The sequence below is a fragment of the Brassica napus genome, chromosome C3, assembly GCF_020379485.1.
Source record: "Brassica napus cultivar Da-Ae chromosome C3, Da-Ae, whole genome shotgun sequence".
Taxonomy (NCBI): Eukaryota; Viridiplantae; Streptophyta; class Magnoliopsida; order Brassicales; family Brassicaceae; genus Brassica; species Brassica napus.
Window position 1 is genome coordinate 39,439,546 of NC_063446.1, and position 133,880 is coordinate 39,573,425.

Sequence of the window (133,880 nt, forward strand, 5' to 3'; positions counted from 1 at the left end):
ACCATTGTGAACAAAGAATCAGCTAGACGCAACAAAAAAGCTCGATCCTTCTTTCTTCTTTTCGGTTGGTCTCTCTCTCTCTCTCTCTCTCTGCAATTCAATCAAGGTTTTCCTCAAAGTTATGGTGTGTCAGTCCCCTGGTAAGACAAGATTTCGAGCATTGAAATACGAGACAGGAGACGCTAACAGACCAGCTATTGTAGTGAGAGTTATTGCATGCTTCCAACCCATGGATAATTGCCAGGTCTAATGCTCTCTCTCTCATTCATCACACTTTTAAAGCTATAATTGTTTTTTACTCTTACTAACAATTATGATTGTTGTGGTTCTTTCAGGCTGAATACTTCAGACTTCTACTCAAACCAGTCACGTAGTTGGTTTTGTCATTTTCCGCTGTGTTGTTTTTCGTTCGTTTTGCCTCTTCTTTCTTTCTTTCTTTCTTTCCCTCACTACTTATTCAAAAGGGTAACCAGAAGTATTGCATTCACCTGATTGAGCTACTTAACAATCGGTATGTCAACTAAACTTTTTTTCTCATTAGTGCTCTTATGTAATTGTTCAGTTTATCTTTCTTGAACTGATTGTTGCCTTTGTCTTCGGTCCTGCAGTGTTTGTACTCTTTAAAGTTACCTAACTGCAGCAAGAGCATGCCTCTTGATACCAGGCAACGTGATTTGCCTCCTCAACCTTGCTTTGAGGATATAGCTGCTCCGTCTCTCCCTGAGCTTGGGAAACTATATGCAGCTGAGCTTCGTGCTCCCTATTTGCAGCCGCCGCCGCCACTCCAGTCTCTTCTGTGGAGTCATGATAAACGGTTCTCTCTGTCTGACATGAGGTCTTGGTGTGCTGCTGCTGCTGCTACTACTCCACATGGAGCATTAGAGTCTTCTCAGAAAGGACTTATGATATTCGATCAGTCAGGAAACCAGACTCGTCTACTACGATGTTCATTTCCCCTACGGTTTCCATCTCTTGCGGCTGCAGAGCCAGTGAAACTCAATCTCTCTGAGTTACAGCACGGTCTGGAGAAAGGTTTCAGGGAAGATCATGTTACTTTGAAGGAGTTTGACGAGAAGAACTGTGTAAATGGAAAAGAGTCGGAGATGCATGAAGACACTGAGGAGATCAATGCATTGCTCTATTCAGATGATGATTATAACGATGATTGCGAGAGTGATGATGATGATGAAGTAATGAGCACTGGTCACTCTCCTTATCAAGTTTGCAACAAAAGGGCATTGGAAGATATAGATAGTCCTTGTAAAAGGCAGAAACTACTGGATAAGGTAGAAAACATCAGTGTCTCATCATCATCATCACTTGTGGGCAGTAAAAGCTCAACAAAGCTCCCTGAATCAAACATCTCGACCAAAGAAGACACTGGTTCTGGTCTGAGCAACGAGCAGTCGAGAAAAGACGAGATCCGCACAGCTCTGAAAATACTCGAGAGCATAGTTCCTGGTGCAAAAGGAAACGAAGCTCTCTTACTTCTAGACGAAGCTATTGATTACCTAAAGCTGCTGAAACGTGACTTAATCTCCACAGAGATTAAGAACCATTGCTAGACCCTAAAACCTCTCCACCACTCACCACATTTTTATCTGTAAAAAAAGAAGACAAGATGGGGAACAAGAAATCTACAGACAAATCAGGCTTGAAGATTCTCACGTGTGGAGTGGGTTTAGGGTACGTATCCTCTGCACCAGCTTTTTCAGCTGTATCTAGTGGACTACTTTAGGTTATATATATGCTTCTGCAATTTTCAAAAAAGTTGAAAGAAGAAAAAGAAGGGCCAAAGTCATCATGGACACTGATCGACAATGATTATCTTTTGTGGCTTAGTGTGGATGGTGAAATCAAAAGTTGCAATATTCAAAGTCTCATCTCAAACTCGCGTGGTCTATAAATCTCCCGGTAATAATGATAAAAAGATCTCTGACCCACACTCTCTTTTGTCTATGTGATGACTTAAAGTGGGTCCATTGGTTTTGTTGAATTGATCTCATGTTCATGTAATAAATTTTAGTGTCTGTAATAATTCAAACCCTTCCTTTGTCTTTTTGCTTCTCCACTTGCTACTCGGTTTTGTCTTTGAGTCTCTGTTCATTGTTCATGTTCTCTCAGTGTCTATGTATTGTATCAAAGATGATTGTATTTTGTCGTTTCGGTTTTGTAATATACCCATGATATAAAACTTGGTCTTTTGTTTGAGTAAACATAAGGGACATAAATATGCCTGGGAATTTGAACCGAACCCCTAAACTACGATTTCAGTTAGAAGTACTGTTCAATTTGGTAGATTTTCTTAAAAAAATTGGTTTTCTATTTGGTTGGGGCAATTGGTCACTTTGGTTTTCTTCTTTAAAAAAATTGTACCAAAATCATACCAAAACATGAATCGAACTAATTGGACTAACCAAATTTTGAACTAAAATAATTATACACCTATGCAAGTGTACTACTAAAGAAGAAGCAGGGCAAGAGAGTGTTGGAAGCTGAAGAAGTGTCACGTCAAGGAGATGAAGCGGGAACTTCTAACGAATGAGTCGATAAGAAAGAAGAGAAAGACTCTGGAGCTATTAGAGTCTTTGGCAGTTACACGAGAGAAGCTTTTATATGTAATTGTTGTATGATTCTTTCATTCTTTATCATTTGTATTGAGATCAAACTTAGCATTGGAGACTGAGGTCTTGAAGCGATTCTCGTGAGAGGATTCGTATGAGAAGTAATCGATATCGTGTTGATATCGATTGTTCTTGAGTGTTATAGTGAGATTGTAATCTAGTGAATGTATTGAATCCAAGTTGAGATTTACAGAGAGTATTACTACTTGAATCTTAACAACTGGTGCGCTTGTGATCGGATCGTACATCGCGATGGCTCTAACGTCGGAATCGGAGATGAAGATCGGCGAGATGGAGCAATCAATTGAAGAAATCCACAAAGAGCTCAAGGTTTTCAGCGATGGCTGTAAACTGTTGGTGTCGTCGGGAAACGAGATGGAGAAGAAGATCGACGAGTCGTTTCAACGAATGGAGATGTGGGAGAAGAGATTCGATCTAATGGAGAAGCATATGTTCAAACTTTCCGAAGCGGTGGAGAGGATCGAATCGAATCAAAACAAGGAGAAGCCTAACGGCAAATCGATCGCCTCCTCTTCGAATGTTGATCCAGAAGCTCAGGTACAACATCCAAACCCTACGGTACAACCGAAGAACAATCTGCTAGGTTATCGGGGACTTGGAGTAGTTCTAGAGAATCGAGAAAACTTGTTGCGAAAAATAGAACTGCCTGTGTTTGATGGATCGAGGCCATATGGCTGGATATTACGAGTGGAACGATATTTTCGTGTAGGGCAGTACACGGAAGAACAGAAGCTCGAGTTGGTTTCACTTAGTCTCGAAGGGAAAGTCCTGAATTGGTTTGAAGGAGAGTTCACAGAGCAGTGGTTCATAGACTGGTCTGACTTCAAGGAGCGGATGTTAGCCAGATTTGCAGTTTCTGTTGACGATGAACTAGGGAAGCGACTCTGTAGCATCACTCAAACGGGATCAGTTCAATATTACATCAGTGAATTTGAAGAGCTGAGAGCTCAGGTGACGGGTATTGATGAGAAGAATTTGGTCAACATCTTTTACAAAGGCCTCAAGAAGGAAATGAAGGAGATAATTAAATTGAAGGAACCAAAGGGGTTGAGAGCGCATAAAGCTGCAGTGGTCAAGATGGAAGACAGCCTACTGTGTCAAGCTTTAAGTGCTGTGAAGACGGGAACTAACAACCAGAAAAGGTCGTATACGTATACACCTTTTAAAGCAGCCACGTTGCCGCAGAAGCAGCTACCTGATACGAAGGATCAACAGGGGCCTCGACAACAGTTCAGACCTCGTTTACACTTATCATAGGAAGAGCTGAAGTACCGCAAGGATAATCACTTGTGTTACCAGTGCGCCGGGAAATTTTCGAGAACTCATGTCTGCCCAAACAAAGAACTTTAAGTGATCACAGTTATCGGCGGTGTAGAGATGGAGGTTTTGGAGGAGTTTGCCGCGGAGACAGAAGTAGAAGAGGAGCATCAAGGGGTACAACTGATGGCTTTATCTTTTAACGCTTTTATGGGCATGGAATCACTAACTACAACAAAAATACGGGGAGTGATAGGGAAGTTTGAAGTGATAGTGTTACTGGATAGCGGCGCTACCCACAATTTTATATCACCTGCTCTCGTGGAAAAGGCACAACTTCAACTGCATCACGACAACAGTTTGAACGTCTTACTTGGGACATGGATACAAGTGAGTGGATTGGGAATTTGTGAAGCAGTATCAATTCAGATGCAAGGAATACAGTTCACTTCAGACTTTGTAGCTCTAGAATTGGGAGGAGTAGATGTGGTTCTGGGTATTCAATGGCTGAGGACACTAGGGAAGTGTGAAGTAGATTGGGAGAAGCTTGAGATGCGTTTTCAACACGAAGGTCAATTGGTTACTTTGGTTGGTGACGTAGGGGTTTACAAAACTCGTGTATCCCTGAAGTCTTTAATATCCACAACTCCAGCAGGGAAGAAGGGAGTTGAGCTTTGGTTTGGTAATCACCAGGTGCAGCAACAAGTAGTAACACCAATTCCTGTGCGGATAATCACGGTTTTGGATCAGTTTATGAAAGTTTTTACACCACCAGTGGGATTACCACCTCTGCGTGGAAGAGAGCATCCGATTACACTGAAAACAGGAACTGAGGCAATCAGTGTAAGGCCTTATCGCTATCCTCAAGCGCATAAGGCAGCCATGACTTCTATGGTTAAAGAGATGCTCGAGTCGGGTATTATACGTCCAAGTACTAGTCCATTTTCTAGTCCGGTTCTACTGGTTAAGAAAAAGGACGGTTCATGGTGCTTCTGTATTGATTATAGAGCATTGAATCGGGCAACAGTGCCTAATAAGTACCCGATTTCCATGATAGATCAGTTACTTGATGAGCTACATGGCGCGACCATCTTTTCGAAGTTGGATCTTCGTGCGGGGTATCATCAAATACGAATGGTGGAAGAAGACATTGCGAAGACGGCTTTTCGAACTCAAGACGGTCACTATGAATTTCTGGTCATGCCTTTTGGCCTGACGAATGCACCAGCAACCTTTCAGGCACTGATGAATGATCTGTTCAGGCCATACTTGGGAGTATTCGTTCTGGTGTTTTTTGATGTTATATTGGTATACAGTAGAAGCACTGATGACCACGCTCACCATCTACAGATAGTGATGGAGATATTGGAGAAAAACAACATGTTTGTTCATCAGAAGAAATGTCTTTTTGGTGAATCACATGTTGATTATCTCGGGCATATCATCACTGCAGAAGGAGTGTCTACTGATCCATCAAAGACAGCTGCTATGAAGCTATGGCCAACACCGACAAGTATTAAACATCTGAGAGGCTTTCTCGGGCTCACTGGTTACTATAGAAAGTTTGTCCGAAGCTATGGAGTGTTAGCTAAACCGTTAACGGAACTACTGCGTAAAGATAAGTATCATTGGTCACAAGAGGCGCAGCTGGCATTTGACAAGCTGAAGGAGGCTATGATATCGACTCCGGTATTAACTCTGCCGTAGTTTGATAAGCTATTTGTGGTTGAGACAGACGCATCAAGGTTCGGGCTGGGAGCAGTACTGATGCATGATCATAAACCGATTGCTTTTTTCAGTCATGGTCTGACATCTAGAGAACAGCAGAAACCCGTTTATGAACGTGAACTCATGGCAGTGGTGATGTCAGTGAATAAATGGAAACACTATTTGCAAGGGCGCAAGTTTGTTGTCCACACGGATCAGAAGAGTTTGAAGTTCTTACTAGAACAAAAAGAGGTGAATATGGAATATCAAAAATGGTTAACGAAGTTGTTGGGTTTCGATTTCGACATCATTTACAAACCAGGAATCGAAAATAAGGCAGCAAACGCATTGAGTCGAATGTCTTTACCCATAGAGAGGTCGAGTACGTTGTTAGCCATAATGGTTCCTGATGTAATCTCATTCCAATAATAAGGAAATGATTTTTCTTTCATTTTATGAGTTTATTCTCTCTGTTCTTCGTTGAACATTTCTTAGTTTCTTGGTGAGGTTATCTCCAAGTTTCGATCCTTCTTTTGTTGGACCGGTGCGTCACATCCGGCAACGATCGAAGTCTGGTAGTATCAAGAGGTCTTTCCGCAGCCTTTTGTGTCACCATTCATCCCATCCAGTTCTCCTTTGGAGTTCATATCCTTTCCTTATCAATCCGGTCGAGTGTTCGTTCCTTAGGGTTCTTCAGTTCCTTCAGTGATTCAACTACAAGATCTGTATCAGGAGATTGACAAGGATCAGGCTGTACATGCAATACTTGCTCAGGTGAAAGCAAGTTCTTTTGGGAATACTAGTTATACTCTGGTAGATGGGCGTTTATGGTATAAGAAGCGGCTAGTAATACCACGCAACTCTCAGTTTATATCAGTGATACTACATGAGAATCATGATGGTCTAAGTGGAGGCCACTCAGGGGTACTGAAGACTGTCAAGCGCATTCAGCGGATGTTTCATTGGGAAGGGTTGTATAAGGATGTTCAACGTTATGTGGCCGAGTGTCAGATATGTCAAACTCACAAGATATCAACGTTATCTCCAGCGGGACTCTTACAACCGCTACCAATTCCATCAGTGGTTTGGGAAGATATCTCCATGGACTTTGTCGAGGGGCTTCCGACGTCTCATGGCGTCAATGTGATATTTGTAGTGGTGGACCGTCTCTCGAAGAGTGCTCAATTTTTGGGTCTTAGCCATCCTTTTACGGCGGTTGATGTAGCTAAGAAGTTCGTGGCTGAGATCGTGTGTTTGTATGGATTTCCTCGTTCTATTGTCTCAGATAGAGACATGGTGTTTCTGAGTACATTTTGGAAGGAAATGTTTCGTCTCGCAGGCACTAAGCTCCGTTACAGCACTGCTTTCCATCCTCAAACTGATGGACAGACATAAGTGGTTAATCGAACCTTGAAATCGTACATGCGTTGCTTCACGTCTAGTCACCCGAAGAGATGGCTTAAGTTTTTGAGTTGGGCCGAGCTATGGTATAATACGTCTCATCATTCCTCGCTTCATACATCTCCTTACTGGGTGTTATATGGTCGAGACCCTCCGGTGATATTGAGGTATGAAGAAGGATCAACTGATAATTTTGATTTGGAGGAAATGCTCAAGACTCGTGACGCGATACTAGCAGATGCTAAGGAACATTTGGTCAAAGCTCAACAGTTGATGAAGAATAACGCAGACAAGCATCGCCGTGATGTTGAGTACGACGTGGGAGCGTCGGTGTTTCTTAAACTCAGGCCGTATAGGCAACAGTCAGTCGCACGAAGAGTGTGTCAGAAGCTGTATGCGAAGTATTTTGGCCCTTATGAGATATTGGAGCGTATTGGGAAAGCGGCGTACCATTTACGTCTACCTGTGGAGTCCAAGATTCATCCAGCGTTTCATGTATCTCAGTTAAAGTGGGTATTGGGTTGGCATCATCAAGTGTCGGTCCTGCCTCCAGTGTGTGATGATTTACAGGAAGTGATTGTGCAGCCGAAATCTGTTTTAGCTACTCGTTACAATGAGACAGGGGCATTGGAATTGTTGGTGAAGTGGAGTGGTTTGCAGTCTCATGATGATTCGTGTTTTGGCTAAGGAGTTCAAGAAGGAGTTTCCATCCTTTAAGCTTGAGGAAAAGCTTAGTGTTGCAGGGGGGGGGGGAGGTATTGAAACACCTATGCAAGTGTACTACTCAAAGAAGAAACAGGGCAAGAGAGTGTTGGAAGCTGAAGAAGTGCCACGTCAAGGAGATGAGGCGGAAACTTCTAACGGATGAGTCAATAAGAAAGAAGGGAAAGACTCTGGAGCTATTAGAGTCTTTGGCAGTTACACGAAAGTAGCCTTTATATGTAATTGTTGTTTGATTCTTTCATTCTTTATCATTTGTATTGTGATCAAACTTAGCATTGGAGACTAAGGTCTTGAAGCGATTCTCGTGAGAGGATTCGTATGAGAAGTAATCGATATCGTGTTGATATCGATTGTTCTTGAGTATTATAGTGGGATTGTAATCTGGTGAATGTATTGAATCCAAGTTGAGATTTACAGAGAGTATTACTACTTGAATCTTAACAAATAACCAATTTTGAACTGAAGTAACCAAATTTTACTGAAATGAATTACAGTTGTACAAAATTTTACCAAAATTAAACCAAAAACTAATCGAAATTAAAAACTTCGATAGGCTTTTCAAAAACCAAACTAATCGAATATTGAACCAAATCGAACTTATCTGTGTTGGATTGAACTAACCTAAAAGGGATAACCCATACTAACCGAACCGAATCCGCATGCCTAGACATAAACATCAAATCTTTATGTCACTTATTCCATATAGAAAAATCCCAAAATCAATAGCATTACAAACTAGGATCAAAGAATCAAATCAAGAACACACAAAGTTGCTCACTTATGTTTAAGAACTTTCTCAAGAAATTGAGTTCCTCCATCGTCTCGGTTTCCTCGTGGGTTGATGATCAACACCGGCTTGTTCACCTCCGACCATATCTTGAGTCTCATGTCCACTCATCTTAGTCAACTTACTTAGCTTCTTCCAACCACTGGTCCAAGCGGAAGACGAAATGTTCTTGACTTTCCCTGTTTTCTCAAACTGTCTTTGCATCACTTCCATCTCATTCTGAAGCTCAACATACTTTGTCTTCACCGTCTCTAACTCGAACTTCAACGTGTTAATATCCTTCTTAGCCGCAGCCCAACCTTCCTGTTTATTTTTCAAAATGACAAAACTTTCATAACCAAATAGTTTGTGTATAAACTTCAGTGAGTCTTTCTCTTACTTGCCTGGAAAGATTGTGGTGTAGCTTCGATCAATGTCTTACGGTTTGGGATCATTGGTTGATAAGTAGTACCCATGGCTTCTCCTAACGTAGTTGACTCCTTGAGTGATGTGTTGGCTAAGGCGTTACTGATCTTTACTTGCTCTGAGAAGAGGACTTGAACCACCACTCGCAATGGTAACCTCTCGTTCTGAGCCGCGTGCATGCATGCGTCCATTGATAGCTTTTGACAGTCCATCACTCTGCATAGCCGCTTCCTCTCGTGTTCCGACAGTGTCGGATGCGCCTGTCGTTCAAACCAAACATGTTCAAACAAAACAAGATTTGTATTCAACCATAAGACCCTTCATTTCTACCTTAAGTAATGTTTTTAAAGCCAAAACTGAACCGAATAATTATTTAGATCATGGTTCAATATCGTTTGACTGGATTAAACTTGATTCAAATTTGTTATCTTTGTTAATTTTTAATATATAAATTAAATCATTGTAGTAAATATGATACATAATTAAAATATATATAAATATTAAATATAGTCACTAGAAATATTAACTACTTTTTTGTAGATACATTGCTTTTTTTTCAACCGGTTCAGTTTTAATGGTTTTTATTCGGTTCAATATCAATAATTTTAAAACTTAACTGACTAGGTAAGTGATTTATGGTCGAACTTGATCCAACTATATCGGATCAGTCCTGTTTTAAAAACACTGACCTTAAGATATGAATCAATTGCTCTGTATAGCCCATCGTCACAACTCCTAGCAGATTCAGGCAAAGCCTCAGCCAAAACCTGAAACTTCGTCAACGGCAAGTTCCTGTCTCTAGCAACTTCAGTAAGATAACTATCCACAAGCCTCGCGACTCTCATCTTCGCGTTCTGATTACTGCTACCGTTACCACCACCACCACCACTGATGCTATTCGCTCTCGGGATTCCGGCGTCGGCGTACGGCGACATTCTACTCGGGCTCGACCCTTCAGTCTGCTCCTGAACGAGAAAATGCTCCAACAGCCTCTGAACAAGATCAACGTCGTACATCGTCTCTCCTTTGTTGCTGTAACTCGGAATCAGGAGATCCTGAAGAGTCGCTTGCTCGAACTGCATTCCGACGCGTTTCTCCAGCTCGGTGATCAGCGCGGGGGCTACTTTGAGCATGTTGGCTGCTCTGAGGAGGCGGAGGAGGAAGGTGCAGGTGACGGAGTCTTTCTGTGGAGGGATGATGCTGATTAGGGACTCGACGATCATGCGTTGGTCTTTGGGGCTGATTCCGTGTCCGGCGAGGTAAGGGGCTGAGTCTTGTTGATGTTGTCCGTTTGGTTTCCCGGAGAGGACCATGTGGAGACCGCCTCTCCAGTCGGGGCCGGAGCTTCCTCCGCTGCTGTTGCTTCCGTGGCTCACACTCATTTCGTCTGGAGATCCTTCTTTGATAAGACCCGGAAGCCATTTTCCGGCGTAATGCGTTATTGATGCTCCTAGAAGTTCAAATCTCATTCCTTTCACCTGTTTCATGCGTTATGATTAGTCCTCGGCATATTATCCCAAACCCGAAAATGGTTGAAAGAGAAGTATACTATGTACCTTGATCGCAGTGATGACACGAACGAAGTGATCGATTCTCAAGATGGATACATCTTCGAACCACCAATCTGGAGGAACAGGCTGGTTGTTGCTATTATTGTTCCTACTCGGGCTAGAATAGAAACCTGAGTCCTTTGGTTCTTTCCATTTAGGACTAGAACTCGCCAAGTTATTAGCAGTTGATGGAGATGGTGACTTCCCTGTGTAAGCCCATTTAATCCCTTTTGGATTACTACAAGCCTTCCAAGCGATAGATTCACTACATCTCCTCACAATCTGAAGATTCTCAGCCCAAGGTGAGAGCTTCTCACAGCTCTTTAGCACCAAGATCGAGTCTCTCCATGAAGACAGAACCACGTAGCTAAGAAAGGCTTCTGTCTTGAAGATTAGGTTCCCTTCCTCAAGATCCTCTGTCATCTCGAGATACTCAGCTGCGCAACGCAGACCTGATATGTTAGTTGCCGTGAGATCCACGGGAACTCCGTAGCAGAACTTGGATGCGAGCTCAAACGCTTCTGGTCCTCCAGGTAGATCATCAAGAAGAAGTATGGTCGGGTCAGGGTCTCGTGACTCGTAGATCAATCTGTTCATCTTCCCGCTGCGTGACAGCAACGGATACTAAAGCAAAGAAACAGATACATATTAAAACCATAAAGCTTAAAAAAAAAAAAAAAACAAATCTGAAACTCCAGCGTTAATGATATTGACTCGGGAGCTTTTTTTTACCTTGTGTAAGTGAAAGTTCATGTCGCCTATTTTAACCAGAAGATCACTGGGGATGTCCGTAGCAACAAACCTAATCAAACCAAAGGTTTTATAACTTCCTTAACAAGGAAAGATGTTGTTAATTAGTTGTTTTGAAGTTTTGAGGACATTACCAAGATTGGCCTCTAAGCTCAAAGCCATCAGTCTTGACGCCGGCATGTTTGTTAGAACTCAAAACTCCATTACCATACTCTCTTCCTCCTCCTCCTACAACCCCGGAGTCGCTCTCAGATTCCCACATCTTTCACAAACTCTTTGTGATAGAAGCAAGAGAAGATACTAGAGAGAGAGGAGAAGATTGGAAGTGGAAAGAGTGTGAAATAAACAGTTCCAATAAAGGAGAGACTGATTAGTTTTTGATTATAAAGATGAAAGAGAAAGAAAAGCTTATCCCCACATGGGATGCTATAAGATTTGGAGCTTTCTCTGAATTGTCTATTTTCTCAGAGAGAATTTAAAACTAAGTCTCTGATATTTGTATCTACAGGCTGTGAAGTAATGGGCTTGCAGCACTTTGCTTCTCTATTATCAAATATAATCAACACTCTGCCCACTCTTATCTTATAAAACTAGAGTGTATATGTCTTTTTTAGATTTTACAAAGAATAATTGAGTTACTGACAGTTGTTACATGATTTTCAGTGAAGAGATCAGAGGTGAAAACAAAATATATGATTCAGTTTTTTTTTTTTAAACTATAAATATAGGGACAAGTTGGAGAGTGAGTGTCATTAAACTATTGATATGACAAGCCTAGTTCCTTCTTCTTTGCCTACCTGTTTTTGATGTTGTTGAATCATCTCTATGTACAATGGCATTTTAACTTTTTATTTGTTTCTTTGCTCATTTTTCTTATTTGGAGTTTTCATACAAGTCCATGCATTTCCCTATTGTTCTCTTCTCATTTTCTGCATATATCTCCTCTTACTTTCCTTCAAATTATTCCTCCTTCATTCCCTAATCTAAATGTTTCCAGCAATACTTTGAATTTATAGTTTGAAAGTGATAAGTTCTACCAGTTAGAAAAAGTGTTGTATCATTGTTGCTGAATCCATATGTAAATATATTGTTACATATAAATGAAAGTTGTGTTACATAAAGACTGAATCCGGATTTAGACATATAAAGTTTGTTAAAAATAATAATATTTGCCACTGCAACTCCTTCAGAGCTTGCTACTTTGTATATTATTGAAGTGGTAGTTGGTTAATGAAAAATAAAATGGAAGAAAAAGTTGGAAGCATTAAAAACAAAGGTTGTTCATTCTTACATAAATGGAGACAGAGAAAGAAGAAATGGTCCATAAGAATATTATATATGTCAACATTCATACACACTGGTGGTTATTGATCAGTTCCAATCTTCACTTAATATACATATATCGATGAGTTTCAATCAAATTGTTTTGGTCGAAGGCTCGAGACTATGTTTTTAATACTTATAGATTAGATTGATTAAAACTCGTTTGTTATACAACTAATTTCGTTAATTATATTTTGGTTTTAAAGTGTATCAATCACATTGTAGTACTAATGAAACAGGTCGTTTTCAAGAACCAATCTTATAACTCTTACCTCCACGTATGGAGTGGCCATAAATATATAATAGCCACATATTTGATTGGATTGTAACGAGGGTTTGTAACATATGGGTCAATATGTTTCTTTTCTATGACTAATATCTTATATACACAACCGTAATAATTTGATCTTATTAGGCACAAATCAATATATCATTATCAACCACATACACATAATATTGGCTTACATATAAAAAATCGCATTATTGATGGTGGTGGTGGTGATAGGTGCCACATCGCCTTCGTATGTTAAAAGCCTCGTGTAAAATTGTCGGGACGGGATCTACTCATCTGACGGCTCTCTTTTCGCAAAAGGGAAGACAGTATCTAACAGTCAGGATCTACCTCAAGTCACTTCCCTTTCAGTTTTGTTTGGGCTCAGAAAGTCAGTAAGAACTTTCTCAATTTGACATGCCCCAACAAGAGGTCTAAAGCAGATGAAAGATGTATGCTCTAAACCTCTTAGTGATTCAGAAGGTTATATTGGGCTACTATTAAGGCCTTGAGGGTTCATTCATTACAATTATAACATCCACTGTGCTACTAGCCTACTATGAAGGCCTTAAGGCTCATGTTATGATGGATATATTGCAATCACATTGTTGTTACTCTCTCTCTAGTCTCAATCTTCTCTTTTGGGCTTATTTGCTTACCAGTAAGATACCTATATTTTTTCATTGGGCTAATTTGTTAATATACGCAAAATCATTATTACAATCAATTAAGGCATGTTACCATAATAATCTTGAATTACACTTCACATTTTGATCGTATGATATTGTCGTTTTGCAGCTCATGATTTTGTATCTTTTTTGCATTATATTGTTGTTAACATTTTAGAAATTATTAGACCAAAACTGTAAATAAATTTGGCAATAATAATATCTGGTAAACTCATATATTAATATGTATGGGACTCATGAGATCAACAAAAATGAGAAACAAATAGTAATCCGAAATAATAAAAAGGAAAAATAAATAATCATCACTCTCTGCAAATATTTTAAATAAATAAATACCTAGTTATTCTAAAAAAATCCATGCAAAGAACCTACATAGCCAAAACGGCAGCGGTTAACATAACAGCGACGGATCCAAAGACCGCGTAGCTGTTAGAAACGGCGCCGCTTACGGGAGCGGGAGCTTGAGCAGGCGAGTTGGAGATAGAGGAGGGAGAAACAGCCGGCAAATCTGAAGGAGAATCTGCTGATGGTGGCGATGGAGGAGAGGCGGAGGATTCTGGAGTCAACGCGGTTTGAGGAGTAGGAGAAACAGCTGGTGCAGGAGACATCGCATTCTTAGGTGAATGCGCCGGAGAGATCCGCCTTCCTCCGTTAGATGGAGCTGGTGCCGGAGATTGAGCCACCGTGAACGAAACGAAAAAAGCGGCGAGGAGAATGAACCCTAGAGATTTTGAGAGAGCCATTATAAGAGAGAGAGAGAGAGGTTCGAACTTTGCTCTTTTCGTATGTTTTTCTTTTTTTACGAGTGTTTGCTTAATTGCTTTTGATGTCTACGAAGTTAGGAGAAGAGTCTTTATATAGAGACGAAGTGGGATCCACTGTTTTGAGTTAAATGGTGAATCTGCACCGTTGATACGTACGTTTAAGACCGACTTTAATCTAACGGCTTACATTTCATTCAACAGCATAAAAGTAAAACAGGTGGGGACAAGCCTAATGGGAAAGAAAAAAAAAAAAAAAAACGCGTATGGCTTCATCCCCCTCGACTACGGCGCTAACGGCTCTATGACAGATGTGATTATTGAATCACGAGCGTACATGTGTTGGCCTTATTAACGCGTGATGGAAAAGGAAAACATGACCGTTGTTATAATTTTCTTCCATAATTAAAACGTCTATGACATTGTTTCTTTCCCTTTTCTTCTGGTCCTTCTTAAATATATTATGTCATAGTTTGATATGTGTAAGATTTACAATAAATTTTGGATGTTAATCTAATTCTATATTTTGGTTGTATCTATTGATGAATAATTTATTTTGATTTTTCTTGGGGCTGTGCATTATATTAAGAGTTATTTTTGGGCTCACCCCATAGGTTCACCGGCCAATAGGATTTCATTATTTCAAATTCGATATCTTTTAAAAAAGAAAACAAAATATTATCAAGTTATATTATGTTTTTAAAATAAAAAAGTAAAAAAAAAATAGCAGTTACAGAAAAAAGAATTAAAAAAAACCTTTTTAACGTCGTCAGCAAAACACTAAATCCTAAATCTCAATCCTTAAACCCTAAATCCTTGAATAAACTTAAACCATTGGGTAAACTCTAAACCTTGGGGTAAACCCTAAACCCTTGGATAAATCATAAACTCTAAATAAAAACACTAAACCCTAAATTTTAAACCCTAAACCCTTGAATGTTTTAGTGTTTCGTGATTTTGATTTAAAGTTTAAGATTTATCCTAAAGTTTAAGATTTATCCTAGAGTTTAGGGTTTACCAAGGGTTTAGGGTTTAGGGTTTAGAGATTAGGATTTAGGGTTTAATGTTTTGCCGACGATGTTAAAAATATATTTTTTTTGTAATTACTACTATTTTTTATTTATTTATTTTTACCTTTTAATTTTAAAAAGATAATATAATTTGATAATATTTTGTTTCTTTTTTTAAAAGATATCGAATATGAAATAACACAATCCTATTGGTCGGTAAACCTCTAGGTTCAGGCGCTGAGGTATCCCAGGAATAAGTCATATTAAAACTAAAAATTTGCAAGAATTTGTCTTCGTTATACAAATATTCATGTAACTGCAAACCCAGTAATATAAGCCCAGCGAAAAATATCTATGAAGGAACCCAATGATAGAGGCGCAGTTGAAAAATATTGAAAGGCTATGGTCGAGGCCTGGTCGACCGAAATTGAAGGCTATGGTCGGATCCTTGAGGGCCAGTTTTAGTGATTTCCAGAGATTTGGAGTGAAATTGTAAAGGATATACAAGCTTTCCAAATTTGAATGCAACTCTTTTGCACGAAAGGGTAACTGAGTCGGATTTTAAAATTTTAACAAATTTCACAAAAAAAGTTTCTATGTGACAATTAGATGTTCAATTTGTTTCGTTTGTACAAAAAAAAAAATATCTCTTTTATCGATGATCATCATACTTATATTATTATGGTTTAGGAGATTGTAAGAGCAAAATGATGTTATTAGGAATAAATTGTACACTACAAAGCTTCCTCGTTTCACAGTTTAACAAATCAAATGCAACTACTCAACTCGAAAGTAAACAATGTTGAAAATATCGTAACACAAGAATTGTTGAAAATAACATAAAAGATTAGACTAGAAGAACATAAATCAAATCCAATCGAAAGTATTTTCTTGGCTTGCTCTTTTGTGTCAAATTTCTTTCCTGTTTTTTTTTTCAAAAGTATTATCTTATATGTCTTCCCGGTTTGATTCGGTTCATCCTGGTTCTCGAAAAACTTTAGGACTCAAGACTCCGTGGTTTCAGTCTTCTCCACAACATCACCATTGAACTTCAAGCCATACATGTGACCCATCTTAGTTCTCTTCGTCTCCAAATATCTCTTATTTTCCTTTGTAATAAGACTCAAGAGAGGAACTCTTCCCACAATGGCTAATCCATATCCCTTCAGACCAACGTACTTTGCCGGATTATTCGTCATCAGCTTCATCGTCCTCACTCCCAAGTCCCTTAGCATCTACACAATGAAAACGAATTAGTGAGAATCCAAAGGCAAAAAAAGTATTGATCTTTGATGATATATACCTGTGCACCAATTCCATACTCTCTAGAATCAACAGGAAGTCCCAACTCCTCATTAGCTTCAACAGTGTCACGACCAGCATCTTGCAGATTGTAAGCTTGGAGCTTATGTCCTAAACCAATCCCTCTTCCTTCATGTCCACGCAAGTAAACCAACACACCACGACCAGCAGACTCGATCTGCTGCATCGAAAGTGATAGCTGGTTCCCGCAATCACACCTTGCTGATCCAAATATGTCTCCCGTGAGACATTCTGAATGGACCCTCACTAGAATGTCTTGACCATCACCTATCTCTCCCTGCCACAATTTTCACACAAACGCGTTTTAGAAGTCAAAATCAAAGAGAGAGATGTTTTTAAAAAGCATTGCTCTAACCTTAACCATTGCAATGTGCTCTATCCCGTCTAATATAGACCTGTAGCAATAAGCTGTGAAAGGTCCCCACATTGTTGGGATCCGAGCTGCAGAAGAACGTTCCACTAGCTTATCTCTCTTCCTTCGATATCTATCTCACCAGAACAAAAGGTTTTTGTTCAAAGCTTTTTAGTTTCAAGAGGAAGTATATACTCCCTCCTTTTTTAAATATAAGTGTTTTAGGTAAAGCACACTTAATAAGTAATTAACTTTTTTATCTAAAAATATGAATTAAACTATAAATTTAAAACTATTCAAAAATAGATCATAAAATATAGTAATTGATTAAACAGTTTTTTTATGAAGTTAAAATCATTTTAAAATATGAAAATATTCTACATATTGGTACATCAAAAATCTTTATAAAATATATGAAGAGGGGCACAGAGGCCTAACCTGATCAAATCAGCAATGGAGACAATCTTCAGGCAATTCTCGGCTGCAAACTGACGGAGCTTTGGTAATCTAGCCATGGAGCCATCATCATCAACGATCTCACACAGTACTCCAACAGGATCAAGTCCAGCTAAAACAGTGAGATCAACAGATGCTTCAGTGTGTCCAGCTCTTTTCAAAACCCCGCCTTCTCGGTACTTGAGCGGAAAGATATGCCCTGGGCGGTTGAAATCTTCAGGCTTTGAGTCTCTTGAAGCAAGGGAGAGTATCGTTGTCGCCCTGTCACGTGCTGATACTCCTGTCGTTGTACCATGCTTTGCATCCTACAAATAAAAAGCAAAGAAAATGCTTCAAAATCAAGAACCAAGATCAAAGAGAGAGAAGAAAGACACATACGACAGTGACTGTGAATGCGGTGCAGAGCTTCTCTTCGTTCTCCTTGTGATTCACCATAAGAGGAAGGTTCAACCTCTCGAGATCATCTTCCTTCATACTCACACAGACAATCCCAGTTCCATGTTTGACGATAAAAGCCATAGCTTCAGGTGTAGCTAGCTGAGCAGCCATGACTAAATCGCCTTCGTTTTCTCTATCTTCATCATCCACAACCACCACAAGCTAACACAACATAACCGCCACATCAAATCAAGGAACAGGAAACAAAAGTGAAAAAAGAAACGAACCTTTCCTTGGCGAATGTCTTGAATGGCCTCAGGGATGGAAGAGAAGCCAGGCGTAGGCAAATCCAGCTCGTAGTCGTCGTCATCAGCGACGAAGCCATTGGGTGGTGCGTTAGATGAATCTGAAGGAGCAAGTGTTCCGAGGGAAACTGAATCCGCCTGTGACGGATCTTGGATGGGAGCGTTTCCGTTGGTGTAAGAGAGGAGATCGTCTTCTCTGGAGATCACTGAAGCTTTGACTTTGACTTTTCCAGTGGTTTTAATTGACAACGATGGTTGATGGTTACACGGCAAAGCAACACAGTGGATCGGTGTAGTACAAGTTTGGCTCAATCTGCACATAATCAAACAAATTGTTTCTATCATGATTCATTAGCTGATCCGCAACAGAGCTAGATTGGGGGAGAAAAAGCTCACCTGGAGCGGGAAAGAGAGATGGTGGAAGGAGACGAGGACGATAGATTGATGGAAGAAGACATGTCTCTCTGAAGATAACCCTTATCGCAAAATCTAGACTTTGTGTTGATTTTTTTTAGTCACGATCTTCGAAAAAACTCACGAGGCTTTATGAAGAAGAAGAAGAAGAAGATGCGGAGAAAAGAGGGTTCGTTGCGGGATGATGACGATAGCGATGAGCGACGCTTATTCTAGTGGCGGCCCAAATTGAGAGGTGGAAGAAAATTATGGATCGATTTTTCTCTCTGTCTCTTTGGGTGCGTGCGTGCGAGGATATGATTCGGCGAGAGAGATAAGACCAGACCACACTTGCTTGGCTCTCTTTTGTCTTCTCAACGCCTTCTTTTATAGACTTTTCTTTCCTTTTCTGTTTTTCATCTCTTTTTGTTACAATCACAAGAAATTTCTGGTCTCCCTTTTCTACTCGATTTGCCTCGTTTAAGTAATGTTTTTACAGGATTAGACATTTTATCTCTCTTTTAGTTAGGATCCAAAATATACGTCAAAACAAAAAAAACAATTAGAATACCATTAATGGGGGTGTTTAAAGGATATGCCTGTATATATTATTGATTTGAAACACTTGCAACATTATTTAAAATTACTTATAACCTAGTTTATGGAGTTTACTTGATTTCCAACTGATTTATCGTTTGTTCAGAATCTACGAAAAATATAACTATGTAATAGTTTTATGGGCATATCTAGGTTTTCTTATAGCTTACTTCTGTTCTTACTCTACTAAATGTGTTTCTTCTAGGTTATGAGATTTGACTTCTGGGTGTTTACTATGGCTAGTATACAAGTATGATTCCCATGTAGGTGAACGTCACAAACGTAAAATAAAAGGGATAGGAAGGTCATCAAAGATTCCAAGATAGCTTTCGGTGTATAGGTGATAATTGTAATATTATAATTATTTGAGTGGCAGCCCATTCCTATGACACATGAACCGCACATTTCTGTATGCTTATTATCATCCTCGCTTCTTTCTTAGTCGGATGACCCATGCAACATAATGCTTCTCCGTATTCAAGAAACACAAAAACAACAGGAGTATAATATTACAAAGACTTATACTCTAGTTAAATCACATGGATTATGTCTACATGTTGTGGGTGTTTCTAACGCTAATATGATGTTGAAGTCTAGCGGTTGTATGTACTATCTATACGATTTTGCTCTCGTGGAGTTAAGAGGTTGAAACCCTGAACCAATCGTTTCATCTTCTTTATTTGAGATCTCTAATATTCTCTATTCAAACTTAATTTAATATAGTGCAGATCCATACAGAAGTGTTTATCATATGTATAGTTAACAGTTTTATCATCTCCTCCGCATCTTGGACAAAACCAACCAAATTTGCACGATGCTAAGAAATCTCTAGTTAAGTGCAATGACCTTGGCATTAGCTCTTGCATGCTCAATCTTTGTTGACGTCTTTATCTTCCTAGTTTGGTTTTTGCATGTTCGATTAGTAGTATTTAGAGATGGCAATCATGGATCTGGACCGCGGGTCTGGTCCGTAAAGGACTGTCGCGGGATGGTATTGGGACATAGTTTTCTAAGTCCGTAAATTTGCGGGCCTCGCAGGACGGATCTTTGCGGGACTGGGCCTTTTACGGAATGGGCCGAAACGGGTCTTGCAGGATTACATGGATCCACATTTTTTTCTTCATTCCTTATTTTACCTGAAAAAACGAGAAAGAAAGTGAGAAGAAAGTGATTCTTGTGACTTTTCCCCCATAAAACATAAGGAGTTCCGGCGATCGATGATTTGAGCTCCGCTGATAACGACTCCAGCTCCGGTGATGACGATTCGAGCTCTGGTGGTGTTTTGATTTGGTTTTCTCTTTTTATTTCACACAACTATGAATTGCGTTATTACAATGTGATATTTCTTGTTTGAGTTGATTGGTTTTGTTTTCAAAACTGTGAAGTTGTTTTTTCTTAAATTAAATCTGGTTACAATGGTGTTGTTTAGGAGAAAAGTTAGTTGTATATCACGTCAATCGTATAATTTGGGAAAGTGATTCACAAATTTTTTTGCAATCCAAATAATTAAAAAAAAGAGATGGTTTGATGAAGACATACAACACTTGAGCCAAATTATTACAAAGACAACAACTCAATCAAATTTAAACTCAACAAAAACTTATGCTGATAACAAAAGAATGTTTTTAATTAAGAACGCAAGTACAAACGGGAGTTTTGTGTCATTGATTTTGATAAGGAATTAATACCATTACTATTGCTGCAATAATGCACAGACATGGAAATGGAAATGAATCAGAGTGAAATAGGCATTAATACCATTACAGTTCTTAATCTGATAAATCATTGAAAACCGAACCAAATTAAAATGCGGTTCAAGAAAATTAACAATGGTTCCGGTTTGTCTGTTTCGGTTAAAAAGAAGGAACAAAAGACATTTTAGGTTCAGTTTTAATTTAACTGTCTTCTTCACATCCACTCATCATCATTGCTCACTCCGGCAAGAGAAGAAGCGACTGACATAAACTAAAACACTTTCGCACGTCTCTGTCTCTCTAATCGCCGGCGATGGAGAGCTTCGCACTCCACTCCCTCTCCACCACCGCCACTTCCGCTTCATTCTCCCACCATCCCTCACGCCAATCTCTCCTCCGCCGTATCTCATCGAGATCTCCGCCTTCATCAATCTCCCTCCGATCTCACTCCGTCAAACCTCTCGCCCTCCCTCTCCTCAAACCAATCCACCGCTTCTGCACACGCATCGCCGCCGCGCCACGCGACGACTCTCCTCCCCCTCCTCCTACTCCTTCTTCCGAATCTCCGTCTCCTCAACCGCCGCAAGGAGCGAAGCTAGTTCCTCTAATCCTCTCCCTCTCCGTAGGTCTAATCCTCCGATTCGCCGTCTCTGTGCCGGAAGGAGTCACCCCGCAAGGCTGGCAACTCCTCTCGATCTTCCTGTCCACAATCGCTGGCCTCGTCCTCAGCCCTCTCCCCGTCGGAGCTTGGGCCTTCATCGGCCTAACGGCTTCGATCGTCACCAGAACGCTTTCCTTCTCCGCAGCTTTCTCGGCCTTCACGAGCGAGGTTATCTGGCTGATCGTCATCTCCTTCTTCTTCGCTCGTGGATTCGTCAAGACGGGTCTCGGCGATAGAATCGCTACTTACTTCGTGAAGTGGCTTGGGAAGAGCACTTTAGGGCTTTCTTATGGGCTTACGCTTAGTGAGGCCTTGATTGCTCCTGCTATGCCTAGTACGACGGCTAGAGCCGGTGGCATTTTCTTGCCGATCATCAAGTCGTTGTCGCTCTCTGCTGGAAGTAAGCCTGGAGATCCTTCTTCGAGGAAACTAGGGTCGTATCTGATCCAGTCCCAGTTCCAGGTTTATGCCCTTTGGTTGATGTGTTGACTTATCACTTCCTCTCTCTGGAACGGAACATTGTGCTTGGTTATTAGTGTTTGTGAAACATAACCTTTGATGCCCTTGAGGCTGCTTTCTAGTTTCGTTGAGCTTGACATGTATTAAAGTATGTTTCTTGCAATGTTCAAGAAATCATTAAGGTGTAGTTAGGCCCCTGATAGAAAACAGTTTAGGCGCCTTATAAAAAACTATAGAAAATTATTGGTTAGGCGCTTTATATAAAGGATTATTCTTTAGGCCCGATATTTTTTAAAATCGTTTTGGGAAAATTGTTTCGTTTATATCCGATTTGCCGTCTAAACCAATTTTTAGATCAATTCTTCGTGTTAGTAGTTGACACGAGAGAAGGTGCCTGTTCTTGAGCATTTGAATTTGCAGCAATCCTCAAACCGAACAAGTCTTCCTTAGTTGATATTTGCTCATCTCTATGTCTGTTTTGTGATCTTTGACAGTGTGCTGGAAACTCTAGTGCTCTTTTCTTAACTGCCGCAGCTCAAAATTTGCTGTGTCTCAAGTTAGCGGAGGAGCTTGGAGTAGTGATTGCAAACCCGTGGGTTTCTTGGTTTAAGGCCGCGAGTCTACCTGCAATCATATCACTTCTTTGTACTCCACTTATCCTTTATAAGCTTTATCCTCCAGAGACCAAGGACACACCGGATGCTCCTGGTATTGCTGCATTGAAACTCAAGCAGATGGGTCCTGTTACTAAAAACGAATGGATCATGGTCGGTACAATGCTTCTTGCTGTCACTCTTTGGATCTGCGGGTTAGTGTTAGATATGTATCCTAAGTATCGGTTAATTATACATACTCATGGTTGATAATGTTATATATGCAGAGAGACTCTGGGAATACCAAGTGTTGTAGCTGCAATGATCGGTCTCTCCATACTTCTTCTGCTTGGTGTCCTCAACTGGGACGATTGCCTTAGCGAAAAATCAGCATGGGACACATTAGCTTGGTTTGCTGTCTTGGTGGGCATGGCAGGACAGCTCACGAACCTCGGTGTTGTGTCATGGATGTCTGATTGTGTAGCCAAAGCTCTCCAATCTCTTTCCTTGAGCTGGCCTGCTGCGTTTTGTCTTCTCCAAGCAGCTTACTTCTTCATCCACTACCTTTTCGCGAGCCAGACAGGTCATGTTGGAGCTCTCTTCTCGGCTTTCTTAGCTATGAATATAGCAGCAGGTGTTCCAGGCATATTAGCTGCACTTGCTTTAGCGTACAACACCAATCTTTTTGGTGCTTTGACTCATTACAGTAGCGGTCAAGCCGCTGTCTACTATGGAGGTAATATCTTATGAACAAGACGCTCTCTTTCTCTTTAAATTAAAATCTTTTAACTTTTGTACAATTTATCATTTTTGCAGCGGGTTATGTTGATCTACCTGATGTATTCAAGATTGGATTCGTGATGGCAGCCATTAATGCGATCATCTGGGGAGTAGTTGGAACTTTCTGGTGGAAGTTTTTGGGTCTCTATTGATAACAATTATTGAAATCAGCAAGAAGCTGCTTGTAACGACGGTACAAACTCTTTGTTCATCATTTGGTTTTGAGGGTAATTTTTCCTCATGAAAAACACGTTAACCCTCCAATTAACTCTTTATCACTTTCATTTTGTTAGTACCGTAACAAACAAGAAACTACTAAAATAATGCTACAACCAACACACAAAATAATTGCTTCTTCAACAAGAAAATTTGGACAAATAATAGGGAACCATCGAAGCTGCAACGTTATTGCCTGCATTACAACGAAATGAATTTAAAAGTCAATAAAGGGATTTGCAACAAAGCCTATTGACTACTAAAAAAAAAAATAAGGAGACTTGAGGTGTAAGGAGAACGTCTTATCTTTTCCTTCAGAGGGACATAGTTAACTCGGGTCGGCTATAAATATTGGTCTGCTCATTCTCAAAGACCGGGTAAGAAGCAACAAGCGTGTCCTGAGCACCAATGTAAAGCGAATTGTATATCTTCCAGTACACTTCACGGACTTTGCGAGCCGGGTGAAACAAACCCTGCAGACAATAGTTCAGTATAACTGCTCCACCTAACGCAACCCTCATTCCTTCAATGGCTTCCATCACAGCGTTGATGACGTGAGGAGATGTCTCGAAAATGTTGGGCCAGATCAAGTTAAGCAAGTGAACCAAAGCGTCTTCACAACCCAACCCAGCTACACCTAGAGCCATGTGTTTAACAGCTGAAGCCGCGGTTTGTCTGTGAACCAAATCTCTGTCCATGAGCGCGTCTTCGAGCAACGGCGTGACTGCGTATATGTAATCCTTCCCCATTTCTCCAATGTACTCGAAGAGGAAAGAGAGGGATTTCAGGACACCGTTTTGGACGTTGAGCTCTGGGACTCGGTACTCGTTCACCAAAGCGGGTAAGACGGTAAACGGAGAGCATGTTTCAGCGACTATGGCGATTGCGACTGTGGTGCAAACACGGTTCTGGCGTTCTTGGACTCTGAGATTGTTCAGTAACGTGGCTAGCACGTCTTGTGGTCCAATGGCTTTGGCGATGTACCCGAAAGTGTTGACAGTTGCACGGCGAATACCTTTCTTATGAGCTTTGAGCATTTCAAGAAGCTCGAAACAGATTCTCATCCATTCTCTTGCTGGAACAAACTCAGCACCACGATCAGCAATCCTACCAACAAGATCGATACAATTCTCTTGCACTTTCTCGTGTCGGTTCTTCAAAATCGGAGTCAGTCTTGGAAGCAGATCCTTAATGGGAGGCGTCATCTTTGTCATACCAATCACGTTGACGATAGCTTTTGAAGCTCCAAGAACTGATCCCAAGACTTCAGGGTACTCTTCTCCAAGATACTCGTACAGGACAACACTGAGATGTCCCATCAACTGTTCCTCTCCGCACTGCTTCATAACAACAGCGATTCTAGAGATGAGATCAGCGGCTTGCTGTCTTACGTTTGCACTCTTGTAGGTTAACCTCCACTTGATGGTGCCACAGATCTGAGGAAGGTAAGGCTTTACTCGCTGACCAAGTCCATTCACTACAGCACCGAACCCATTAAGCATCACATTAGCATCGTCGTTTGTCTGTTCTTGGAAAGCATAAAGAATGCCATCTATGAGCAGCTCCTCCGATCTCGCAACAATATCCGATGCTCCCAAGTTTGTGACAACCTTGTCAATGGCTTCCATAACCATACGCCGGTACAATTCACTCTCATCTTTAAGTCCGTTAACCAATCTTTCCACGATATCCGCAACACCAACCTTGTTCGCAATCTCAACAGTAGTTTCAACAAGCGACTTATAGTTTCTTTTATCCAGAGCCATTCTCTTAACCCACAAATGTTTGAAAAACTCAGGCAGAACATCGCTGCGGATGTAATCCGCTTCAACACCTTCGGTACTTGCACACTGTTTCACCACCTTGAGTACAATATTCCTCATCTCTTCATCAGGCGACTGGAACTCCCTAATCAAGATCACCATCACTTCTTTTGTAAAGTATCTCGCATACCCAGCATCCATCAAAGGGATGATAAAACCAATCGCCTTCAAGAACGCAGCCAAGACTTTGCCACGGTGAGACCTAATACCTTTCCACAGAGGTATAAGAACAGAGTCGAAGCTCTCAATACCATAAGGAGCAGAAGCCTCGGCGAGAGCAGCCAGTGACAAGGACGTAATAGTCCTAACCTTCAGGTTTTCATCACTGAGACCGTGTTCGATAAGTTCTACTAGAGAATTCAAGTGAGGCAAAACGGCACAGCCAATTAGTATGGCAATCTGCTGCACAATCTTGATTCCAGTGTGTCGTGCCTGCCATGACTTCTTACTCTGGCAAACAGCTTTCAGGAACGGCAATAGTGCAGGGATTCCAAGCGCCGAAGCGACCACAGCGAAAGCTCTCGCTGTTGTGTTCCTCACGTATTCATCAGCGTTATCAATATCCGGACGCATAGCTGCAATCATGGTGGCTAAACCAGCTGCTTTGCTAAGGTTAGAGATAATTTCTCTCCCTTCTGCACGGGCATAATAATCGTCATCGATCAACAAAGGCTCAATAACAACGAGAATCTTGTGGACGTAGGGCCGTACAAGCTCATCAAGTTTGTACAGAATCCTATCAATCACTTTCACCAAAAGATGCCTCTCTTGATCTTCCAAAGTGGGTTGCATGAGCAAGGGCAAGATTTTATTAAACAAAGGACCAGCGCCAAACTCACGGGCCTTATCAGTAAGCTGCCTCAAAGCTGTTTTCCTCTGTGCAGGCGTTCCGTTTTTCACCTTCAGCAACAGTGCCATTATCTTGCGTTCTTTCTGCTCATCAGGAGACAGTTCTTCTTCCTTCTCTTCATTCAAGAGCGCTCCGAAATACTGATAATCCTCTGGTTTCATAAACGGCAGCCCACCGGGAAGTTCCGGGGGAACATCGTACTGCTGCCCGCGGTTTTCCTCGGGAATAATGTAGCCAGGAGTTGTCATGGGTGTCGGGGTTCCTATAACCTTCCTAGCAGGGGATCGAATGGGAACATAAGAAGCAGGCTGGTTCAAAACCTTGTATCCTTTAGGAAACATGGCGTCAAGCTCTTCATCACTCATTGGCTTGTTTCTCTCTTCAATTTCCTTCTCCCACCTCGCCTGATTGTACTGATCCGGTGTCATAGCACCAAGCAGATTAATCTGAAATGGAGTGAAACCAGGGGTGTAAGTAGCACTCCCCATAGTGGCTGGTGTCTCGTCCCACCTAGAACGCTGACGCTTCGGGGTTGGAGTTGCATAACCTTTGGGAGTCGAGTCCCAAGTAACACCTGAAGGAGTTGCATCGGAATCAGTCACACGACCAGGTGTGGGCTCATCCCATCTGTTCCTTCTTCCAACAGAAACTCTCCCTGGAGTTGCATCCCAAACAGAATCTGATGCTTTAGCTTTCTTTGAAGAGGTTTCAGCACCACCGTCTTGCTCCCACCTGTTCCTCTTCTTGGAATGAGCAGAATCTTTCTGTTTCTTGGCAGCTTCTTCCGCAACCTTCTTCTTCTTAGCAATAAGCCTCAAGGTTTCCTCCCTCTCCCTCTGCACAGCCGTCTCCCTCATATGATCATTATAAGTTCTAACACTCGGATCAGGCGTCTTCTCTCCCATAGCAAACGGATCAACTCTATCCGGAGAGAGAACCCGATTAAGTCTCCTGTTCCGGTACTCACCCTCGCGCTCCGCGATAGTCTGTCTCGGCTTGAATCCACCGTCGTCATCATCATCTTCGCTGTGAAGACGAGCCACCTCGTTGAGGATAGACTTGGGAGCGGTGAAGGAGGCGAGACGCTGAGCCACAAGCGACCCGTGGGTGTCGAGATTGGGATCCTCCTCGTCGTTTGGTGCGATGGAAGTCGAGTAGGAATCACGTTCGTTGCCTCCGTAGAGATCACGATCGAGAGTCACAAACGTGAGGGAAACTCCCTCGCGTTCTGCTTCTAACTTCCGTCTCTCTTCTTGAGTTTTGGCGATCTCGGGGTCTATATTCGCCATGATAGAGATATACTCAAACGAAAGCTGCTTCCTCCAAGAACAACTACAAGAGGAGCTTAGAATTGAGAGAATAGTAAACAAAGCGAAACAGAAGATGATCCGATGAAAAAGGCACAAGAAGAACTCACCCGAGTATCGAAAATCGCCTGCGGTTGAATGCGGAGAAAGTTGAGCGCGATAACGCGAAGAGAGAAAGAACTAGGGTTTATAAACATGCAGGAAATTAATGGAAAGTTGGGATTTGAAGTGATTGGAACCGACTTTGCGAGTCGGTTATCAGGTTCGGGTCTAATTTTGACTTGGGCCCATAAACTTTTTTTAGGTTCATTCATAAAAGCCCAAAAGTCTTATTGAAGATCCAACTACGTCTGTTGACCATCATTACGTTCTCCCGTTTCTTACACCTTATCTATTTAACATCACAAGGGCACCTCCTCGTGATGTGCGGAATTCGATATATCGGGTTTTATGAAATATATAATTTTATGTAAATTTTCTTCTATCTTCAGTTGGTTGCAAGTGTGATTATGCTAAAAGAATGAGATTGAATTTTCAATTACCATAATTTTTTTTTATGTCAGAGTATCTAATACTGTGAAAAATAAAATTTTAACTTTAAGGTAATCTTATTCGCTAAAAATATATTTGCAGTTGTTTAGGACAATATCATTGCTACTATTAGTACTTGTTGTTGTTTTTTTATATTTATGTTATACTTGAAGATTTATTTTTGCTTTATATTATGTTAGTAATTTGTTAAAGATAAATTAAAGCAAATGTAAAACACACCAAATAAGCAGAGGAATAGTATGCCTTGATGATTATATATTTATACTTACATAAAATTTTAAATTGGCTATAGAATATTATCCACAAACTAAACTTATATTACCATATATTATTATGTACAAAAATATTATAAATCAACAAAATACATATTAAACTAACTATTATTTTAAAATTATTTTATTACGCTATAGTACATGATTACATTCTCCCGTTTCTTACACCTTATCTATTTAACATCACAAGGGCACCTCCTCGTGATGTGCGGAATTCGATATATCGGGTTTTATGAAATATATAATTTTATGTAAATTTTCTTCTATCTTCAGTTGGTTGCAAGTGTGATTATGCTAAGAGAATGAGACTGAATTTTCAATTACCATAATTTTTTTTTTATGTCAGAGTATCTAATACTGTGAAAAATAAAATTTTAACTTTAAGGTAATCTTATTCGCTAAAAATATATTTGCAGTTGTTTAGGACAATATCATTGCTACTATTAGTACTTGTTGTTGTTTTTTTATATTTATGTTATACTTGAAGATTTATTTTTGCTTTATATTATGTTAGTAATTTGTTAAAGATAAATTAAAGCAAATGTAAAACACACCAAATAAGCAGAGGAATAGTATGCCTTGATGATTATATATTTATACTTACATAAAATTTTAAACTGGCTATAGAATATTATCCACAAACAGAACTTATACGACCATATATTATTATGTACAAAAATATTATAAATCAACAAAATACATATTAAACTAACTATTATTTTAAAATTATTTTATTACGCTATAGTACATGTTAGTTAATAGAATAACTATATATTATTTTTGATATTTGTATTAAATTTTTTTGTAAATTTAAAATATGAATATATTAACATCTCAAATTGATGGTAAAAGAAGACTTTTCTTATAAATTATTTCATCTAATATTTAAATATTAAAATTAAGAATATATTTATAACATAGTGATAATAAAATTTCTGAAGTTCAAAACAAAACTTTTTAAAAATTAAGTAAAATAATTAATGTACACAAATTTAAATTTTTTTATAAAACTAAAATTATCTAGTTTGTGGATATAAATATAATTTCTATCCAATTATTTTTTTGAGGATAATATTGCACTCTAAACTAAACCCGGTTAATATGAATTGCACTCGCATCCAAAATGTGCAATTTTTCTATATATTTATTTTAGTTTCAAAATCATAATAATCTCTCAATAATACACTACATCTATTTATTATTATTATTATTTTTTCCCTCAAACTAAAAACTAAAACATATTATAAGCACATTTTTTCCTTTTTAGTCTAATCCACTATTACAATATGTAACAGAAATCGAGTACTATTTTGTATCTGTAAACATACGTGTTTAATATGTATGCCTAAACATCCTATACAATCAATACTAACAAACATATAATCTCTGAATAAGAATATTTTTCAATGATCCAAAAAAACAATTTTTGGATGTTTTAAAGATACATAAGCAGAACAAACTCGATGTCAAGCGGCGTCGATAATGTTAGATGCGCTCGTGATTGAGCAAGGATGACGACGTCTTATGTTACTCCACTATCTGCCTGTAACTCTAGTCTTTCCCTGTTTTATCTCTAGACCTTAACTAAAAGTTGTTTAAAAAGATTTTAGAGTATTGTTAGGATATGTAGTGGCTGCGATGGATCTCTATATATATATATAAACGCTTATTGATGTGCATTAAAGTGTCAGTTACATACTACTTGTATGTATGGAAATGCGAAGAGATATATTCATTTAACAAAGTGATGTGTTTTGAATGCAGTGACACGTGTCGCGACGACAGCCTTCGACTTTCTGACGTGGCATCCTATGTTGATGGCCTAGGAGTGAAGAAAACTCTTCTTTATATATATATATACTAGCGAGATATACTTTCCTTGTAAACAAGATTATTATTTTTATATGATTTGTGTTTTATGTTTACATTTGCAAGAGATGTATATGAGATATAATAGGTTCCTAATTTAAAATTAACCAAAAAACTAATTTTTACTATTAGCATAATTTTTTTCTCTCTCTCTATTCACGCTACGGGGGTGTTACTAACCAAAAATACATATATATATATATATATATATATCAGTTAAAGAGTATTTCAAAATGTTTAGCTTACTTAAAATTTAAGGTGATATTAACTTTCATTGTGTATGTTTTGTTGTTCTTTTTATAGACCATGATCATCTTAATATTAAAATGTTCATGAATACATAATAGTTTTACATATTTTATTTTTTTATTCTACTATAATTATGATAATTTTGATAATAAGTAAAATATTGTTTAATACAAAAATTTTAGATTATATTTTTTCTTATGAATATTTTAAAATTTATGTCTTTGATATTATATTATTAATTATGTGCTAAAATATTATTTTAGGTTGATTTCAAATGAAACATTATTTTCATATATATATATATTTGAAACTATTGTTTTTCATATCGTATTAGTTTTAGGATGTGCGGTTGGACGAATTTTCTTTCAAATGTGTCAACGTTGTGATTGTTTTTTTATTATGTTAGAAGGTGCCATTTGTCGAGAAGAGAGTATGTATGTTATGGGAAGTTAGTATTTGGAAAAAACTACAACGCTTCAATTTCATGTAAGAACATATTTAGTATTCCACACTCAGCTCATTCGTTCAATGTTCTCATTTTATTGTGATATATGGAGACTCAAACTTAGAAGTATAATAAGAATAATGTATTTTATGTATATATCAAAATTCAGCCAATTTTGGAGACACAGAAGCAGCCAAGTTAAATAGAGTTCACAGTCCAGTAGTCGGTACGGAAAAGATGTAATTGAAATATACTCACAAATCACAATCATGCATACTCACACATGGTATATATCTATAAGTGTATGCACTAACTTTTGTATCCTTGAGATCAGGGCCAACAACTTTTTAGGGAACCACAATAATGAAAAATCAACACTAAAATGTTGTAAATTATTATGAGCTAAAGATAAATAGATTTTTTAAAGAAAATGTTGAATAAAAGAAAAGTCATATCCCCTCTTCTATCGTCTTCCTCTTTTCTCTTATTCTCTCGTTATTCTGTTTTTCATCTCATTTTTTCTGTTTCTTATCACTTTTCTATCACAGTCCGTTAAGTACAACCCTGGGCTTAACACATCTTTTTTATCACCTTTTTGCGTTGTTTATCAAGAGAAATGAACTGATGATTTTGTTGGAAGAAAACCTTCATATTTATAATGGAAGATTAACACAAAGGAATGAATGAGGAGATTCATTGAATGTGAGATCGTGTGAGAAGTAGATAGTAGGTATTAATGTGAAGGGTAATGAAGATGCATGGACCAAGTTAATTTCCATAACGGCGCCAGATTAAAGAAATCTATTCGGCTTCTAACTGACATTGATCGGAATCGTTCGTCATCGGTTGGATTTCTATTGACAGTTGACTGAACGATAATTGTTGCTCGACATCCACTTTTCCTAAGTTTCGTATACAATTTTTTTAGAGAAGATGTATTTGGACCGTAGTAAACACATAAAACCCATTAAACTCAAGAATTAATGAAACATTGACTTTTGATTGACTGTGACAGGTGTCGTCACCACAGACACCGAATTAGTGACATGGAATCTGATGTGGATGGTCTAGGAGTGAAAGAAACCCTTCTTTATTTATATAGATAGATATAATATATTATAGATAGCCTCTTTCATAGCATACAAGACAGTAGAATATCAAAATTCACTACAAAAAAAGTTTACATTGATAGCACATTGTTATAGCACGTTTTACTGAACTGCTATCGTTGATGATTTATAAATTTTCGTATTATATAATAGCGTTAGATAAACGCTATGATAGAGAAAAACCTAAAATATCACTTAATTAATGCTATTTAAAAAATTAAGTGAGCGGGAATATAAAATCACTGATTCCACCAATACTCAGCGGAAGAATGACTTAAGCGCCAACGACATTATTTAAGCGGCTTCAGTAATGCTATCAAAGACGTATAATAGCATTTTTCTAACGCTAAGAAAAGCTATTTGAACCCTAAACCCTAAACATGGTTTTAAACGCTAAATTCTATAGACAACCCTTAAAACTCTAATATTTTCATATTATAACTTCAAAACTTAAAACTATCTCAGAATTTAATATTTTTATCTTAAATTTTAATTTCCTCAACACAAATATTAAATCTTCAATCAAACTCTTTTATATCTAAACACAATTTTTAATTTCCAAAATTCTTTAATTAGTTTATAACTTTAAATTCATTTTAACATTTATAACCTCTAAACTATAAAAAAATAATTTCCAAACCCTATATCTCAACTCCAAACCCTATTCTCCAAACCCCAAATATACTTCAAACCCTATGTACTATACCATATATATATAGTTTCATATCTTAAATTCAAACCTTAAACCAATGTTCTAAAATCGCTAGGTGGTAACTAGGTGCTTTATAGAAGACTAGCGACTAGGCGGATTATTCGGGGCCTAGGCGAGGCCTAGGCGTTAGCAAATTATTGATTTATTTTATATATTTTATACATTTATAGGACATATTTTAGTTTTTAAGTTTAATTATAAAATTATTGTGATGAATTATCAAAATTAGATATACAAAACAGAAGAAAGTAGAAAAATTTGTAGATTTGTAATAATATTATTGCTTAATTTAATATATATATAGACAATTTTAGATCGATTTTAACCAATTTTAACCGATTTAGAACATTTTAATCCAATTTGAGTCATATAAATCGGTATAAATCGGATTTTAAGAAAATCGTTTCGGATAGGACCGAGTTGCCGCCTAGGCGGGGGCCTAGGCGCCGCCTAGACCGATTTTTAGAACCTTGCCTTAAACTATAAATCCAAACCATACCCTAAATCATATACCTTAAATGCATACTAAAATCCTTAAAACTTTAATTTTTAAATACACAAATATTATTGATGTAGTATATGTGAAATTAACATTCAAACTTAATATTTATAATTTTCAAGCCTTATACCCCAAATATAAACCCTAAACCAAATACTTCAAACCTTATATCATAAAGACTAAACTTTATTTCTAAATCTTATATCATAAAATATCTAAATTTATTTTAAATTTCAAATCCCATATTTGTGCTTCTAACCCTTATTATTTTCTAACTCTTACTTACAAAAGTAACAAAATATTAAAAACTAGATAAAAAATAGAAAGCTTGCTTCTGACTGGTCAAGGCACAAAGGGAAGGATTGGCTTTGATTAGCCATCCACCGTTGATATGAAAAATCGTATGGTCACAAAATAATCAAATAATCAATTCTTTTTTTTTTCTTCCTCTTAATTAATCATTTCAATACAAATAATATAATAAAGTGAAATGTTGAGATTGGTTAATATTTGATGACAAAGATAGCTAATTTTAACCATTGATTATTTTGATCCAATGGATCTAATTCACTCTCCTCCTTGTCCTATCATTTTCTTTTGGTCTTCCTCTCACCTCCAGACTCTCACGTTCCTCTCTTCTCATCTCTTCTGATATTTTATTTCATCTTTCTACTCTTCTTCTTTCTTCACCATAGCAATCCTCATTCTACAAACACAAACCATCATCACAGTCACCTCGTCTACCACTACTTATACCTCACCCACCATCACCTCCGCCCGACGCCACCATCACATCCGCCGCCTCCTCCTCCTTGTTCCCCACCTTCGCGGACCACAATCGCATCCTCCTCCTCCTCCTCGTTACTCAACCACAAGCGACCATCTTCTCCACTACCACCACTGCTTCTGCCTCAATCAAAAGCGATTCTTCCTCTACCCCCATTACTCTCTTTTATCTTCTAATCTCAAAGATTTTTGTTACACATTTTTTTTCCAGATCTAGATTCGTGAATGGAGATGTGAGACTGGAGATGACGAACAGAGGTCTCAAACAAACGTAAAGAAGTATTCACAAGATTGAGGAAGGATGAGAAGACAAACGAAGGTTAAGGAAGGCTAATTTGGCAGACAAAGCTTGAGTAAGGTGGAAAGTCAAAAGATGGTTGACGGGAAGTGGGAGGAGGCACGGAAGCTGCAGTGGAGGAGACACTGACGCCGGAAGCAGAGATGACAATGTCTCCGGTCAAGGTTGGAAGAGGCGCAAGGCTCATGAAGGAGGCGGCTCGACTTTTTTTTTAGGTTTAGATTTCTTTTAGATTTGGTTTAGTGTAAACCGAGTAAGGAAAATTGTGTGCTTTGATTTTATTTTTTAATTTCTGGTTTAGTATTGTAAACCGGAATGTATTTGTAAACCAATTTTAATTTATAAATAAAATTTATTTTATTTTAAATTATAAAACAATTTTCATTTAATTTTTATTTATTTTTTTAATTTTAGTTATAATTTTTTATTTATTTATTGTATAATGACCTATCATAGTACGAAAGTAGTGCTATAGTTAATTTAAATAATATCATTCAAACATTGCTATCGTATCTGTACATTTCTTAGCGTTCAAAAAATGCTATCGTAGAGGGCGTACCTACGATGGCTGCCGATGACATAGCATTTATGAATTCGCTATGAAACCCCTACTATAGCATATTTTCCGCGCTAAGAATGTACATATTTCTTGTAGTGATTCAAAACCATACAAATACAAGACAGTAGAATACTGGAGTTGTACAAACATGGCCAAATTTTTCGTAAAATCTTTAGTGATTCCCTCAGTTGATAGTACAAAACTACGAGGACATTCAAATTTAAGCAGCATGCAAGACATATTTACATGAGATACATCCAAAGGACCAAAGGCTTAAGAAAGAACGAAACAAATTTTCCAGCGTACTGGGTTCTGGCACACTCCCGACTCACCTCGTTTCTCGCCAGCAATCTGTAGCATGCTGCAACTAAAACCCATTGTATCAGAACTTATGAGATGTGCTATTGGAGATGGGAAAACAACTAGTTTCTGCTATGATCACTGGACAAATTTGGGTCCATTAATTGGAGTGGCGGGTCAAACTGGTCCTCCCAGTCTAAGAGTCAGGATTGGTGCTTCGGTGTCTGATGCAACGGTTGATGGGACTTGGAGGTTCCCTGCTGCTAGGTCTCACGAAATTCAGAATATCCAGATGGTAATAACCTCAATTGAACCACCTACATCCTTGAATGGACCAGATTGTTACTTATGGCGCAAGTAAGGGGACTCTTTTGGGCCTTCTTTCTCTTCTAAGATCACCTGGGAGCATCTACAGATCCCGGCACCAGTTGTGTTTTGGCATAAAGTCATTTGGTTCAAGGAAAACATTCCTAGAAACACGTTCATGTCCTGGTTGGCTCTCCTTCGACGGCTTCCTACTAAGGACATAATTCGACGATGGGGTCTAAATCTGACTGATCAGTGCGTGCGCTGCAACTCGGCGGTCGAAACGCATCACCACTGTTTCTTCGAATGCAGCTTCTCCTCTGCGCTTTGGCTGAAGTTTGGATCTAATATTCTGCCCAACCCGCCTGAAGACTTACACTCAGCAGCAGCTTGGATTGCATCATCCAGTCGAGTATTCTGCAGCAAGCAAGTGATTCTCCTCGAGTTTTTCTTTCAGTCCATCATCTATATCATCTGGAGAGAAAGGAACTCGCGTATCTTCACCTCGGTGTCCTCCTCGTCGAGTGTTCTTCATCTGGCGCTTGATAGGTTACTTCGTGACCGGCTTCTTTCATCCCCAGCACCCTCTCCAGCCGGTCCTTTGCTCCTTCAGCTTTATTTTGCCTTTTATCGGCCTCCTTAGGTTCCTTTTCGACTTGTGTTGTGTTGTGTTGTGTTGTGTTGTGTTTTGTTGTTCTTGTTTCATTTTGTGTAATAAGTTGATTGCAACATGTGAAAAATTTAAAAATGGTATAATATTAACATTTTATCAGAAAAAAAAAACGAAACATAAGTACGCGAACATATGCTACTAACCCAATAGCTGAAACTAATACCATAAAGTCAAGTCTGTAAATTTCTCGGACTTTCCCATACTTTAATAGAAAGCTTCTTACACCCCCGACGTAAACAAAAGCCTTGATAGTTTTAGCTTGAATTCAATCATTAAATACTAAAATAAAACCTACTTGCATCATTGATGGTTGGGGTTGGGGGACCATTCTCTTAGTCTTATGTAATTAACTAAACAAATATCCCAGTATTATTTCTAAGACGGAACTGTTACACGCCGTGTTTTTAAATTCGGACCGATCCGATGGTTTGACCGGGTTCGACCATGAACCGGTTATATAGCCGGGATGGTCTAGTAGTTGGTTTGACCATGAACAAATTACATAGCCGGATCAGATTTCAAAATTATTAAACCAATAAAAATCAATAAAACTATCAAAAATCTATAAATCATCCATATAAACATGAAACTAATCTATATTTACAATGTTTTATGTTCAAAATTGATTTATATTTTAACTATGTATCATGTTTACTAATATACTTTTATATTTACATACTAAAAAAATATTAAACCAAATTATTGAACCAGGTTTGACCTGGTCGAACCATATTAAACCGTGACCCAAAATATTTCTGGTTCAGTTTTCGGTCCGGTTTTAAAAACACTAGTACTTACAGGTATACGTATTTTAATATATTAGGATACTCGTAAAACGTTAGTTTTTCTTATGACAAATTTTCGGTTTCAATAAAAAGTTTTAAAAATCATATTAACGCAACACCCTTGTGAAAAATTGTATGCTTTCATAAATTTCCACAATACCCTTTGTTAATTAATAAACCGCCAGTGTTGTTTACAAAGCTTTTCATGTGTCGTAAACTCGCAACCCTATAATAAAGCAACTTTTAGATTAACATTATCCTCACTAGCTTGTAGCCGAAAAGTCCGGATCCACTACAGCTTAATCAAGTTTCGTATTACATACTATTGATACATAGGTTACATATAATGGCCGGTCGGTTCAAAAGTGTGCGTATGAGACATTCAAATGCATATCTAATGCAGATAAAAATTTACTGGAATATAACTCGAGAAGCTTGTGTAATACGTAAATGTTTCAACTTTTCTTTTAGCATAAAGAAGGGAAGCAATAGAGAACCTCACCAACTCCACTAACCATATTCAGGAAATAAAAAATAACTAAATTACTAAAACTGAAATTCTTAAAAAATCTTTATATCGGTTACTTTAGACCATCTTTTATCGCTGAAACCGCTAGACTGGTTTCTTAGAAATTTTTTTTTTGTCTGAAAAAAAAATTAAAAAGAGAACCAATCGTAGGTCATCACGTATCAGTGGGGTCCGCGAACACTGCAAGAAATACTTCAAAGTTGATCCTTATTTTATGACTTTTGGAACCAAATTTAGTGGTTTTTGTGGGGACTTCAACATTCTTTTTTTTTTTTTTTTTTAAGAACCTCACTTAAGGTTCGGCGATAATTATGGCCTTAGCTCTCATCTTACTGTATAAGCTTTACTCCCTCGTAACTTACACTTGCTTGTTTACCGTCATAATGTTTTGTATTCGTTCTCAATTAACAATTTATGTAAGATTTGTAAAGCAAGTAATACCTTAATATATAAGCATTATTAGTTTCTAAACTTATAGGAGCATCTCCAATCCACCCATATATTTGCCTCAATATATGCTATAACAGAGGAAAATCTACTCCAACCCACCTCTATTTCTTCCTATATAATAGAGATTGCTATTTTTCCTCTATATTTAGAAGAAAAAATAGCATTCATCTATAATAGAAATGTAATTTTTATATACAAAATAGTCATTTGAACAAAAAAAAAAATATATATACAAAATAGTCATTTAACTTTTGTGATTATAACTAAAATACATGTTTACGAAGAAATACAATTTTACATATAAATGCACAGATTTTTGTCTACATACTAATTTTTAATTTTTATAATTATAAATAAAATAAATAAAAATATATCTAATTATTTTATGCTTACATACTAATTATTTTATTTTAAAACCAGAATTTTTATTTTATGAATGATATCTAAATTTTTATATTGATAATTAAAACTATTAATTAAAATTTAATTATTAAAAGTTTAACATAATTTTACATATTGATAACATATTAAAATTAAACTTAAATATTGATCAATACAACATGTTGAAACAACTTAATACTCCGGTAAATTACTTCCGGATCCACAAAAATTGTTAAAATATTGTCCAAACGATGTGGGTGGAGGAGGAGCTTGCTGATTTTGTTGCTGGTGACTGCGTTTTTGTAAAATATGTGCTTTCTCTACTTGGAAATGTTCACGGACATTTGGATCTTCTATGAAATTTACGTCACAAAATAAAATTTGTTTTTCTCCTTCATCTGTTTTAAAGCAAAATTTTGTCTTTGAATCTCCAACTGATGTTTGTCTTTGTTCTCTAAGAATTGTTTATTTCTTTCTTCTAGTGTATTGGAAGAGAAGCTCCAGCACCAGAAGTCCAAATACCAGATGATGAAGATAATCGGTTCCAAGAGTTTCTAAGTTGATTCAGAAAAATCAAGGATAAGGAAGCTCATTTCTCACTTCGGAATGCATTAATTGACCATTTATGGGAAAAATATAGTAAAGAGATGTTTAGACAATGTCTATTATGTTTTATTATTATTTTCTAATGTCATTTGTAGTAAAATGCTTAATTTAAATAATATTGCAATTTTATGAAAAATAAATAAAAGTTATAATAAATGGGTTAATTTGCAACATTTATAAGTTAAATGTGTTATTTATAAAATAAAAAGGAATATTTTAAGAATATTCTTTTATAGAGGAAGAAATAGAGAAATACATCGGAGAAAAACTCACATTTATTATACAGTTCATCTATTATAGAGGAAAAAATAGAGGAATACATTGGAGATGGTCTAATATTGTATGAAACGAGTATGTACTAAGACCATCTCCAAAGTATTTCTCTATTTTTTTCCTCTAAAATAGAGGAACTCTATAATAGAGATGAATTGTCTCCAATGTATTTTTCTATTTCTTCCTCTAAAAAGGAATATTCTTGATATATTCTTTTCTAATTTTACAAATAGTATCTTTTATTAGTGAAAGTCGAAAACCAACCCAATTTAGTTTAACATTCATAAAATTATGATATTATTTACACTGGATATTTTATAGAAACTATTATGTAAATAAAAAGTATGATTATATGTTTATATAAACAATACATTTTCACAAAAAATATTTTTTTTGGATTATAATTGTTAAAGTAAAAAGTTATTGGATCACTTTGTGAATAAAAAAGTATGCCTCTATTATAGAGGAATGCTATTTCTTCCTTTAAATATAGAGGTGAAAATAGCAATTTCTATTTTAAAGGAAGATATAGAGTAGGGTTGGAATGATTTTACCTCTAAATGCTATTATAGAGACAAAGATAACAATCACATCGGTCTCTTAGAGCAACATTATCGTCGTATGATAGGCCCGTCCCTTAGCATTATTGGGTCGAAAAATAAATGAAAATCCAGTTAAAACATTGCAAACGGGCCTTAACTAAGGGACATCCGGCTTCGTCCTTAAGTCAATGTGGCGGAAGATGATTGGGAGATGATATCGAAGTCGCGAAACTCGTATTGCGGTCGGCTCTGCTCTCTTTCATTTCGTCCAAAACCCTAGCTTGAGACGGCGAGAGGATTCATCCCCTATACGAAATCGAAAGTTCACTCCACATCAAAATCCCCCAAATCGAAACTCACTCCACATCGAAATCGAAAGCCACATCTCCAATTCACCAAACCGAAAGCCAAACCTCACTCCACCTCGAAATCCCATAAATCGAAAGCTCTCGAATTCCCCAAACCGAAAGCCAAAGCTCAGTCCACTTCAAAATCCCGCAAATTGAAAGCTCAGTCCACATCGAAATCGAAAGCCAAAGCCAAATCGCGATTTCCCCAAATCGAAAGCCAAAGGTCATCCCACTTCCGTCGGTACGCTTGAGTTCTGGTCCAATTCGCATGAGTTCCGGCCCGTCGCAGCTTTTCCGGCTATTCCTATCTTAGCAAGGTATGTGCTCCTCCTCCATTTTGAGATCGTATGGTTGTTACTTCCTGATCGTTTTTTTTATAATTGATCGTATGGTTGTTTGGGCTGTCTGAAAATTGTAAATTAGTGTGAAAAATGTGAATTTTTTTTGTTATGGAGTGTAGATTGTATGGTTGTTTAGTCTGTCTCGTTAGTGAAAATTAGTGATTTATGGTTTGTTAAATGTGAACAAAATTTGTTTCGTCTGTGTGAAAATTGATAATTTCTGTGATGCATTGTTATGTTTGGTTAGGTTGTGTAGATTGTATGGTTGTTTCCTCTGTCTCGATTGCTAAATTTGTATAAGTTAGTGTAGATTATTGTGACATTATTAGAGATAATTGTTGACATTGTTTGAGATAACTGTTGAACTTTTTAATCAACTAGAACAACCATTTCCTCCAAAGTACAAAGGATGGTAGTGTTAGCTGTATATTAAAGACATGGTTACTTGCGAGTTCCATTTCACTGATGTGGTTACGGCTTAGTTAGATATGTTTTATGGGAGTGTAGTTAGTTTGAAACGAAAATTCCTTTTAATTTAATGAACTTGTTAGGATAGTTGCTAGCTTTATAGTTGTGTGGTGTGTAATAACTAATGATTAGACCTTTGTAGTTTATGGTTAATCATTATGTGGGTTACTTAATACACTACACTTGCTCCTATTAAACCCCATCCTTCCTTCCTTCTATTATATAATCTACTTCAGCTGCTTTCTCTCTTCTATAATCATTCCGCTTTCTCCTCTTCAATTCTTTCTCTGTTCTTTTTCACATGGATTCAAGGAATCTTCCTACTCAGTCCTCTAGTTATGTAGGACTTCATAACAGTCAACAAGGAAGTGTTCTCCATGAAAACTTTCCTTATGAAAGTTATCATTCTAGTGTTTATTTTCCTCCTTTCAGTTCACAACAATCTGACGCTCCACCTCTACCTGAAGACACACCAGTGGACCGCAAGGAGAGAAGGAAATGGAGCCCAGCTGATGACGAGGTTCTAATCAGTGTGTGGCTAAACACTTCAAAGGATGCTGTTGTTGGGAATGAACAAAAAAAAAGGACCTTCTGGAAGCGAGTTGGAGAATATTATGCAGCAAGTCCTCATGGTAAAGAGGATGGTGAAAAGAGAGAGCATCTTCATTGTAAGCAGAGGTGGCACAAAATCAATGATCTGACTAACAAGTTCTGTGGCGCATTTGCGGCAGCAGAGCGACAAATTAGCAGTGGTCAGAATGACACTAGCGTTCTCAAGATGGCTCATGACATCTTCTACTCTGATCACAACATCAAGTTTAACCTTGAGCATGCGTGGTGTGTGTTGAGGTTTGAACAGAAATGGTTTAGCCTTAACACTCCTAAATCCAGTGGCTGTTCAAAGAGGAAAAATGGTGAGACATGTTCCCAAACTTCAAGCACCAATGTTAGTGATCATGAGATCCGACCTAAAGGTGTGAAGGCTGCTAAATCTAAAAGGAATACTGCTTAAGAGAAGTCTCTTGCTGAGTATACGAGTATCTGAGAAATGAAGAAGGAGGATTTGGCGATGAAGGAGAGACTGTCAATGCTCGCCATACTAGACACTCTCCTAGCCAAGAAAGAACCACTAAGTGAGGCTGAAGAAGTTGTCAAGAATAAGCTCATAGCCCAGTATTTTAGAGAATTATAGTCTAACTATGTATCAGCTTAGTCATTACTATGTTTTTAAATTTCTGTGTTAAGTACTGTTAAGTATTTTTGTTTTTAAATTGCTGTGTGATGATGAATGTAGTTCCTGTTTGCTTAAATGGTTATCTTAAAAAATGAATCACTTTAAATGTTGCTATCTTGTTTATGTGCTTCTCACTGCTATAAGGTTGCTCTATGTCCATTCACAATATCTCACTAATAATTAATTTGTTAATTTTTTGAGGTTAAGTTAAAGATAAGACATGACTATAGCTATAGCCAGCCTTCAGAGTCAGAGGATTATGGTGGGAACTCAGTCGACAGTGGCTACAGCGAAACGGAAGATCTTATTCGCCAGGACCAAGCTGAGATAAGCTACAATGCTCGTGCGCGCGTTCAGTACCCTCCGCTAGGGGTGGGCACTTCGGTTATTTTATCGGTTCAGTTCGAGTTTGGTTTGGTTTGGTTAGTTCGGTTCTAGAATTTTTCCAGCTGAAGTAAACCATAGTTAGTTTTGTTTGGATCGATTTCGGTTCGGTTATGTTCGGTTCGGTTTATATTCAGTTGGTTTGTATTCGATTCGGTTTGTATTTCGGTTCAGTTCGGTTTAATCGAATTTCTCTTAGTTTATTTATTGTACAAGAAATCATGTTTTAATAATGTATGGTTGTCATGAAATAATCGCGTTGGTGATAATAAATATATGTAATACATAAGCTAAAAGAATAGTTTGATGTTTTCACTTTTCAGTTGTATAAATATATTTAACAAATTCTTAGAACTTGATATTAAAAATCTCACCTGAAGTTATTAGAATTGACACCACCAAAAGGAAAAATAGATAGGAAGGAGAGTAGGAGACGCAAAAAGAGACGATGCGGAGAACTTTTGTTTTTAATTAGACTTGGTTTAGGTTTTAATTTTAGGGTTTAAAAGTATACGCTATTGGAAAAAAAATAACATGGAAATTATGTTGGCTTAATGACGAATATTACAAAAGTTAGACGAAGTGTCATGGTAATCAAATTATATTAGGATTTCTTTCGTGCAAAAGGAAATTACGTGGGCTTAATCTTAGGATTTTAATATCTTGATATTACTAATATTTTTAATTTAAATAACTATAAAAATACCTCGGTTTATCGGTTCGGTTCGGTTTAAACCGAACTGAACCGTTCGGGTTGGGAAAATCTTCAACCGAATGATTTGAAATGGACTTTAGTTTGGTTCGAATCGGTTTTGGTTCGGTCGGTTCGGTTCGGTTTTTTTGCCCACCCCTACGGCCTCCGCAACCCGAGGTTGAGTTTGGATTCCCGCAGACATGCTACTGTGGTGCTCAGCCTCTTCTAGCAACATCTAACAGTAGGAATGATCCAGGGAGAAGATACTACACCTGTGCGCATGTTGATGATGGAGAGTAACATGTTTGGAAATGGTGGGATGTGGCCGTTATGGAGGAGATGAGAGCTAGGGATAGACACGTACTTCAACTTGCTGAAAAGGTAGATTCCTTAACCCTTTTGACTGACTATGAGACCGAGCAGAAGATGGTTAGGCTAGAGAAGATAGTTAGGGAGAAATCAAGGTTTAGCAATGGCTTTGAATACTTTGTTGGTGTAATGGTTATCATATTAGTTTTAATAGGTGTGGTGCTCATGTTTAAATGAAGCTTTTGTAGTGTTATGTGTAATGAAGATGCTCTTCTGTTATGTGTAATGGTTTAATGCACTCTTTGTAGCGATGGAGGCTGTTGTAATGTATTGGACTTGTAATGGTTTAATGCACTCTTTGTATTGTCTCTGTTGTGGTATGTGTACTGAACAAAAGTATTTTACGTGTATTGGACTTGTATTGACTTGTATTGTATCGGATCTTGTGTATCAAAAGTATTTTACGTGTACCATTACAACATTTGTGTAGCAAAAGATGAACTTAACGTGTATTTCTATGTGTAATACAACACACATTTCTGCTCGTGATCCAATAAACGCCAGACGAGGCCACTGTGTGCTCGTGATCCAGTTAGAGGCACGCGATGGCAATGTTCATTCACAAGATGTAATCAAAAGTCACATGGTTTTTTTATTTCTTCCCAATAGTCACAATCAGTACTCAAGAGCAACTATAGTATCACGGGAGATTAACAATAGATGCACTTCTTTTACCATATAAGTATGAGACATCTACTCCCATTAAAAATATGCAACTCATCTCCCTTCTCCTCACTTTCAATACATCTTTCCTCTTTTTAAAATTTTTAATGGCATCTTCTTCCCATTATCATTACCACAAAGATGATGATAATTAATTTGATTCAATATTTGATGATTTATTAGAAAACCTTGATTTTATTCCAGAACCAAAAGAGCGAAAAAAATTATTTTTATCGAGAGAAACCGGGAAGAAGGCCACAACAAGCTCTGGAATGATTATTTTAGCGAAACTCCAACATACCCGCACAATTTATTCTGGCGACGGTTTCGAATGAACAAGTCATTGTTCTTGAATATTGTGCATCGTCTCTCTACAGAAGTAGAGTATTTTCAACCAACAGAAGATGCACTCGGACGGTCGAGTCTATCTCCGCTCCAGAAATGTACCGCAACAATTCGTCAATTGGCGTATGGTGGTGGAGCTGATACAGTTGACGAATATGTACGACTTGGTGAAACAACAGCTCGAAAATGTTTGCACCATTTTACCGTCGGAATAATACACTTGCTTGGCGATCAATACCTCAGACGTCCCACACCGGAGGACCTTGAAAGACTATTTCATGTTGGTGAACAACGTGGATTTCCCGGGATGGTTGGAAACATCGACTGTATGCATTGGGAGTGGAAGAATTACCCCACCGCTTGGAAAAGAATGTATTCACGAGGAACCGGAAAACCAACAATTGTGTTGGAGGCGTTGTTTCATATGACCTCTGGATAAGGCACGCATTTTTTGGAGCTTCAGGTACTATGAGCGATCTTAATATTCTTGATCGATCACATGTTTTTGATGACATTATTAACGGGATAGCTCCGCAAGTAAACTTCTATGTCAACGGAAGGGAGTACAATTTAGCTTACTATCTCACAGATGATATTTATCCAAAATGGACGACTTTTATTCAATCTATCCGACTATTACAGGGTGCGAAAAATTCTTTATTTTCTAAAACCCAAAAAGCCGTGAGAAAAGATGTTGAGCGTGTCTTTAGGGTCTTGCAAGCTAGGTTCGCCGTTGTTAGAAATCCATCTAATTTATGGGATAAAAGTAAGATAGCAAATATTATGAGAGCATGTCTCATTCTCCATAATATGATTGTCGAAGATGAACGAGATTCACACACTCAGTATAGCGTTTTAGAATTTCAGCAAGAAGAAGATGAGGATCTTACATTTACCGTTAAAAAAATTACAAAACACGGCAACACAATTGGTCGTCGCAAAGAAGTTCGGGATCTACAAATCCATCAACAATTAAAAGAAGATTTGATTGAAAATATATGGGATAAATTTGGACATATTCCGAATAACATATAATGTTTATGTTTCTATGAATTCAATAAAATGTTTGTTTGCTTTTACTTATGATATTTGTAATTTTTTTTTCTACTTTGTAATTTTCTAATGTTTTCAATTTAAATGTTATAAGTTTTATTTTAAACTTATCTTTTATTTGTCATTAATTATTAAAATAAATAGTTAATTTACTAAAAAACATTAAAAAATCCTACCAATAATCTATATTTTTGGGTTTATCCCTTGCATTTGTCTCTTAACATAAAAATATTAATAAAATAAGCTAAAGACATAAAATTATGTCCTTTCAACTCTTAGGCCTCAACATCACCGAGAGCTACCTACAGTTACTCGGAGTAATTTACTCCTGTCTTCGTCTGTATGGTTATCCACTAAATCATCGGTTAAATATAAATTATTATCTTCCCCACCAGTACAAGAAAGTCAGAATCCTTTTAAATAAGCTAATTAGTAGTACTAAGCCTCTTTAATTATGTTAAATGATTACTAGGAAAGCTGAAGCAAAATGATTTTTTTAATTACTTATATGCATATACATCTTCACATTCCCAAGCACATACTTCACACGTCACAACAAACCAACAAAAGCAAAGAACTCTATCCACAATCCAAACCCGAGAGAGTGTACCACCACGCGCTCGCGCGTGCAACATGTTCTGAATCACAGATGTTATCTAGATCTTCATAATTGCTCTCGGTACTATGCGACGTGCCACATTAACATCACTTGGTTCAGACAAGAGTTTTACACGTTAAAGTCTGTGGATCCCACATCGCCGGCAAGAGATATTTCCTTCCGGCGAGTCCACGAGCATTGTAACTAGACCCGGTTGTTTTGTCGACGAGGACCTGACCCGGGTAACCTGGGTAAGAACCCGACCCGAATATGCCAGTACAAGCAGAGACAGCCTCGAGCGGTGCAGTTGGCGGGCCTTGGTAATAACCGTTATTAAACGGATTCGTGACGGTGTTAGCTAGAAGTGTAGCGAGGTTTATGATCATTCCGTCAACCCCAACGTCACCGTTAGGCGCAACTAACGGCGGTGTTTGCGGTCCGTAAATGGGTTGGTGAAACGGCCACGCGCAGTAACCAGGACACATCGTCTCGGAGTTCCCAACCCAGACGTAAGCGGCGCCGTTAGCGGCGCGACGGGGCTTGGAAACAGAGGTTCCGTGTGACCCGCATCGGTTCATACAGAAACCCTCGACGGTTACGTCTTTCGCTGTTAAGATAACGGTGATAGAACGGAGTCCGCCGTTAAGTTTGGTGGACAAAGAACGGAGGTAAGGGTTCTTGAGGGATTTTCCGAGTGGATAGTTCTCGAGGAGAAGCTGTTTCCCGACGACGAGTGTCGAGGATCCGCCTTTGTATTTCTCAGTCGTCTTCCACCAGGAAGCGACGGAAGGAGAGGCGGAGGATGCGGCGTCTTTGGAGTTGAGCGAGCGGATGAAGTCGACGATCACGGACCGTTGGATGGGTGTGAACTTTCCGTACCAAATGAGATTGACGGTTACGTTTCCTTTCAAGAGAACACCGTTGTGGTATTTTAGAACAAGCGGCTGCTCCTCGACCAACGCGGCGGCGGAAAGGCCAGCGATGGCATAGAGGAAAGTGAGGAAGATGGCAAAACGGTTATTATGAGCCATTGAGAAGGAGGTAATAAGATATCAGCAGCAGAGGATTTGTTTTTGTTTGAGTTTATAGGATGTAATGTGTGATGCAGAGGTATTTATACGAGGGTTTTCTTCTTCTTTGAAATAGGAAACGAGTACGACAGCTGTAGTAGCAAAGGTGTCCATATCACAAAGTGCCACGTGGGTGTATGTGAATGGTAGAGAAGGTGTGTTTGACAGCCTGTTAGGTTCTGTTTTGTGACGTGGTAGTCTCCGTAATGTGTATTAAATAAATTTAAGTGATGCCTAGCCGATAAATTTGTTATTAGTTGTTGATTAAACAAATATAGTTAAGTTAGATCTATTCGTTCAAAAAAAAGAAAGAGTTAATTTAGATCTTATGCCAATATGCCATACTGAGAGACAGACTCTTCATGCACATTTGTATAAATATATCTATGAATCTTGAAGAAATAAAAGCAAAGAAAAATTGGATTGTTTGGATAATTTTTCGTTCATCTCATAGTTTCTTTTAAGTCTATATATCAAGATGTCTTTCATAGCCTCAGAATTACTGGTTGTTATAACTTTTAATGTTTATAAATACAAACCGAGTATAGTTTAAATGCGAAAACCCACACTAATTTTAATGCAAGGACTTCTGTAAGAAATACCGCTCAAGCAGCTAGTATTACAATGTAGTTATTAATTAGTTAAACTTCTCTCTAGACCTTCAAAAGCTGATATCGTTTTCCGGCGGCCGGTAGGCTAATCGCCACCGGTTGCCATACTCTTTTGTGTTTTTTTTTTTTGGTGTTTTATATTATCTTCCGTTAAGCGGATAATGGTTTTTGCTAGGCGACTTGTATTTCGTTTGACGATTTTGTTGTGTCTTTTTAAGCCAATATCGAACTTGTTCTTCATGATTATCTTGTGCTTTCGATTTGGTTTGAATAAATAAGTTTTAGATATGTCCAGAAAATCCTCTTTGCTTGCTTTAATCAAAAATCCCGAAACTATGTTCTTAGTTCTTCTTTTCTCATTTTAGCTTGTTTTACTTCAATGGATTATAAATCTACATGATTTATGGCCACATAAACTGGGCTTTGCATGTAGTATTTCATTATTTGTAAATCAAGAGATTGGGAGTGTCTTGGCGATGGTGAGATCAGATCAAGAAGAGTTGGGGTCTTATGGATGTCCTAACAAATGATCTATATCTCTTCCTCCTTCAACCTCCCCGGAGATACGTGAAGATGGTGACTGAAGAATATGGTCATATGCCTAGGCAGTCTGCAAAGAAGATAATCTCAGAGGATTTCTGAAGTCTGTTGATGGTGGTAAATTGAAGCGGAGAAGACAGCGGTTTAGAGGCGGAGAAGACACCGACTTCGCAGCGGAGGATACACCGGCAATAGGCATGTTCGGAAGTTGGTGGTAGTTGCTAGATCTATCTCCTAAATGATGACACATGGTCCTAATCTCTTTCGGTGGAAGACGCGTAGACCAATTCTCATCTCATCAATATGTTTTCTTACCGATTAAGTTTAATATATTGGACCTTTATGTAGACTTTTAAATCCTCTGTACCTTGTCCATTGGGTTTTATGAAATGAATTATGTTGACAAAAAAAAGTTATTAATTAGTTAAACTAGGTATTTAAAAATATTATTAGTTGATCTGATTTTAATACCAAAGCTTGATTCATTCAACACGTACTTCTAGTCAAAAACCAGTTTCAAGTTTTAACATTACCATATAATTTGTTTTCCTTTAGCAAAAACGATATGCCAACAATTATATATGGCAAAAACAATACGCCAACAACTAGACCTTTTAAAAGTTTTCGATTCCTCTTTTTCCCACTCCTCGCGTTATGGGCCATGCCAAACGATCAATACGCAGATACATTGAACAGTAATTGTTTAGCCGTTCTAGAAGAAGTCATTACGCGTTTCAATATTTGATTCTAAAATGTAGTTCCTCTGTTTCGCAATACATAATAGTTTTAAATCAATGTACGAAGATGAACAAACTTTTTTTTTTTAAGTAGTTTTAAAAATATAATTTAAAAATTATTCAACCAATTATATAAATAATTATAATACTTAATTGGATACATAGTTTTCAATAAAGTTAAAAATAATATTAAAATATCGAAACATCATCTATCATGAAGCAACATAAATCTTTTAAAACATCATATGTCGTGAAATGGAGTACTAGTTTATTTTGTTTTTAATACTGTTAGGAATTAATTTATTTAGGGGAGGTTCCTTTGGACATCAAGGGCGCCATTGAATTCGAGAAAGATACAAAGGACCTGATACCGTGTGATGATCGTTTTACTTGGGAGGAGGTCCCTCTTCGGGTCTACCTTTGGTCACTGAGAGGACCACATAGCCATTACGTATTTAGTTACGCACAGCATAGATATATATTCTATGCAATGCATAGTTCAGGTGTATGTATAGAAATATACGGTGCACTTGAGTAGTAGTCAGTCGTGTATCTAGGGCTAGATACGTCTCTATGATGCGTACGAACCACGCCCTTACAGTCCATTATTGCCTTTTAAATCTGCAGGCCCCATTCTTCCCTTGTTTTTTCTCACCTTTAGCTTTAACTTTATTTTGAAATACTCTCTTTGATTTGTTTAACAAAAAGCTCGAAATCTGGAATATTGTGTGTTGAATTTAAATAGGGAAATTGCACCCTATAGCTCCACAAAAAACCCAAATTAGCTAATTAACCAAAATCCCATTCTTTCTCTTCCATCCTCTTCCTATCTCTCTCAATTTTCATTCTACAAATCTAATTTTAGTTTTTTTTGGCCATTTCACAAATTCTCCCATTTAAATACTTTAATTTGTTGCGAAAAAGTATTCATATATAATTATGCACACCAGAATTTATAGGTTTAATTATAAGATTTTTCCCATAGTGGAGCTCAAAACAGGAGTATCAGATTCAGAGTAATAATGTTTTAAGTTAGGCTCAGACAATCTGCAATGGTTTATTCTATTTTTCACTTTAAAATAGAGTAACTCTATAATAGAGTTTGATTTTGCTCCAATGGTACTCTATTTTAGAGTAGAAAATAGAATGATTAACAAAAAAAAATTACTCTATATTTGGAGTAAACCTATTTTTCACTCATTGGAGATGAAATAGAGTATATCATTTTTACTCAAAACTCTATTTTAGAGTGAAAAATAGAGTGGGAGTTGGAGATGTCCTTAGAGCATCTCCACTGGTACACAATAATTTTTTATATGTTTCACTCAAAAATAGAGTTACTCTATTATAGAGTTGAATTTGTTCAAATGGTTCACTTTATAATAGAGTTAGTCTATAATAAAGTGAAATATAATGTAATGTTGTTTTTCGCTCCAAATATAGCGTTAAAAAGCAACATTACTCTATATTCTGGTTGTTCAAAAAAAAAAAATTCATTATAGAGTGAACCATTGTAGCAAATTCAACTCTATAATAGAGTTACTCTATTTTAAAGTGAAATATAGAGAATATTATTGTGTATCATTGGAGATGGTCTTAGGTCTTTGATCACATATGGTGGTAGCATCAGCTCTAGTCGCTGAAGCTCCGGTGCTACAAGCTGCTTTGGAAAGTGCTGAGACACAAGGTATGTGAGACTTGGTCTGTTTTTCAGACACGAAAAGTCTCATCATTCAGATCACAGTAAACTCTTTTGTAATCGCTTTGAAGGGCATTTTCCATGACATTGGCATGTTTAGGGCTGGGACTTCGGATATTCGGTTCGGGTTCGGATAAGATCCGATCGGGTCCGGGTTTTTCGGATAAATGAATTCTATACCCAATGGGTACTTAGTAAATTTCGGTTCGGGTTTCGGATCGGGTACTACCGGTTTCGGGTCGGTTCCGGGTACCCGTTTCTTATGTGAATTATATAAATATTTACAAAATAAAATAATTATATACCAGTTTTTTATTTATTTATTTTATTTTTTTAAAAAAAGTTAATAGAAATCGTATATATATTAGTAATATGTATTAAATACAACGAAGTTGAACTAGTCTAGTGGTATTGCAGTTGTTGCTTTGCCTATCCAACCCGGGTTCAACCCTCGAAAGATACAAATCTATGTTTTTTAAGCATAGAATTCGGGTTAAACGGGTACCCGTTCGGTTTCGGGTAAAAACCGGAACCGAACCGATACCCATGGATAATTAACACTAATACCCATCGGATAAATTGCCTAGAACTGAAACCGAACCGAACCGGTCCATTTCGGGTCGGTTCCGGTTCGGGTATTCGGTTATGGATAAAAATCCCAGGCCTAGGCATGTTGAGAAGTTCTTTCACCTCTATCTCTTTTAAGTTTGTTCCTCGAGTCTTTAATGTGGCTGCTGATGGGTTAGCTAAAGCAGCTCTGTTTTCTGTTTTAAACTCTTCCATTGAGATTGTAAACTCTGCTCCTATTTAAGTTATTGAAAAAGAAAGGTTTGACAAAAGAAAGGGTATCCTAACATTATTTTTTCTTCTAAAATAGATCAAAAATAATTATAGAATACAAAATATTCTAATTCTATTTCATTTTTTATTCTATAATGAGATTTACTCCATAAGTAGAGTAATCTTTTTTTTGTTTTTGTTTATTGCACTATTATGGAGTGGAAAATAGTGTAGCCTTTGAGCATTTTTATTTTATATTTATTTTTACTTTATTTTAAAAGAAAAAATGAAGTTTTACAGTTGGAAATGCTCATATAAACGAGGATAATCTCACAGCCGTTAGATCTCCGGCTTTAAGTTGGACATGATCTACGATGTAGCTGAATTTTGCGGGTCCCATGTTTTAAGTACTTTTACAGAAAGCTAAAAGAAATAAATAAGATAAAGCTACGTCACGTGTCAGAAGTACTCCAGAGCAATAGGATTCAACGCAATCCACTTAGCTATGCCTTTACGATTTAATTTGCCACGTGAAAATTTTCATCCTCTCCAGTTAAGTGAAAAATCAAACTAATCTGCACACGATACATCGTGCCATATAACTTTCTTACATTTTTTTTTAGTGAAACTTTCTTACATTTTTTGAATAAACTTATTTCTTACATTGAAAACACAATAAGAATTTGTAACCAGCTACGTAAGTGCGTGACAAATGAAACACATGTATGCTCGGTTACATCTGGATATGTTTGAAGGAAATCTACATTAAAATTCAAAGTAACTTCGTATACTAACTCATATCATAGGACTATATATGAGCATTTTAAAGGAGAGATGAGAGGGTGGTTATGTTTCTTATCACCATTAATAAAAAGTTGAGCTGAATAAAACAAATATCCAAAGCTTTTTTGGCCGACGTTCAAAAGTCACAAGAGAACCAGTACATTTCTTGTAGCCGGTGGATTAGGATAAATACATATAACCGGTGTCACGAGTACAAGATATAGTTTTCACAAGGTTACTTAACTTTTAACAATGCTTAACGAGTATTGAATGAAATCGTACTTTTGACAAAACTATAAATAGACACTGAACACAATAAATAAAATATCTAATCAATCAAATCAAAGAAAAAGGGCTCAAATAAGAGAGTTTTTTTCTTTTTAGAAGGCTAAGAAGTTTCACGTGCGAATGAGAACTTGCGGAGTCGGTACAGGAATCGACAAAAACATTGGTGAAAAAGAGAGTGGACACAAGTCACACAACACGATCGTCCTTTCGTATTGTATCGTGCCATGTCATCTCTTTTTAACACGATTTGTGTTGTACGTGTACTATTTTCCGAGATGTTGATGTTGTCCTAATTACGAGACATGTCTCGGTAGGCCTTCTCAAATGATCAAATTCACACATTTATTGCAATTGCTATACATTGTCAAATCTGCAACAACAAAAAACTTCAAATTTCATGAATCTGGAAAATAGTTAGACTGGATTGCATAGTGTGCTTGGTACTTTGATTTGACCCGAAACGTAGCCTACTCGCTATATCGTATACAGTATTAATAATAGTCATACTATAAGATGTGCGTTTGTATATTGCGAAGTATTTATCTTGCTCAATTAAAAAAAAATGCATTTATCTTGCTATATCAATGTCAATATATATGCATGATCATATTCATATACGATATACAACGATGATGATAAAATCCTTAAGGGGGGTCATTGGTAGTTAAATTTTGAAGGAGTTATAAAATTTAGAGATTCTATTGTTATTGGTTTATGTATTCTTACAATCTTGTTAGAATCTTTTGTTATTGGTTTATGGATTTTTAAATTCTACATAAAATTCTTTGTTATTCAAAAAGTTTAGTTTTTATTAATTTTTTAATTCTAGTAAATTCTCTTGTTATTGGGACATAAATTCTCTCTAGTTTACTCATAACACTCAACTTTATAAATATCATCTATACTCATAAGATTCTTAGAATCTATGTAACAAAAAACACAAATATACAAACACAAAAAGTTGTGTATTACATTTTTGTTGTCTTGTGAAAGATAATTGTAAAAAGAAATTTAAAGATAAAAAAATTATTAAAGATAACATAATCAAGAATCATGAAAAAATCATAGGGTGACCTTATAAAACTTTAAACATAAATCAAACAAGACAAATTCAAATATTAAAAAATAAAAAAAAAATATTTTAACATCAAATAACTTTATTTCTTGAAATAAAAAAAATTTAAGTATTTTTATTGAAAGATAAATCTGGAAAGAAAAACATATATGGAAATTCATGCTATTCAATCATAATCAGTGAGAATTTATGCAATACATATGGAAAGAATTCATCAAATCTATTTGATTCTTAAAAATCTTTGAACTTTAAAAATTTTCAGATTCCACACAAATTCTATTTTCAATAGGCCCCCTAAAAGAAGGATATTAATAATTGCCGTATTTATGGGATAGTCAACAAAGTTGGCCGACTCAATAGTATTATTTCGTTTCACAATTCTATAAATATTCACGTATGTTAAAATGAACATTCCCCTCTAGTTCCTAAATTTGACTTTGTGAAAGGGTTTCGGCCTTATGGTGAGATTTTGTAGGCCGACTGACCCAATTTGGATCATCGTTTTTTGTAAATATCTCCATTTTTCGTTTTATGCGATTAGTATTATAACACATCGACACATGTTTAAGATAAGTATTGAAATGATGTTCCACGGAATGAACAATAGCCAAAACTATATAGTTTGAAAATACAACGATGACGACTTTAACATAAACTACCAAACTATAGATTTATGGTTTGTCATCAAAATGAGTTTCTAATTGTTTAGAATAAGCAAGTGAGTTTCTTGGTTTTTGATTTGAAGTGGTGTAGTAATACAGTCATGCAGAGACAGTGTGTGTGATTGGTAAATATAGAGTAATCACTAGTAAAAATCTACCGCATAGTCACGGCAGTGTCACTACAAAACCGTGGCTGTATAAAAAAAGCTACGAACACGCCACGTTACAGCCACGAAAGAAACATAGCCATGGAAAACGCGAAATGATTTTCGTGGCTAGAATAGCCACGGTATAAGCAACGAAATTTCCGTGGCCGAACCATAGCCACGAATTTACCACTGCATTTCTCGTGGCTATGTTTTGTTTTTTTCTGCCGACATCAAAAAGCGAATAAATGTACGAAGCCACGCTTTCATCATGGCTAAACCGTGGCTAGTATTAGCTTTTACAGTTCGAAACAGAGAAAGATTCTTGTGTCAGCGATATTTTTAACTAGCCACGAACATGTGGCTGTAGCGTGGCTATTTTCTAAAATATATACACTTCCCGTGAGACATTAATAACTTTTGTTCTTCAACCAAATTTTCTAAACAAAACTATGTCTTTCTACTTTGATTCAAGGGAATGGTTGGATCAAAGGATTGATCCTGAGAGTAATTCTGTTTCAGAAGTGTTTCTTGGAGGCATTAACGCATTTCTTCAATTTTCGTGTAATCAAGCGGATTACAAAGAGCGGCAAACGTTATTGTGTCCGTGTGCTCGATGCAAAAATGTGAAGCTACGAGAAGCAAAAGTTGTCTCAAGACATCTATTCTTATACGGTTTTAAGGGAAATTACTACGTTTGGACGAGTCATGGAGAGAAATTCTACACCGTTGGTGAGAGTGGTTTATCAAAATCTGTTGATTGTGGAGGGAATGGACATGATAATCCATCCAAGACAGTATCCGGATATGGAGTTACTCACAATTGGGTAAAGAAGAGTATTTCTGGGAGTTACCGTACTGGGAAAATCATCTACTTCGGCATAGCCTTGATTTCATGCATACTGAGAAAAACTTCTTCGATAACCTGACGAACACAGTGCTAAATGCTCCTGGAAAGACGAAAGACAATATCAAAAGCATATTGGATCTTTCAGGACTATGCAAAAGGCGAGATTTAGTGATGAAAGAGGATGGAACGATGCCCATCCCAATATTCAGGCTGCCAAATGCGGGAAAAAGAGCATTCCTTATGTGGTTGAAAAATGACAAAAAACTTCCCGATGGATACTCCTCCAAATTTAGTTGATGTATTGACGAAAGCAATTTAAAGCTACATGGACTGAAAAGTCATGATTGTCATGTCATAATGGAACGACTATATCAATTTGTGTTCGCTGAACTCCTTCCAAAAAATGTTCACACATCGATTAGAGGTATTTATTTGTTTGTAACATTTTATAATTTACTATAATTTACGCTATAATTAATTTTATTTTTTGTTTACAGATATTGCCCTCTTCTTCCGAGATATCTCTTCGAAGATTTTGAAAGAGTCAGATGTTGGCCTTTTAAAGGCAAATATCGGTGTGAAGCTTTGTAACTTGGAAAAGATATTTCGTCCATCATTCTTCGATGTTATGCAACATCTTCTTGTGCACCTTCCAGATGAGGTAGCCTTAGGTGGTCCCGTCCATTTTAGATGGATGTATGTATTTGAAAGATACATTTACCATTTGAAGAAGATGGTCAAAAACAAAGCACACATTGCAGGTTCGATAGTTGCACAATGGATAAACGAGGAGATTTCAAATGCTTCCTCTACTTTTTTTGGACATCCTGAAATCATGAGCATTCCAGAAGGTCCGAGTGATATTCGTTTTTCATACAATTGTCCGGATATACCACCCTTGTTTTATCATGAAGGGCGAATCAATGGTCAATGCTCAACCGGTTGGTTGAATGATGAAGATAACACCGTTCTTTAGACATTTATGATGCTCAACTGTGAAACATTTGCTCCATATGAAAGGTAGTTCATTATTATAAAAAATTAATATAAATACATATTTTTAGTTACATAATTAAGATTTAAATGTGTGCATGATGTTTGAAGAATATATGACTCTAAGTGTTCCTGATATTACTCCGGCTGCAATGCAAAAAGCGAAAGATACCAAATTCTCTGAGTGGTGCAAAGACTATGTGAGTTATTGTTTTGTATTATTAAGTTTCAGAACTTATTTAATTAAATTTGTTATTTATAAGAATGTTATTGTATTGCAGATTAATGATGCGACTCAGTTTTACACATTTCCTATGTGGATGTTAGATTTTGTACAAGGTCCTAGGCGTAGTTATAGGTCTTGGCCAATATACCACACACGTGGATACACTTTCCACACTCATAACCACAGTCAAAATAAGAAAACTCAACATTATGGTGTATGTGTACGTGGAACTAATGAGATATACTACTATGGTCTCATACAAGAGATTATGACGGTGGATAATCATGGTGATGTTGGCTTGAAAGTTATGGTTTTTAAATGTTCGTGGTTTGACGCGACGGAAAATCGCGGTATGAGAATACATCCATTTGGTCTTGTTGATGTCTCACCACGAAGACAATATGCAAAATATGATCCTTTTGTATTGCCAGGTAAGTGAAAAAAATAGGTAAGTGAAAAAAAAAATATATTTTTTTTTTGAGATTTGATTATTGATGAAAAGCCGTGATTGGAAACTATGATATTTTTGTACCACTAACATGTAACTGTGATCAAGCATGCTTTATTCCTTATCCACGGGTACGTCGACAATCAGTCGATGACTGGTGGGCATGCGCCAAAATTTTTCCCCGAGGAATCCGAGAAACGTCCGAAATTGCTTTAACGGCATTGCAAGATGATAGACGTGATTATGTTGCTGAAAGTTCATTGTTACGGGTGGAAACGCATGGTGTTGATGATGTGTCCGATTATGATATTGCTCCGGTAAATCATCCAAACGATGAATATGTATCAGATGGTGATGTAGAAGCAGACCGTGATTCAAACGATGGTTCAGAATAGAAAAAATATATTCTAAGATTGTAAAATATGTTTTAAGGTTGAATGTATTAAAAAAAATAAGTTGCGAGGATGAGAAATAAGTTATAAGGTTGTAAAATATATTGTAAGGATGAAAAATAATTTGTAAGGTTGTAAAATATATTGTAAGGATGAAAAATAATTTGTAAGGTTGTATAATATTTTTGTAAGATTATGGAATACGTATAAAGGTTGAGATATGTTGTTGTTGTAGGAGGAGAGGTTGATGGGTAAGAGTTTAGGGGTTATAGTTTAGGGGTTAGAGGTTTAATGTTTCGCGAAAGTGATTTAAACAATGCCACGCTAACTTTCGTGGCTACACAGTGGCTATGACAAATCCAATCGGTTTGCCTCCAATTTATTTGGTTTTGGCTCCAAAATTGTTTTTCATTTCGCGGTTGATATTAAACCAAAGCCACTGTAACTTCATGGGATTTCAGTGGCTATGACGAAATTTGGCAAAACCATTCGGTTTGGCTCCAATTTATTTGGTTTTGCCTCCAATTGTTTTACAATTCGCGGATATTATTAAAAACGAGCCACGGTTTGCTACGGTTTGATCGTGGCTATGCTGAAAGGGTTTTAATCCTTTCCCCGTTCTTCTCAACACTTAGACAAAAAAAAACTCTCTCCCAAGTCGCCACCGACGAAAGCAATTCTCCTCTTCGATTCGAAGACTCGTCATCTCCGATTCCAAGCCGCGACGTCTCTCTTTCCCTTCTACTCGCAAGGTAACCCTTTAATTCTTTTTTGAGAATCGTCTCGTCTCGATCTAGGGTTTCGATTGCTTTTTTTTTTCCTTAGTGTTCTCGATCTAGGGTTTCGATCACTTCGTTCAGTCTCTGTCACTTGAATGTTCTTGTTGTATGTTTGTTTCTTTTTACTGATTTAGGGTTTCAATTTTTTTCTGTTGTTACTGTCGATTTGTTCCTTAGGGTTTCGATTTCACTCGATTGTCTCTGTCTTAGAGTTGTCTCTGTTTCTTAGGGTTTCAATTTCTTTCGGTTTTGTCTCTGTCTCTCTTATTTTGTTTTTTTTCTCTGCCTTTATTATTTCGATTGTATAAATATTCAAACTAATGGTTCTTCTACATCTCATAGTTGTTCGATTAGGGTTTGTTTCTGTGATAGAGTTGTTCGATTAAGCCAAAGCGATTTAGTTAGCAGTATTGTCTTTGTCTCATAGTTTTGTTGGACACTCTTATGTGTCTTTGTTGTTTCAATTTCTCTTTGTCTCTGTGGGTTTTCGATTAAACTTATACATTCTTTAACTTTTTCTTCTGTTAACTGCATATGGCCTCAAGAAGAGGACAAGGGACATCTCCTCCTATGCTTCCAGGTGGCACAAGAGTGGCTGCAACCGGACAAGCTTCATCCTCCCGTTCAAATAGCTATCCGTAAATGTCTCTCAATGCCATGTTCAATGCTCCTGCTAGGATATCCCAGCCACACCTCCATCCTGGTAAGCTCAATGGAGCTTTATGGTAAGCTTTTTCTCTCAATGTTTAACTGTCATTAGATTGTTTAGGCTTCTCTCTGATATCTCTGATGTTTGTGGTCTTTTTAGGTTCTCTATTGACCCATTAGTGAATGCTTTCATCCGTGCATCATGGCAAGCATACTACATGAGACCTTGGAAGAGTTGGAGGTCTGTCCCTGACAAAAGGAGGGATTCATGGTGGCAGGCGTTTGTGGTAAGTGATTTACCAACTTAAATTTACCTCTAAAATTGTTCTTTGATAACCACTAACTGTATTGTTTTCCTTTTGTTGCAAAATTTCTACTGGGAGCAACAGTTTAATGACTTGGTCTATGCTCTCTGGAAGAGGGAAACATGGACTTCGATTGGTGAAAGGATTAGCACCAAGAAGAGGAAAAACAAGCAGCCAAAGTACATCAATGAGAAGGACTGGACGACCCTTATGGAGTATTGGGCGACAGAACCAGTCAAGAAGAAGAGCAAGAAAGCTGCTAAAAGCCGCAAGTCTGACCCTCTGGGTAAAGGGGTATACAAGCACAATGAAGGACCGGTTGGTTTTGCAAGAATTGAATACAACATGGTAATTTCCCTTGTCTTTATTTCTTACACATTTGCCTAAATAATTTTTTTTTCTTTTTTTTGGCAGACGGTTGAGACTGGTGAACCTCCATCCTACACAGACCTCGTCAGGAGGACACACACGAAAAAGGATGGGACTTTTGGGGACTATCGTGCAGAAGAACTGGTAACTCAAGCTGAGATGGAAGCTACTCGGGTCTCTAACACTAACAGTGATGGATCACCACAAAGTCCATCAGCAACCTCAGCTCCTTCTCGCATCTTGTTAAACCAAGCTTATCTGAAGGTATGTTTTCAAACCCTTGTCATGTGTTTTGTTTCCTCTATAGAATTAGGTTCCAATAAAAATATATCAAGTGTTTGTTGTTGATAGTTTTGTTGTCTTTGGAGTTGCAATTATGATTTTTGCTGTCTGTGGAGTTGGAATTAGGAGTTTTGTTGTCTGTGGAGTTAGAATTATGTGTTGTCTGAGTCTGGTTCCTCTATAGACTCATCTTGTTGTATGTGGAGTTGTTTTTGACTGAATATGCTTTGTGTTTGCTCTCAGAATGCTAAAGGTAAGAGGGGGCATGTCTACGGACTCGGCAGTGCCCAGTATAGGGAAAATTCGCCATCTACAAGAATCCCTGCTTCTCTGGCCCGCAACTTGGAGATGGAGTTGCGTGTGAGTGGACTAGAGACAAGCTTCCAAAGTGTGACTGCTGATGTAAGTGCAGTGAAGGCTGATGTAGGTGTTGTGAAGGAGGATGTGGCAGCAATGAAGGAGGACTTCGCAGCAACAAGGGCTGCAATCACTGAGCTTATCCAATCACTTCGACCCCAAGCTAACCCTCAACAACAACCCCCTTATACTCAGGCTCAAGACCCTTCGACTCAGGCTTAGATGCATGTTTAGCATCTTTCTATCTAATCTTAAAACTCTCTTTTGGCTTTTAGATGCATGTGTAGCATCTTTTGATCTCTTATGTACCATTCTTTTGTTCTTAAGACTCAATGCACTTGTTTAATATCTAATCTTCTTATGTTTAGTTTTTGTAAACCAACTTTCTTATGATAATAATTTTATGTTTAATTTCAATTGTGTTTTAGGGTTAAAAGTAGAAATTGAAATATAAATTGAATTAGAACCAGAATTTAAAAAAACATGGTTAACACTAGCCACGATACTAACAAGAAAAAACAGTGGCTAAGTTTTCCCACAAAAAACGTAGTGGCAATCTTCGTGGCTAAAAATTCCCACGAAAAGATAGTGACAATCTTCGTGGCTAGGCATAGCCACGATCCACACAGGGTAAAACAGTGGTTAAAAAAGCCACGAAAGAATCATGGTGAAACCGTGGCTTAGTGTGCCGTGGCTAATAAGCCACGCTAAGCCACGGTTTTTCGTAGTCACGAAGTTATAGCCACATTAGTTTCTCGACAAAGAATCGTGGCTGGTAATCCGATAGCCACGGTTTTTGACTTATGTACCCACGATTTGTTTGTGGCTTTTTTGTGGCTATGCGGTGTATTTTTACTAGTGAATTAGGAGTAAATTAGAGTGGAAGAATTGAGCGAAAAAATTTGAGAGTAAATAAAAGAAATAAATGTCACATCCAGCGCAACCTTTTTCACTTTAGAAATGTTGAGAAATAAACACACTTGAAGCATAATAACTTCAAATCTGAATTTGGATCTATATGAACATTTTCAAAAGATAAAGCCAATTTCTTTTTTTCTTTTCATATCACTCAACAACCCACCTATTTTTCTCTATTCTGTGCCACTCAATCATTCGCCACATCTTGGTTGAATATATAAAAAAGAACAAACATTGCTTTAGCTTACTATTTTTTTCATCGAATGGTGGCTTCTGGTTACGTAGCTTAAAACCCACGTACGTAACCATGATAAATCTATGTATTTTATTGTGATGTGTTTTTCTCAACAAGTGGCTGATACAAGCTAATATCAGAACTATTGAAACCAAAAGGAAAAAAGGCAAGAATATGTCATTTAGACTATTATATCATAGTAATATGTGCCAGTGTCACAATTGTTGTTATATTTAGGCCTGGAACTTTTATACAGGATCCAGATTCGATCCGAGATCCGATCCGGATCCGACCCGAAAATCCGGATATCCGGAGGGGCCGAATCCAGATCCGGATAGTAAAATGTTGAATCCGTCAAAGCCGGATCTGGATCCGGATATCTTAATTTTTTAGTCCGGATATCCGGATCCGTAAGTTTTATTAATAAATATTTCAAAAATAGTAATATTTATATATATAAATTAATTTTATTTAATATATTTTCATTTTTATAATAGTATTTATAAATTTTATGTAAATTTTGTAATATTATACATAGAAATAATTAAAAACATTATATATATATATTTAAATTATTGTTAATATTTTATATATATATTAATATTATTTTTTATTTATATTAAGGATCCAAATCCGGATCCGGATATCCGCCGGATATTACAATTTTTACAAGGATATCCGACACCCGGATATCCGAGAACCGCGGATCCGGATAAGGATAGTAAAATTAAGGATCTGCCGGATAAGGATCCGGATCCGGATACCTTAAAATGGCTAGGATATCCGATCCGTCCCAGGCCTAATTATATTGTTACTAGAGTTTTTTACACTGCAGGGCAGTTTACAAGTTTCAATTTCACAATGAGGCAGTTATTGCTACTTGGACAGTTTCTGAGTGAAATGTCTTAACTTGTCCCTGAAAAAGGTGTAACTGGTGGGGTAAAATTGGGAAAGGGTTTTTAGTTTTCTGGTTACGTTTTTGAATTTTAAAATGACTGAGTGGACCTAATGAAAGAGACTTTAGGAGTTATTTGACGAAAAATATTGTATTTTAAAATCCTAACTTTTGTTGGAGGAATTTGAATCTTCAGAGAATAGTTTCTTACAATTTTTTTTAGGTTGGAGGATGAAACCACAGAGATATAGGAAGTGAAAGGAGAGCTATCAGAGAAACTAATTTTTATATGTTTTTTTCTTGGTTTTGGATTCTAATCTATTAATCTATATAATATGTGTAAGTTTTAGAGGTAAAACGCAAAAACAATGAAAATTGCATGATAAAAATCAATGGCGGCTGTTAGTTATATTTGTAGAAAACGCAGAAAACCCTAATAGGAAGAAGATAAAGTTATTACAAAATTGCCACTAAGAATAAAAAATTAATTGGATGACCACGTGGATGTGTGCATAATGTTAGTGTACACATGTTCCTGTACAAGGGTACATTGGATGACCACGTAGATGTATACATAATGTTAGTGTACGCATGTACATGTGCACATAATGTTAGTGTACGCATGTACATAATGTTTGTCTTTGTTGATATAAAGACAAGGAAGTTTGGTTTACGTGAATTAAGCAACATGATTATATATGTACATGTGTACATATTTACATGTGTACAAACACAACACGTATATATCTTTTACATATGTACATTGTATATTACTAAGGCAATGTTCATAAAATTGTGTATTCTCACTAAAATCTTAAAATCATGTTTTAATTCTTTAATGCACTGAAAAATAAATTAACTGAATTAAAATCAAAACAAAAAATCATTAGATATGAATAAAACACAAAATCATGTGAAATACTAAGAATCAAAAATTTACATATGAAATTAGTTTTGTGTTATTCAACATACGTTCGAAGACAAGTCCAGGTTTACAAATGCATCAGTGTTGTGTTTAGAAAGCGTACAAATGAACCAAAGTCATGTGGATACCTATAGATGGACACATGGACATTATCAGACAAAATGAACACATGTACATATAATATATATGTACACATAGACATCCTATTAAACATTGGATGGTTAAGAAACCGTTAATTATGGCCGGTAGAAAAATTCATTAATGAGTCTTGTTTAGATGGTTAAGAAAACCGTTAACTATGGCCGGTACGTAGAAGAATTCACTAAGGCTATAATCCATGTGAATGTAACAATTATTTTGAAACGATGCATCTCAAGCTTTGAAATTCCCATGCAATATTATTCTTATTGATAATCATGGTGGACCAGAGTTTTTATCAAACATTTGTGCCTAACATTTAGTTTGCGTTTTTCAATAGTCCTAATGATGTAGTATACGAATATTATCAATTTCGGTGGTGGATCACTTTGGAATGAGCTGGTGATGACGAGGGGTTTCAGACGCTCATGGAAGAAGGAAAGAAGTTTATGAATCACTTGTTTTCTTATCAATTTCTTTCTTATATACATGTACATTGTTTTAATAATAAAGAGTGTACGCCTGTGAAAACGTACATATGCACACATATAATTGTACACATGTAAATTTTGTTTTTTGCTTTAGTAATAAATAGTGTACACATGTGAAGAGTGTACATTGTTTTAATAATACAGAGTGTACACTTGTGAAGATGTACACATGTACACATATAATTGTACACATTTTGCTATTTTTTTTAAATGAGTGGCAATTTTGTAATTAAATCATCTTTTTTTTTATTAGGGTATCATGCGTTTCTGCAACTAAATCTCAGAGCCGTCATTGATTTTCTTCATGCAATCTTTTTTTTTTTTGCGTTTTTACATCTAAAACTTAAAAATATTGTAGTAATTAACCAATTAGATCCAAAACCAAGCAAAAAACAAGTTTTTTTCATAATTTTCGAGTTTGACAAATTATAACCAAAATGCCATAACTCTTATTCGCCAAGCATTAACTTTTCAAGATAATAACAGCTTAATCTCTTGATTCAAGATCTGTGAAAAAACAAAAGTGTGAAAAGTGAGATAAAAATGATGAATACTTGAGCAGATTTGAGTCGTCCATATAAAAGGTACGAAGATCTATGAGATATGAAACATATATAAGTCTTGTCATAAATCTGAGAAATAAATTGAACCGTTGAGATGAGTGTTAGATGAGTGGTGTAGATTGGTTCCCGTTAAAACATTAGTTTTGTTAGTCATAATGTTAGTTGGAAGAGAACTAATTTGTTTAGATTAAAAAGAAGATGTTAGGAAAAACTGCTATAGTATAACAAAGTGATTTATTCGGTTATAAAAAATTCAAAACTGTCTTTTCACTGTATTATTTTCTTGTTACCATTGGCGCCGGGTAAAGAAGAAACAAATAAAAATCAGCGAAGTTGTATTTTATTTTTCTTGATGTCAACATCAACAAAGTTGATATATCAAATTTGAAGTAAGGATTAGTTAGCCTTTATTAATCAATAAAAATGTGACGGGCTTCAAGATTATCGTGCCGTGCATCGACCGAACACTTTTACATGTATCAGTCATATAATACGCCATACTCAATTACCATCATGTCATATTCATCAGTCACCACGTTATCCCTGACACTCAAGAGTCCACTTTCTTGGAATCTTCCCGAATTATTGTGACGAGAAATCTACAAAGTTAGGCAATAATGAATTCAAAATAAATCCATCGTCTACCGTCTAATTTATATCGATAGATGTCGAAATTTGACTATTAAAAACATAAACCAGATTTGTATATCATTCGAATTGATTTTGGTATCGATCCGGTACAGCTAGGTTCTATTTGAGAAACGTAATGGGCCTTTTCGATACAAACCCAAATAATTTAATCAAAAGCCCAGTATGAGTTCCCGCCAGCTATCAGTTGTTCTGGTAAATGTAAAGCACGAGGAAGAAGACGATCACTTGATTTTGAGAGTGATAAACTATCGATGGAGTGATGACAAAAGTCAAAAGCTTCGAAACGTGTTCGTCATCCCTTACGATAAAAACTATTAAAATAATCGAGAGCAAAAGGCAATTTGGATTACGACTCTGTCTTTTCTATATAAAGAGACGAAGATAAAGATCACACAAGCAAGCAGAGGAAGTGAAAAGACTATGGCTCTGAAAGGTATTCTCGGTTTCGAACACGGGATAGTTCAGGCGCCGTTAGGACCTGATATCTCCGGTCCGGAGCTTGTAGCCGCGGTCGCTAACGCCGGGGGGATCGGTCTTCTCCGATGTCCTGATTGGGTAATTAATTGATTAACTTTTATTTCCATGGCTTACTGATTACTATAATGTTTTGTTTTGATTGTGGATTGTAATCAGGAGTGCCCTGATCACGTGAGAGAGATGATAAGGAAGACGAGGACATTGACTGATAAACCATTCGGGATCGGTGTTGTTCTTGCGTTTCCTCATGAGCTCAACGTGAAGACGATCTTGGAAGAGAAGGTTGCTGTGTTGCAGCTTTACTGGGGTGAATGTTCTAAGGAGCTTGTTGATGATGCTCATAGTGCTGGAGTCAAAGTTGTTCCTCAGGTAAAAAAGTGTAGAGATTCATGTAAAGAGTTTTGGTTTCTTGATGTATGTATCAACAAGTCTGATCCTTAATTACATTTTGTTAATTTCTGAAAGTATATTAAATCTCTGTGCACCGGTAAAATACCAACATTTTTGATCAAAGGTCAGCATCTAGGGGGGAGGGAGGGATTGGTACAGTATATACTATTTAAGATTGCAAAATTTATTAATTCACATAATCAATCGATTATTCGCCTTTTTTGCTAATTTATTTATTTATTTTCTTTTTAAGTTAATTCGCGTTTGTTTACTACACAATTTTAAGGTGGGGAGTGTTGAAGAAGCTAGAAAGGCTGTTGATGTAGGAGTAGACGCGATTATTGTTCAAGGGCTTGAAGCAGGAGGGCATGTTAGAGGGAAGGTAAGCCCAGTTCTTTGTAGTGTTGCATAGCTCTTATTTTAAATGTTTGATATTATCATCATTTTTTCTTTTCTTCCAGGATGGTCTCTTTTCATTGTTGCCAAGAGTAGTTGATCTGGTTGGGGAATGCGATATTCCGGTTATCGCTGCTGGAGGGATTGTTGATGCACGTGGTTATGTTGCAGCTTTGTCACTTGGTGCTCAAGGTGTCTGCCTAGGCACAAGGTGTGTGTGTGTTCTTCTTTTTCCACTTGTTTTTTCACAAGTTTGACAAGCTTATATGAGTTGCATGATTTGTTTCAGGTTTGTGGCGACGCATGAGAGCTACGCACACCCAATATACAAAAGGAAGTTGATCGAATATGAGAAAACCGAATACACAGATATCTTCGGACGAGCAAGGTGGCCTGGGGCACCACAACGTGTTCTGGAGACGCCTTTCTTCGATGACTGGAGATCTCTTCCTTCCGATGAGAATGAACTCGACCAACCTATTATTGGACGTTCCACAATTCATGGCGTCGTAAGTTTAATTTTTAATAAGGTTTCCTTTACCTCCCTCTGTGGTCTTTGCACTGATGAAACAAAGGGAATGTCACTACAGGAAAAGGAGATAAGACGATTTGCAGGAACTGTACCCAACATGACAACTACGGGTGACTTAGAGAGCATGGCGATGTATGCAGGCCAAAGCGTAGGCCTCATCAAAGAGATTTTACCGGCTGAAGAGGTAGTGAAAAGTCTTGTGGAAGAAGCTCAGCTTCTGATTCTCAAAAAGTTCAAAAATGCTACCTGATGCAGTTGCAGCATCATATCGTGAGAGAACAAAAACTTTACTGCTTTTGGAATCTTCTTAGTATAATAAGTGGCGGAAGCAAGTGATGAGGAATGGGGTCACATGCCCCCAACTAAATTTTATTTTTCTACAGTAATTACTCTTTTAATTTAAGAAATGCTCCATAATCCTACTACTAGACGTAATGAAATAAAATGGTGTGCCCCCATCTAATAATAACTCAGCATCCGCCCCTTAACCCTTCTGGATATCCTGTGTTGTTTGCTGTCGATAGAAATATAGTGTTCTTGCTGTGTACTTCCTTGTACAACCCATATATAGCTATTACAGTCTTCTTCACACATCTTCATTTCATATTCAGTTTCTATAACTTAATCATGGGAACCTCAATAGTTTCGTAGCTTTATTTATTTAAAAGAAGAGAATTTGTTGAAGCTTTCACAAGTATGCTACAGACATATCATTACATGATTTGATTTATACACATAGATAAAGAAGATGTTTGCGTAGTAGTTATTTGCAGAATAGGTGACAGCCTTCATCAGAGCACAAACTTTGTAGCATATATGTCGAATTCCTCTGATGATGTTAGAAGTGGCTCCTGAAAAGGAAAATGTTCAGTCATTCAGAATAATGCAAAGTTTCTGACACTACAAGTTTTAATTACATACCGCGGTCTCTTCAGGGCTTGTGTAGTTCTCGTCACTGGCGAGGCGAGACTGGGCTTCTCGTATCGCAGAACACATGAGGTTAAGCAGGAGACCGTACGTTGGTGCTGGTCCAGCTGTCTTCACCGCCTTTATGAAGCTATAAGTCATGGCTCCTGCGTTCTTTCCTGTAAAGACCTAGCAACAATGCGATGATACATGTAAACCATACAGAGAGAGAGGTATTGTATCATGTATGGTAATGAGATTATAAAAGTTTCTTTAAATATACAGGAGTGTAACCACTGGCTTCATGATCATCACAAGCACTGAAACATATAGCTGTTCCACCATTTGTTCCTTTGTAAGTTCTCCCTGATGCTTGATGTTCCCATTCATAAAAACCATTCCTGAATTTTCACACACACACACACAAAGGATTGTTCTCGGATTCAGTCGAGTAGAATTGAGCAGAAAGTTGTTTTTTTTTTAGTGTACCTCTCCATCCTGCAAACGGATGGTAAATCAAGGACAGTGCCGCTGTTACATGCGTCAATGACAGCGTGAAGCTTAGCTCCATGGACGAGCGGCCTCACGAGTGTCTTATTAATTTCGTCATCGATGATTTTTCCTTCTGTCTCATGGTCTAAAGGGGCCAAAGCTTCATCTTGACCATCGACTTCATCTCCATTGTAATCTTTCTGCTGAGATCCATGACCAGAGTAATGGAACACAAGTGAGTCCCTTGCTCTGTTCCCTTCAACCAACCATCTCATCGCCTTTCTAATGTTTTTCTTCGTTGGTATTCTCTGCGGACTGGCTTCATCTTCTGCAACAACAACGAACAGTCAGGGCCGGTTCTGGGCACTAGCTAATAAAACATTCGTTTTGGCCTCCGATTTTTTGAAAGTTTTTTACGTAGACATGCTCTTAAATTAAAAAAAATAATAGAATTTTACATAGAAATATTTCAAACCCCTAAAATTTTAGATCTGGCATCATCTGGATAAGAATAAAGAACTTGACTGTAGAGAACTGGAAGAAAGAACTACCTGTGAGCATGAGAATAGAGTCAATAGGGAAACCCATTTGCTTAACCAAGAAAGTTCTCATGGACTTTGCATCACTGATGCAACCTTCCAAGCTATAGCTTTTCCCCTTATAGTCCAGGCCGCATATAACTGCTCTCTTCTTCCCAAATGGGGAAGGAAGAGGCTCGAGCAGCTTCGGTGGTGGTGGTGGTGGTTGAGCCATTACTTGTTGTTGCGGTTGCTGTTTCTGTTGTTTATGCTGTCTCCTCGGTGGTGGTGGTGGTTGAGCAATTATTTGTTGTTGCTGTTGTTTATGCTGTCTCTTCGGTGGTGGTGGTGGTGGTGGTTGAGCCATTATTTGTTGTTGTTGCGGTTGCTGTTGCTGTTGCTGTTGTTTATGCTGTCTACGTAGCTGTTGAAGCCCTTGAAGCACGCGGTTCGCACCACGCGCTATGTCCACGAGGGAGGAGGAGAGCTGCGTGACGGTATGGCAGGTTGTGCATTGGATGGAACTGACCCCAGGTTGAGCCGACATCCATCTACCACAACGGCACCGTACTTCTCTCCGGCTAGCCATGACTGAGGTTTGTTTTGTCTTGTGTTCTACGTCAAATGCATGTGAGTGATGGGTTTCTTATATAGAAAGTTTCAGGTTCTTTGGGTGTATTGGTAGCCATCGATTGAAAAGAGTTGTGGAAGGTAGATATGGCCACGTAGTTATTCTTATGCTTTCATGTTGGTATGTGAATCAATTCGCAAACGAAATATTTCAAATATAATACTAAACCGACCGAATATGATTCTGCTGAAAAAATGTAATCACTTGTGTTGTGTTTTTTCTTCGAAATATTCTAAAGTGTTTAGTGGGCTTTGATTTGACCCATGAGAAAGTTGAAGGATCCATAAGAGGGAGGAGTGGGGTATTGTGGCCCTACTTTGACCATCAAAGCACAACACAACCCAAGTTCGATTGAGACTATTGGAAACATCGATGGTAGGACATGTCACATGTCCCCCATATATTTCATTGCGAAAACGAGTGAATCAAAGTCAAGTCAACAACACACTAGCTGAATCATAAAATCAGATTGGTTGTAATGGTGCAATATTCATTTATTTGGATTTGGTTTGCTTTTGATGTGTTTTCTTTACAAGCCGACAACATGTGATGTTGAAACCCCATATGACGTATAGAAATATAAGCCAGAATCAAACAAGTATTAAAAGGTGAATATCAGCCTCGTATAGCCTGTCCACGTCGCACAAGAAAATCACCCAATCATGTTGCAAGGTTTTGCCACGTAAGCTCTGTGTTGCCTATGTTGGGTTTGGCGTTTATTAAAATCCGTGGTGTTATACGAATGAGCCAGAAAGCCCATAAAAAGTCGAAGCCTCTTACGTGATACTCGCCGACTCGACCTTGACTTCTTCATTTCTCCAAACCCTAATTTCTTTTCCTTATCGTTTCATGTCTCTGTAAATCGACGCTCCGTTTCGAAACCCTAGCAATTCAGAATCTTTACCCCTCTCCTCTTAGGCTTTTTTGTTTTGTTTTGTTTTATTTTTTACGATTCTCCGGTCACTGTGGAGAGATAGATTGTTAGATCATGTATAAGGAGAGGGGAACGCGTGTATCGAAGTCGGAGGTGGTGGATCAGAAATGCATAAACAAGGTTCATGATAATCGAGCGTCGCATTGGTTGTCTCACACCGTCAACGGAAAGGGCAAAGCAGCGTCGAACTCCGTCACGATAGGGAAGCAATTGCATGACCACAACAGCCGTGATTCACGTTCTGCTTCCCTCTCCAAAGTCACCATTTCCGATGGTAAAATCATAATCATTCCTTCTCTAATTGCGGATTGTTCGATTCAATTCAATTCAATTCTGGAAATTTCGCTGGATTGGCATGCATTGTAAGGCATGAAAACTTCAGATTACTCTTAATTTTTTTCAGTTTCTGGGTTTTTATTTCCGCTTCTTTTTTTTTTTGGTTTGGATTCTTCAATCCCCAAATTCATGTCCCACAAGTTTAAATATACCTGTAGCTTCCGAAGTCTCCAACATGTCAAGCGCATTCATCTACTTCCTTGAATAGTAAAACAATGTTTCTGAGACTTGCAATCTTTTTTTGATTCAGGGGACAGGTGAGGAAGCCATTGAAACAGTAAAACTTCTTGCTCTTAAAGAGGGATTCCTGGTACAATTGCTTTATAACCTTCTTTTCTAAGTGTATAAAACTATGAAACATAGGTGTTTGATGTGATCAATGAGATAATTTGGCAGGTGGGAATATCCTCTGGAGCAGCAGCAGCTGCTGCGTTGAAGGTTGCAAAGCGGCCAGAAAATGGAGGCAAACTCGTTGCAGTAAATCTTTTTTTTTTGTCTCTGACTTACCATAAATGTTTGAGTTAGAGTATGAAAAATCAGGGATCAGAATTTTGATTGTTTAGGAATCCTTTACCCTTGGGTTGATCATGAAATTGTTTACTGTTGCTTGATACCAAAATTTTGAAGGTTTTTAACTTCATATGCTTGGGGTTTCCTTTGTTTTATGTTTGTTTATCATCTTTATGGTTTATGGGATATGTAAATAAGCCGTGGACAATTATTTGAAAGAAGTTTCAAGCAGTTATTGTTTTGTAGAATTCGACTCTACAGAGATGTGCAAGTATATAGTTTTTTTTCTCTTTGAAATTTCAAGTTTCTTGAATTTGATGAAGTGCAGAGACACATTTCTTTTTAATTTCAGGGAACTTCTATGGATGAGCATGCTTTCAGGTTGAGATTCTGGACACAAGCGGAGGGACACAGTTGGGAAAGCTTGAGATAATATTCCAACAAAGTGACATGTAAAAGTTGTAGCTGTTGAGGCAACCGAAAAGAGCTAAGACAGCTTTTCAGGACATTGAACAGGTAATAATGCAATTGCTGAAGTTTAGGTCTTATGCGTCGGTTTAATATTATTCTGTTACAAGTCACAACAGCTACAAAGAGACGTGACATGCCATTGGTCTCTGTCGTAATAGAAGTTGTGTTGGATTTACTACCCTCAGAAACATCAAACACAATCCTTCATGTTTCTTTGTTTATGCATAGCTTCCAAAGAGGAATATTGGAAAATACTCAAGTTAAAATTTTGTTGATTTCATGACAAAGGAAGAAACGTCAAACGCAAAAAACAAACATGGTCGAGTACTCATTCCTACGGACGCCATTTGGTAAGACTCTTATGTTGCACTCTGTTCTCTTTCTCTCTCTCTCAGACCTCTTAATTTGGATCCATTGACTCTTTGTTTACCGTCACAGGTGGTCGAGTGGGCCAAAAATGACAGTAGCATGGAAGAGAAGCAGCATCATTCAATTGGTAAGTACCAAGAAATGAGCTTCTAAAGAGGAGAACTGGAGAAGAACAGAAATAACCACACCTTCTCTGTTAAGAATTTGTGTTGACCACTGTGATTGATAATTCTCAATGCTTGAACTTTCGCTCTGTACTGGCTTAATATATTAGACTATTAATTTATGTTTTTATTTTGTGATTAAATGAAAAAGAACGTGGTACTTATACACATAAGATATTTCTAAACATTTTTTTTGTCGCTCGCAACTGCCTGAGATTTATATTTAACGCACAACGTAATGGTTATAAACTTCAAAAGAGTCACTCTTAATAAAAAAATATTGCGTAGACTAATAGAAACACAAAAAAGGTACAAAAAAGTGTCCCAATAGAAAAATCAGTACCCTGCGTTTGCGTAGCAATTGGTCAACCTAAAATGTACAAAAAGAGACAATAGTATTGCTGATTGTTTACACTGTCTGTGTTATGCGTCTAACACAATGTTTTTAACTTGCTGCATCAAAACATGTGCAGAAAGTAAACTTCCGCTGAACTAAACATAGCATGGACATCTACATTGTTTTACTTACAAGCTTATTTGAGCCTCTGTTCGGATTTGAAAAAAATGGGCCGCAAAGATTTGAGCCTCTGTTCGGCTTTGCTTAGATTCTTTCTTGAAACCCTCTTTAATATCTGTAAAATAAGCCAATCTCGAACAGGCACAGCAGAAAACTCTTCCGTGTAAGCTAGACGGCAAGAAGACCAGCAACTATTCATTTACGTTCTCCTAAGAATGGACTTATAGACCCTCAATCATCCCTTTTCCATTTTTAACTACGGCCCATCAAAATACGGAACTAAGAGCACCCGCATTGAGGGTTTATGGAGGGAGTTCACACAGAAATCAAGAAAAAAAAAATAAAATAATTCAAAAACATGAACTCCTCTCTCCTAAAGCTCTCTGGGCTGAACCCCTCTCTCCTAAAGTTCATCACTGTAGCGCGGGCCCCACGTGTCGTGGCGGCCCGCGATTGGTCTAGTTTTTTTTTTTTTTAAATCAAAAAGAAAAAAAAAAAGTTTAATAATAAAAAATTGAAAAGATGAACTCCAAGAGGGGGTTCATTGATGTGGGTGCTCTAAGCGTTCCCAATTAGACAACAATTAACAAGTCCATAAATAAGACAAAGTCTAATAAATATCAAAAACATGTACGATTAACATTACCACAAAAACATACAATTTATTCCTCCGTATAGGTATGCACACGTATCGAAAATATCTCCCACCACAAAGAAGACCAACCATGTTCATAAAGATATACAAATATCGAAACTAAACAACTCAAGATAAAACAACAACAATGTCCATCACCCCGCGCTTGCGCGGAAGGGGGGGGGGCTATGCCCGTCATAAACTAATAAGTACATGCGGGCAAACAACCTATTTTGTGATTCATCTTATGTCTACAATGATTCATCTTATGTCTACATGATTCATCTTGATTAAAAATATGGAAACATTTTTAACTTACAGTCATAATATTTTGGTTATACCAAGGCCACCGAGTTCCTTTCTTACATGGCTTAAACTGTGGTAGAAGAAAGAAAGAGTAATTATACTTAAACACGACGAAGGAAGTCACCTTCCTCATTTTAGCATGAATGAATGCCCACTATAGTAAATATTTAGTGTTATATACATATTTCAGGTAAAGTTTGGATGACCGAGATGTGAGCAGAGGGTTTATGAAAAAACAAAAGACACAAGAGTGACTATAAGCGCTATTATTTAGTACTTAATTAACATTCTTAAGAACATACTTGAGTAAGCATAAAAATAAAACGTATGTTTATGCTTTGCTCTTCTAGGTTGATGACAATAAACATAAAAACAAGAAGCATTTGTAATAGATGGATGATATAATGATCATGCAAGCCTATTTCGTAGATTATTTGAGGAGGAAACTCCAGTTATATATCATGTATTAGCATGTGATATCCAAAGACAACTATATTATAGATTTTTAACCACAATGCAATTTTTTATACTTTTTAATAATTATTTTGATCACCAATCCATTCTGAGAAAATAGCAGTATTATACATATACCAATATGACATTATTCAAACTAATTATATATATATATAATGCAAATACACCAACTTAGATGGAGAAGAACAAACGAAATAAAAAGATAAATGTCCTAATATCCTTAAAAGTTATAAATTTAATGGGTTTCAAGCCAAAAGAAACATTAACAAAATTTTTTTTTTAAAAAAACTGTTAATTTAAAATTTATTTTACGTAAACTTAAATAAGTGTGGTAATAAATATAATCATTCAATCAAAAAGTAAATATATTCAGATTAAACTAATTTTAAATTATTTTAATATGTTTGTTCATCAGGTGATATATAATTTACAATAATAAAATAACAAATTTTGAATAGTAAAAATTTCAAGATAAAGAATATATATATCTTAACTAATAATTTAGTTAACTTTTTATTAATCTTACTAATACCCTATATAAAATTTCAATAAAAACAAAAAATTATTTTAAATAGTTTTAAATTTGCATTTACTTTTATAATTCTATAAACAGTTCCAATATATATCATATTGTTTATTTATAAAATAAATATAAAAATTAAACTAAATTAATATTATAGGAAAAAATCCGGGCGTAGGCTGGAAAACCCCCTAGTTCATTTAAAATGGCATTAGAATGGATCCTTTTTGAGTTGATTCGAATTCTTTCAATACAATCAACATTCTAAACCACCAAACGTTGCTAAACAAGTACGATTCAATTGGACTTTTCTTACCGAAGGGCATAGTTGTAATTAGCCATAAGTTATAGGGCCGAGTATAGCCCCGTCTCTTTTAGGTTTCGTTAATTCACAGGCCACAAGGAACCTAAATCTCACTCCTTCCCTCTCCGCCGGCGGTGAAACCATGTCGCACTTCGGAAGGTCAGGTCCGCCGGACATCAGCGACACCTACTCTCTTCTCGTCCTCAACATCACTTTCCGTAATAATATCTCTCTCTCTCCCTCTATTTGTAACACTGTTCATGGTTATCGTGGTTTCTGAGAGATTTAGGGTTTTTGTTGTGTAGGCACGACTGCAGATGATCTTTATCCTCTATTCGCTAAGTATGGGAAAGTCGTCGATGTCTTCATCCCCAGAGATCGAAGGTCCAATTTCGTTTCTCTCTCTGTTCTAGTGAGAAATTAGGGTTTCGTTCTTGTCTCTATTTAATTTGAATCAGCTCAGTATTGTTATGTGATTCAGGACTGGTGATTCGCGTGGGTTTGCATTTGTTCGATATAAGTATAAAGATGAAGCTCACAAAGCTGTGGAAAGGCTTGATGGTAAACTTATCAATATCTTTTTCCTTTTTGTACTTTGTGAGTGTGTGTAAATGTTCAGTTTCATGAAAGGTTAAGTCTTTCGTTGCAGGACGAGAGGTTGATGGCAGAGAAATCACTGTTCAGTTTGCTAAATACGGCCCTAATGCGGAGAAGATGTAAAGCTTCTTTCTTTTTGTATTTGATTATTAAGAGTTTCTTACGCTTATTGCCATTTGATTTTGGTGTGATTCACCATTCCTTGTTTTTGGACTGTGGAACTCAGTGTTTCATACATGTAGAAGGTTCTTCTTATACTTTATATGTAATTGTTTCTTGATTAGTTTGTAATTATCGTTTTTCAGTTCCAAAGGAAGAGTTGTGGAACCACCTCCAAGGTCACGGAGGTCAAGAAGCCGTAGTCCTCGAAGGAGCCGTAGCCCTTATAGACGCCGCAGTCCCCGCAGGAGGTGAGTTTCTTCTTTACTCTGTTCTCTAGTGACCGTGACGTGGGAGTTTGTAGTTGTATTTTACTATTAATCAGATTAGCTTTTGGTACTTGATTGATCAAATGATTTCATCTTAACCGGACACGCCTGAATAATTCTAATGGAGCTACATAAATTTCAGGTCCCGAGATGATTACAGGGAAAGAGACTACAGGAAGAGGAGCAGAAGTAGAAGCAATGAAAGGGGGCGTGATAGGCATCATGACAAGGATAGAGATTATCGCCGTCGCAGTAGGTCTCGTAGTGCCAGCCCTGATGACAAACGCAGAGTCAGAGGCCGTTATGATGATGAGAGACGCAGTCGCAGTTGCTCCTTGAGGTCCTTTTTTGAGCTTTGTTTTCAATGTTTTTGCTCCACGCAATGTACAAATGATTCTGATCCCGATTTCATGTCATGTAGTGCATCTCCTGCTCGCCGCAGCCCCAGCCCTAGAAGTGCCTCCCCACTAAAAGCCTCTCCTGAACGGCGAAGCAAAGAGAGGTCTCTAACTCCTGCTTCCCGCAGCCGTAGCCCAAGAAGTCCTTCCCTGGAAAAGGCCTCTCCTGAGAGGAAGAGCAATGATAGGTCCCCGTCTCCTCGGGACACAGCTCGTAGTCAGTCTCCTAATGCGGAGGTGGGCTAAAGGCATTCATAGCTTTATATATAGATCACCAATGTAAAGTTGATCTCTGAACTGTGTTTGGTTATATAACTTGCAGGAATGACGGGGTAATTGTGAAGGAGACAGTGTATCAAAACATGTTTTGCTTGTATTGATGATGTTTCATCCTTCAAGCATGGGAACTTCTATCCTCTGTAGTATTGGTTGAATTTCCGTAGGTGCTCTGAACTACTACTGTGTGTTTGTTTCCTGCTATCTTTCGAGTTTAGTATCTTGAGACTTCCTTAGTTGTCTATGTGCAAGGGTTATTCTGTATGAGATTTTAAATCTTTAATTTACTGTGGTCTTCTTTGTTTTTTTTTTGTCAAGTTGCTAATTCCATGGCTTGTCTTGAATTTTTCTAGTCTGGTTCGAGAAAAGAATTGACTTGGGAAGATGGCACAGCCGTGTTGAGATTGTAGCTGTTGCTGCTGTCTATGAAACTGTAGATGATTGATGTCTTGATCGATGTTAGATGTGTCATGCTTGATGATAGATGCCGGTTTCAACACCCTGATGAATCTACCCTACCATATATAGTTAGCATCTTTGTCTCACCCTTGTTGTCAATACTAAGAAGGGTTTGGTTAGTCGATTGCCCTGTGTTTGAATCCAGTTATGAAATTAAGTTAATCATTGTCTTCGGTCGTAAATCCACTTTCATTTGAGCTTCACTAACATCTCTCTTTCATCGAAGGTTTAACAAAAAATTCTTAATTTAATACAAATAAGAGATCACCAAGGCTACGTACAACATCATTGTTGTGGTTACTAGTTAGTCGATGGTGAGGTGAAGAAGCTGCGTAAAGTCCAACCTTCGAGTTTCATGGTAAAAAGTCTTGTACTTATTTGGCCAATAAGTCAACCAAATAGAACCTTTAATCTCCCATTCCATTCTTCTCCCCATTGCTCCTTTACCAATCTTCCACACCACGCTCTCTCCATACTCATCCCCTGCGAATATCACTCCTCCTCTCCTCGTAAATGACCTATACGCCCTCGCGTACCTATCCTTAAACCAAGACCTCGGGCTCATTATCGAAAACCTCGACGGCTTTGTCGTGAAAACCTCTCTTCCTCCAACGCTGCTGTCGTACAAGATCCAGTTTAAATTGGCCGTGTAGCCGAGCACAGACTGCTCGAACTTCCATGGGGTCATTGTCATGGTCGAGGCTTCTCGTCCAGCTACTCTTAGGCCTAAAGAGTTTGGTGGGTCGAACGAGCCTTCTATAGACCTCTCGACCTCGAATTCTCGTCCAGGGTTGTTGGATGATTTGCTGACAGAGACGCTTATGAAGTCGGTTTGGAGAGTGGGAGTTATTTGTAGAGAGATCCTTGATGGGAAGTGCTTCTCGTGTTCTCCTGCTCCTTTTCTCGACATCAGTCTCTCGTTTACAAGCTTTATTACATCATATCTGTACATGCATAAAAGGTTTTGTCACTTAGGAGTTGCGAATGTTTCATTAAAAAAACTTTGGACAAATCTCATAAATAATACATTTTTAGTTCTTTTTTTCCAAATATATCACTCGAACAGAAAAAGTTCTTAAATACTATTATTTATCGATCAACAAAAACATTAAACGCTATATCCAAAATCCAAAATCCTAATCTGATCATCTAAATATTAGACCATAAATTTTAATCACTAAATCCTAAATTTGTATTAATATATTTATATTTATTTTAACCTTTTAATAAATGTTATTTTTATGATATTTTTTTAACAAAAAATTGATGTAATGCTATTTGACCGTATTTCCAAAAACTTTTTAGGCCATATTTTTTAGTGTTGAGACAATAAATTAGTATGTACCTGATGTTGTCTATCTTCACGATCACATCGATCCACTTGTCTCTAACTACAACTTTATGATTGAATTGCATCACACCTTCAAGCTGATTAAACTTGAGAGAGAACAACAATCTCGAATCAGCTGTAGGGTTGCTCGATCTCTCCACTTCCATGGCTTCAATAGGACAATACAATTGCACTTTCCACAGTCCATAAGTCGAAAAAGCGTAAGAGAACAGAGGAGTTGTCGTGGTCTTGTTACTCCGATTATCCTTACGCTCGATGATCCAATTTGTAATTGCTAGATTGACTGATCTCATCCATTGTTCTTCTAAATTAGACCCTAGAAGCTTCATAAGAGATGTGGTCGCTTGCCTTGCATGACAAGTTACCAAATGGTTCCTGAGGGTGATCAGGCAGTTTTCACGGAGATATAAAGGAGCTTCATAGACGCAAACGAGGAACGAGAGAGTGAGGATCACTGTATTGAAGATGTCTTTAAGACCATTGATCATTGAAGGATCAGGCTTAGGGACTTTGATGGTTGAACAATTGGAACTATTAGAGGTATAAGTTAAAATAGATTCAACAAAACTAAAGAGGAGAGAGGTGATTGTTTGTTCATCAAAAGGGTTTGGTGAGTTTGAGTTGATGTTGAGTTCTTGTTTTGAGGTCCAGAGGTACAAAGGAGGATGGTTATTGGATTGGACAATGATGGAGAAAGTGGGGATTTTAGGGTTAGGGTTTCTTTGTGCTATAAGATTTAGGGTTGAATTTGGGAAATCAGAAGCTGAGTGACAAATACAAAAGGAAAGAGAAGTTGTATTCCATTTGGTGATTTGTGGAATGTTTTGTATCCATGTGAATACATCAGGGAACTTCTCGGACATAATTTTGTGGTTGTTCTTGTTGTGGATTAGTTTTGCTTGCATACACACATATATATAGAGATGCATGGGCTTGAACATATTGCTTCATGTGTAGATTTTTGGCAAGAAGCAAAATTGAAGTGATAAGCTTTAAATTTTGCTAAAAGTAGGATAATAAACTTTTGTTGGAATATTTCATCTATGGATGGTTTGGATATACTTGTCATGAATAATTATCAAAACTATCACTTCGAACATTTTATTTTTACGGTCTCACATTCTATTCTTAGGGAGAATATTCTATTCTTAGGGAGAATAGTAATATCTTAGGCTGCAACTGGATTGTAAATATTTGGAATGAATGATGTGGAATGGCCTATTCCATTAATTCCATAAAAAAATTTACCATTTGACATGAATGGAATGGAATACTCATTCTATTAATTCCAAAAATAAATAGAAAAAAATACAAAGAGAATCATTCCATAACAAATTTGATCATGAAAGAATAGAATGAATTTCATTCCATTTTTTGTTGTATTCTATTTCTACCATTCCATTTATTTTAAATTCCACAAATTCCATATATGTTTACCAGTTACACCCTTAGTAGTTTCACCAGATGATGAATGCTAATATCTTTTTTTTTTTGGTTTTGTTAATTCTTTTTTTTTTCTTGTTAATTTCAGTTATTAGTAATGAAGCTTTTGATGTGTTAAAAAAAACTAATGAAGCTTTTAAAAATTATACGGAAACTTAACATTTTTCGATAATCTTTTTCTTTAATTGCAAGATTACGAAAATATTATTTCTATCTCAGGATTTTGATTGAATTTTTCTTTCTGAATGATAGAGATATGGTTGATGTGCCATGCATTATTTGCATGGCAAGAGTTGACTAATAACCAGAAAATGAATTTCAGATTCTTTGTCATAATCTTTTTTTTTTCTTTCAAATCAACAAAGAAAATTTGTAAGAAAATAATTCTTAGCCACACAATATTTCAACCACTTCCGCAGCGTCAAGTAAACAACAATGGATCTTGCGTTAATTTACTTTACGTATTCCTTTGGTTCACCCTCATCCAGTCATCTGCATGGTAATTTTAGTTATAATCCCATTTCCCAACTTTTCCTTACATTACTAAATTTAGCCTTTGAAATATTAAAATACTATCAATATGCTTTTACTGCTACAGTGTATATTTCTCATTTTTGGGAAGTTTTCTATACTATTTGGAGAATACCTTCTCTTTTGATACAGTAACATACGTTACATACCAGGATAAGATCAGAAGTCTAGAAAACTCTGTTTCGTTTGGTATTTTCTTTTTACTAAATTTAGTAAAACCCTTGGAGCTATATGTAATCTATATGGGTTTCTAGAAAATTAGATAATCTAAACACAGGTTTCTACCAAAAATTAGATAATTTAGATAGACATCCACACGCTAAAGCCATCATCCATCATTGCTTATTCTTCCTCTTTTGTTTCTCTTATTCTCCTTTTGGGATATTAGATAAGAAGTTGCGGATCTTCAGCTGTCAAATTAACGCAGTTTCTTGCTCCACACGGCTGGAGATGCTAGTTTATGAATCTGGCATCCTACCATTATCGGCCATACGTGTTTAAATTCAGGCCAGATGAGAATCCAAAGCATCAGGCACATTATAGGCCCATCCCATGTCAAGTTCAGTTCTTGGTTAAATGGGCAATATCCTTTTGTAATATTTTACCTTGGAAGAGGAGTATCGTTGTCATACATAAACTGTCTCACAAACTCAGGGTTACAAAATTTCTACAAGTGATAAACGCATCTCATCCACTCACACCGCTTTTTCCCAATCGCTCTTTTCCGCCAAGCGTTTGGATTATAGATTCCAAGAGCTTAATCTCGTTATCGCGTTTGGATATCTGTTCTTGCATCTCTCGGAGCTCTTCCATATGCAGCTTGAAAACCTCTGAAACAATAGTTACAAACAGTCTTCGTTGAATATCATCGACCCGAGAAGCGCATTGATAATTTTAAAAGTTATACATACTTGTGGTGTTTTCAAGCTCTTTTGTAACCTCTTGCGCACGTGACTCAGCAGCTTTTTGAGAAGCCTCAGCTTGACGTTTCTCTGAGCGAGCATGAGCAGCAGCTGTAATGGCAGCATCTAGTTCTCTTTCTAGTGTTTGTACCCTTTGCTCAAGTACCTAAAACAACACACAGGCAAAAATGATTGCACTTGGATATTTCATGGTGAAGCTTCAAAGGTCGAGCCTTTGATGATTTGGTGATTATTAGCATCATCAGTAGACCACAAAATCAAACTACAGGCTCACTGTTATGGAAAAGAGCCAGAATCATAGAATAACAAGACTTGGTTTAGTGCAATTTGGTGATCAAAGCACAGAGATTCTAACTTTTAACCTCATATGAGTTTCCAGATTCACCATCTTATGCAATTCTAGATCAACACTATCACAATGTTATGAATCAACCTAGCTAACGAATCAACCTAGCTAAGACCAGATCACATGATCAAATCATCAAATCACAGAGGCAAATCATGATCAATCAGATCGAATCATCAAAATCCACGAATCAAGGCTTTAACGGACCTTGATTGCTCGAGCTTGTTCGGAGACTAGAGAAGCTCTAGCGAAAGTGTCTTCTCCAACGAAGACAGCTTTCTTGAGGAGAAGCTTCTGTAGAGAATCGAGATTCGAAGCCATCTCCGTTATGTTCTCTAACGATCCCTTCCATCTATCCTCGCTCCCTCCGATCTGCTCCTCCATCGGAAGAATCAAAGGCTCTCTCTCTCCCTTTCTCCTTCCCGGAGAAATCAAACTTGACTCAGCCCAATCAAAAGATTCTTTGGGCTTTATTTTACTTAAATAACTCCAGCCCATTAAGTACAGTATTAAATTTCAGCCAATAAGCGGAGAGCACGAGTCCAGTTTCGAGAACATACCAATGACGTGTACCAATGGTAACACAGGAACTGATAGGATCTCACGCTTGCGCTCTCGTCCACAAGTTCTGATATTAAACTCAGCCCGTTTAACCTTTTGATTGAGTAGCCACGTGTCGAAATCACGGTCACTTGTCTTTTGATTCTCCCGAAACAAAATCATTATTCTAATTAAAAAATGTGTAAAAAAAAAAAAGAAATTAGGAAGCCTTCATCGTCACTGCTAGAAACTCATCTACACAGTGTCTTTTAGATCTGGAAGTCTATACTATCGCCAGTGATCCAATCTGCCGTTTTCTTCGTTCTGGTTAATTATTTGATCGGTGAAGTTTCGTTGGAGTTGCTAGTGGGAGCATCTGTGTGCAGGTGAGTGTATTTGGTTGATACTCTAGGGTTTTTGATCCTTATTACGTTTCGGTTGAACTTTAATTTGAATTCTGGATAGCAATCGCAGATTTGATTTTTTTGTTGTTGTTGCATTTAGTGACTTAGATTTCATTTAATGCTCTTCAAAACTGATGAAGTGTATAGTAATAGATCATCATTAGCAACCAGCAAAATGGGAGAATCGATCGGTTCATTTCTCAGTTGACAGGCTTGCTATGAGATTTGACTTCTTTTCTATGTGAGTGTTGACTTTTGATAAATGATGAATAATGAATAATGAATAATTGGGAAAGAATGTGTGAATTTTAGGGTTTAGGATTACCTTGAGATTCTGATGGGTTTTGAGGTCTGGATAAGAAAGATTTAAGTCTTTATAATACGAGCTGGGTTTCGATATCTCTATTATTGGAACGTTCTTCAGCTGTTTAATATCTTATGTTTCTTATCCAGAAAGACCAGATCTAGTTGAGGGGGAGTTACATGTTTTTGCTATAGAGGTGATATGTCGGGGTAATGTGCATGGTTTTTAGTGGTGATTTTAAAGAGTTTTCAAGTTGGGAGGAATGTCGGGCTTGTGCTTTGATCAGGTGAGTTGTGTCACTATCGTCTTAAATGCATATTTTTTTCTTCTTCTTCTGGAAATGCATCATATGGTCTTGTGATGTTGGCATATGTCAATATTTATCCGTGTATAGGCTATGAGATGTTGATCATTTGCAATACAAGGCTCTTTGTTTAGAGTAGCGCATTGATATAGCCGAAAAGTTCCGACTGTCATAGCATAGCATATAGTACTATTCTTCATCCCTGTATCGTTTTTCTCTTTCCTTGCTGATTTTTGTTTGTGTATCTTCTGATGTTTAGATTCTTTATTATTATATCACTGAAGAGTTTGCTGCCATGTTGCTACCTTCATTTGAAGTTCTCGATATTAGATTAGTATCTTGCTAGCATTGCTTCATGCATCTCTCTTTTTGATAATACTCTAGCACTGTATTTCATAAAATACTTCTTGTTATCGCTGCCACTTGGATGTGTTCTGTGTTCAGGCTTGGGAATTCTTTGTTATTCCAATCTTTCCCTAGCTTTTTTTGTTCGAGTTGCTGATTGGTAGCTGCGTTCTTTTCCTATCTTTTCAGCTAGACAATAATATATCAGAAGTATTTCATGGTAACGATGATGGTATAGTGCCAAACTCGGCGAATGAGGCCAGTAGCAGGAAGAAACAAAGACATGAAGATAAGGGTAGCGTAAAACCCCACTTAAAGAGTAATACTTTTATCAAGAAGAAGGGCGATATGTTAGGAAGAAACCCTTGGCCTGAGAACAATTGTGCTGTCTCTCCGGTTTCTCTCGACGCGGGATCAGACAAAGATGTTCAGGATATGACACTAGAGGATGCAAAGATCTCAGATCATGGTTACAACGGTGGCCACGCCAACGAGGCTGAGAATTTCTGCTCTGCGGATCCCATGTTGTGTGACGGTTCCACTGCAACACATGATGCCGTGTATAATAATTATTCCGTCGACAACATTCCAGATGCTGAAAATAATCTCAGTTTTTTGAATAGTGGAGATAAAGAAAGCAATGATCTCTTCTATGGCTGGGGTGACATTGGAAATTTTGAAGATGTGGACAATATGCTTAGGTAACTTTTAAAATATTTTCTTTGAGAAAAATTCCTAACACATGGGGGCTCATCCCTTATAGGAAAACGTACTGTACTGAGCTTACACTTGTTCTTTTTGGATGCAACAGGAGCTGTGATTCAACTTTCGGGTTGGAGAGTATTAATAATGAAGATAACCTGTGCTGGTTCTCTTCTGCTCAGCCAAATGAGGATACGCAAATCGCGATGACAGATGATATAAAACCAGACACAATGTTGGGGAACCAAAGAACCCCATTGTTGCAGGTTGAAGACTTTCTGAACAATAGTGAATCCAACCATGGTGTTGAAGATGAATATGGGTATACTGCTGTCGGCGGCTCAGCTCAAGGAAACTCTTCAGAAAATGTATATGATACAAGTATGCAGAAGAAGGATATATTGATGCTGGATGAAGAGGTTAGTCAATTTTTTATTTTATTTTAGATATTTCTTCCTTGTGTGATGACGTTGGCTTCTTACTACATGTTTGGCATACATTGCATGTTCTCAGTTAGTTCTTTAGATATGGCTTTTTGTACGATAAGACTAGTAGGTTTTCTATCAAATAAATATTTTCAGTGCTGAAGTCTTGATACTCTTCCAGAAATTCATATCAATGCACTAATTTTTGTTTTTTTTACAGGCTAATCTTGAAAAGAAGCAGACTGGTCATCTTCATAATCTTGATGGGTACTCGGATAACAGTTTTACTTTACAGCACAGCGGTATTTCCATTGAAAAAATGGACACAGATCAGTATTATCCTCCCTCTGCATTCCAACAACCAGGTGTTCCATACTCGCATTTCAATTTTGAGCAGCCTTCAAATCAAGTATCAGCATGTGAGAGTAATTCTGGTATCAAATCTGAGAACACACCCAATCCTTCCTCTGCTTCAAATGAGTCATACACATCAAATCAGGGACAATCTGTCGAGAGTTTACAAGGTCCAACTGTTGATGATGATCGGTGTAGGAAGGGATTTGAGAAGAGGGTTAGTTTGCAGCCCGGGCAAGATTTGCCTCCTTTTACTGCAAGTACCAGGAAGAGTAGTAAGACAAACCCCATGGTGTTTCCTGATGCTGCTCCTATCCAAAAGATCGGGCTTGAGGATGACCACAGAAAAGCTGCAGCTAAAGTGGAAAGATCAAACAGGCAGGAAAGTCCCTGTGTTAGCTCCGTAGTTGATGACATTTCACTGGAAGCAACAAGTTTTCGCCAGCTTCAACAAGTTATAGAACAGGTACAACTTTGTCAATAGATAATGGATATGAGGTAACGAAAACAATTACCTATTATGAGCTCTGAAGGTGATTGGTAAAATTTGATCTTCCTTTGTAATTGATATAAACTTACGTGTACATTTTGTTTATTTTGTTGATTTGTACTCGCTTGCTTCAGTTGGATGTTAGGACGAAGCTTTGCATAAGGGACAGCTTATACCGATTGGCCAAAAGCGCCGAGCAGAGACATCATTGTATGGATCCAAATGGTGGAAACAGACAGGTGAAAGGTGTTGGCTCGCATCTCGAGACTGGTGAAACAGACAAGTAAGCACCAGTTGCATACTTCTCCAGTATATTCATCCTTTATCTCCTGTTGTGTACTCATCTTGCAGTTCGTGTAGATTCTGTCATTGATATATGTATTTGTTCTTATCCAGGTACGTGGGATTCTTGGATATAGAAACTGACACAAACCCGATAGACCGATCCATAGCTCATTTGCTGTTTCACAGACCCTCAGACTCGTCTCTTTCATCAGATCAAGATGTTCTCTCTTATAAATCCCGTCCAATGGTAACTTAATAAACACTTACTTCTTACGCACAGCCATTCAGACTTGTAAACTCTGTCGCATAGTGCCTCATTTAGTCATCATATTCTCGACAGATTCCTCAGCCCGACAGTAGTCCGAGCCTGAGGATAGAGAAAGAAGAGGAAACTCAAGAACTTAGAATCGAAGCTGTGGCAAGTGACAACAAGTAGTGATGTCAACTGAAAACTGGCTCTTTCACTGCTGAATCAATCCAGTTATGGTTGTTCCAGTTAGTTACAAAAGTCCCGACTGTTTCTTCCATTAGAATCATGGATTTTGTAACGCGGTTGGGATGATTGTCTGGTTTGGATTCCATTTCGAATTTGATACGCTTGGTTGCTCGGGTCTTTAGACATGTTCATTGCCTTTGTAATATGTTCTGTAGATAAAGATGTTTAGTGTTTCTTGTTTGCAATGCTATAATAATCACTCTACTGTGTATTTCTCTCGACATAAATTACTAAGAAACTTAAGGGTTTTTGATACGTACGAGGCCTTACACCCGCCGATCGTGTATCCGTATTCTCGCAGGGTCCAAAAGTGAGGAAAGGGGAGTAGACGTTTGGCCCAAAGAGCGTTGGTACTAAGAATAATGAATAACGGTCTGGTTGCTGAGTCACAGACAAGATCACGTGCGTAGTTGGTCATCAGGAGAGCATGTGACCATGAGCCGCTAGCGTAACAACTTTTAGTATAAAGAGGAGAGTAGTATGATAGAGAGAGGTTATCAATTGTATTGTCAGCCAAAAGGAGAGTGAGAAACTCATAAGAAAAACTCGTTTGTATTCGCTGGGTTCAATACAATCATTTTTTTTCCTTTTTTCGTTTCTTTTACAAAGTTCGATACATCAAAATTGTATCATTTGGTATCAGAGCCCTCAGATCTGGAACCATGCCACCGAAGAAAACAGAGCCAGAGGTTACCTTGGAGTAGATGCAGCACCAGATGAGTCGTCTCTCTCTCGTCGAGTAGGAGATCACTCGTTTGGGGCCGATGGAGCAAACGATGAACGTGATGCAGCAACAACTCGCGGTCATGTTCAGTTGTTGGGAGGTTGAGCAACAAGAGAAGGAAGCGGCGAGGGTCAAGCTAAGAGAGTTGGAGAAGGGCAAGGCACATCAAACTGATGACCTTGTTTCGGAACCAACGATCGGAAGCAGAGTTGACTACGAAGGCGAACGTAGGAGCCCGGCAAAGTTTCCGACTCCTTTTCTGATGAGTGAAGAGGTTTACGTCAGTCGGAGCCACAGAGGTCAAGGATCGGGGTTTCACGAGGACTCTTTCCCTTGGCGTCAACCATCGTGTCTCGTCGGATGGACATACCGACGTTCGATGGATCGGAAGCCGAAGGGTGGATCTTGCGTGTGGAGGAGTATTTTGAGTTGGGGGAGTTTACGGAGGACGCGAAGCTACGGTTGGTTCGGTTGTGCTTCACCGGTGATGTACTGTTGTGGTATCGGTGGGAACGCAACCATTTTCCTTTTCGAAACTGGGAGCAGTTGAGGCTGAGAGTTTTGACACAATACTCAACGCTTCAAGATGTCACTGCCGGCGAACGTATCTTGAAAATCCATCAGGAGGGTACGGTTCGTGATTATAACCGGGATTTTATCAATCTGGCGTCCAACGCGCCGGAGATTCCAGAGTCGGTGTTGGAGATGGCGTATAAGAATGGGTTATCGGGTAAGGTTCGCGCGGGGTTAAGATGCTGGAGGCGCGTAGCCTACAACACATGATGAGAGCGGCGCTTAAGGTGGAGGAGTGGGAGACAGAAGAAACGTTGGCTCCGACCAAATCCTCAAAACCCAGTACGGGGTTGAGTAGGCCCAACAGCGAAGTACAGGCCCAATCTTTACCTCTGCCCAAGCCCAAAACTCAGCCTGCGTCTCCAAACCCAAATCAAAAGGGGAATGGAACTAGGGCTCCGTCGAATCAAGGTCGCCTCAAACCACCGTTTCGCCGTTTGACTCCGGCTGAGGTGGAGAAATGGAAGGCTGAGGGCTTGTGTTTCAAATGCGATGAAAAGTTTCATCCCAATCGCCCCTGTGCGCAAGCTCAGCTTACGGTCTTGTTACTTCATGCTAATGGTGTGGAGGAGGAGCTCCTTGATGAACCGTGTGAGCTGGAGGAAGCGGAGGTGGAAGTAAAGGTGTTGGTGGCGGAGGTTTCGGCTAACTCAGTCGTTGGATTGACATCTTCGCGCACGATGAAGCTACGGGGAATGATCAAGGGTCGTGAAGTGATTGTTCTCATCGATAGTGGGGCGACCCACAACTTCATTGCCACAAAGCTTATTGACGAGTTGCAGCTTCCCATGAGTTCCACAAGGAGTTACGAAGTGTTGGTGCCTGGAGGAGTGAATGTCCAAGGCCGAGGCGTGGTCAATGACGTCACCTTGGCTCTGCCTACATGTCAGGTTACAACCAGCTTTCTTCCTTTGGAACTGGGCGTGGCTGATGTCATCTTGGGCGTGCAATGGTTAGACACGTTAGGCGAGATGAGGGTGAATTGGAAGTTGCAATGGATGAAGATTTGTGTGGATGAGAAATGGGTGGAATTGCAAGGAGATTTGAGTCTACACTCTGAAGCGGTCTCTTTGAGGTCTCTATGGAAGATTATTGAGGAAGAGGGGGAATGAATCATCGTTGAGTATGGGGGACTACAGAGTGAGGATAAGATCATTGTGGGGGCTTTACCAGGGGAATGGGAGGAGTTATTGCGGAAATACTCGAGGGTGTTTGCGGAACCTACTGAGCTGCCGCCTTCGCGTGGTAAAGAACACAGTATCACGTTGGAGGAAGGTGCACGCCCAGTCAGTGTGCGTCCTTTTCGCTACCCTCAAATTCAGAAGGCCGAGATCGAGCGACATATTGCGTCAATGTTGGCGACTGGAATCATTCAAGAGAGTGGCAGTCCTTTCTCTAGTCCTGTTTTGCTCGTGAGAAAGAAGGACGGTAGCTGGCGTTTTTGTGTGGATTACAGGGCATTGAATAGGGTCACGGTTCCTGACAAGTACCCTATTCCTATGATCGATCAGCTTCTGGATGAACTTCATGGGTATCGTGTGTTCTCCAAGCTCGACTTACGCTCCGGTTATCATCAGATCTTGGTCAAGAAGGAGGACATTCCCAAGACCGCTTTTCGCACACGCGATGGGCACTATGAGTTTCGTGTGATGCCTTTCGGCTTGTCCAACGCACCTGCTACTTTCCAATCCTTGATGAACCAGGTCTTCAGGCCCTATCTCTGTCGATTTGTACTCGTCTTTTTCGACGATATTCTGGTGTACAGTCGAACTAGAGAGGAACACAAGGAGCATCTGCGTTTGGTCTTGAAGGTTCTTGAGGAACATAAGTTGTATGCGAACCTCAAGAAATGTCAATTTGGTAGCTCCCAGGTGGAGTACTTGGGGAACAATATCTCGGGACTAGGTGTAGCAGTTGATGGGGAGAAGATAAAAGTGATGTTACAATGGGCTGAACCCAAGAATGTCAAGGAGTTGCGGGGCTTCTTGGGGTTGACGGGTTATTACCGAAAGTTTGTCCAAGACTACGGCAGTATTGCGAGACCTTTGATGTGCTTGTTACGGAAGGAGCAGTTCCAGTGGAATCAGGCGGCCACAGAGGCGTTTCAAGCTTTACAGCGAGCGATGACTACAGTGCTAGTCCTTGCCATGCCGGACTTCGAGATTCCATTTGTGGTCGAGTCAGACGCATCTGGTTTTGGATTGGGAGCGGTACTCATGCAGAATTACCGGCCTATTGCCTACTTCAGTCAGGCGTTGACGAAAATACAGAGACTTAAGTCGATCTACGAGCGCGAACTCATGGCGATTGTGTTTGCAGTTCAGAAATGGCGCCATTACCTGCAGGGCCGTCGCTTTGTGGTTCGTACGGATCAAAAGAGCCTGAGGTTTTTGATAGAACAGAGAGAAGTGAACCTCGAGTACAAGAAGTTAACTAAGCTACTTGTGTTCGACTTTGAGATTATCTACAAACCGGGAATGGAGACTAAGGCAGCGGATGCGTTATCGAGACAGGTCGCACCTCACGAACTGTTTGCTGTTTCGATGACTACTGCCTTACAGCTAGAAGAGATAGCGTGTGAAGTTGACAAGGATCCTGCGTTGCAGTAACTTCGTACGGAAGTACAGGCAGACTCATCAAAACACCCTGATTTCTCGGTCGTACAAGGGAGGCTGCTTCGTAAGGGAAAGTTGGTATTACCTAAGACCTCCACTTTGATTGGGGTTATTATGTCAAGAGTATCATGATGGGAAATTGGGAGGTCACGGGGGAGTTCTCAAGATACAGAGGAGAATTGGAGAGCTATTTTTCTGGGAGGGGATGATGACTGACATCAGACGCTTTGTCTCTGTGTGGCAGGTGTGTCAGCGCCACAAATACTCCACATTGGCCCCAGGAGGATTGCTTCAACCATTACCGGTTCCGGAGCAGGTTTGGGAGGACATCTCCATGGCCTTTGTTGAGGGTCTTCCGCGTTCTCGAGGCTTGAATACAATCTTGGTGGTGGTGGACAGCCTCTCAAAATATAGTCACTTCATCGGTCTCAGCCACCCATTCACTGCGACTGATGTAGCTCTCGTGTTCATACAAGAGATTGTCAAACTACATGGGTTCCCTCGATCCATCGTCTCCGACCGCGACAAGGTTTTCACTAGTGCATTTTGGAAAGAACTCTTTCGCCTTTCAGGGACACGCTTGTGCTTCAGCACTGCGTATCATCCTCAGTCCGATGGGCAAACCAAGGTGACTAACCGAAGTATGGAGACGTATCTATGCTGCTTCGCTAGCGAGAAACCAAAGACTTGGGCCACCTATCTGGTGTGGGCAGAACTAAGTTACAACTCTGCTTTCCAGTCAGCTCTGAAGATGACTCCTTTCCGTGCGCTATACGGCAGGGATCCTCCTACTTGGATCAAGTTTGAAAATGGTTCTACTACTAATGCGGAGTTAGAGGGGCAGTTGAAAGATAGGGATGGAGTGTTGAAACTGTTGAGGGAGAATCTGCACCGTGCCCAACAAATCATGAAGGACAAGGTTGATAAGCATAGACGGGAGATGACTTTTGAAGTGGGTGAGTGGGTCTATGTGAAATTGCGTCCTTACAGACAGAAAACTTTAGCAAGGAGACTCAATGAAAAGTTGTATGCACGTTTCTATGGTCCGTTCGAGATTGAGGCGAAGATTGGGAAGGTTGCATATAAAGTGAAGCTACCCGAGGAGGCAAAAATTCACCCCAGGTTCCACATTTCTCAATTGAAAAAAACAGTAGGGGAAACGAGTGACAGCTTACCTTTGCCTCCGCAGTTGAACAGCGAAGGTGAACTAATTGTGGTTCCTGAAGGAGTGGTGGCGTCGCGTGTTCACGAGGTACTGATCAGAAGGAGGTACTGATTAAGTGGAAGGGTCTTCCTGATCATGAGTGTTCTTGGGAATGGGTTTCTGCAATAAAAAAACGTTTTCCGTCCTTTGACCTTGAGGACAAGGTCAATTTCGTTGGGGATGGTATTGATACGTACGAGGCCTTACACCCGCCGATCGTGTATCAATACTATCGCAGGGTCCAAAAGTGAGGAAAGAAGAGTAGACGTTTGGCCCAAAGAGCGTTGGTACTTGAGGACAGATTCTAAAAGAAGAATAATGAATAACGGTCTGGTTGCTGAGTCACATACAAGATCACGTGCGTCGTTGGTCATCAGGAGAGCATGGAATCATGAACCGCTAGCGTAACAACTTTTAATATAAAGAGGAGAGTAGTACGATAGAGAGAGGTTATCAATTGTGTTGTCATTTCAGCCAAAAGGAGAGTGAGAAACTCTTAAGAAAAACGCGTTTGTACTCGCTAGGGTCAATACAATCATCGTTTTTCCTTTTCTCGGTTCTTTTACAAAGTTCGATACATCAAAAGTGTATCAGTTTTCACTTCCAATAATAGTTTTGTAACATGATGGATATGGATGGAACAATGTAATAAAAAGAGAAGAAGACAGTTTGGTAACATTTTAATCGAAATTTTGTCTGAGTTGCATCTCAGTTTCACTTTTCCAAGAAGCGTGAGAGGATTGCCCTCTCATTCTTTTGCTCTTCTCTTTATCTTTGATCGTAGAGCCTTTCTTCTTTGCATCTACGTCCGGTAATGGCCGGTCACCACAAAGTGGGCATACCATTCCTCTCGCGCTTGTATATGTTTTTGGTACTCCACATTGCAGACACATCCTAAACACGACAAAAAAAAACACTAATCAAGCTCTGATTTTGCAATATGAGTTGATGAAGAGACAAAGGGATAGCTATATATTCATATACCTTAAGAGATCTGCAGCTTCTTCTGCATTTGGATTGGCTGCAGTAGATATCCGCTTTTCACCATTCTCTGAAGATGATGGTGCATCAATATCGTTTCTGACTCTCTCATGGATCCCAACAAGTTGAGGTTTTGCTTCCATGACAACACCTATAAACCAGCCGATAGAGACAATACCCATCAGTGTTAAGCTAGCTTTAAAAGCAGAATCCGAAAACCAAATTAGATAGAGATAATAACTCAGTTCCTTGTTTTCTAATGCACAACGTTTATGCTTCAAAGTACCCTAAACAAGCCAAGCTTCTAAAAAACTCAACCTTTCCCATCTATTTTTGGTTACCGATCAATAATCCTATTAACCTCTATAATCCTAAGAATTTGAATGGCATTGATGTGTACCTTTAGTACAATCTAACAGCGTCAAAAGATGAACCTTATCATTTTTGAAATAACCAAAAAAAGCAAGAAAGATGCAAACAAGTGGTTGGTAGTACCTTTAGGTTTAGCTTTCTTCTTTTTGCGGGTAAGACGCTTAGCATGCTCAGCATCTCTAGCTGTAGCTTCTTCATCCGCTTCAGTGCGGTTGTTTAGAAACTCTGGTGGCCCTGATATCTGCAAATTTATTCACAGAAACAAAGCAAACCAGTTCACATACTTGCTAGGCCAACTAACCCTAACAAGTTTTCACTATCACAGAATCTCTCTAATATTCAAACATAAACCCTAAAAGCCCTAAAATTCAATTTACAGATCATTCGGTTTCACCGCGAATCTACTCAATCGACTAGTCGAATTTGATGAATTCTAGGGTTACCAAGTATAAAAAAGAGAATGATGACCTGAGAGAAAACGTCGTTAGCAGAAGGAAGGCCAGAGTCTTTGGCGGAGTGGGATGCAGAGAAATCGAACACTGAAGAAGAAGATCCGTATCTCTCAACGCCATGATTCTCGTCTTCTTCGTCGGAGTTCTCGTAATCCCTCTCCTCTGCATCTTCTTCTTCTGCAGAAGAATAACCTTGGAGCAGCGTCAAGCTCATCTTCGAAGATCTGTCGTCTCTCAATGAGCCGCAAAATCGAATATAAAAAGAACTTCTGTTTATTTATGCTCTAGCCCCCTAGATGTACTGTAAATCGCATTCGAATCCCCGGTTCAAACCGGAAGTAGAGAGTTTCCGGTTTAGTTAGAAAGATTTATAAACCGATTTGGTCTGCTGCTTGTGAGGCAAAAACCTTTGAGATGATAAGAAGCTTTCGGTTAACCTCTTTGCTCTCTGCCGCTAAACCTCTCCGCTCTTTTGCTTGTTCATCTTCTCCGGCGAGAGTAGCACCGCCATGCGCGTCGTTTGCAGAGGAAAAATCAAGTCCACCACCAAATTCTCTTAGTATAACTCCTCCCAAGACTCCGCTATTCCTTAGAAAGCCGTCGCACGCAGCTCCTTTGTCGGAGGTTTGGAAATGGCACGACTGGGCGAAAGATCTCGCCTCCTCCGTAGATAATTCTTCAACCAAGGCTGAAGACAGCCTCGACTCTATCCTCCTCCTCCGCGAGCTGAAATGGCTAATCGAAGACTCGATCGAAGCCGATCATCCGGTGATTACCGGAAGGGAAGTAACGTACGACGGAGAGAAGAGTGTGAAGCTGAGAGCGTCGTTGGAGGAGCTATACGATCTATGGCGTCAGAGGATAGAGAAGCGGCGGCCGTTTCAGTACGTGGTGGGATGCGAGCACTGGAGAGATCTGGTGCTGTGCGTCGAGGAAGGTGTTCTTATTCCGAGACCAGAGACGGAGCTCATCGTCGATATGGTGGAGAAAGTGGTAACGAGAGACGAATGGTTTAAGAGAGGGACTTGGGCCGATCTCGGAACAGGAAGCGGCGCGATTGCGATCGGCGTTGCTAGAGTCTTGGGTGGTTGTGGGAGAGTTGTAGCCACAGATCTCAGTCCCGTGGCGATCGCCGTTGCAGGAAACAATGTTAAAAGATACAGCCTTGAGGTTAGTAGATTGGAGAGATTCTTAAACATTCTTTGAGCTTTGGTTTCTTTGTTACCTTAAGTGATAACGTTTTGGTTTGTATCCAGGGAGTGATTGAAGTAAGAGAAGGTTCTTGGTTTGAGCCATTGAAAGAACTTGAAGGAAAGCTTGTGGGGCTTGTGAGTAATCCACCGTACATACCAAGTGATGACATTCCAGGTTTACAAGCTGAGGTTGGTAGACACGAACCGAAACTTGCGTTGGACGGTGGTGTCGATGGGACTGATAGTCTTCTCCATCTTTGTGATGGGGCTTCTCGGATGCTTACGAGCGGCGGCTTCTTCGCTTTCGAGGTTACTCTCTCTCTCTCTCTCCCTCTTTCTCCAAATCCTTCACTACTTACTTAGACTCCTTTTGCATTTGAACGAGTGTAAGATTTGCTACTAAAAGATCAAGTGTCAGTAGTATCATTTTCACTACATTTGTATTAATAATCACATGATCCACCATGAATGATGAATCTTTTGATGGTGCAGACCAATGGAGAGAAGCAAAGCAAGATGATCGTTGATTACATGACCGTTGATCTCAAGAACAGTTTCTCTGATGTGAAGATAGTTTCTGATTTTGCTGGAATCTGTCGGTTCGTGACTGGCTTTCGTCTCTGAGATTTAAATCTACTCACTGTGGTGCCAATTCACTATAATATATGTGTACTAATTGAGCTACAAAATGTATGGATTTGTGAAATTATTTTTTCCTCAAAATCATGAACTGAGTTCGACGGAAGAATCTTGTTTGTTTGTCAATATCAAGATGCAAGGAGTACAAAAGTAACAGCTTTTCAAATTGATAAATCATAATAGTATAAAATCATTGGTAAATGACTTGTGATTATAATGGATTGTAATACGAATGTGGGCATTAAAAAAAAGCCCATACTAGTTTACATAAGCTTGTAGAGGTGGCCCATTTTATGCTTTATATAGTTCATCACTCAGCTTCCAGAATTTAGGTTTTTCAGCAGAATCGATTTCACGTAAAGCTCCCGCCGCCTCCTTCTACAGGTGCGTTGATTGCTCCGTCCTACTGATAACGTCTTCGTTTTCTCAGCGCTTCTTTCGATCTTGGATCTTTCTTAGTGTCACTTACATGTTCGTATAAGCTTTGCGTGATGATTCTGAAGTCTTGGTTTTTTCAATGTTGTTCTCGCTGCTCAATGGTCTATAGCACTTGTAGAACATTTTTCTGACTTAGGGAATCTGTGGTGCAAGAACAATAGTTATTGGTTATTTGTTGATTTGATCTTTGGTTGATATGGGGATCTTAAATATGCCACGTTTCTGTGAATGCAGAATGGATTCTCAGATCAAGCACGCCGTGGTCGTGAAGGTTATGGGGAGAACTGGTTCTCGTGGTCAGGTGACTCAGGTTAGAGTCAAGTTCACAGATTCAGACCGTTTTATTATGAGGAATGTTAAAGGACCGGTGAGGGAAGGAGACATCCTAACTCTTCTCGAGTCCGAGAGAGAAGCCAGAAGACTCCGTTGATTCATATGCCATTATCTATGCAAGTGCTACCATGTTTTACAGTTTGATGATGCCCTCTTATGTTTCTTGACCTTATGGTTGTTTTTTTGTCTAAGAAATACTCTGTTTTAATTTACTTGAATTTTGTTAAGACTGTTTGATTCGAGAAATGAATCTTTTTTCATACATGAAACTTTTAAATCGGTAAAATATTTAGGTGGCAACATTTTTCATCTATGGTATATCTATTCTAAAGCTTCTTCACATATTAACATTTCTGATTCCAGTATCTGGATGGTCTTCTGTGTTTTGAACTTTTGATTAACAACCGCATTATATATATATATATATATGTATATAGTAGTTGAGATCTTGGAGGCTTTGCATATTTTATCATTAATCTCACTCTGTACCGACAAAGTAATTTAGAACACGAGGTTTAGGTTTTTTTTTTTTTTTTTTTGTTGCCATCAATAATTTCTTTAATTAAGGGGACAAGCCCAACGGATACAAAGTCCATCACTAAGTGCAAACTTAAAACATACACACAAGGCCCACAAACCCAACTAAAGAAATCCTAGAAACCGAAAAGGACGCCGCCGTACCCGTGAACCATCGCTTCGAGCCACGACGTCGCCCCCCTTCAAGCCACCCCCTGTGAAACATCCATCGATCAATCCACCGGGACACATCAGAGCTCGTCAGCTCCACCCCATCATCACCGCAAACGCCTTCAAATCAGATGCTTCTATTATCGGAGAGCATCAATCGCAAGGACAAGATCTCATCCGCCACCATTAATCACCAGCACCGAGAAGAAGACTTCGCACAAACCGTCACCATAAACCATCGGAGAGCATCAATCATCCTCCGACGAGAGCTCCTCCATCAAAACCAACCCGAAACCGCAAAAACAAAAATAAAAAACCCTAAAACGGAAATAGGAGACCAAGAGCCGGCGACGCAAGGCAAAGAACACCTTCACTCACCTCCTGGAGACTAAAGCCGGCGAAAACAGAGCTGAAGAAGCCTCCACCTCCCGGAAACAAGGCCGGCGGCGATGGAACTTTAGAAGCCTCCACCTCCCGGAATCGAAACCTAATCTAACAAACCGACTTCACCACACCCACCCTTCACACGATCGCGTCGTTACTCCAGACGCAGCGCCACCAATGATGTTAGATGAGGTCTGGACCAGAGCTCCGACAAGGCGATAGGGAAAGGAGGCGAAGGAGAAGCAGGAGAGTTTTCTCAACAGGAAAGCGAAGGGTTCCGGCGACGGCACGCTCACGCGCCGGCCGTATGCCGGACCCGAGATAGGATCTATCATTCACAAAATTTTCAAATTTATATTTTCAAACATAAAATAAAGACATGGCCTGTGGTATAAGTTATAACTAACCTCCACTGGATTAAGAAGTGTGGGCTTGGGCATACGTTTAAGGACAGCAAGCCCATTAAGTCTTTCAAAAAATAACGCGGCAGGCCTATCTGGCAGCAGCTGTAAATTATAACATAACGAGAATTACCAATTTAACCCTCTTTCGACGCGGATCTTGCGCCTTTCTATCTCAAATCATCTTTCTCGTTGATCTCTTTGACAACAACACCGAGATAGAGCCAATCACAAATCCTTCCTCCTGGTTAGTCGATTCTCGATTCTCATTTTTGCCACATCGTTATCGTTAGGGCTTTGTTATTGTCAGCTTCGATTTGAAATTTGATTTGTTGATTATGTTTGATTCTATTTGATTCGCCGTCGTTATTTTTTATTTTTGTGTGTGTGTTTGTGATCTGATCTCGTATTGAAATTTATCTAATATCGCATTGTTGAGATCTGACTGACTCGCATCATCACATGGTTGATTTTGATTCCAATCTGGAAAATTTTGACTCTAGATTTTGGCGGCGTTGAGGAGAGACATCACAATGTCAAGCGTAGAGGATGCGAAAGAGCAAGGGAACCTCACCAGTGACGCAGAAAAGTCAATGCCATCATCACAGCAAGAGGTATTCCCATCACACACACAAGCATAATAATCATCAATTTAATAATAGTGATTTCCTCTTGAAATTGCATTTGTGTGGTAGGAGGCTGCTGTAAAGAGCAAGTATGGAGGTCTCATGCCAAAGAAACCACCTCTCATTTCCAAGGTATGTTTAATAATTTTATTCACCTCTAATAAGATTTTGTGTGTTTCTGAGATGTGTTGTTTTTTTTATACAAGGATCATGAACGAGCATACTTTGACTCAGCTGATTGGGCTCTAGGAAAGGTAAAAACTTTGGTTCCATGAGTGTTTTCTTTCTTTCTTGTTATCAAATATCAGTGATCTAAAATTCGGTCTAAGCGGCAAATCGGACCTAACGATTTTCTAAACTCTCAAAAATTAATCTACAAGTCTGACTAATCAATAATCCCATATAAAGCGCCTAACTATCTTTTAGCGATTTCTTGAACATTGTCAAATATTATAGATTCTCTATTGTACTGCAACTCTCATGGTTGATTTGCTTGAAACAGCAAGGTGTTGCTAAGCCAAAGGGACCCTTAGAAGCTCTTCGTCCCAAGTTACAGGTGAACGTGCTTTTACCACGTTTCAGCTGTGTGTGTGTGTGTGTGTGTTTTTTTTCCTTTATGCCGGCTGTATCTTATCTTAAGTTCTTTGTCTCCTTTTCCTACAGCCAACGCAGCAGCAGACGCGTTACAGGAAGTCTCCATGTGCTCCATCCGGTGAAGGTAATTCTTTTTCTTTTCATCTCATTTCAAAGCAAATTAAGGACTTACTGATCCATCTCGTTGCTCTGATATTATTACAGATGGAGGAGCTGCTCAGGGCGAATGAGTTTCTGACTACGAGGAGTAGAGACCAGAGAGAGAGGGAGAGATATGGGAGCTCTTTATGTAATAACTTTGTTATAATCGGTTATTGTCTGTTCATTTGAAACAACAGATATGTTTTTCAATAAATCTTAACTCTGATCGCATAACGACGTTATAGTTTTAGCCTTTCTGTATGGAATCTCCGATTATATCTTTATATTGTTGATGAGAAACCTTCCGTGAAAGACCTAAATCAGGGCAGTCTAATAACAAGTTCAAGTAGAGCGGTTAAAAAAGATTTGAATATAAATTATATAAAAAAATTGAAAAGAAATATATAAATTATGGTCTAAATTTTTAATTTTTTAGGTGTATTGCCAAATTTAAAATTTTATAAGTTTAAAAGAAACGTTAAACATATATATATATATAAATAAAAGGGAGAATTCTAATTTTGCCACAATTTGTAACCATTTTTCGAATTACCTTAGCTTTAAATGATAAACATTTTTGTAAACACCTTAAATTTGTGATGAAAAATGACTAAATTAAATCTCATAAATTATTTATAAAATTTTATAAACTCAATCAACTCCCTAAATACTAAACTTTGTACCTAAATGTTATGATATTTTTGATTGAAGATATTCTTGGAAAGTGATGTTCACTTTATTGTATTTCAAACAATTTCTCATAAAAATATTAACCTTTAAAACTATATAATTAAAACTATTGTTAAAATACCGTTAATACTATTTTGAACAGGGCCTAGAAATAATTTTAGACATCATTGGCCTAACTATTTGATATATACAGCTTAACTTTCATCGGATTGGGTAACATTGACAAAGTTTATAAGATAACTATAACTATTAATTGAAAAACTGATGTTAATGTTGCAATCATAAGGCGACGTAGCAGATATCTTCTCCATGCAAATTGAGAAGTATGGTAGTATATGTACTTTCTCTCACTATTTCAAGATAATAATTGTTATATCTTATTGAAGATAAATAGGTTGAGCTGAGCTCGTTTATGAAATATTTACTTCACGAATTTGAGTTAAACTGAGCAACTTAGCTCACTTTGAAAACTCTAACTATGCTAGAGGTGTCTGTCTTTAAAAGGAGAATATTTCAAGCAACTGATTTTTCAGAGACTAAATACATAGTGTTAAGCAAATGACAGAACTTAGGTTCATCGGTGAACCTTTCAATTCACCCCCCTTTAGGACCAATTTACCCCCCTTTAGGACCAATCAAATTGACACATAAATTATTAATTAAAAAACATTAAATTAAATAAAAAATAGCTACAAAAAATAAAAACGCTAATTTTAACGACGGTAACGCTTTCAGCTAAACCCTAAATCCTAAATCTTAAATTCTAAACCCTATACCCTAAATTCTAAATCCATATCCAAACCCCTAAACCCAAACCCTATACCCTAAACCCAAATCCAAACCCCTAAACCCAAATTATATACCCTAAACCCAAAAACAAGACTATAAACCTAAACTTTATACCCTAAACCCAAATCCTAGACCCTAACCCAAACCGTAAACCTTAAACCCAAATTATATACCCTAAATTCAAAACTTTAACGATAAATCCAAACGGTAAATCCTAAACCCAAACCGTAAATCTTAAACTCAAAACCTATAGCCTAAACCCAAATTCTAGGCCCAAAACTCAAACGGTAAACCCTAAGCCCAAACCCCAAACTTAGATGCTATAGGGTTTGGGTTAAGGTTTACGGTTTGGGTTTAGGGTCTAAGACTTGGGTTTAGAGTATAGGGTTTAGGTTTATAGTCTATTTTTTAGGTTAAGGTATATAATTTGGGTTTAGGATCTAGGATTAGGGTTTAGGGTATAGAGTTTGGGTTCAGGGGTTTGGATTTGGGTTTAAAATTTAGGGTATATGGTTTAGAATTTAAGATTTAGGGTTTAGGGTTTCACTAACGGCGTTAGCGTCGTTAAAATTAATTTTTTTTTATCTTTTTTAGTTATTTTTTATTTAATTTAATATTTTTTAATTAATAATCTATGTGTCACTTTGATTGGTCCTAAAGGGGAGGTAAATTTAAAGTTTCAACCTAAGTTTTGTTCTTAAGCAAATGCATATGTAGTCAGAAATTTATCCTATCAACTCATTAGACATCATGCATGGTTTGAAGAAGGAATAGCACGTGCTTAGTAATCAGATATATATATTTTCCCTCGAATACACAAAGTCAGCTAGAATTGCTGAATGAAAGCCGCACAATATAACACACATACGTATACGTTCGCAGATGGTATAATAGTTACTTGCCAAATATATAAAATCCAAAATATTGCTATACATCCATATATATACAGTGTTCATTGGAACTTCAACACACATGACGTCAAGAAAGCGAAAATATAGAAACCGGAAGATAAGGAAGATTTGGTTGGATATGGAAATCGGAGAAGTTTCACCGGAAGATACTTCCAAAACTGTCTCACTAATTGCCGGATTCCACAGTCGGTGTCCGACTTATCTTATGATGTCTTAGTCTGCTCAAAAGTCAGCTTTGCAAAAACATCATCACTATTCGTAATTTATTGTATTTATCTTCAGTACATGTATTTTGGTAAAACTTTATGGCCACCCCGAAGGCTAACTTATCAGGAAAGATATATATATCATTTTTCTTAAAAATATATCAATTATATTATTTTTCTTCTTTTTCTTAGCATATATATACGTATTCATTCAAATTTTTTAAATGATAGTTATAACCAGTTCAAGATTCAAATACAAACATCAAACAATAATCAATAGTTTGAAAGAATCGTGGAACTCTCGATCTTGTTTCTTTGGTTGGCAAAACGTACAATATAGTAAAATAACGTATATATTTAGTCAAAACAACGTATATCGATGACCAAATAAGCGATCAGTATTCAGAGGAATACAAAAATAAGGCTCATAAGTTCTAGGATATATATATATATATATGTCCCTACACTATCTTTCTTTTAATTATCAGAGTAGTGTTCGATATTAACCGAAAATTTCTCCCTATAACAATCATTTTCTCGTAGCAAAGTTTGAAAAAACAATCATTTTCTCGATGTTTTAATAGTTATACTAGATTTTGACCCTAACAACCGTGCGGATATTTTTTCATTTTATAAATATATAGTTTTGATATTATTACAATTTTTAAATATATATATATATATATATATATATATATATATTTCATTTTGATGTTCTATATTGTGTAACTCTATAATATTATTTTTAGATTTGTTATTAGGTATTATTAATATATAGTGATTTTTAATAAATTTTACTTTGTTATTAATTTTAGTTACTTATATTTTTGAGTTAGGTACCATAAAATTACAAAGAATCTCCTTCAAAACATCTTTTTTAAAATTTATACATTTTACATATAATACATTTTTAAAAGTTATTTATTTATATTATCAAAAAGATATCTATTTAAGATAATTTATATGTACATGTCGTGTTTAAAAAAATATATTTTAACATATACCATTTTAGTATTTTACGGGATGTATAAGTAAATACACTATCTTGTTTAAATAAAATAGCCCTATTATTTTAGTTAATTTTATACATAGTAGTATCTATATATTATTTTAGTTAATTTTATTGATATATGATATTTTTGGATTATATGATATTAATTTTTTTTTGATATTAAATGAATATTTCAAAATATTAGCTTACTTTAATTTTTAACATAGTTTGTTTTTTCGTGTTGCATTTCATTATTATTTATTATATATGATTTTATCTTGGTAAAATTTTAAATGTCATCATTTTGAGTTTGAATATTTATTTCAGAATTTTATATTTTGTCAAGAAAAATTTGAAAAATTACAAAACTATTTTTTGAGTCTAGAAGATTACAAGAATTTTGAAACTTTTTTTATTACTACATTAATACATTATTTTATAAAAAAATTTTTGAACTTTTGGTAAGATTTGTTTTTATATTTTTTGACAGATTTTGTTATAGTTAAAATAAAAAATTAATTTATAATTTAAATTTAATTTGTCATTACTATTTTAAATGAATAATTAAAACTATATAGCTTTCTATTAAAATATATTTTTTAAATAGTTATATACTAATATATTTATCATATAAACATTTTTTAAACAATATATTGTTGAGATTTAAAAAAAAAGAGATAATATATAGTTGTAGATATAAGAGTTTAACCTATGTTAGTAAATTTTTTTTTATATTAATATTATATATTTTACAAATTTTAATATATTTTAATGTTGAGTGATAAGTTATTTAAAAGAAACTATTATTAAAAAGGTTACTTTACATATTTAATATAATTTTGTCATGTTTAATGCATATAGCATTTTGTTTTTAATATAATATAGAATATAATTATAGAATTTATAAAAAATAGTATATAATTTTTATTTTCTTGTTTTATAATAAAATTTTAGTTAACATTGGTTTATAACAATATTATATTAGTAATTATAAAATTAATTAATATGTTATTTTTTAAAAATATTTAAAATTTTAAGTAATATTTTGTTAGATTTTTTTCAACAGATTTTGTTATAATTAAAAAAATAAAAAAATTTATAGTTGGTTTATTATTAGTGTAAATAATCAAATATGTCATATTAATTAATTTTCTAAGTGGTTCTACTATGACTTGTTAATGATAGATAAATATAGAACCTTAAATTAATAGATTAGATTCGTCATAATATATATTAACTAGGGCCGGCCAGCCCTACGGGCGGGATGAAAATTTAAAAATAATTTAAACAGTTAAAATGAATGTTTAATATAAATTTGTATCATATAAAAATATACATATTAGTTAAATATTGTACATGTTAATGTATTTGAATACTAAATAGACTATGAAGCTACCAATGTTTGCTTTGATTAGGGATATTTGCTTGCTTTGATTACTGTTGAATGAACTATGTAAATTAAATTGGTTGGTAAACTGTTAGTATAAAACTATATGTCATGTTTTGGGATTTTTGCTCTTATACCATTTTTTTTTTGCAAAAAAACTCTTATACCCTATTTTTTTTTGAGGTTGAGACGTTCATCGGGTTTAGTTGTACGTGGTTGTTGTTTTGATTAAGTTATTTAAAGTAGTTTTCTTTTCATGGTTATATAAATGCAGGTTTCCTTTTTCTTTATTTGGCCAAATATTGGAAATTATAAATGTACCCTACCACTAAAAATATTTCTATGTATATATAATTTTTAAAAAAATATTATTCAATGTTTATTCCACTTTGATTTGGACAATAAATTGAATATATCTTAGACCACAAATCATAAATATTCTCAGTCTTATACATTTTGTTCTTCAAGTTATTATACTTTTATTTCTTTTTATACATTTCTCTTAATATTTATGTATGCATCCATAATATTTTTTAAAAAGGATTTTTCATTAACTATTGTATTTATTGTAGTTTTAAATATATTATAGTTTTTTTGCACTTGATTAAATTTTTTTGGCGTTGGTGGTATTTGAAGTGGTTGAGAACCTGAATGAATATTTACTTTTATAAAGTTTTTGGTGTATGTTTAAAAATAAAAATTTGTAAAGTCTTTTAAATCGTATGAATATAATATTCAAAACACTACTGTTGACTGTTTATATATTTAAAATTCTTACGTAGGTAATTGCAAATTTGCTGAACTCATAGATTCGTTGCTACTTTATAAATTATCACATGATGAATTACATAGGGTAAAGATTGCTTTGATGATATATAACGTCCATATCGTAATGTGTTTTTTCTATCTACTATGTATTAAGAAATAAGTAACACATTCAATAATATTAAAGAGTAAAAAGTCCTGTCAATTGTTCATAGTATAAACTCAAAGTTAAACTCAAGCCCATCCAAAGAAATAAAGCCCAGAAGACTGATACGTGTCGGCCTGTCAGAGAATGACTTTCCATGTGGATAGCTTAGGAGAGAGGCAAACATATTTTTTATATATATAGATAGTTAGCTACAAACATATATAACTTAAATGATACAAGTCAGAAAATCTACAACTATAGTATGTAACAGATAAAGGAGTTAACATTTACACAAACTAATAAAATAACGAATGAATAAGGTTTTTGTTATAAAAGTAATGGAAAAGTCTATCTTTATTCATGACATAAAGGTTCCTTATATAGGAGATTACACCGTCATAGATAAATGGAAAGATTACAAATCATAATCACTTGGTTATGAGCCATCCACAATCTGGTTCATAACACTCCCCCTTGGATGCCATAACCATTTAAAGTTTGTAATGTGCTTTAATGTTGCCTCATTAAAACCTTACCAGGAAAACCCAATTGGGACAAAACCATGGTGAAGTAAAAAGAGTACAACACACATTACTCCCTCTGATTTGGACATTACTGAAGGTCCCTTGGACCTCTCCAATTTTCTGCAATCCGTGGGTGATGAAGAACTTGGGCAGAATATGCTTCGTCCTCGAACATGATAGTTGGTTCTTCTTTACCATCGGCCATGCCACAATCTGATCGAACATATTGAGTCATCGACCTCAAATACACACACACGAAATCTTGGATGATGTTGCTGTGATATACGTGTACCACCATATGTAAAACATAACTTGTCTGAAAACAAATCAACAAAACAAAATAAACCCTATTTTGGCTGTTTAGTATAAAATAAACCAAAATCAAAGTCTTTTTCATCGTCCTTCTTATGGACCAATCAGATCAGTGTCTAAAACAAGACTTCTGCATCGTCCATCTCAGGACTAAATAGACTTCTTTATCGTCCACCTTTGGACTGAATGGATCAGTGTCCAAAACAAGTGATCTCACGCCCATGTACTAGATAATGGGTGAGACTGGTCCATATTAAATCTCTTGAGTACCCTTTTCTGTATATAATATTTGATGCACAAAGATTTCATTGTTAATGTACTCAAGCTGTAATCCCAAACAAAACTTTGTTTTCCAAGATCTTTCATCTCAAACTCTTTCTTGGGATATTCAACTGTTTGGGAAATTGTATCCAGAGGTTTCTAGGATATTCAGATCATATACTTTGATGATTATCAATATTGTTCTCGAGAACTTGTTGTTCTTTCAGCTCAATACCCTCTAGTACTTTCATTATCCAGTGGACCATATAAATATGCAGTCACTACATCAATTTGCTGCAAGTCTAATTTTCTCTCTTATATATCCAGACTTATGAGAAATATAAAAGTAGTTGCATCCACCACATGGGAGTATGTCTCCTCATAATCTATTACTTGTCTTTGTGAGAATCCTTGTGCAACATCAGCTTTATATCTCACGATTTCTATTTATCACAAGACCCATTTATATCCACTGGTTTTAACATCATATGGTGTCTTAATCATATGGCCAAATATACATTTCTTCTTTAAACTATTTAACCCCACGTTTCCATTCAGTCCAATCTGTTTTACGAGTGCACACTCTTATATTGACGTGGGTTCATGATCCTTGCTTATATTCATAAATTCAAGTGCTACCTTGTATGCAAATAAATCATCTTATGTCGACATTCCTTATTGGTTCCATTATGTTCCAGACATGATATAATCGATTGAGATTAATTATTATCAGGACCTTTAATACTTTGCAGCTTGGCGTCCTAAGCTACATTGTTTGGTACATGTACCTTAGAGCCGGCCGGCCTTATCTCCATGTCTGGGATGGTTTCCTTAGTAACCTCGGATTTGGATTTTGATTATCATTCTCTGCACCTTTCTTTTGTTTCCGAGGATTCTTATCTTGTGGAACCTATTGGTCTACCACGTTTCATACGTTGTCTAGACTCTATAGCAACTTGACTGTGTCTCTTCTTGGACATCAAATTCGTTGGTGCTTTACAAGCTGGTTTATATATGACTTAGTCATTCTTTTTCGGGTCAGCAAATGTGTCTGGCATTTGATTAGCTAGCTTTGTAAATGTATAATCTTTGGACGTCTATTTCACATTCTTTAGTCCGAGGATCTTGCCAAGACATTGATGGTTGATTCCATTCTATTTCTTTTACCATTCTTTTATCAGCTTTATTATTTTTTTCTCCTCCTGGTCTTAAAATAATCCGTGTACCTGGCCTCAAATATAATCACCCATAGTTGGCTCAAAGTACTTTATTATTGTGGGAGAATCATATCCAACATATATCTCCATCCTCCTTTTGAGGTCTCATCTTAGTTCTCTGTGGTGGAGCAATTAGTACATAGACATCACATCCAAATGTCTTATGATGGGGTATGTCTGGCTCTTGACCCGTTAATAATTATGATAGGGGATATCTATGCTCACTAAATGGTCTGGTGTACTTAGGTGCATGTAAATTTCGTGTTGCCCAAGCTGTGAATGAGAGTTTTGACCTCATAAGTTATGGTCTATCAATCAGCTATTTTGCGTTTTAAAAGATTTTGGCCAAGCCATTCTTGGTATGGACATGTATCACAGAATTGTCCACACTTACCCCCATGGACATACCATAATCATTTAAACGCTTGGGACATGTATTCACCAGTATTATCTAGACATATAGTCTTTATTTATGAAAAGAGGCTCGTAGCCGTTTTACTGGTGATGGCCTAATGAGTTTCCCTTGTGTACATGCTACACACGTGAGATTATTTGGGATAACTCTTCTTATCTTTTAATGTGTGCCTTTTGAATATCAATTTCTGCATCATGTTTGGACCAGGATGGCCAATCCGGTCGTGCCATAAAGTGTATATTTTCACAGGCTTTTAGCCTCTATCATACTGATTTATGCATAGTCTAGGTCAAAAGAGAATGCATGTATAGTCTTTAGGACTTATTATGGCCTTGGGCGATTTTATACATATATCTGAAGGAACTCTTTGTTTCCTTCGCCCATTGTTTCAATATGGAAACCATTCATTCTTATATCTTTAAAACTCAATAGGCTGTTCTTACTCTTAGAGCTGGGTAAATATAAGGCATCACTGATTTCTAGATGCATACCCTTAGGCAATAATATATTAGTCTAGCCATAGTCTTCTTTCAGACTGGCGATACCTGCTTTAGTACTTATATCGGTGTTTTTCAGTGTACTCATATAGAAAAATCATTCATTCATTTAATCTAAGCAGACAATGTAATAGAAATAAATTCAAGGAGATAAAAATCAGAGAAAGCATATAAGCAAAGCAATCACACAAGTTTGATGTCGAAATCAGATTATCAACTTGATTCTTTTAGGCAATAATAAGTCTTATATTCCATAAGATCATCTTGATCATGTTCGAAATTATTTTCACCATCTTTATAGACCAAGTGGGTTTCAGGATTCTTCCCTTTCAGACTCTCTTTGATAGAGGTCACAAAAATGTTTGGGAGTCCTTCATATCTTAGCCCAATGGTTCCCCATTCCACATCTATGGCACACTGATTTGGTCGAGCTTTGTGGTTTAAAGGATATACCACGACCATTGCCTTGACCATGACTCAAATTGGGTTGATACCCATGGCCTCTGCCATAGTGATTCCCACGGCCAAATGTGTTATAGTGGCCATGGCCACGTCCTTTCCACCCTCCACGGCCATGACCGTGTGGTCTATCATTCTCGACGTGGTTACTTTTTTTCTGCGGCCTTATTGGTATCAGGTATTGGGGTTAATCAATGAGGTCTCAATTCACTGTTTCTCATCAGTAATCCATTTTTTTTCCCAGCTAGCAATAGACTCATCCATGGACTTATAGTCCTGGATTCTGGGATTCCTCCAATCAAATAGGGCATTTGGTAATAACACCGTTCTTTGGTAATCATATCTTGATTTTTTTTTAACTTTGTCCAAAGAACTAGAGGATTCTCTATAGTCATATACTGATCTTTGAGACTCTTAATAAGATGATGGCTAATAATTAATATTGCTATGTATCAATCTTTCTCATTGGCATTATTGCCTTCTATGATACATTCACCAAGTCTTTTTAACTTTAGGATAATCTTTGTATCCAATGCCCAGCGTAAATAATTATCTCCAGAGAGATTTAGGGCAGCAAAAATCCAGGTTGATTTTCGACATCTCAAATCATATATCACTCAATATTTAGGTATAATTTTCATGCGGCCTTACTCTTAAAAGTAATCAATTCGGATTTCAGTCTTGTGAGGACAATGAGACTATCAATCTTAAAGGCATTTAATCAATCAATCAATTTCTAGCAAGTCTCAGCAATACTATTTCTATGTGCTCATAATATCATGGTTTATCAAGACTAGCAAAAACAGATTCAATTAGTCATGCAATTAGGGTTTAACTATCAATGGATTTTAGCAAGACTAGTAAAAAGATTTATTAATCACTCAATCAGTTTCAAGGCTGAAGCAATACTAGAATATAGATTTCAAGCATGAATTTCAATGAATCAGTTTCAAGGCTGATTGGTATTTAGCATAAACCATGTGTAAATAATTTATCTAGTATCCGAATTTATCAAACCTCAAAAACATATAATCAGATCAATCAATTTAATCGAACTTAGCATACAATCTTAAACCTCAAGACTTTAGATTTTATCATGAATCTATCAACCTAGCATACGGATTCTCAATTTTCAAAGACATCCAAATCAGATCAATATAACCTATCATACGGATTATTTAGGGTTTCTATTTAAAACAGATTAGATTACAAAACCATCAATCCTAGCAGATGATATTAAACCTAAAAAATCATGCAATCATATCATTCATATTTTAAACAAGTAAACCTTAATCAACCTATCAACCTATCAGATTATATAAGCAAAGCAAGCTAGCAACCTATCGGATTCAATCAATGTTTTAATAGGCTGGTCAGTTTAAACAATTTTAAATCAGATGAACAATTAACCAAGCAGGATGAGAAAATAAATCTATCAATTTAACGGTCAAACAATTTGTAGCAACATAGCATCAGATTCAATTAGATTTAAAACCTCAATGATCAAAACCGAAAACAGTTTTGATTTCAAAATATTCGATTAGGGTTTTAATATGTGATTTGATAATTATAGTATAATTAATTTTGATACTTACATTATTTAGGGTTTATAGATATAGGGTTAGGGTTTATCGGATTTTAACTTGTAAAAACCGATTTGGGGTTTTAATCATGTAGGAACATGATTTAAGGTTTGGGGTATCGAACTTTTAGAGCTTCGATTTACTCAATTAGGATTTTTGATCTATTACCCTATGGTTTTGATTCATAAAGATTAGGGTTTTAGGGTTTCATTCTTTATCAACCAGGTTTTGAATTACCTTTTAACCTTAGATGATTGTTGAATCGGACCACCAAAGGAGTTGAGCCGCGAGCTGGACACGAACGGGACGCGAGCTGTCCTTCGGGAACGCGAGCTGTTCTTGCTTAGATCAGAACGCAAACAGGTTGAAGCTGATATCCGGAACGTTAGTTGTCCAAGCTGAGACCGTTGTGAGCTGGAACTGATCGGGACATGAAGAAGCTTGGATCGGGAAGGTTCGCGATCGGGATGGTTCTCGCGATCGAGATTAGGGTTCGTCGGCTAGGGTTTTAGGGTTTATCGATTTTGGATTTTAGCTTAGGGTTCTTAGAGTAATCGTGCTGATAACGTGTTATAAAAGTAAAAATCTATATTTATTCATGACATAAATGCTCTTTATATATGAGATTACAACGTCATAGATAAATTAAAAGATTACAAATCATAATCTCTTGGTTATGGGCCGTTCACAATCTGGTTCATAACAGTTTTGCATTTTTTTCTTTTTTGGTACTACTTTAAATAAATGAAATGTTAAGTTTAGGTTGTTTTCGCATTGAGCTCCACTTGGAGACCAGTCCACTTTGTTAAGGTTCGTTCTAACCCCTCTAATTGATATCCACAAACTGGTAACAAAAAAAAAGATATCTACAAATTAAAAATGGATGAATCCTAATTACAAACACTATGCCCTTATTTAAGTATAATTTTTCTAACAAATAAAGTAGACTTGCACCAAAATTCAAAACTCCTACGTAAACAATACTTCTACAGTATATATTCAATCAATCAAGTTCATAGAATGATCAATGATCAAAGAGAACAAATCCAAAAGAAAATGCTTTTAAAGTCAACGAGTGGACCAGCTAATACCGCACTGGCCCAAAACAGCACGCGCTTTCGGAGTTTTGAATATCTCACAAACAACGTCGTTTTATCTAATCCACAGCTCCACACAGACACTAGCAAACACTAAAAGCCGGTTTGGTTGACTGACACGTTATTCATTGACTTGTCAACCCCTTCTATAAATAGCACCCTAAAACTTACTAATTCTACTCACTCAAAACTAAAAAAACACACTTGATCTTCTCTAGCTAAAAACCCTAAAATATAAACATATCAAAGATGAATTTTGTTAGATCATTGTGCGTTTTCATTACCTTCCTCAGTTGTATAGTCATCTCGGTCCATGGCCAAGCTGCCGCAAGGCCCGGTCCTGGTTCTGGCACGAGGATAGGGTTTTACTCAACCACATGTCCTAACGCCGAAACCATTGTCCGAAACGCCGTGACAGCTGGATTCAGCTCTAACCCTAGAATCGCACCAGGAATACTAAGAATGCATTTCCACGACTGCTTCGTCCAAGGCTGTGACGGTTCCATCCTTATAACGGGAACTAACACCGAGAGAACAGCCGTTCCGAACCTCAACCTCCGTGGATTTGAAGTCATAGACAACGCCAAAACCCAGCTTGAAGCTGCTTGCCCTGGAGTCGTCTCTTGTGCTGATATTTTAGCTTTAGCCGCTCGTGACTCCGTTGTCCTCGTAAGTTCTAATTAATTAGTAACGTTGCATGCAGTTATATTATTTTATTTGTAACTTTCAAGTAACGTTTTTTACGTGCATGGAATAATTTTCATGCAGACAAGAGGAACAAGTTGGCCCGTACCAACTGGACGTAGAGATGGTCGAGTTTCTTTGGCTTCGAACGCTAATAATCTCCCTGGTCCCGGTGATTCCGTCGCCGTTCAACAACAGAAGTTCTCCGCTTTGGGACTCAGTACCCGCGAGCTCGTCGTCCTCGTCGGTCAGTGGTTTACATTTTACACAATCCAAGACCTATAAATTACCAAAATTTAACGTTAAGAAACTCTGTTAATGAAATTCACATAGTTATCAAAAAAAAAAAAAACGTTAAGAAACTTTTATATGTGTCCAATTTTTGCATAGAAAAATTTATTTTAAAATATAGAAACTGAAAACCTTATCCAGTCAGTGCCGCCTTAACCAATATAAAAGCTCAGGACAAAACACAGAATATAGACCATTTTATAAATATTTTCTATATTTTTCTTCACTGCATTTCTTTTAACTTGAATTCTAAGATCTGAAACCAGTGTTTTGAAAACTAGACCGGACCGGCCGGTTGGACCGTGACTCGGCCATCTATTCGGTTCCGGGTTATACTAAAAACCAGATTTGAGTTAAATTGGCAAACCCGGTCAAAACCGGTAAAACTCGCTAAAACCCATGATGGAGATTGATATTAAAATCCTATTTTTTCAAATTCAAGTATTTTTTTTAAACTGCAAATTTTAAAAATATTTCATAAAAATTCATATTGTTTTCTAAGTATCTATCTGAATAAATTATTTTCATTATTTTATATTATTTTTGAAAAATTTATTTTTGTTTTCATATCATTTTTAGATTCTAATAATTATATAAAATTTTAGAAAAATAATTTTATGTTGTACATATAATAATTACTTAATATAAAATTTAATTAAAATTTAAAACCCAGTTGAACCAGTTGGACCGGTCCGACCATTGATCTAGTTACAATGCCGAATCAACGTCTGGTACGGTTTTCAAAACACTACATGAAACAAATAGAAAAAAATATCTCAAAACTAATGGTGAATGTACAAATGTTTTATTGTTTTGTCTTGTAATAAATAAATTAGGTTTACTTAATTATGAGTCTTTTTGATGATTTAACAAATTGAAATGAACCTTTAAAAACAACACACACAAAAAATTTGGACCCATAGACCCATGACAAATGCCTATGTTGCCATGGGTAAGAGCCGGGGCTGAAACCAGTTATATAATTTTAACAGGAGGACACACGATCGGAACAGCGGGATGCGCTACATTCAGGAACAGACTATTCAACAGCACCACAGGCCCTGCCGATCCAACCATTGACCCGACGTTTTTGGCGCAGCTTCAGACACAATGTCCCCAAAACGGTGATGCCAGCGTACGCGTTGATCTCGACACCGGAAGTGCAACCACTTTTGACACTTCCTATTTCAACAACCTAAGCCGTGGCCGTGGAGTCCTCCAATCCGACCAGGTCCTCTGGACCGACCCCGCAACTAGACCCATTGTGCAACAGTTGATGAGTCCTAGAAGCACCTTCAACGCTGATTTTGCCAGGGCAATGGTCAGGATGAGTAATATTGGTGTACTTACTGCGGCTAGTGGAGAAATTCGTAGGGTTTGCTCCGCGGTTAATTAAGTAAATGATTAAAACAGTGGTTAGTCATGGATAAACTTTCATGGCTTGCTAAATACTTGTTTCTTGTATGCTTTTAGTTTCAATAATAAATAAACCAATAGAAAACGACATAAGAAAATCCCAAAAGTGGGTTGATATGAAAAAATGTATCTATAAGATGTTTGTATTCGATTTCTTTTGGCTTTACTTGGTGGAATTAGTAAAAGGTCACTTCTTCACAAATAATTGCATGACTCGTGATGAGTTTGTTGGTTCTATTTTGTCTTCTTATATTTTATAATCTCCGTTAACCATGAGTAGACTTCCGAGGGTAATGTTCATGTACCACCAATGATTCAAAACTGAGGCTAGATAAACTAGCTAAGCAGAAAAAGGAGATTTATCTAAATTTAGATCATTTACGAAAGTACAATAAATATGGAATACAATTTGACTATATAAGAAATGAAACAAGGCGTATGATACTTACTTTTCTGTATTAGATTATGTCTATTTTGCTACATGTTCTCATGGATTTTGAGAGGTAAACAAGGTGAAGAAAAATAAATGAGCGAATTAAACCGAAACCAGACTACCACATCTAATGGCATGTGTATCGAAAGGTATAGTCGCATACACACATTTGATGTACGTATACTTCAAAAATGATGGGTTCTTAAATTAACTTTTTATGCTCATCAAATTTATTAAAATAATGACTAGAAAACATAGTTTAGTGTAGCTTTGGTGTTACGGTCCAATTATGTAATACAGAAAAAAAAAACAAATAATCAACTGTTAAAATTCTGGTCAAATATTCACCCCTTATTAATTTGCAAAATATGTATAATTTTAAAACCCCAATTATTTGTTGCGTTATCAAAATTTACGAGGTGTTAGAGCATGATTAATGGGAATATCCATTTGAGATTTTTAGAGTACGATTTGACACTTTTTTTTTCAAAAAAACGTATTTTATATCTTTAATTTAAGATTTTATATCATTTATTTAAGAGACGTTTCTTAGTGTTTTTTAATTAAAATCTAAAAGACGTATCTAATCTATTAATTTAGGGTCCTGCTTTTTATCTACTGTTTAAGGTTGTCATTTAAATTTTAGACTCAATCAAAAATCTATCATTAATATTGCACATTACTTATACAACATCAACCGAAATATCTAATCTGAACAAACTTCACATAAATCATCCCTCGGTTATCTATACAAAAAACAATAAAATTTTCAAATACTCTTTACACTAATCAAGACATGTCTACACATCTCACGTCTCTGCTTATAGTTTGGGTTTATACTAACTTAAAACTGAACATTAACTTGATAAATTATATTTGCTTCTCTTCCATTCACGAATTGCACCTACAACACACCAAAATATAATCAATTCATATGTGTCTATCTTTAATCGTACTAAACATTCTAACATAACAACCTTTATATTTACGTGAGGTTTGAATAATACATAGTTTCATAGTCTATCACAAAGTAGTACATGATATGACTTTTATTCAAAGTTTATCAAATGACATCTAACCGAGTCACTTCTTCATCTGTTAGACTTACATTAACCTCTCATTATGAACACAACATAGTCATCAAGTAAGCTTGAATGTCATATATCTAGAACCATATACGTATAGATCTGGTTCACATCATTACAAACGTTTTCTTTTTTTTTTTGGTCATAACACACGGTACAATTCTTTTATATTTCTTACATATATATAGTATTTCAAATTTTCAAAAATCTATAATCTAATAAAGATCTACATACAATCATTTAGGACGAATATTCTAACAACAGTTTTATAGATTTGATCAAATCTATTTTATTTATTTTCCTTTATCTGTTAGATTTGAAAAGTGCGTTGGTTATTTTTATTTTGTTTTTTTTTTAATTATTAACTAATTAAATTATTAAAAACAATTATTTTGTATAATGTAATTAAAAAAATATAAGAAATAAAACAAAATCAACTCTTTAATTTAAGGGAAATAATTTCATAATTAATCGCCAACTCAACCCACTAAATTAACATATGAAACATTACACATTATAAATTAACACCATGTACAACATATATTATAGTAGGCATGCGGGTTCGGGTAGTTCAGTTTTTGGGTAGTTTGGTTTGACTAAACTCTTGCCAAATTAAACAGTAAAATAGTTTAATTTGATTCGGTATCTAGGTAGTTCATTTCTATTTTTTTTACCGAAACTAACCAAAGTTTTTGGTTTTAATTATATTTTGGTTAAAAATTTAGGTAAAGTCGGTTAGTTTGGTTAATTTGGTTCAAAATTTTGGTTAATTGAGTTAGTTCGGTTCAAATTTTTGTGTAATTTTGGGTAGTTTGGTTACTTCATTTCAAACTTTTGGTTAGTTTAATTTGAAATTTGGTTAACAATATTTTTTTTGAAAAACCCAACTAACCGATTACCGAACCTAACCGAACTGAAAACCAAAGTTTTTATAAACCTGCCAAATCGAACCGAATTTCTCACCGAACTTACCATATTTTGGTTTGGTTCGGTTCGGCGAGTTTGGTTAAAAGTATCAGCCCTATATTATAGGCCAAATCCATTCTATACCCGTAAAGAAAATATATCATATATATTATATAACAAAAATATAAACCAAAAATTTGAAAATCGTATGATATAATCCAAATAATTTTAAGGAAGATTTAGCAAAACAGTATCCGCGCACAGCGCGGATCCGTATCTAGTTTTATATTACACTAAGAATTTCACCTTAAAAATCTGCATTGATCATGGTCTTAGTATGTTTTTTTAAACACTTTATGAGGTCTTAGTGTGTTTTGTATATGTATTTAAGTACTGTGTTCCCACCCCCCCCCCCCCCCCCCCCCCAAAAAAAAAAATAAGACCTACTTCTGACGTGCTTTGATGCAATTTATTGCTCGACCATTACAAATTTAGTTGCATAAATATCATTACATTCATGGCAGTGCACATAACAAACTAGTGAATAATGTCAATGATTCGTTAAAACTCTCGTGTGCCAGTCTTGTCAAAGAAAATAGATAGTTGATTGGGCAACCAATTAAGGATTTATATTTGATTAGTGTATAGTTGATAAAAATAAAGAATTATTTGTTTTGCAGACAAAAGAAGTTTAACATTATGACTTAATTTACTAATGTAAATAAGAAAGCATAATAAGCCAATGCAACAACAACAAACAAAAGAGACAAAAATACAATATATTAAACCATATATAATCAGGTAATTTAAGCATATCTTTATCTTTATCACAGACACTTTTTTGCAATGCAACTGTTTAATAAACTTTGGCAATCCTACAAGCTATTATAGTTAATTAATATGGTACATGTACGTGTATTAAGTTTGACTGTATTATTAAGTGAATGCATTAGCTGTATTGATTTAGACCGAGCAAGCAATTCTTTTCACACTTGAAATAATTTATTAGATTTTTAGCTGATGCCTTCTTCACTATATACGTTGGCCTTTAGTGCAGAAATGTTAAGATAAAGAGAAAAGGTAAGATGGCGTGGTTCACGACTCACGAGTCTTGTCAATATTTTGATTCGAAACTAAAACTTCCAAAACATCTCGAGTAGAAGACAACATCCGTGTAAATGGTCTATTATTTCAACGATTCCATTTATATTCTATTGTTTCCTATTTCCTGTTTTGATAGAATAAAATAGAAGGCCACAATCCAATCGAGTCATTGATTCTATCAAAGTCCCATATCTCCAATCCACCACCGCAAAAATACATTATTTTCGATCTTAGATTATAGGTTTACAAGTCTTTCGTCATCTAAAATATTATTGATCAAATTAAAATATAAAGGTAAGATACAAAAATAGGCAAAAATGAATATTTGCAGATATTCTCGTCTGTAGACACACTTCCATACGAGTTGTGTTGGATTTGGTAGCTAGTTGGGATTTACACCCGGAACAAATGGATGCAAAAACGGCTTTACTTCATGGAGATTTGGAGAAAAAAAATATATGGAGCAACCAAAGGGTTTTGTCAAGCCTGGAGAATAACATCTTGTGTGTAGATTGAAGAAATCAGGTTTGAAGCAGGCTACAAGGCAATGGTACAAACGTTTTGACTCATATATGTTGAAAATCGGCTATCAAATGTGTGAGTATGATTGTTGCGTTTATGTCAAGACCCTTGACGACCATTCTCCCATATTCTTGTTGTTATATGTTGATGATATGCTTATTGCTGCAAACGATATGGAAGATATCAATCGTTTGAAAAGGTTACTGGGAGATGAGTTTGAGATGAAGGATCTTTATGCTGCAAAGAAGATTCTTGGTATGGAGATTCACATGGATAGAAACTCTAAAAGATTATGGCTTTCTCAGAAGAGTTACATTGAAAAGGTTTTACAACGTTTTGACATGTTGAAGGCAAAACCGGCTACACCTTTGGTGAAGCACTTCATACTTTCAGCAGAACAATGCCCAAAGTCTGCTGAAGAACTTAAAGATATGGCAGAAGTTCCTTATGCTAGCGCTGTTGGATGTTTGATGTATGCAATGGTGTATACAAGGCCGGATCTAGCACAAGCAGTTAGTCAAGTTAGTAAGTATATGTTGAATCATGGAAGAAGTAATTGGAATGCTGTCAAATGGATTCTAATTAAGGTACCTACGAGGAACAAGTGATTATGGGCTTATGTTTGTGATATCTTGCACATTTGCATTGTTTTAACTCTTCATTCTTGCATGTTTTGATCATTTAGATTAGGGATTATGCACTTTAGTTTCCTTTTTGCATTGCATAAGTCTTTGAGTGTCCATTGGAGTTCTTGGAGGTACTTGGAAGCATTTGGGATCAAAAAAGGGAGTGGAAAGTGTTGTTTGAGCGAGTAGAGCACCGAAGCGGGCAATGGGAGCGACCTACGACACCCGCTCCAGACGAAACAAAGGCAGCGCGACATCCCACAGCGGGGTTCGGCACCCGCTCTGAGCGATGCATCTTGGTCGACAAACTTTGAAGCTGGAGCGGGCAGTGGGAACGAGGTCATCAACCCGCGCGCCATATGGAGTAATGAAGCAGAGAGCCGGAGCGACCTCTCTGAGCGAGGTGAGGCACCCGCTCTGGAAGCAGAGCGACCTGTTGGAGCGACTTCATCAACCCGCGCGCAATATGAAGAAATGAAGCAGAGAGCCGGAGCGACCTCTCGGAGCGAGGTGAGGCACCCGCTCTGGAAGCAGAGCGACCTGGTGAAGCGACTTCATCAACCCGCTTGCGTTTCTCTTCTACTGATCGAAAATTTATGTTTTATTTGGGCCTTTCAGGTTGTTGACTAAGCCCATTAGGTTTTAGAAGTCATATAAATACTCTCTAAACCTAATGTTAGGATCTTATCTTATTTTCTATCAAATCAAAAGCCACTTTTGGGTGAAAGATCTAATCTTGATCATAAGTTCTTATCTTTGCTTGATTACTTTGACCATTAATCATGTTTAGATTTGGATCAACTAATGATCTAGTGTCTACCATGATTATGAGTGAGTAGTCATCTTTGGATTCATGGGTTAGGATGATTTAGGATGATTAAGTGATGATCTAGAATGTTTAGAGTAGATTAATGTGTTTCCTTGTTTGATTGAGTGATCTTAATGCTAAGCTTGAGTTGGCCATTCTGGTTTAGAACTCTAGACATTTCATTGCCCAGAAGGTGTTCGATGAAATGTCTGAGCCAACCCATCAAGCTCTTAGCTTACCCTACCAAAGGGATTTGATGTTAAGGGACTTAGGAAAGTTGAATGATCTATCCTTAATGATTGCTTGATTGACACAAACCAAAGGAATTTGATGTTTAATCATGAGAGTAAATAAGCTTTTATCTTGAAAGAGAACTTGCTTAGAATTGATATCTAGATTTAGGGGAATGTGTTGATTGAAACCTTGCCATTTTAGATTTAATCTTAGTCATCTGAAATCAAAATTTTATGCTCATGATTCCTCCTTATTCCAATTGATTGAAAGTTGCTTTTTAGTTGCTTTAGAAATATGTTAGATTGATTGAATCACCTTATCACTTGATTGCACTTAGATTAAGTTTGAACCTGCATTCTCTTTGCATCAAAATACTTAGAAATAGATTGACATCTTAATTAATATAATGATTTGATTATTGGACCCTTGAAAAGTCCATTTCAAATTTGGCGCCGTTGCCAATTCTAAGTTGATTTTGACATTGAGATTTGGTCCTTGCTTGAGACTAAGTCTTATTTTCTTGTATCTAGTTACTGATTATCTCTCCTAGTTCTTTTGAATGTCAGGTACATGAACTTGAGGAGTTGAAGACATTAGAGCTTTTGAAAGGGAGATTGCAAAGAAGAGAAGAGGAGAAGAAAAGAAAGCTCATTTGGACAGAGTTGAGCTTGAGATGGAAAGGAATCAGCGCCAAGCTAGAGCTATTGGCACCTATGATCAACCCAATATACATGGGAGTAGGCTGGGTATCAGGGCACCAGCTGTGGAGAACAACAACTTTGAGATCAAATCCAGCTTGATCAACATGATAGAGAACAACAAGTATCATGGTCTTGCTTTGGAGGATCCACTTGATCACTTGGATCAATTTGACAAGTACTGTGGCTTGTCAAAAACAAATGGTGTTTCTGAAGATGCCTTCAAGCTGAGATTGTTTCCATTTTCTTTGGGAGAAAAATCTCACACATGGGAGAAGAACTTTCCAAGTGATTCTATCACGACTTGGAATGAATGCAAGACAACCTTCCTCAACAAGTTCTTCTCTAGCTCAAGGACTGCCAAGCTTAGGAATGAGATCTCTAGGTTTCAACAGAGGAATCTTGAAGGTTTTAGTGAAGCATGGGAAAGGTTCAGAAGTTGCTGGTCTCAATGCCTACATCATGGTTTCACCAAGGAGAGTCTGCTCAGTACCTTCTATAGAGGAGTTTTACCTAAGTTCAGAAGCCAGCTGGATACTGCTAGCAATGGGTTCTTCTTGGGGAGAACTAAAGAAGATGCTGAGAAACTTGTTGAGAACATGGCTCAGAGTGATTCAGTCTATAATGATGAGCATGATAGAAGTAACAGAGGCAGTGGAGGAGATGATCAGAACACAAGGAAAGAGTTGAAGGCTTTACAAGACAAGTTGGATAAGCTTCTCTCAGATAGAGCTAAACAAGAGAAGGTGAACTCTATTGGTGAGCAGAAACAAGAGGGGATTGCTGTGGTTAATGAAGTTGATGGTCTAGAAGGTCAAGAAGAGTTGTGCTTTGTGAATGCTAATGAGACATGGTACAAGAAGGAGCCTAAATTTTAGTACCACAACAATTACCAGCAAAAGCCATTCTACAACAACCAACAAGGTGGTTACCAGTCTACACAAGGCCAAGTTGGGTCTTCCACTTCTGCCCCTCAAGAAAGTAGCACCAATACTATGTTGAAGCAAATCTTGGAGTCTCAGAATAACACTGCAAAGAGCATTGGAGATGAATTAAAGATTCTCCACACCAAGATTGATGGGAACTACAATGACCTCAACAACAAGTTCCTACAACTCTCCTCTCACTTCAAGGCTTTGGAGAATCAGTTTGCCTCTATGCCTTCAACCTCCAAGCGTCCAATGGGATCTCTACCATGGGAATCAGAGCAGAATCCCAAAGATTATTGCAATGTTATCCTCTCTACTACTTCTGAGATTGAGTTGCGTGATCATGAGAAAGAGGTGGATCAGATTGAAAACCTCTCGTATAGAACATAATTTGTTTCCCAAGCTGCAACACAAATTGTGGATAAGGCTGAACACAAGGCTATGGAGAGGGTTAAGGCACAAGCTGAACTGAAGGTTGCAGCAGAGAATCTGAAGAGAGATGAGCACAAGGCTGAGAAACAAGTTGAAAGAGAGGCTGTGCAGAAGCTAAAGAAAGTTAAGTTGGAAGGAACCACTGAGGTTGAGCAGTCACCTTATGATAAGCTCCCATTTCCACAAAGGGTCCTCACCAAAGCTCAAAAGAAGGTGATCTCCAAGTTCAGAAATGACATGAGTGCTGTAGGAGTCAAGCTTCCAGAGATCTCACATATGCGTGATGCTCATGTCCAAATAATGCTCATCAAAGACATTCTAGCTCACAAAGAAGAAGTAGCAGAGCTTCTTGACATCTCTACTTTGCAGCTTGATCCACCAGTCAAACCAAAGTCTATTCCAAAACAAGAAACCAAAGGAAAATTCACCTTGTCTTGCTCCCTTGGTAAGTTCACACTTGATGATGCTCTTGTTGATTCTGGTGCAAGTGTGAATGTGATCTCAATGGAGATGGTGAAGAGTCTTGGGATTGAAAACATGGAGCCAAACACATCCTTACTAATGTTTGGGGACTCCTCTTCTACAACTCCAATTGGTCTCATCAAGGATTTTGCTTTGAAGATTGGAGCTTGCACCATTCCTATTGACCTCACTGTTTTGAAGATGGCAACTAAGAAGAGAGTCCTATTGATCCTTGGCACACCATTTCTCACAACAGTAGGAGCTTGCATTGACTTTACCAACGAGAAGGTCACACTCCTCAATGTGAACAAAGCTATCTCCTACCCAATCAAGTCTCCAATGATGAATGTTGAGTATTGTGGAACCATTACTTATGGAGAACCTTCCATTCAGAAGCTCAAGGATGAAGTGATTGTTAGTGAGAAAGAAGGTTTTGATGGAGAGTCCTCTAAAGAGATGTGTGATAAGCACTTGGAAAGTGCTACGAAGGAGGGGGTGAGTAGAGCCATAGAGGCTACTCATGACAAGAAGAAGATGATGAAAGAACCTCACCCTACTTCTGTTGAAAAATCTTCACACATTCTCACTCGTCACCCAATAAAGTTCAAAGATGGAGTGAATGAGTACAAGACCAAGTGCAAGGAAAGGTCTAAGTCATTCTCAGGTGCAAGAGCCATCATAACTCCTCAGCTCCAAGATGATCCACTCAAGCTTCAAGAGCTCCTCTCTCAGGTCCTCACCATCACTCTTGAAGGTGGGAAGGATCCTCTTTCTCCGTCCTCCACTTGAGGTACCACTCCAACCTTTACATTGTATATACCAGTTTTTCTTTGCATTTATTCTTTCTTTTGGGTATCTCTTTCAACTTACTAACACAGAGACTGTGTGAACTAAGTTTGGGGAAGGTACCAAGTATTTGATCATGTTTGCTTTGATGATATTGCATTGAATCTTGCATTGTACATACATATTTGCATAGAAAAACCAAAAAATTTTGAAAATTTTGAAAAACACAAAAAGAAGCATGTAGTTGCATCACTTGCATTCTTAGGATTGAGTGTAGAGCATATAGGTTGCATTCATGAATAGAGAGAAACCTTGTAAAGAACACATGTCTAGAACTCAAAGTGACACCCTAGTTAAACATATCAAGTAGCTTAAGCATCTCTTGAAAGCCTTGCATGCTTCGAGCCTTGAAAACTCTTCTTGAAACTTGTTTGCTTGCTTGATATTGGCATTGTTTTTAAAATCAGCTCCAAACTGAACTTGTCTTGAATGAACTTAATCTCTCTTGCATATGTGCACTTGCATACTTGATCATGGATCTCATACACATTTGGGTTATCTTATTCCATTATACCACTCTTTGTTAACTCAAATGGCACTCCATACCCTACAACCCTAGCCATTCTTTGAGACCAAACATTTATTTGCATGAGTGAGGCCTCTTTTGATAGCTTGTCATGTGCAAAATCTTGAGAGTATTGGAGGCGACATAGATTTGTTCTCGTCTCTTGCTAGCATAATGAGCTAGCATTTGGGGATAGTGAGTGGGTTTGTGTATTCTAAATATTAATATTTTGGGTTTAGGGAGTGAGAAAGATGAGAAAGATGAACAAAGTGTCATGAAAAAAAAAATCCTAGGGACAAAAAGAAAGAATGAAGCTCTAGATTGTGTACAAAAGAACCTTCCCCCTTATAAAAAATAAAAAAAAAGAGAAAATAAAAGAGAATCAATGAGAAGGTGGGAAGGGAAATGAGAAAGAGTTATAGCTAAGTGTTGTAAAAAGTGAATAAAAGTCCCTAGTTGGTTGAGTCAAAAGAAAAAAGAGAGTTGTTCATTGGGTGAGTGATGTGAGTGAGTGCTATTTTGGTTTTAGGATGGGGATGAAAAGGGAAGAGCTTGTAATCACTTAGGAAAAGGGTAGAACGATGAGAATGGATCTATGTATGCATAAATTGCTTCTAGTCTTAGATAAATTTTGCATAATGATCAAACTCCTTGTTCTTGAGTGATAACCACTTTGAAATGATGCATTTTAGACCATTTGCTTACCTAGCCAAATGATTGAGATCATGTGCCCATTTGTGAGAATTCACCTTGTGTGTGTGTGTGAATCAATATGAGGGTTGGTTGAAGGAACTTGTTGGTTGATGAGTATTGCAACTTGTGTAAAGGCATAAGAGTATTGATAGGCCTAGAGAAGCTAGAGTATAATAAGAGAGTTTGCTCATGCTATTTGCTATATTTCTTTAGGATGTTAAGTTGAGTGCTAGGAAGTGTTTCTTTTGGTTATGAGTTCCCATTTTCAAACCTCTCTCCCTTTGGCTCTTGAAAGTTTACTTGTGGACAAGTAAATGACTAGTGTGGGGGAGTTGATATCTTGCACATTTTCATTGTTTTAACTCTTCATTCTTGCATGTTTTGGTCATTTAGATTAGGGATTATGCACTTTAGTTTCCTTTTTGCATTGCATACGTCTTTATCAGGTGTTGGACTAGTGTCCATTGGAGTTCTTGGAGGTACTTGGAAGCATTTGGGATCAAACAACGGAGTGGAAAGTGTTGTTTGAGCGAGTAGAGCACCGGAGCGGGCAATGGGAGCGACCTACGACACCCGCTCTAGACGAAACGAAGGCAGCACGACATCCCACAGCGGGGTTCGACACCAGCTCTGAGCGATGCATCTTGGTCGACGAACTTTAAAGCTGGAGCGGGCAGTGGGAGCGAGGTCATCAACCCGCACGCCATATGGAGTAATGAAGCAGAGAGCCGGAGCGACCTCTCGGAGCGAGGTGAGGCACCCGCTCTGGAAGCAGAGCGACCTGGTGGAGCGAGTTCATCAACCCGTGCGCAATATGAAGAAATGAAGCAGAGAGCCGGAGCGACCTCTCGGAGCAGAGAGCCAGAGCGACCTGGTGGAGCGAGTTCATCAACCCGCGCGCGTTTCTTTCTTCTGATCGAAAATTTATGTTTTATTTGGGCCTTTTAGGTTGTCGAATGAGCCCACTAGGTTTTAGAAGTCATATAAATACTCTCTAAACCTAATGTTAGAATCTTATCTTGTTTTCTATCAAATCAAAAGCCACTTTTGGATGAAAGATCTAATCTTGATCATAATTTCTTATCTTTGCTTGATTACTTTGACCATTAATCATGTTTAGATTTGGATCAACTAATGATCTAGTGTCTACCATGATTATGAGTGAGTAGTCATCTTTGGATTCATGGGTTATGATGATTTAGGATGATTAAGTGATGATTTAGAATGTTTAGAATAGATTAATGTGTTTCCTTGCTTGATTGAGTGATCTTAATGCTAAGCTTGAGTTGGCCATTCTGGTTTAGAACTCTAGACATTTCATTGTCCGGAAGGTGTTCGATGAAATGCCTGAGCCAACTCATCAAGCTCTTAGCTTACCCTACCAAAGGGATTTGATGTTAGGGGAGTTAGGAAAGTTGAATGATCTATCCTTAATGATTGCTTGATTGACACAAACCAAAGGAATTTGATGTTTGATCATGAGAGTAAATGAGCTTTTATCTTGGAAGAGAACTTGCTTAGAATTGATATCTAGACTTAGGAGAATGTGTTGATTGAAACCTTGCCATTTTAGATTTAATCTTATTCATCTGAAATCAAAATCCTATGCCCATGATTCCTTCTTATTCCAATTGATTGAAAGTTGCTGTTTAATTGCTTTAGAAACCTGTTAGATTGATTGAATCACCTTATCACTTGATTGCACTTAGATTAAGTTTGAACCTGCATTCTCTTTGCATCAAAATACTTAGAAATGGATTTACATCTTAATTACTATAATGATTTGATTATTGGACCCTTGAAAAGTCCATTTCAGTTTGGAAGTCAGAAGTGCGATTCAGTTATCGGGTTCGTGTATTCAGATTATGGTGGAGACCTGGATAATAGCAGGTCAACTACATGGTACGTTTTTACTCTTGCAGGAGCACCTATATGTTGGAGATCGGTACAACAACCCATTGTAGCGATGTCAACCACAAAAGCTGAATATATGGCACTTGGAGAAGCAGCTAAGGAAGCAGTATGGGTATAAGGTCTTGTATCCGAGTTGGGTGTTGATCAAGGAGGTGTTCAATTACACTGTGATAGTCAAAGCGCTTTGTACTTGACTAAGAATCAAGTGTATCATGCAAGGACGAAGCACATTCGAATAAGGTTTCACAAAATAAGGGAGTTAGCAGCTTCTGGAGAAGTCTTGTTGGAGAAGATGCATACGTCGAAAAATGCAGCTGACATGTCGACCAAACCTGTTACAACGGAGAAATTCAAGCATTGCTTGGATTTACTCCATGTTGTCTGATGCTAAGAAGCAAGGGGGGTTCCCCCAGAAGATAGACCGGATAAAGAGTTTTGTAGAGACTTTTCGTCAATGTGGAGTTTGTTGCATCTTGAGGTGTCTTGAATCTCTGTGCACAAGTAAAAGCTCAGCATTTGTATTCTACGATACAGTATGCCTTATCGGTTTAGGAAAATTTACTTTTATTAGATAAATATGTATTCCTATAGGGAAAATTAAATAAGGTTTTGAAGTTTTTATAAATATGGATTTAAGGGTTTGTAAGTTTATTTATTCATAATAAGCTTTTAATAATAAGAAACTCTAAACGGATATTTGTCTCATACGTTTTTACTCTTTTGGCTTTCTTTTGTTCGAATTTATGATATAATTAAGAAAACCAACTTTGCGTAAACTACCGATTTTTTAATTAAGGGCCAGTTTGTTTCTCCATCTGGATGAGCCATCTGGATGAAGATGAGAGTTTTGTTTGTTTAGACACTAAAAGTGCAACTCATTCAGATGGATCATCCGGATGACTTTCGGAAATTTAGGCTTAATTTTAAAGTCCATCCGGCTGAACCAATTTGGATCATTTGAATGGAGATGGTTCATTCAAAATAGTATAATGTCTATTATGCCCTTAATGTAATTCACAAATTACAAATCTAAACATAATATCATTTTGTCACACACGAAAACTGACAAAACCACAAAAATGTGTTTTCCCGCAAAAATCTAAAAACTAATTTTTCACGCCAAAACCCCAAAAACGCATTTTCTCGCCAAAATTGTAAAAACGTATTTTTCCACCAAAATTGCAAAAACGTGTTTTCACGCAAAAATCACAAAAACGTGTTTTCATGCCAAAATCACAAAAAACATGTTTTCACGCCGAAACCCCAAAACACAAATTTCCGCCAAAACAAAAAAAAACATGTTTTCCCGCCAAAATCGCAAAAACGTGTTTTCCCGCCAAAATTGCAAAATCTCGTTTTTTCCGCCAAAATTGCAAAAACGCGTTTTCACGCCAAAACCCCAAAAACGCGTTTTCCCGCAAAAACCACAAAAATGCGATTTCCCGCCAAAATTGCAAAATCACGTTTTTCCGCCAAAACCGAAAATTTTCATTTTCCCGCCAAAACAAAAAAAAAAGTATTTTCCCCGCCAAAACGCGTTTTCCCACCAAAACCACAAAAACGTGTGTTCCCACTAAAATCGCAAATCTCGTTTTCCCGCCAAAATCGAAAATCTCATTTTCCCACCAAAACCGAAAATCTCATTTTCCCACCAAAACCGAAAATCTCATTTTTCCGCGAAAACCGCAAAAAACGTGTTTTCCTGCAAAACCGCAAAACATATTTTCCCGCCAAAACCGCAAAAACGCGCTTTCCCGCCAAAACAAAAGAAAACTATTTTCCGCCAAAACCGAAAAATGTGTTTTCCCGCTAAAACCAAAAAAATCTAATTTTCCCGCCAAAACCACAAAAAACTCGTTACTTTTGAAATAATTATAATGTAAATATATTAGACTAAATAATTAAATGTAATATAGTTAAAATTAATATCATATATTATTAAATCAATACAAGGGTATTTTGGTAATTTGTTTACTAAATTCATTTGGACGAAAATGAAAATAAAAAAACAAACATAAAGATGATTCATCTAGATGAACTATTTGGATGGACAAACGAACAGTCACAAAAATCTGAATGTATCATCTGAATACATCATACAAATAAATTAGTAATTACAAGAGAATTTGACAAAAAAAACCCGATTCACCACACGCTCCTATTTTTTAATTATTTATCTTCAAATGCAAGTAATACTTTTATACGCGTATGAATTCAATTGTAATAGCTAAAGAACAGATCCAGCTAAAAGTCCGAAATAAAAAGAATCATTTTTAATACAAAACGTAAAAGTACGTAGTATTATTCCGTAGACAAACATTCGCTAAGAAGACAGATTGAAAGAGGTGTCCCACTCTTCTAGTCAAATATTCATAATATTTAACTTAGTTCGTAATTCTCATGCATTGTGCCTAAATTAACGCCTAGTGATTATTCATTAAAATATAGTGATTTGTATATATCTTCACTAGACGGTTATGATATTCTTAAATTATGAGTATATGTATATCAAGACAACTACACAAAAGATACATACTATATTAACCGATTTAGTTTGTGTAAACACAGATAATTGAATTAGATATTTATGTGTTAAGAAAAAATAAACATGTGCACAAGTTGTTTGTATTAGTCTTATATATGTATCCCCCATAATGCGTATTAATATCAGTTAGAAGAAATAATTTAACGGTGGAAAGCCATGCATGCAAGATTAAATATTTTTGTTACTAATTTCATCGTCTAATGTTGGACGTTCGTGATGATAAAATTAATTTACTGACCACTCTTTTGTTGTGGGTCAACTAATTAATATTCCCTCTGTTTTTTATTGTAAGTAGTTTTAGATAAATGCACAAATACTAAGAAAGTTATTAATTTTTCCAAAAGTAGCATTTGATATATAAATTAGGTGTAGTTAAACCAATCATAAATAAGTATATATTATTTGATTGGTAATACTATACCCAATAAAAATTAAAATTACTTAAAATTATGAAAGCTATTTATATTTTGAAACAAACAAATTTTGCTTAAACTATTTACAATAAAAAACAGAGGGAATACTATTGTTTTCCCATAATTACCTAATAAAGCCATTGGCCACATAAAAAAAATAGGTAAAAAAAGAGAAGAAATTCACAAATCTAAATGTAGGTAGTTAGGTACATACAAGGACCTTATTCATATACGCTAATATTAATTATAAAACTAATCTGTTACAACGATTATAAAATGCAATATCGGTAAAACGTAGCTCCAATTAGTTAATGTGTTCGTAGCCCGGCTTTGTTTACTCATTTACAACCACGATTCTATTACTCGTTTCCACTATAAATACATAAACCAAAATCTCAAACTATATAACACAACATATCCAAAGTTATAATCTGAAATGTTTTCACAAATATATATGAATCATCTGGTTAATAACTAAGAAGAAACTAATATATATGGCAAGTGTTACTAATTTTAACCCCCACGGCGTCTTCTTACCGTTATTCCTTGTCCTGGCAGCAACAGCAACCGCAACCACAAGACCATACCCATTCCTCCCAAGGCCACGTGTCGGATATTACGGTAGTGCATGCTGGAATGTAGAATCGATAGTGAGGTCCGTAGTCCAGTCTAACTATTTCACAAATCCAGCCAATGCTCCGGGCATTTTGCGTATGCATTTTCACGATTGTTTCGTCCGTGGCTGCGACGGTTCCATTCTCCTCGACGGACCTAACTCTGAGAAAACGGCGATTCCAAATCAATCGCTGAGAGGGTTTAACGTTATCGAAAAAGCTAAGACTCAGCTTGAGATCGCTTGTCCTCTAACAGTCTCTTGTGCTGATATTCTCGCACTAGCTGCTCGTGACTTCGTCGTTCTGGTTTAACCTATATTTTATTTTATATTTTAAGTCTAACTATTGTTTATAGCTTTACGTAACCTAATGGAAGTTTGATTATGCATGAATAGACAGGTGGACCATGGTGGCCAGTTCTATTGGGACGACTCGATGGTAGGATTTCCTTAGCCTCGAATGTTGATTTGCCCGAACCTACAGACTCAGTTGCGGTGCAGAAGCAGAGGTTCGCTGCGAAATATCTTAACACCCAAGATCTAGTTGTCCTTGCTGGTACGTAAATAAATTGAGATTAGGCTTCTCCTAGCTTCAATCCTAATTTTTCGATTTTCTTTTTATTTGAATGTTTTTTTAATATTAATCCATTATAAATACCAAATAAAGCGTTTACTTTTCTTTTCTTAAAAAAAGAATTGAATGTATATACATGAAAGTGTATATTTTAGGGTATTAAATTTATTTTGTTTTAGATTTGCATATAACTTTCAGGTTATTAACCTCTATATGTATAACCCGTATAACTAAGTATATGTTACATGTGTAAATAAATTTATAGTAGCATGGTATATTATTTAACAAAATTTCACCATTTCTTACATCTTAATTAATTAATTTAAGCTAGAATTCATAAAATACGTTGTATAATGTATTGCAAATTACACAATTTGAATCTATCTTGTGATACACTCCAATTTACATAGTGGATTTTGTGTATAAACAGCCGGACACACGATAGGAACGGTGGGGTGTGGTGTGTTTAGGGATAGATTCTTCAACTACAAAAACACAGGAAGTCCTGACCCAACCATCAACCCAAATTTCGTCCCTCAGATCCAATCACAATGTCCTCTCAACGGCAACGCCGCTACTCGTGTCACGCTGGACCTGGGAAGTGAAGGCCAGTTCGACACTTCGTACCTTAACAACTTGAGGTTTGGTCGAGGTGTCCTTGAGTCTGATCAGTTCCTATGGAATGATCCCGAGACTCGTTCCATCGTGGAGCGGTTGCTGGGACTACGGTTTCCGTTTTTGCCGTTTGGACCCGAGTTTGCTAGGTCGATGTCTAAGATGAGTCTGACGGAGGTCAAGACGGGTTTGGATGGGGAGATTCGTAGGGTTTGTTCTGCGATCAATTGATAAACATAAAGGAAACTATTATGATGTCATAAAAGTAATAAATAAAACATGGAGATATAAAGTTCAATAGACTCTCCAGCTTTCCAAGGATAACAAACAAATAATGATTAAGCATTTTCTAGCATGATTATAGTGTTTAATTACGTCGATGCATGAATATGAGGAAATAAGTGTTATAGAATCGTGTTACAAAAAGTGTCGTAGAATAGAACTAAGGAATGGGTAATAGTTCCCTTTGATTATTCATGTATATATTAAAGTTGAAGCAGGAATTATGATTCATTACTCTTTTCAAATTTTTATTTTCTGTTTATCTCCAATTTTAAAAGAAACTGGAGTTGAATATAACTTATAAGAAGATAATAGAAAATATGTGAAAGTCAATAAAGATATAAAGAATCAGTTTGAATTCACTGTGCGAAAATGAATCTAATCATTAGTGGAAAATGATTAATGGAATAACAATAACATAGTGGTTGACTTTGATAATAAAGAAAAAGCGAGTCAATGATATTATGGCATCGAAGTTGTCTCTTGGTGGTTTCATTAAACAAGACATCTCTTGTCAACTTCGTTTTAAAAACAAAAAAGACATCTCTTGTCAACTAAAGGTTGTATATGCTTTTTTCTCTCTTCTACCGGCTAATATAACCTTTTCCAATTAACATTTTCATACATTTATCATAGTTTTAAAGACCCTGTTTATCACTAATATTTTAAAAGTAAGAAGTTATCTATCGGTTTTAATTCATTGTAACACAAAAAAAAAACTATATGCTCATGATTCTGTTACGTAAAAATAGAATTCTACAACAATTACACCATTTTTTCCTGAGTTTCGTGTGCTTTGTATAAAATATTTGACTGATAACACATTCAAGAGGAATAAGTGTTGAATTTATGAATGTAATAGAAAGTCGACTATACAACTATGCATACTTCGTCAAAAGGATAATGAAACGGGAGAGCAAGATAAAGATGTTCTATGGGCAGGTCAATTGGTAACAGTTTGTCATTCCCATGTGGGAATGCTGTTAAAGGCAGGGCCGGCTGAAACCTTTTACGGGCCCTAGGGCAAAATTAAAAAAAGTGACCTTTAACCAATGAAATTAAAATTTTGAAATTGTTGTTACAAGGTAAAATAAAATCGTTTTCGTTTGAAAAGGTAAGCACAACCATAAAAGTAAAACATTCTTACTCTTTTTATAGCTTTTTTTTTTTCTTGAGAATGAAATCATTTGTTCCTACAAAAACCTTCAAAATATAATATCTTTAGTAGGCTATACTTCAAAGTCAAGTTAATTTCTAAAATTTAAGTAAAAAGAAAAGTACCCCTGGATTTAAGAATCAAAAAAATGAATTGATGAAGCTGAAAGTGAAACTGAAATGGATACCTGAAACAAGAAAACAAAAAAAAATCCTCAGACGTTTTAGAAACGAAAAAAATATTTTGCTCTACCAAAAAAAATCAGTGATCTCTAAACAAAAAACAGGATAGTAAAAAAAAATATTAAAGATCACTTACATAAACTAATCAACAATGTAAGAATCCTTGAAGAATCAACGATTTTGAGAGTATTAAAATTGTATTGTCACTGAAGACGTCTTGATGAAATACACTCATACCTAAAAAGCTCACATTAGATAACTACTTTTAATGTTGATTATAATATTTTAGTATTAATTATAATTTGGTAAAAGTTTAATCAAATTAACATAAATAAGATTTTGCTTCCATAAAGTTAGATTTATAAATTTTGTATTTATTAATTTCGTTTTTCTAAAACATTATACGTATAGTTTACAAAAAATAGAATTACACTACTACATTAAAAAAAAAAAATTATAGGCCCCTTTCAACAATGGGCCCTGGGCGGGTGCACTGCTGGCCCCTGGTCATCAGCCGGCCCTGGTTAAAGGGTGAGGTCTTGGGTTCAAGATTTACCAACAACCTAATTATGGAGTCAGAGATAACTCATAATGGAAGGGTTGGGGTCGGTACGCTACAGCGCTGTGAACCTGGGGCCCACGGAGTGGGTAGTTCCCACGGGGTGGGTAGTTCCCACGGGGCGGGTTGTCACAAAAAAATCGACTTTTTATGTGACAACCCATCCCGCTCACTCGGAATCCGGCTCACAGTCATGCAGGGCACCGACCCCAACCCCTCCATTATCAGATCAATTGGTGACAACTCATCCTGGAAGAGTGTTGTTAAAGGGTGAGGTCCTGGGTTCGAGACTCACCAACAACCTAATTATGGAGTCAGAGAAAACTCATAATGGAAGGGTTGGGGTCGGTGCCCTGCAGGTCTGTGAACCGGATTCCGAGTGAGTGGGATGGGTTGTTACACATAGACTTGGTCCTTTTCAATATACTGGCTAGGCTCATAACATTTTCGAAATGTATTTTAATGAGATTTTTATTTGCTTATTATATCTTAACAAATGCAGAGTTCCGCAAAAATTCAAATGCAGTCAGTTTGGTTGATTTTAAATACTGATTATATCGACCGACATGTTCTTATTCAATTTAAGATAATTTACTACGTTTTAGAAAAAATGTGTAATATGGTTTTATACTTTTATACGTGAGAATTATAATCTATGATCAAGAAAACATATTCAAGCTGATTGAAGACTACTACTTCGATCTAAATACTGTACAAACTAAGCAAGCATAACTACACAATCGTGATCGAGTGGTTGGTCGAGTGGTACTGCGAGTTTAAAAATGTGTTTAGCATTTTGGGATACTAAACTCAAATTTATTCGTTTGTGTGGGTGTGTGACATGGATGTATGATTCCCATTACATGTAATCGGATCTGTCTGTTACCGGCTGACAAATTTCTAGAGTACTAGTCAGTTGGATCTCGATCCACCGGATACTTCTGTTATAAAGAAAAAAATGAACTAAACATACAAGTTCTCTTTTTGGGTGCACAAGTAAGCGTACAATTTGTTATTCAAAGTTGAGCAAAAAAAAAAGTTGTTATTTAACGGTCACACGCGTTTCATCGTCATCAGGAAAAAATAATTTCTTCATCAGAAAATTTACGCATAAGCAAACCAGCTGTCAGTATAATGATTGTATTCGTTTAATTACTTTAGTCCTGGGAAGTGATTAACTACTGATTAAAGTCATCATTATCCGTATTCTCATCATTATCCGTATTCTCTTCGTTTTGTAGCCTTACCCATGCACAAACTTCTTCTCCGATAAGTTGAAAGATTCCATGGCGGTGAATACTTTTAGATTTTTAATTCTTCATAGAACTCTTAATAGTACTATTGCTAAGCCAAAAAAAAATATTAAGAAGTTAACTTAAAACTATTATAGCATATAAATTTAATCATTTTAAAAAGTCAACTATACCCTGTACAATTTCATTATCA

The 133,880-nt window shown here is 37.1% G+C and overlaps 23 protein-coding genes and 1 non-coding gene across 33 annotated transcripts; 14 read left to right on the top strand and 10 right to left on the bottom strand.

Moving 5' to 3' along the window:
- Positions 1-4,823, top strand: LOC106426650 (transcription factor SAC51). 3 transcript variants are annotated; one of them, XR_007320574.1, is made up of 4 exons: positions 1-244; positions 336-511; positions 609-1,686; positions 1,843-2,216. XR_007320574.1 is itself a non-coding variant. In XM_048750688.1 (3 exons), the coding sequence occupies exon 3, from the start codon at positions 648-650 to the stop codon at positions 1,563-1,565; it is 918 nt and encodes a 305-aa protein (XP_048606645.1). In that variant the 5' UTR covers positions 1-244; positions 336-511; positions 609-647; the 3' UTR covers positions 1,566-2,216. The 3 variants fall into 3 exon arrangements, 2 of the variants coding, with proteins under 2 accessions (XP_048606645.1, XP_048606644.1); XM_048750688.1 differs by having other exon boundaries at positions 609-2,216; XM_048750687.1 differs by lacking the exons at positions 1-244; positions 336-511 and having other exon boundaries at positions 1,623-1,686; positions 1,843-4,823.
- Positions 4,824-8,403: 3,580 nt separating this feature from the next.
- Positions 8,404-11,777, bottom strand: LOC106426665 (root phototropism protein 3). Of its 2 annotated transcripts, none has more exons than XM_013867385.3 (6): positions 11,360-11,777; positions 11,208-11,277; positions 10,482-11,099; positions 9,615-10,403; positions 8,904-9,185; positions 8,404-8,823 (listed from the first exon to the last, which is right to left on the bottom strand). In XM_013867385.3, exons 1-6 carry the CDS (start codon positions 11,485-11,487, stop codon positions 8,530-8,532), a joined length of 2,181 nt encoding a protein of 726 aa, XP_013722839.2. In that variant the 5' UTR covers positions 11,488-11,777; the 3' UTR covers positions 8,404-8,529. The 2 variants fall into 2 exon arrangements, with proteins under 2 accessions (XP_013722839.2, XP_048606646.1); XM_048750689.1 differs by having other exon boundaries at positions 8,900-9,185.
- A 1,932-nt stretch (positions 11,778-13,709) lies between these two features.
- On the bottom strand, positions 13,710-14,348 carry LOC106426600 (classical arabinogalactan protein 1). The gene has a single exon (XM_013867317.3). The coding sequence runs from the start codon at positions 14,249-14,251 to the stop codon at positions 13,877-13,879; it is 375 nt and encodes a 124-aa protein (XP_013722771.1). The 5' UTR covers positions 14,252-14,348; the 3' UTR covers positions 13,710-13,876.
- A 1,628-nt stretch (positions 14,349-15,976) lies between these two features.
- On the bottom strand, positions 15,977-18,906 carry LOC106426651 (bifunctional riboflavin biosynthesis protein RIBA 1, chloroplastic). The gene is made up of 7 exons (XM_013867368.3): positions 18,490-18,906; positions 18,076-18,406; positions 17,789-18,010; positions 17,393-17,715; positions 16,958-17,087; positions 16,583-16,879; positions 15,977-16,514 (listed from the first exon to the last, which is right to left on the bottom strand). The coding sequence occupies exons 1-7, from the start codon at positions 18,549-18,551 to the stop codon at positions 16,284-16,286; spliced, it is 1,596 nt and encodes a 531-aa protein (XP_013722822.1). The 5' UTR covers positions 18,552-18,906; the 3' UTR covers positions 15,977-16,283.
- Positions 18,907-20,970: 2,064 nt separating this feature from the next.
- On the top strand, positions 20,971-23,554 carry LOC106426621 (dicarboxylate transporter 2.1, chloroplastic-like). Its single transcript, XM_022699773.2, has 4 exons — positions 20,971-21,900; positions 22,392-22,705; positions 22,778-23,226; positions 23,307-23,554. The coding sequence occupies exons 1-4, from the start codon at positions 21,091-21,093 to the stop codon at positions 23,420-23,422; spliced, it is 1,689 nt and encodes a 562-aa protein (XP_022555494.1). The 5' UTR covers positions 20,971-21,090; the 3' UTR covers positions 23,423-23,554.
- LOC111204634 (splicing factor 3B subunit 1-like) lies at positions 23,517-27,691 on the bottom strand. Its single transcript, XM_022699772.2, has 2 exons — positions 27,577-27,691; positions 23,517-27,491 (listed from the first exon to the last, which is right to left on the bottom strand). The coding sequence occupies exon 2, from the start codon at positions 27,446-27,448 to the stop codon at positions 23,801-23,803; it is 3,648 nt and encodes a 1,215-aa protein (XP_022555493.1). The 5' UTR covers positions 27,449-27,491; positions 27,577-27,691; the 3' UTR covers positions 23,517-23,800.
- Positions 27,692-35,174: 7,483 nt separating this feature from the next.
- LOC111203743 lies at positions 35,175-36,065 on the top strand. The gene is made up of 2 exons (XM_022697757.1): positions 35,175-35,411; positions 35,532-36,065. Exons 1-2 carry the CDS (start codon positions 35,175-35,177, stop codon positions 36,063-36,065), a joined length of 771 nt encoding a protein of 256 aa, XP_022553478.1.
- Positions 36,066-41,121: 5,056 nt separating this feature from the next.
- LOC111203744 (glutathione S-transferase T3-like) lies at positions 41,122-41,832 on the top strand. Its single transcript, XM_022697758.1, has one exon. It carries the CDS (start codon positions 41,122-41,124, stop codon positions 41,830-41,832), a length of 711 nt encoding a protein of 236 aa, XP_022553479.1.
- A 4,208-nt stretch (positions 41,833-46,040) lies between these two features.
- Positions 46,041-47,547, bottom strand: LOC106426663 (protein EXORDIUM-like 2). Its single transcript, XM_013867382.3, has one exon. It carries the CDS (start codon positions 47,189-47,191, stop codon positions 46,277-46,279), a length of 915 nt encoding a protein of 304 aa, XP_013722836.1. The 5' UTR covers positions 47,192-47,547; the 3' UTR covers positions 46,041-46,276.
- Positions 47,548-58,881: 11,334 nt separating this feature from the next.
- On the top strand, positions 58,882-60,422 carry LOC111203745. Its single transcript, XM_022697759.1, has 5 exons — positions 58,882-58,964; positions 59,048-59,174; positions 59,277-59,540; positions 59,607-59,825; positions 60,087-60,422. Exons 1-5 carry the CDS (start codon positions 58,882-58,884, stop codon positions 60,420-60,422), a joined length of 1,029 nt encoding a protein of 342 aa, XP_022553480.1.
- Positions 60,423-65,345: 4,923 nt separating this feature from the next.
- LOC106347739 ((3aS,4S,5R,7aS)-5-hydroxy-7a-methyl-1-oxo-octahydro-1H-indene-4-carboxyl-CoA dehydrogenase-like) lies at positions 65,346-67,404 on the top strand. The gene is made up of 6 exons (XM_013787334.3): positions 65,346-65,571; positions 65,650-65,862; positions 66,170-66,265; positions 66,345-66,490; positions 66,569-66,788; positions 66,870-67,404. The coding sequence occupies exons 1-6, from the start codon at positions 65,437-65,439 to the stop codon at positions 67,059-67,061; spliced, it is 1,002 nt and encodes a 333-aa protein (XP_013642788.1). The 5' UTR covers positions 65,346-65,436; the 3' UTR covers positions 67,062-67,404.
- A 35-nt stretch (positions 67,405-67,439) lies between these two features.
- On the bottom strand, positions 67,440-69,632 carry LOC106426592 (metacaspase-3). The gene is made up of 5 exons (XM_013867310.3): positions 68,761-69,632; positions 68,207-68,537; positions 68,001-68,118; positions 67,733-67,906; positions 67,440-67,662 (listed from the first exon to the last, which is right to left on the bottom strand). Exons 1-5 carry the CDS (start codon positions 69,314-69,316, stop codon positions 67,603-67,605), a joined length of 1,239 nt encoding a protein of 412 aa, XP_013722764.1. The 5' UTR covers positions 69,317-69,632; the 3' UTR covers positions 67,440-67,602.
- Positions 69,633-70,104: 472 nt separating this feature from the next.
- Positions 70,105-72,329, top strand: LOC106347750 (bifunctional L-3-cyanoalanine synthase/cysteine synthase). The gene is made up of 5 exons (XM_048750693.1): positions 70,105-70,566; positions 70,879-70,938; positions 71,025-71,105; positions 71,491-71,959; positions 72,048-72,329. The coding sequence occupies exons 1-4, from the start codon at positions 70,507-70,509 to the stop codon at positions 71,569-71,571; spliced, it is 282 nt and encodes a 93-aa protein (XP_048606650.1). The 5' UTR covers positions 70,105-70,506; the 3' UTR covers positions 71,572-71,959; positions 72,048-72,329.
- A 2,573-nt stretch (positions 72,330-74,902) lies between these two features.
- LOC106426678 (serine/arginine-rich splicing factor SC35) lies at positions 74,903-77,258 on the top strand. Of its 2 annotated transcripts, XR_001285347.3 has the most exons (9): positions 74,903-75,115; positions 75,203-75,281; positions 75,379-75,458; positions 75,547-75,613; positions 75,800-75,904; positions 76,065-76,262; positions 76,344-76,557; positions 76,643-76,759; positions 76,950-77,258. XR_001285347.3 is itself a non-coding variant. In XM_013867403.3 (8 exons), exons 1-8 carry the CDS (start codon positions 75,040-75,042, stop codon positions 76,646-76,648), a joined length of 825 nt encoding a protein of 274 aa, XP_013722857.2. In that variant the 5' UTR covers positions 74,903-75,039; the 3' UTR covers positions 76,649-76,901. The 2 variants fall into 2 exon arrangements, 1 of the variants encoding a protein (XP_013722857.2); XM_013867403.3 differs by lacking the exon at positions 76,950-77,258 and having other exon boundaries at positions 76,643-76,901.
- Positions 77,259-77,293: 35 nt separating this feature from the next.
- On the bottom strand, positions 77,294-79,307 carry LOC106347763. Its single transcript, XM_013787359.3, has 2 exons — positions 78,401-79,307; positions 77,294-77,999 (listed from the first exon to the last, which is right to left on the bottom strand). The coding sequence occupies exons 1-2, from the start codon at positions 79,267-79,269 to the stop codon at positions 77,360-77,362; spliced, it is 1,509 nt and encodes a 502-aa protein (XP_013642813.2). The 5' UTR covers positions 79,270-79,307; the 3' UTR covers positions 77,294-77,359.
- A 1,650-nt stretch (positions 79,308-80,957) lies between these two features.
- LOC106347783 (myosin heavy chain, muscle-like) lies at positions 80,958-82,114 on the bottom strand. Its single transcript, XM_013787386.3, has 3 exons — positions 81,857-82,114; positions 81,292-81,448; positions 80,958-81,210 (listed from the first exon to the last, which is right to left on the bottom strand). Exons 1-3 carry the CDS (start codon positions 82,031-82,033, stop codon positions 81,068-81,070), a joined length of 477 nt encoding a protein of 158 aa, XP_013642840.2. The 5' UTR covers positions 82,034-82,114; the 3' UTR covers positions 80,958-81,067.
- Positions 82,115-82,338: 224 nt separating this feature from the next.
- Positions 82,339-86,553, top strand: LOC106426640 (protein LNK1-like). 5 transcript variants are annotated; one of them, XM_022692213.2, is made up of 9 exons: positions 82,382-82,575; positions 82,747-82,834; positions 83,047-83,183; positions 83,736-84,247; positions 84,358-84,667; positions 84,894-85,493; positions 85,652-85,800; positions 85,914-86,049; positions 86,143-86,553. In XM_022692213.2, the coding sequence occupies exons 3-9, from the start codon at positions 83,160-83,162 to the stop codon at positions 86,236-86,238; spliced, it is 1,827 nt and encodes a 608-aa protein (XP_022547934.2). In that variant the 5' UTR covers positions 82,382-82,575; positions 82,747-82,834; positions 83,047-83,159; the 3' UTR covers positions 86,239-86,553. The 5 variants fall into 5 exon arrangements, with proteins under 5 accessions (XP_013722806.2, XP_013722809.2, XP_048606648.1 ...); XM_013867352.3 differs by lacking the exon at positions 82,747-82,834 and having other exon boundaries at positions 82,339-82,575; XM_013867355.3 differs by lacking the exons at positions 82,747-82,834; positions 83,047-83,183 and having other exon boundaries at positions 82,341-82,575.
- Positions 86,554-91,940: 5,387 nt separating this feature from the next.
- On the bottom strand, positions 91,941-93,491 carry LOC106426641. The gene is made up of 4 exons (XM_013867356.3): positions 93,236-93,491; positions 92,891-93,008; positions 92,399-92,546; positions 91,941-92,308 (listed from the first exon to the last, which is right to left on the bottom strand). Exons 1-4 carry the CDS (start codon positions 93,431-93,433, stop codon positions 92,095-92,097), a joined length of 678 nt encoding a protein of 225 aa, XP_013722810.2. The 5' UTR covers positions 93,434-93,491; the 3' UTR covers positions 91,941-92,094.
- A 110-nt stretch (positions 93,492-93,601) lies between these two features.
- Positions 93,602-95,177, top strand: LOC106347836 (release factor glutamine methyltransferase-like). Its single transcript, XM_048750694.1, has 3 exons — positions 93,602-94,389; positions 94,476-94,721; positions 94,905-95,177. Exons 1-3 carry the CDS (start codon positions 93,634-93,636, stop codon positions 95,034-95,036), a joined length of 1,134 nt encoding a protein of 377 aa, XP_048606651.1. The 5' UTR covers positions 93,602-93,633; the 3' UTR covers positions 95,037-95,177.
- A 130-nt stretch (positions 95,178-95,307) lies between these two features.
- LOC106380220 (40S ribosomal protein S28-2) lies at positions 95,308-96,084 on the top strand. The gene is made up of 2 exons (XM_013820031.3): positions 95,308-95,435; positions 95,724-96,084. Exon 2 carries the CDS (start codon positions 95,725-95,727, stop codon positions 95,917-95,919), a length of 195 nt encoding a protein of 64 aa, XP_013675485.1. The 5' UTR covers positions 95,308-95,435; position 95,724; the 3' UTR covers positions 95,920-96,084.
- Positions 96,085-97,364: 1,280 nt separating this feature from the next.
- On the top strand, positions 97,365-98,886 carry LOC106347847. 2 transcript variants are annotated; one of them, XM_013787466.3, is made up of 7 exons: positions 97,365-97,541; positions 97,798-97,908; positions 97,993-98,052; positions 98,127-98,174; positions 98,423-98,476; positions 98,584-98,638; positions 98,719-98,886. In XM_013787466.3, the coding sequence occupies exons 2-7, from the start codon at positions 97,828-97,830 to the stop codon at positions 98,742-98,744; spliced, it is 324 nt and encodes a 107-aa protein (XP_013642920.1). In that variant the 5' UTR covers positions 97,365-97,541; positions 97,798-97,827; the 3' UTR covers positions 98,745-98,886. The 2 variants fall into 2 exon arrangements, with proteins under 2 accessions (XP_013642920.1, XP_013642913.1); XM_013787459.3 differs by having other exon boundaries at positions 97,367-97,541; positions 97,990-98,052.
- A 12,186-nt stretch (positions 98,887-111,072) lies between these two features.
- LOC106347862 (peroxidase 71) lies at positions 111,073-113,503 on the top strand. Its single transcript, XM_013787477.3, has 3 exons — positions 111,073-111,576; positions 111,676-111,838; positions 112,875-113,503. The coding sequence occupies exons 1-3, from the start codon at positions 111,157-111,159 to the stop codon at positions 113,276-113,278; spliced, it is 987 nt and encodes a 328-aa protein (XP_013642931.1). The 5' UTR covers positions 111,073-111,156; the 3' UTR covers positions 113,279-113,503.
- A 6,573-nt stretch (positions 113,504-120,076) lies between these two features.
- Positions 120,077-120,183, bottom strand: LOC125584693. The gene has a single exon (XR_007321603.1). It is a non-coding gene; the product is annotated as a small nucleolar RNA R71 (small nucleolar RNA).
- An 8,451-nt stretch (positions 120,184-128,634) lies between these two features.
- Positions 128,635-130,559, top strand: LOC106380232 (peroxidase 70-like). The gene is made up of 3 exons (XM_013820037.3): positions 128,635-129,373; positions 129,463-129,622; positions 130,071-130,559. Exons 1-3 carry the CDS (start codon positions 128,948-128,950, stop codon positions 130,484-130,486), a joined length of 1,002 nt encoding a protein of 333 aa, XP_013675491.2. The 5' UTR covers positions 128,635-128,947; the 3' UTR covers positions 130,487-130,559.
- Positions 130,560-133,880: the final 3,321 nt, after the last annotated feature.

Bases quoted from the DNA above. Each gene is read 5' to 3' on its own strand.
- LOC106426650 (XM_048750687.1), top strand. From the start codon at position 2,877: ATGGCTCTAACGTCGGAATCGGAGATGAAGATCGGCGAGATGGAGCAA.
- LOC106426665 (XM_013867385.3), bottom strand. From the start codon at position 11,487: ATGTGGGAATCTGAGAGCGACTCCGGGGTTGTAGGAGGAGGAGGAAGA. The intron at 11,278-11,359 runs GTAATGTCCTCA...TGGTTTGATTAG, and splicing joins GAGCTTAGAGGCCAATCTTG to GTTTGTTGCTACGGACATCC. The intron at 9,186-9,614 runs GTCAGTGTTTTT...TTTGAACGACAG, and splicing joins CAATTGATTCATATCTTAAG to GCGCATCCGACACTGTCGGA.
- LOC106426600 (XM_013867317.3), bottom strand. From the start codon at position 14,251: ATGGCTCTCTCAAAATCTCTAGGGTTCATTCTCCTCGCCGCTTTTTTC.
- LOC106426651 (XM_013867368.3), bottom strand. From the start codon at position 18,551: ATGTCTTCTTCCATCAATCTATCGTCCTCGTCTCCTTCCACCATCTCT. The intron at 18,407-18,489 runs GTGAGCTTTTTC...GATTATGTGCAG, and splicing joins ATCTCTCTTTCCCGCTCCAG to ATTGAGCCAAACTTGTACTA. The intron at 18,011-18,075 runs GTTCGTTTCTTT...ATGTTGTGTTAG, and splicing joins AAGACATTCGCCAAGGAAAG to CTTGTGGTGGTTGTGGATGA.
- LOC106426621 (XM_022699773.2), top strand. From the start codon at position 21,091: ATGGAGAGCTTCGCACTCCACTCCCTCTCCACCACCGCCACTTCCGCT. The intron at 21,901-22,391 runs GTTTATGCCCTT...GATCTTTGACAG, and splicing joins TGATCCAGTCCCAGTTCCAG to TGTGCTGGAAACTCTAGTGC. The intron at 22,706-22,777 runs GTTAGTGTTAGA...TTATATATGCAG, and splicing joins GTCACTCTTTGGATCTGCGG to AGAGACTCTGGGAATACCAA.
- LOC111204634 (XM_022699772.2), bottom strand. From the start codon at position 27,448: ATGGCGAATATAGACCCCGAGATCGCCAAAACTCAAGAAGAGAGACGG.
- LOC111203743 (XM_022697757.1), top strand. From the start codon at position 35,175: ATGCTGCAACTAAAACCCATTGTATCAGAACTTATGAGATGTGCTATT. The intron at 35,412-35,531 runs GTAATAACCTCA...GAGCATCTACAG, and splicing joins AAATTCAGAATATCCAGATG to ATCCCGGCACCAGTTGTGTT.
- LOC111203744 (XM_022697758.1), top strand. From the start codon at position 41,122: ATGGATTCAAGGAATCTTCCTACTCAGTCCTCTAGTTATGTAGGACTT.
- LOC106426663 (XM_013867382.3), bottom strand. From the start codon at position 47,191: ATGGCTCATAATAACCGTTTTGCCATCTTCCTCACTTTCCTCTATGCC.
- LOC111203745 (XM_022697759.1), top strand. From the start codon at position 58,882: ATGTCTCTCAATGCCATGTTCAATGCTCCTGCTAGGATATCCCAGCCA. The intron at 59,541-59,606 runs GTAATTTCCCTT...TTTTTTTGGCAG, and splicing joins CAAGAATTGAATACAACATG to ACGGTTGAGACTGGTGAACC. The intron at 59,826-60,086 runs GTATGTTTTCAA...GTTTGCTCTCAG, and splicing joins TAAACCAAGCTTATCTGAAG to AATGCTAAAGGTAAGAGGGG.
- LOC106347739 (XM_013787334.3), top strand. From the start codon at position 65,437: ATGGCTCTGAAAGGTATTCTCGGTTTCGAACACGGGATAGTTCAGGCG. The intron at 65,572-65,649 runs GTAATTAATTGA...GATTGTAATCAG, and splicing joins TTCTCCGATGTCCTGATTGG to GAGTGCCCTGATCACGTGAG. The intron at 66,266-66,344 runs GTAAGCCCAGTT...CTTTTCTTCCAG, and splicing joins GAGGGCATGTTAGAGGGAAG to GATGGTCTCTTTTCATTGTT.
- LOC106426592 (XM_013867310.3), bottom strand. From the start codon at position 69,316: ATGGCTAGCCGGAGAGAAGTACGGTGCCGTTGTGGTAGATGGATGTCG. The intron at 68,538-68,760 runs GTAGTTCTTTCT...TTGTTGTTGCAG, and splicing joins CTCTATTCTCATGCTCACAG to AAGATGAAGCCAGTCCGCAG. The intron at 67,907-68,000 runs GTATATTTAAAG...CATTGTTGCTAG, and splicing joins AAGCCAGTGGTTACACTCCT to GTCTTTACAGGAAAGAACGC.
- LOC106347750 (XM_048750693.1), top strand. From the start codon at position 70,507: ATGACCACAACAGCCGTGATTCACGTTCTGCTTCCCTCTCCAAAGTCA. The intron at 70,567-70,878 runs GTAAAATCATAA...TTTTTGATTCAG, and splicing joins CAAAGTCACCATTTCCGATG to GGGACAGGTGAGGAAGCCAT. The intron at 71,106-71,490 runs GTAAATCTTTTT...TTTTAATTTCAG, and splicing joins ATGGAGGCAAACTCGTTGCA to GGAACTTCTATGGATGAGCA.
- LOC106426678 (XM_013867403.3), top strand. From the start codon at position 75,040: ATGTCGCACTTCGGAAGGTCAGGTCCGCCGGACATCAGCGACACCTAC. The intron at 75,614-75,799 runs GTAAAGCTTCTT...ATCGTTTTTCAG, and splicing joins GGCCCTAATGCGGAGAAGAT to TTCCAAAGGAAGAGTTGTGG. The intron at 76,263-76,343 runs GTCCTTTTTTGA...CATGTCATGTAG, and splicing joins AGTCGCAGTTGCTCCTTGAG to TGCATCTCCTGCTCGCCGCA.
- LOC106347763 (XM_013787359.3), bottom strand. From the start codon at position 79,269: ATGTCCGAGAAGTTCCCTGATGTATTCACATGGATACAAAACATTCCA. The intron at 78,000-78,400 runs GTACATACTAAT...ATGCATGTACAG, and splicing joins GTGAAGATAGACAACATCAG to ATATGATGTAATAAAGCTTG.
- LOC106347783 (XM_013787386.3), bottom strand. From the start codon at position 82,033: ATGGAGGAGCAGATCGGAGGGAGCGAGGATAGATGGAAGGGATCGTTA. The intron at 81,449-81,856 runs GTCCGTTAAAGC...GTGTTGTTTTAG, and splicing joins AACAAGCTCGAGCAATCAAG to GTACTTGAGCAAAGGGTACA. The intron at 81,211-81,291 runs GTATGTATAACT...CTATTGTTTCAG, and splicing joins AGAGCTTGAAAACACCACAA to AGGTTTTCAAGCTGCATATG.
- LOC106426640 (XM_013867352.3), top strand. From the start codon at position 83,160: ATGTCGGGCTTGTGCTTTGATCAG. The intron at 84,248-84,357 runs GTAACTTTTAAA...TGGATGCAACAG, and splicing joins GATGTGGACAATATGCTTAG to GAGCTGTGATTCAACTTTCG. The intron at 85,801-85,913 runs GTAAGCACCAGT...GTTCTTATCCAG, and splicing joins GAGACTGGTGAAACAGACAA to GTACGTGGGATTCTTGGATA.
- LOC106426641 (XM_013867356.3), bottom strand. From the start codon at position 93,433: ATGAGCTTGACGCTGCTCCAAGGTTATTCTTCTGCAGAAGAAGAAGAT. The intron at 92,547-92,890 runs GTACTACCAACC...GCTGGTTTATAG, and splicing joins GAAGAAAGCTAAACCTAAAG to GTGTTGTCATGGAAGCAAAA. The intron at 92,309-92,398 runs GTATATGAATAT...TGTCGTGTTTAG, and splicing joins GAAGCTGCAGATCTCTTAAG to GATGTGTCTGCAATGTGGAG.
- LOC106347836 (XM_048750694.1), top strand. From the start codon at position 93,634: ATGATAAGAAGCTTTCGGTTAACCTCTTTGCTCTCTGCCGCTAAACCT. The intron at 94,390-94,475 runs GTTAGTAGATTG...GTTTGTATCCAG, and splicing joins TTAAAAGATACAGCCTTGAG to GGAGTGATTGAAGTAAGAGA. The intron at 94,722-94,904 runs GTTACTCTCTCT...TTGATGGTGCAG, and splicing joins GCGGCTTCTTCGCTTTCGAG to ACCAATGGAGAGAAGCAAAG.
- LOC106380220 (XM_013820031.3), top strand. From the start codon at position 95,725: ATGGATTCTCAGATCAAGCACGCCGTGGTCGTGAAGGTTATGGGGAGA.
- LOC106347847 (XM_013787459.3), top strand. From the start codon at position 97,828: ATGTCAAGCGTAGAGGATGCGAAAGAGCAAGGGAACCTCACCAGTGAC. The intron at 97,909-97,989 runs GTATTCCCATCA...TTTGTGTGGTAG, and splicing joins TGCCATCATCACAGCAAGAG to GAGGCTGCTGTAAAGAGCAA. The intron at 98,477-98,583 runs GTGAACGTGCTT...CTTTTCCTACAG, and splicing joins CTCTTCGTCCCAAGTTACAG to CCAACGCAGCAGCAGACGCG.
- LOC106347862 (XM_013787477.3), top strand. From the start codon at position 111,157: ATGAATTTTGTTAGATCATTGTGCGTTTTCATTACCTTCCTCAGTTGT. The intron at 111,577-111,675 runs GTAAGTTCTAAT...ATTTTCATGCAG, and splicing joins CTCGTGACTCCGTTGTCCTC to ACAAGAGGAACAAGTTGGCC. The intron at 111,839-112,874 runs GTCAGTGGTTTA...TAATTTTAACAG, and splicing joins CGAGCTCGTCGTCCTCGTCG to GAGGACACACGATCGGAACA.
- LOC106380232 (XM_013820037.3), top strand. From the start codon at position 128,948: ATGGCAAGTGTTACTAATTTTAACCCCCACGGCGTCTTCTTACCGTTA. The intron at 129,374-129,462 runs GTTTAACCTATA...ATGCATGAATAG, and splicing joins CTCGTGACTTCGTCGTTCTG to ACAGGTGGACCATGGTGGCC. The intron at 129,623-130,070 runs GTACGTAAATAA...GTGTATAAACAG, and splicing joins AGATCTAGTTGTCCTTGCTG to CCGGACACACGATAGGAACG.